At 36.2% G+C, this 140,200-nt stretch overlaps 6 protein-coding genes across 39 annotated transcripts; 2 read left to right on the top strand and 4 right to left on the bottom strand.

Annotated features, from left to right (window-relative positions):
* Positions 1–1,952: 1,952 nt before the first annotated feature.
* LOC18425239 (EAP30/Vps36 family protein) lies at positions 1,953–29,829 on the bottom strand. Of its 3 annotated transcripts, none has more exons than XR_967182.3 (8): positions 29,102–29,829; positions 9,371–9,574; positions 9,031–9,124; positions 8,826–8,915; positions 8,598–8,667; positions 7,975–8,110; positions 7,768–7,852; positions 1,953–2,325 (listed from the first exon to the last, which is right to left on the bottom strand). XR_967182.3 is itself a non-coding variant. In XM_011630990.3 (8 exons), the coding sequence occupies exons 1-8, from the start codon at positions 29,726–29,728 to the stop codon at positions 2,268–2,270; spliced, it is 1,332 nt and encodes a 443-aa protein (XP_011629292.1). In that variant the 5' UTR covers positions 29,729–29,829; the 3' UTR covers positions 1,953–2,267. The 3 variants fall into 3 exon arrangements, 2 of the variants coding, with proteins under 2 accessions (XP_011629292.1, XP_088701882.1); XM_011630990.3 differs by having other exon boundaries at positions 8,858–8,915; XM_088845756.1 differs by lacking the exon at positions 29,102–29,829 and adding an exon at positions 18,718–18,810 and having other exon boundaries at positions 8,858–8,915.
* Positions 29,830–33,943: 4,114 nt separating this feature from the next.
* Positions 33,944–54,876, bottom strand: LOC18425237 (uncharacterized). 2 transcript variants are annotated; one of them, XM_011630988.3, is made up of 3 exons: positions 54,438–54,876; positions 36,863–37,384; positions 33,944–34,475 (listed from the first exon to the last, which is right to left on the bottom strand). In XM_011630988.3, the coding sequence occupies exons 1-3, from the start codon at positions 54,729–54,731 to the stop codon at positions 34,230–34,232; spliced, it is 1,062 nt and encodes a 353-aa protein (XP_011629290.1). In that variant the 5' UTR covers positions 54,732–54,876; the 3' UTR covers positions 33,944–34,229. The 2 variants fall into 2 exon arrangements, with proteins under 2 accessions (XP_011629290.1, XP_011629291.1); XM_011630989.3 differs by having other exon boundaries at positions 36,863–37,381.
* Positions 54,877–59,673: 4,797 nt separating this feature from the next.
* Positions 59,674–72,428, top strand: ZIGA4 (ARF GAP-like zinc finger-containing protein ZIGA4). 25 transcript variants are annotated; one of them, XM_088874774.1, is made up of 15 exons: positions 59,674–59,705; positions 59,980–60,132; positions 60,326–60,417; positions 60,505–60,566; positions 66,722–66,809; positions 66,905–66,966; positions 67,060–67,156; positions 67,482–67,853; positions 68,330–68,929; positions 69,207–69,293; positions 69,418–69,537; positions 70,153–70,239; positions 71,503–71,632; positions 71,735–71,780; positions 72,030–72,428. In XM_088874774.1, the coding sequence occupies exons 5-15, from the start codon at positions 66,756–66,758 to the stop codon at positions 72,082–72,084; spliced, it is 1,710 nt and encodes a 569-aa protein (XP_088730900.1). In that variant the 5' UTR covers positions 59,674–59,705; positions 59,980–60,132; positions 60,326–60,417; positions 60,505–60,566; positions 66,722–66,755; the 3' UTR covers positions 72,085–72,428. The 25 variants fall into 25 exon arrangements, with proteins under 25 accessions (XP_088730900.1, XP_088730799.1, XP_088730495.1 ...); XM_088874673.1 differs by having other exon boundaries at positions 69,207–69,341; XM_088874728.1 differs by having other exon boundaries at positions 59,681–59,907; positions 60,013–60,132.
* Positions 72,429–76,049: 3,621 nt separating this feature from the next.
* LOC18425234 (uncharacterized) lies at positions 76,050–81,706 on the bottom strand. The gene is made up of 2 exons (XM_006829800.4): positions 81,472–81,706; positions 76,050–76,564 (listed from the first exon to the last, which is right to left on the bottom strand). Exon 2 carries the CDS (start codon positions 76,531–76,533, stop codon positions 76,228–76,230), a length of 306 nt encoding a protein of 101 aa, XP_006829863.1. The 5' UTR covers positions 76,534–76,564; positions 81,472–81,706; the 3' UTR covers positions 76,050–76,227.
* Positions 81,707–85,107: 3,401 nt separating this feature from the next.
* On the top strand, positions 85,108–92,906 carry LOC18425233 (uncharacterized). Of its 7 annotated transcripts, XM_088873965.1 has the most exons (6): positions 85,108–85,437; positions 87,755–87,854; positions 88,285–88,369; positions 91,515–91,582; positions 91,948–92,630; positions 92,824–92,906. In XM_088873965.1, the coding sequence occupies exon 5, from the start codon at positions 91,985–91,987 to the stop codon at positions 92,576–92,578; it is 594 nt and encodes a 197-aa protein (XP_088730091.1). In that variant the 5' UTR covers positions 85,108–85,437; positions 87,755–87,854; positions 88,285–88,369; positions 91,515–91,582; positions 91,948–91,984; the 3' UTR covers positions 92,579–92,630; positions 92,824–92,906. The 7 variants fall into 7 exon arrangements, 6 of the variants coding, with proteins under 6 accessions (XP_088730091.1, XP_088729957.1, XP_088730037.1 ...); XM_088873831.1 differs by lacking the exon at positions 91,515–91,582; XM_088873911.1 differs by having other exon boundaries at positions 91,948–92,906.
* Positions 92,907–101,877: 8,971 nt separating this feature from the next.
* Positions 101,878–130,281, bottom strand: LOC18425232 (proteasome subunit alpha type-7). The gene is made up of 4 exons (XM_088873730.1): positions 129,813–130,281; positions 125,992–126,195; positions 106,716–107,130; positions 101,878–102,218 (listed from the first exon to the last, which is right to left on the bottom strand). Exons 2-4 carry the CDS (start codon positions 126,162–126,164, stop codon positions 102,060–102,062), a joined length of 747 nt encoding a protein of 248 aa, XP_088729856.1. The 5' UTR covers positions 126,165–126,195; positions 129,813–130,281; the 3' UTR covers positions 101,878–102,059.
* Between the last annotated feature and the right edge of the window lie 9,919 nt (positions 130,282–140,200).

Below are 140,200 nucleotides of genomic sequence, written 5' to 3'. Positions count from 1 at the left end.
GTATTTATATTGTTTGAATTAATTTCAAAAAACACTTAGACAGACACATGACCATGAGTTGGAAGTGTCAAAAATCTAAAATGTTAAATAATGGATGGATATCATGTCAAAATCTAAAATGTTAAATAATGCATCTATCATGGATTTATATTTAACTTAGAGCTTTGGAAGCCTCTCAATAATAATGTGAAAATAACTTTTTAAAAGCCTTCGAGTTCTGTAGCACATACTAATTTTCTTTAGGGCGTGTTTGATTACTGAAAACCACGGATTTCACTTGCTTCCGGTGTTGTAGCACTTCTTGTGTTTGTTAAATATAAACTGCTATGTTATTTTTTAACCCATGCGAAGTTAATTTGGGGACACAACGACTTCTTAGCTTCTGATGTTGGTTGAAGAGGCAGCTTTAGAGGCCACCACTTCCACTATTTGACTCAACTTATTTACATTAAAGGTAATGATATGGCTCTTACTTGATCGAAGTTCCAAACCTAGAACAAGAAACTAAAAGTAAAAACAAAACAAGTTTCAAAACTTAAAACAAGCCCGATTTGGACATCATTTAGCTCAATCCTACGAATCTATCCTAAATAAATATTCTCTCCACCAAAATAGTTTTCTTTGCCGTCATCGGGTTTGCACTATTTATTGAGTTGTAAAATTATAGTTCTAAAAAAGAACAAGGAAAATTTATTTCCGTAACTTACTTAATTATTATAATTTTGCAAAGGCCCAAAATTTATAAACGTTTACGGGAAAGTCCACCAGTTCGGTACTTCAGATTGCTGCATACTCACCATTTTTTAGTTTTCCAATTTTGTCCGTTGTTTTAAAGTTCACCATTTTTTATTTTTTATTTTTTATTGAAATGTAAAAACTAGGTTAAAGTTCAAGATCGAACCGCATAGCTTGTGTGAATATTGTGGAAGTCAAGTGGTTCGGGTCCTAAAACCTCTAACCAGTCCCTAGATTGAATATTGTGGAAGTCAAGTGGTTCGGGTCCTAAAACCTCTAACCATCCCTAGATTGAGAAGGTCACAGTCCAAGCACGAGTTTGAGGTCTACAACCTTAAACTGCAATAAATAAACGAATTGAACAAAAACAAATAAAAATATCTATAAAGAGATCATTTATCTTTTGTGCACGAAGATCATAATCAATTCCACTCATTAAACATCAAATTGTATGACTTGAAATAAGTCACAAAATTCGAGAAATACCTTTTTTTTAATGACCACCCATTTTAAAATTTAAAAGAACAATAATTGTGACCTCCACGTACAAAACATAAATGGTCTCTATATAGACAAACACAAAACATAAAATTTGCAGTTTGCGTTAATAATATTGTAAGACCGAGGCTTCAAAATAAACCTACACTTTAAAATCCTGTTGGAAACTACAATCTCAACACCAGAAACCTTACCACTTGAAAATCTATTCCCCACCCCTTTATATGAAACTCGAAGCTCCAAAAGTGGTGACAGTTTTGTAAATACTTAAAAATAGACCATGTAAATATCATAAAATATATTATTTTTAGAACTTGAAATCTATTTTTTTTGTTATATCCATAATTGACCGTGCAAATATTATAAAATATACTATTTCTAAAGCTTGAAATCCATTTTCTTTTCATATCCATAGTCGAAGTTAACATCCTCGATTTTAAAGTCTTTTGGTGCTAGAATTGTGATTTCTTGCTAATTTTGAGCCGTGGCCCTCCAATATAAATTTTCCTACATAATTGTGTACAAAACCATTATTCTCTCAATTTATCAAAAGAACAAGGGACTAAAAGAAAAAAGTAAAAGAGAAAAAGATAATTGCCACCAATTCACTTTAAAAAAAGAAAAGAAAAGGACAATTGCCACCAATCATTGACCTTATCCCTTCACAAAGAATAATGATCTAGTTGGCAAAAATAAAAATTACCCATTAAGAAGGCGCAACCCTCAAATCACCAGATTCATTTTTAGAGGTTTTCAACGAGCAACAAACAAGTTAAAATCACGTATACAATGATCCTGATTAGCAAACCAGTGCACAACTCGGATAAAAAATCCACTTTGGGGAAAGGGGGTGTGCTGCAAATCTAAATACATAGGGTTCTCAGCTCTCCCATAAATAAATCATTATTATGCATGAGAAATGCTGCTAGTCCTCAACACAATTGTGTTACATGAATTTCCCCCACAACTTACTCCAAAAAGCTGCATCAAACTCCCCAAGTGTCACCAATGAAGAATAAGCACAATAATGATAGCTAGCCCTGACTAGAAATTATTGAAACCCAAGTGCCCAAGAGACCACCATGTTGATCCCTGCAAGATTTAACCTTCAACATCAGAATCTTCACTTGCATAGAAGAGGTTTGAGAGCCATTAAACAATGGGGAATCAGAGAACAAATCTGCAGGTTTTTGGCAGAAATAGTAAAAGCCAGGACGGAAATATTTTTCAGAAAACAGAGAGAATAACCTCAATCATCTAATAAATTTCCCAAAAATGGGTATAATATTCAGCAAGTAACTTCAATTAATACTAAAAGACAGATGCACATCAAGGTTAGATCAAGTTACATAGCAAGCACACATAAAGTTCAGAATACAGGAACTTTAGATGGGGTGGCTCCTTGCAATAAGGTTCCTATTGCAAGCACAAGAGATACAAATCTATTGCTAAGGTCCTTTCTAGTTAACCCTGGTCTAACTAGGGATCTCTAAGGACACGGCAAAAGGAAACTTCCACAAAATAGATGACCGTCAAAATATCCTCAAATATAACTGCAGTCCTCCATGGAAGCATATATCATATCACACCCATCTGATAACATTTGATTACTCATCCTCAGTGAGGCTCAACAAATTCAAATAACAAAATATAGAGCCAATTTATGCAGCATCTATGCCAATATCTCAATAGAATTTCAATTTCCCAGGGGGGGCATAAAGCTAATAGGACCAAGGGTTTGCTAGTCTTAGTGAGACCTCTCACTCGAGGCTCTAGAATTCCCTCACAAACTCCCATTCATCTTTAACTTCGGTATCCCACATTGTGGTTTGTCCCTCTCTCTTTTTTTTCCCCTTTTTTTTTTTGATTTATACAGCTTTCCAATGTGATAGCATCCATATGCACAAACCAAGTCAGCCATCTCAATACCGCTAAACTGTTCCATGATTAGCACAAGAGATAACAGGCTCCTTAATCCGCTCTTTTGTCTTCCATTTTTTGAAGTTGTACCATAGAAAATTCACATATCCTTCTACTCCATGAAGCCCAATAAATTGCTAGAATAAATCTTAAACGCAGACCCTCTAAAAGAGAGGTCAGATAAGAGAAGCTTCACTCAAAGATGTGGTGCATAGGTCTAGGGCCTGTTGGGATGCACTTGTTATCACTTATAATTCACTATTTAAATAAAGTTAATTCCGATAATGAACTATAAGTTGTTTGGCATCCATCTTAGAGAATCCGTTCTGGTATGTTGGTCAGGGTTCTCATGAGAATAGGTCTCAATTCTCATGAGACCCAAGAAAATATTTCTTGTAAGCAAAAGGTCTCCCTCTTTTCTATCTTACAACCCCCTGGACCTCTTCGACCATAAATTTTTGATCTAAACAAACACTAAAATGACACCCTATTCAAACTCCATATCTCTCTCTCTTCACTTCTTGATGAGTTTACCAGCCAAGGGGATTAACTTGTGATCGAACACGAACACACTTCTTATGTGTGAGAGAGAGATGGACTTTGGGTTTTAGAGAGCGATGGAGTTTTAGAGAGAGATGGAGTTTGAGTTTTAAGGAGAGAGATGGAATTTTGAGAGAAAAAGAGACGATGATGTGAGAGAGAGAGATGGAGTTTGGGTTTTAGAGAGATGGAGTTTTGAGAGAGATAGACGATGATGTGAGAGAGAGAGAGAGACTTTTAGAGAGAGAGAGAGATAGAGTCATTTCATAAGTTGTTGAGGTCAATAGTACATGGTCAAAAGGGAAGATAGAAATGATCGAGTCCTTTTGCTTACAAGTAATATTTTCAATTCTTGGGTCTGATGAGATATAGAAGTTAAAAACAGGGGATAATAGGATATTTTCCCTATAATTAATATAGGATAGGGTTTTCTTAAAGAGAGAGACTCCTCTATCTGTTGTCTTATGAGTACGATTTTTGTAAGCAAGTGATTGTGATAAGCAAGTGCAGGTTTGCTAGCGGAAATTAGAGGAAGGACAAAGTGGCTAAACAAGGAAAAGAGGAAAGAGTGAATGAAGTTCAGTCTTTGGCTTGCTCAGTGCTTATGCACCTCTCTTGCTTGGCCAATTTCTCAATGTTTCATTGATCAATCAATTCAAGGGAGTTCATGGAGCATATGGGTTAGGGATATACTCTGCACAGCCAGCCACCTCGCTTTTAGTTTTGATAACTAAAAAAAAAAAGCAATAGCTGCGCTACAAGTGGGCTTGGCATCCATCATAAATTTATCAGAGTTAAACTTATAGGCAATTTTATAGATAAGTTTATGTTTTGTAAAGCAGTTTCAATTTATTCACTATCACATGTTTTTTGCCAAAAATAGCTACAAATAGCCTGAATTCATTGCAAAAATTAAATAATTAAATAATGTTATACATAACATATGATATATACCAAACAGCTAATAAGATTATTTTATCGAGACTATAATAGTTTTACATAAGATAGTCTATTCCATTTAAATTTAAGGGAAAAGTTTATATAAGGCTGCAACCTTATACTATAGAAGTAAGGTGCACCTCAAAAATCCAGTAGAAAAGAAAGTTCTGAAGTTAAAAACGTTCCAATTGACCATCATCATCTCGGCTTCAAGATATACAGACAGTGTTTCAAAAAGCGGCCCGCCCAGCGCCTGGGCGGTTCTAGGGCCTGGGCGCATCGCCCAAGCCTAGGCGCCCAAAAAAAGTGGATATCCCTAGGCACTCGCCCGAGCGGCCGCACAGGGCCTGCGCCCTGCCTAGGGATGGAAATGCCCCTCGTTGAGGATATTTTTTGGTCATTTTTTTAATACTAAACGTGCAAAATTGTGGGTTTTAAGTTCATTTGAAACCTAAAACCCATTAAAGCCTATTTTAGAAAGAGAAAAACCCAAAAAAAAAATTTATGTTCTGGGCGCCGCCTAGGTGCCGCCTAATGCTTTTTGAAACACTGTATACAGATATAAAGAAGAAAAAATTTCAAGTCCTAAAAGTAGTGCATCTTCTAGCAACTTATCTGGACCATCTACTTTCAAGATTTTCAAGTGTTTATAGATGTACTCAATCTGTATCATTTTTAATTTCATAATTAAAGTTGAACGTGGATTTCGAGGTCATCGTAAGGTTTCCGATACCGGAACTACGTCATCTAGAAAAATTTTGAGATGCACCTTACTTATAGTATAAGGTGGGCACCTTATACCATAGTTAACAAGTCGGGGACTTTCAATAAATTGGCTTACCTTAAAATCGGAAAAATTCGTTTTTATTTTAAATATTCGCATGAAAAAATTCGGATAAAAAATACGGATCGGCAAAAATACTTCATGTAATGATATTGCCAATATATCGGACTAGACTCAAAAAATCGGAGGACAAAAATCAAATAAATACATATCAAAAAATTACACCATATCAAACTTACTTAAATCCATATAAAAAAATACACCATATAAAGAGAAGCTAGATCAAGCTGAAATATTACAGGGTTTGATAGCAGTTCTCCCTTCTCTCTCTAGAAATATTTCGAATTCACTAATTTTTGGATCAAACCTCTGTGAAAAATCAAACCATTTTTTAGAGAGAGAGACGATTAACAATACTAAGATGTTGAGCTTTCTTGCACTTTGGTGCATCTCCGCCGTTGCCATAGAAGCTCATCTCTGGTTCACCCATGAAGTATTAACAGTGCAGACATCCTTTGAGATTAATCACTTCAAGACCCAAATCTGGAAGGGGAAAGAGACCCAAATCTCAACCAGAGGAAACCACCTCTGAATCTCCCCCCTTTCTTTCAACCCCTCTCTCTCAAACTCAACATCATTACCAAACCCCATGGCTCTCTCCTTTCCCTAACAATGCTCAAACTTATGGGGCAATATCACTGGGGAACCAGCCGCAAAACTCATCGGAAAATCAGAGGCAAAGGCTGAGCTTTCAGTCAATAGGAGGCGGAGGTGAGATAGTGAAAGTCGAAGGCGGTCATATAGTGAGAGCCATAGGTCGGAAAGATCAGCACAGCAAGGTCAGTACAGCAAAAGGGCCGAGAGATAGGTGTGTCCGCCTCGCTGCTCATACGGCTATTCAGTTCTATGATGTTCAAGATCGGCTTGGTTATGATAGGCCGAGTAAAGCAATGGATTGGCTCATTAACAAGGCAAAACCAGCCATTGATGAGCTCAAAAAGAGGACCCATAAGAGGTCTGCTTCATTGTTGAATGCAAATTCAAAGCACTGTAATAGTAAACCAGCGCAAGACTCAGAGACACCATTAAAGCAACTTCAAAGCTCCATCAAACCAAAATCAAACCATTTTTTCACTGAGATTTGATATAGTTCTTTGCAAAGGGGGGGAGGGAGTGCCCAGATTTTAGTAGGGATTTTTCACAAAGGTTTGATAGCAGTTCCCCCTTCTCTCACTAGAAATTTTCGCAGAAGTTTTTTTGGAGCCATTTTATTTGTTTTCCAAAAAATCGCGTTTTTAACGGTATTATGAAAAATACACGTTTTTTGGACAAACTTTTCAAAAAAACGGCATTTAAAACCTTTTTAAAAAATGCGCCGATTTTTTGAAAAATTCGGCGATTAATCGCCGAATAGCTAACTATGCCTTACACCAACCTCACCCTAAAATTAATTGTCAGCGAAACAGACCCCTAACAAACCCCAAATTCTTATTGTGAATACACATGAATGGGGAGATGGTCAAATGTCTTCATGACGCTTATGCACATAACACAATAGCACGTAACACAATAGCACGACAATTGGAAACCCCTAAGCTGAGGATAATCCACAATAAATAAAGGAAAATTGTTTCATGTGGGCTGGACTGCATTTCTACATATGAGGTCAAGAAAGTGTAAAGCATCCATCTTAAAGATGGATGCAAGTAGGTGTTACATCTAAAAACATTGGAAACTAACGGTCCAAATGTTTTTTACTAGAATTATTATTTCTAGTTTTTTAAATTTATTTATTTTTTTATATTTATGATGTCCATGTTCGAGATTACACGTCCTTAAAAAATTAAGTCTTAAAATCCATCTCAAAAATAGATTTATTAAGAGGCCCGCATTTCTACATATGTGGGCTTGGCCGCATAGAAACCGGGTCCATAAATAAATGATTGGGTGATCCACCCCAAAGTAGGAAACCAAGAAGAAGCCTGGTCATCCATGATAAAACATTCCACATAAACACAGGTGCCCCTCTCTACTAGACAAAACCATTAAATATCAGATAATCATTTGAAGCCTCAAAATGCATTTGCGAGTGGGGATTTGTTTCCCCCCATTGTAGCTAATTAGCTCTATGTATTCTGGCTCGTTGTACCAATATTCTACGACAATAAAGTTATTTCCAAAAGAATCAAGATAAAAAAAGAGAGAAACCAAGAAGAATCATGTGTGGCCAGTTCAAGCATGTTAGGGCGCAGTAATTAGAGATCATTTCAATAGGTCTGGCTACCCAATTAAAGTAAGACTAAATGCCAGAGATAGAGATTCGAAATATTGCAAGCATATGTCCAACTTACATGTACATGTTGCTTGGATTAACTTCAATAAACAAATTCAAGTAGAAACGGAGACCCTCTGGGGCAATGTCTCTGCATAGCAGACCTGATAAAGAAAAAGAGCCAACATAATGCCATAATATACCAACAAAAGAAAAACTGAAAATTCAGTAGTGCATAAAAATGGAAAATTTCAGCCCCATGACAACTTAAAAAGACCATGCAAACCTTTGTTTTCAGCTGCAAGAAGGTGCTCTTTGGCGAGGGCCGGTGCAACCCCTAATGTCCTTGCAGCATCACTTGGACTTATACCCGTCCTGAGGGCTTCTGGTTTTAACGCAAGGGATCTTATTCTTGCAAAGACCTAAACTTGCAAGAATGAATGTTCACACCAAAGATCAAAAAGCCAAAAAGAATTTGCCTAAGGCAAAGAATTTCAAGTAAAATGAAGTGAAGACTGACAATAGCTGACACATGGCTCACAAAGAAATCAAGCGAAATAAATAATAATAATAATAACAAAAATATTTAATTTCAGCAAAACGAACTTCCATAAAGTAGAAAATGATCAAACATACAAACTACAAGGCTGAAGAATAAAATTTATGAACCACTGGGGCTGAAAAAGCCATTGCTATTGGAATTCAGAGATATTTGGGTTTCAGTAGTCATAATCCACGACAAATCTCAACTTGTCAATAATGCAGGCCAGTACTATCATCAATCATCCCCAACTATGTAGGAATTCAAATAGCCAAGACTTGGTCATTCTTTCACAAGCTCTTTCAGGGAATTATCTCTCAGCGCCATCCAGCTAAAGAATCATCATGAGTCTAAATTACGAGTAATACCTCCTCATCGCTATGTGCCTTGCTTTGGACAACCATGACTCCACTGTCAAACTTTCTAAGCAACACCGGACTGTTGATCATAAAAATTACAAAATTATTAGTCAAAAGGAAGAGCCATCAAGAAATTCATTGAAATTAGTCCCTGCTCTTATATGTTATAAATTTGAGAACATAATAAAAACCCTTATAAGATTTACTAGATGAGCCGATCAAATAGGGCATTAGAACCTGAAAGAGATTGAAAGGTCTGTTTTGCATACACGTCAAACTTCTCCCAAATAGCACATGCTTGTAATAAATCTTCTGGCGCAATCAACTCTGCCACAAGGGATATAAAATCCACTCATTAAACTAAGAAAATGTGAATTCCTTTTAATAAACAAATTAAGAAACACAACATTGAAGTAGAAATAATAAATTCTATAATACATACCAGTTCCTCTGGCACGATTAAAAAGACAATAAACATCTATCAATGCCATCATTCCCCCAGCTCTCTCCAAGGGTATCTTAACAAAATCTGCAAGCTGAATTACCAACACAAATCAAAGAAAGCTTTTGATGTTTAAAGAAATCTCTATCAAGACCATGAACTTATTTGCCCAGAAAATGCCTAAAGGCACATACACGCTGCACACAGACACACACACACAAACACAAAGATAAAGATCATGAATTTATTTGGCCAAAGACTAACAAACAAACACACACACACACAAATATATAAGTTGTCACGATTTTTGTGAAGAAAGCAAGAGCACAAGAAAAATAACCTGGCGGCACAGTTGCTGATGATATTGAGCACCAGCTGTCTCTTTTGTTACAGGGGATACAATCCCAACACTGAGAAGCCAATCCTGCATCTCTTGCTTAGAACCCATCTCCTCCTCGTTTGCTCCGGTGTTTTGCGAATTCGGCCCAGCTAAAAGCTTCAACCTCATCTTCTCCGCTAACGTCACCATCTCTTTAGCTTTACTCTGCAAATCATATGCATACTAAGGCATTTTGCCCAAGAAAAAATTGGAGAGCAGGGGGATGGAAGTGGAACAACATGGACTAAAATATATAACATTCACCACAGAAAAAGATGCTCGAGAACTACTTTTAATCATACTCGTGAATCAAAGAAATAAGAAATGTTGGTGAAGAAGTTTAGCAAATACTTCATCATGCATCACAAATTATGTCCAAGATCAATGTAACTTATGACCATAAAATTCATATCATATGGTGGATTATTGTGATTGTAAAAAAGCATGAAGTGCAAAAGCCAAAGGTTGCTCGCATAAAGAAAAGGGAGTAAATCAAATTTATCAAATATCAAAGACTAAAAGAAACATCAATGAACGAGAAGCCATTTTGCCAAATGTCTCTATGAATCAAAAGGCAATTCACACAGTAACCAAGAAATTTCACTGATAATCACTATTGTGAGTACAGAGAAGTGAAGGCACATAATAACAGGAATTCAAAGCAAAGAGAAACAGCAAGAAAGGCTTAAACAATGACCGAAACACCAGTGTTTCAAGATCCAGAATCGCCTTACCAAAAAAGAAAAAAACAGTAAACTGAAGCAAAGGGTTTGAGCAATGACCAAAACACCAGTGTTTCAAGACTCCCTCAAGAGGAAAGTCCGAGTGGACTTGCCTGAGTACTGTACAGGGCCAAGAGCCCACTTAAAATAGTATATAAAACATGGATTTAAAATATATATAAATATATATATATATATATATATATATATATATGGTTGGGAAAAAAATCAAAGGAAAGGAAAAATATAAAAATAGGGCATATGGCACAAAAAACTCACCAATTTTTGCCAATTACATCCAAATTATGTATCGAAATTTTTTATACATTAAAGGTAGCAGCTGGGTTTTCATAGCGCTATGTCTCAAGTTCTATTCCTATGTTACCTTGTCAAAAGAAAAAATACATATGGATGTGGTTAGCATGCAGGCCAAGCCCGCACACGTCGAAATGGGGGCCCCTTAATAAATCGTTTTTTGAGATGAATTTTTGGACTTAATTTTTAAGGCTATGTAATCTCTAACATGGAGGAGATCATGATTATGAAAAAATAAATAAATTTCAAAACTAGAAATAATAATTCTATTAAGAAATCATTTGGACCGTTAATTTCAATTTGTTTTTAGATAGACCACATATTTGCATCCATCTTTCTGGATCGCATATGTAGAAATGCGGTACAGGCTGCATGAAACAATTTTCCAAAACATATATGTATATATATATATATATATATATATATATATATATATATATATATATATATATATATATATATATATATATAGGGTGCAGTTAGCATACGGATGCATCTGTAGCTGTAGAGGTAGGGTGCACCTTCAAATTTTATCATGGTATATAATTTTGATGTAAAATGTTCTTGGGATTATCTCAAAATCTATTTTTATATCTAATTATAAAATTTTAAATTTTAAATTTTAAAAATGGTTAAAATCAAGTAGATCTATAAACATATGAAAATCTTGAACATGGACGGTGTAGATAATATGTTGTAAAATGCACTATTTTTTAGACTTACAATCTTTTTATTTTTCATGATCATACATCTCGATGTCAAGATGATCAATCAAAGGGTTTTTCAACATTAAAACTACCTTTTCCGATGGATTTTTGAGGTGCATCCGTAGTTCTACATTATAAGGTTGCATCCTTATATAAACTTTTTCCATATATATATATATATATATATATATATATATATATATATATATATATATATATATATATATATATATATATATACATATATATATATATAGGTAAATAGGTATATTGTTTGCCTATAGGCAAATAGGTAAACTGTTTGCAGGATATACGTCCATAGATGCACCTGTAGGCAAAACTACCTATTTGCCTGTAGGCAAATATATATACCTATTTGCCAATTTCCCTATAGGCAAATATATATACCTATTTTAAAAACAGTATACCTATTTGCCTATAGGTAAATGGAGTGTATTAAATTCGCAAAAACGGTATCCTGCAAAATTCATATATCCATAAAAACAGTATCCTGCAAAATACACTCCAAATATAGGCAAATTTTGGTATCAGTGATAGCAAATTTGCCATAAAAAGGCTCCTGATATATATAATTTTAAATTAGTTTTAAAATGGATAGTTATAAGCCATTTCATAATGTATGTTTGTCTTCCTGCAAAACTTTTGGTATCCATTCCGAAATTTACCTGATACGAAAAGTTTTATTCAGAGCCAAGTTTTATTCAGTAGAAAAGTGCCTTACCATTTCAAATACTGTCTTTTCGAATATGGTTCCGAGAATTCCTTCTAGAATTCCTCCTAGAAGTTCAACTTCTTCTATACTTCAATCTAATTATGAAAGGGCTCATAATGATAGAATTATTCTTGAAAGTTTAAAGAAAATTGAGAACCAGGTTCAACACTCAGTCTATACCGTGAATACTTTCAGCTCTGCCCAAACTGAGCAAGAAGAACCTACTATGTCTGAATTCGATTTTGAAATTCTGACAACCCAAACTCAAGATGACTTTACCATAGATAAAAAAAGGGTTAAAAAGGATTTTCTCTCTGATGAAAATAAACAAATAAGAGAATGATTTCTTCAAGAATTTAATGAAAGATTAAAAGAAATTTTTCATATAAAACTTAATAAATTCATGTTACAACATAAAACAAATGTAAAAATTTTCAATGGCTGAGGTATATACCTAAAAAAGAAGAAATAAAATACCCAGAATTCCAGGTAAATACTCAGGTTAATACTGTCCAAAATACTTTTCAAACTTTTCATACAGTTAAAGGAGAAAGTATTGAAGCTATCCATCCACTTGAAACTAGCTTACAATTGAAAGGAGAGAAACAAGACATAAAAGCCTCACCTTCAAAATTGGACCAAAAGATTTTGAGAACCAGATGGCTAAAATTGAAGCCATTCCCCACATAATAGAGCAAAATAATTATACAAATCTTTTCCTACAAACCATAAGAAAACAAACTAATAGGATAGAGAATGTCCTAAATACAATAAAACCTCAACACCAGGAGAAGAAAGAAGAAAAAGAAAAAGGGGCAGTTTCATTCAAACCACCTCCTAATATTGCGGCAGAAAAATTCAACCTACAGGGAATCAAAAAGAAAGAGGATAATAAAGAATTAGTAAATGAATTGGTAAAACGACTTGAAAAACTAGATATAAAAGAAAAATCTAGTGATGTACAAGTCCTCCAAGAAGATAAAAGTTTTTCAAATCGACAAATATCTGAAATAGAAAAAGCTTTTAAATCAAAAGCTTAGAAATTACTAGAATAGATTATGGGAGAAAAACCAGGCCAGTTGCGCCAACCAGAATGTACTACCCTCGACCAACCCCTGTAGATCTTCATATAGAGGAAGACCTAATTGCCAGTTCAGTTTCCTATTCAGGAAGGTCCATAGTAAATTGAAATATAGATGGGATGTCTGAAAATCATATTCTTGATCTTATGAAATATATGACAATGTATGCCACCGCATGTAAAGCAAGTGGAAATCAAGACCACGAAATTGCTAAAGCCATTATATGCGGATTTACCAGATGGCTTAGAGGATGGTGGGATTTCCACATGGATGAGGAAGCCAAAGATCAAATTCTGAATGCTATTAAACAATATAATATAAAAGCTAAGGTCGGACAAGGACAGGATCTAGAAAATTTAGTGACTAAGGGAGATGCAGTAAACACCCTAATATATACTATTACACTTCATTTTGTGGGAAGTACAGCCCTTTTATCTGCTAGATCGAAAGATCTACTTTCAAACTTACGTTGCCCAACTATCTCACATTTTAAATGGTATAAAGATGTATTTTTACTCCAGACTGAGGAAGATAGTAAAGCCGATCATTGGAAAGAAAAATTCATTGCTGGACTTCCTAATCTTTTTGCTGAAAAGGTTAAGATAAGATTAAAAAATAAGTATGGAGGAATTATTCCCTATTCCTTATATACCCTTGAAGAACTCTCAGCAGAAATCTATGCTGAAGGTCTTGCATTATGCACAGACATGAAATTGAAGAGACAATTAGAAAAGCAAAGAATGAGGGGGAGAAAGGAATTAGGAGACTTTTGTGAGCAATTTGGGTTCAATACTTTACCAACTTCCAAGCCTACTCACAAACAAAATTATAGAGACTCTAGAAAATCTAAGTCTAATTATAAGAAAGAAAAATACTTTTCCTAAAAAATTCTTACATGATCACTCTTTTAAACAAAAGGGAAAAAGAAAAATACCAGTTTGTTACAACTGTGGGAAAGTAGGACATTATAAAAATAAATATAGAGTAAAAAAGAAAATAAATGCTCTTGAAATAGACCTTGAGATCAAAAAGTAGTTATTCGATATTTTATTAATAAAAAGAGATGAGTCTGATGAATCTTCTGACTTTGATGAAGATTTACCTATCGGAGAAATAAAAGATGAGGATTTAATGTTTTGAAGCTCAGACTCTGAAACAGATTCTGAAGAAAAGACTAATATAGACTGTCATTGTGATTTCTTAAATACACTCACATAAGAAGAAATCTTGTCATTGATTTAATTGATAAGATAAGTGATCCCGAGGCTAAAGGAGAAGCCTTGACACATTATATCAATATAACCAAAGAACCCTCGAGTTCTTCTAAACCTTCTCTTGTTCCTACTAGAGAAGATTATAGTTTTACGAATATCCTAAAAAGAGTTCAAAATAAAACTCAAGTCCACAAAGAACCTACAATTCCTGATCTAAAAAATGAAATAAATGAAGTTTGAAATGAACTTATAACTCTAAAAACCAGAGTACAAATGTTAGAGATAGCAACCACTAAAGATGAAAGTGGTAATGAAAATGCTGAAGAAGAATTTAATGATTTAATTCATGATTATAATCACAATCTTCTACCACCCGAAATTGCGGATACACTCCCAAAGTTATAGATGATCCGCAAACTTCAAATAATTGTAATATGCTGAGAAAGTTATATGATTATAAATATGTAAACCTCCTGGATAAAGTTATAACCCAAAGATGGTTTACCATTGTTAAAATAGTGGTGCAAAAGGAATACACTTTTCAGACCACTGCTCTTATAGATTCAGGAGCAGATCTAAATTGCATAAATGAAGGTTTAGTTCCAACCAAATATTTTAGCAAAACAAAACAGGTATTAAATACTGCTGATGGAAGTAAAATGATAATAAATTACAAATTGTCTGATGCAGCAGTATGCAACAATGGTGCATGTTTTAAATTTCCTTTTATAAAGGCCAAACGTTTAAGCCAACCTGTTATTCTTGGAACTCCTTTCTTAAATATGCTTTATCTTATCAAAATTGATAATACTGGGAAAGAAGCAGATATTGAGGGACATGAAGTAAAATTTAACTTCATTGATAAACCCAATGTCCATGAAATAAATAACATTAAAAATAAAATCTCTACTAAAGAGAAATTCCTCTTCATCTAAAAGAAGAAGTAAAGCATAAGATTATTGATGAAAAATTAACTTTACCTCAAATACAAGGTAAAATCTATAATTTCAAAAAAACGTTAGAAAGAGAAGTTTGTGTCGACATTCCTAATGCCTTTTGGAATAGAAAGCAACATATCATAGAACTTCCTTATGAACCTGGCCTTAATGAACAAAAAATGCCTACTAAAGCCAGACCTATACAAATGAACAGTAGGCTCCTGGAGATTAGTAAAACTGAGATACAAGAACTTCTTGATAAGAACCTTATTAGAAAAAGTTCTTCACCTTGGAGTTATGCAGCTTTTTATGTGGAAAAAGCTTCAGAAATTGAAAGAGAAGCACCTCCTCTAGTCATAAATTATAGGCATTTAAATAAAACATTGAGGTGGATCCGTTATCCTATTCCAAATAAACAAGATTTGTTAGATAGACTTGCCAATGCCTGTATTTTCTCAAAATTTGATTTGAAATCAAGGTATTGGCAAATCCAGATAATAGAAAAAGATGGGTATAAAACAGAATTTAATGTCTCTTTTGGATATTTTGAATGGAATGTGATGCCTTTTGGGTTAAAAAATGCCCCTTCAAACTTTCAGAATACTATGAATGATATTTTCAATCCTTATACCAGATTTATTATTGTTTACATTGACGATGTCCTTGTTTATTCTGAAAATATTGACCAGCATTGGAAACATCTGAACATCGTTTATAAAGCCATAAAGAGTGCAGGTTTAGTTGTTTCAGCCAAGAAAATAAACCTTTTTCAAACTAAAATAAGGTTTCTTGGACATAATATATTCAAGGAAGAATAATCCCTATTGACAGGGCAATTGAATTTGCCTCCAAATTTCCTGATATCATTAAAGATAAAAAAGAATTACAAAGATTTCTAAGATGTCTGAATTACATCTCAAATTTTTATAAAGATTTGGCTCTGAATGCTAAACCTTTATTCCAAAGCTTAAAAAAAAACCCTCCAGATTGGACTCATGAACACACCATGACAGTTAAAAAATTAAAACTTAAAGCCAAAAAAATACCCTGTTTAGCCCTTTCTGATCCTACAGCTTTCAAAATAATTGAGACAGATGCCTAAACTTGGGTTAGGAGGGATTCTTAAACAAAAAATCCAAAATGATGAGCAACCTATAAGCTTTACATCTAAAGCTTGGAACCCAGCCCAACAGAAATACTCTACTACTAAAAAAGAAGTTTTAGCAATAATTCATTGTGTGACAAAACTCCAAAGTGATTTGCTTAACAAAAAATATCTGAACTGATTGCAAATCCGCCAAAGACATTTTAGAAAAAGATTTAAAAAATCTAGTCGCAAAACAAATCTTTGCTAGATGGCAGGGAATTCTATCTTCTTTTGATTTCGATGTTGAACATATTCAAGGAAAAGATAACCATCTTCCTAACTTCTTGACTCGAGAATTTTTACAGGGAAGGAAGGAGAAGCCAACATCAACCAATGGACATAGTCCCTAGCCTAAGAAAAACCCTGGCTTCAAATAGTTCCAGATCAGGAAAATACCTGGCTTCAAATAGTTCCAGCTCAGAAAAATACCTGGCTCGAAATAGTTTCAGCTCAGGAAAGACCATGGCTTCCTCGTACACTCCAAATGCTTTAATAAGAAAGCACGCTCAAGAGATTAAAATACCTCCCCAACAATCCCCTTTAAGCACCAATAATCCAAACCAAAATAAAACTCCATTTCTCGACACAGTATATATACCGTTGATCATAATAGAAAATGAGCACAGGGAAAAAGACCCTATTGAAATAGCAGCTTTATACTTACGCCACCATCTACGTCTTAATATGGGAGACAGATATAGAGAATGGTATGAAACAATATTAATGAAAATCGGGTTGGTGTCAATAGTACACCATTACAAAAACAATGACTCAGAACTAGCATATTCAAATTTTCAGATGCATAAAATCATTTATTATAGAGACTGGGGTCTCAACCCTTTAAAGCCAAGGGTATTGAATACCAAAGGATTTAAAATCAAATCCTATCATTATTTCGAATATATAAAGGCCTGGGATGAAGTATTTGCAAACCAAAATACTAAACATACACAGTTGGTACGTACAGTTTAAAAGAACTGAAACAGCAAAATTTCCAAATTGGTTTAAAAGTTGGTTCCTATTATGGGGATCATTACGCCAAATACTACCTGAAAAATTGCAAGTGTCACAGAGAAAATTCTCTGATTATAATAAAATTCTCTGATTATAATAAGAATAGTCTAAAAAGGTCTCATGGATTTTAAAATGGTCCTACCAAATTTCTGAAGATAATTTGGATCGATGGGATTATATTCCAAAACTACAACGGCAAATTTCAATTAAATGGTGGGATGCCTACATAAATGATTCTTTGGAGCCAGAAAAGATTATATGAAAGTCATTCCAAGTTTTGGGCCACAGTCTGACATAGGATTCTCTGAATATATTTCACTAATGCAACAAAAGAATCCAACTCTTTCAAAAGCTGAGATTAGAAAAAGGCTACTCTTTGCCCTTGAAGAAGATGAAGTTGAAACACCCACTTTATCAAAAAATGATATAGCAGACTGTGACCCTCCAAATAGAGACAATTGTACAAGAATATTTTCCCCAATAAATTGAAGAAAAGATCAAGGGCAGTACGACTCCAGACTATTCAGGACACGTCCCCAAAAGAGCTCTACAGTAAAAACCATTATTGTCGACAAAACACTGTAGAAGAATCTTTTAATTTGCTTTCTTTAATTGATGTAAAGAGCATCTTTTACTTTTACTTTTGAATGCGAATCTTATCTTCACTTTGTCGGTGCGGATTTAAAACTGTTTGAAGTCCGCCTTCCCTACTCTATAAAAGGGAACCCAGACCAAAGGAGAAGACACCTTCGAATAGAAACGTTGCAGAGCTTCCTGCAATAGTCTTCTTAAGAGTCTTAAGTTGTGTGCTTTGTAAGAGTGTGCTTTGTAAGAGTGTGTTGTGTGTTGTGTGTGCTTTGTAAAAACGTGCTTCTGTGTACATCTTTTGGTTATCTACTATCACGACTACTATCCATGTAAGTGCCTTACCCTGTCCCTCTGTTTCTATATATGAGTTATATGTTTTTGGTCTATAACTCTCTTTTATATAGAGGCACTTTATATAAAACTTCATGATTATAATCACAATCTTCTACCACCCGAAATTGAGGATACACTCCCAAAAGTTATAGATGATCCACAAACTTCAAATAACTGTAATATGCTAAGAAAGTTATATGATTATAAATATGTAAACCTCCTGGATAAAGTTATAACCCAGAGATGGTTTACCATTGTTAAAATAGTGGTGCAAAAGGAATACACTTTTCAGACCACTGCTCTTATAGATTTAGGAGCAGATCTAAATTGCATAAATGAAGGTTTAGTTCCAACCAAATATTTTAGCAAAACAACACAAGTATTAAATAATGCTGATGGAAGTAAAATGATAATAAATTACAAACTGTCTGATGCAGTAGTATGCAACAATGGTGCATGTTTTAATACCAAAAGTTTTGCAAAAGTGAATAAAACCTGCAAAATTCATAATTTACCTGAAACGGCTACTGGATACTGTTTTTGCCTTAATAAATTAAGGAAAAATGATGCAAGACAGTATCCCATATAATTAATTTGCCACAAAAATAGTATCCTGCAAAATTCATAATATCAATAAAAACAGTATCCTGCCTATACACTCCATTTACCTTAATGTATGGTGCAAGACAGTATCCCATATATATATATATATGGGATTGTATACAATGAGACCATTTACGTATTATATAAGAAGGTCACAACTGCCTATGACTATCAGAAGTGAAAGTTGATAGCTTGAGTGTGTAACAAAATTCGAGAAAATTTCTTTTGAACTTTGTGCTTGGTCAATGGACTAAATGTAACCACCCAATCTCACATCCAAAGGTCAAGATTAATTGCGACTACCTTATGCAAAAAGTAAATGGCCTTATTGTATACTTCTCCTATACATATATATATATGGAAAAAGTTTATATAGAGCTGAGGCTCTAAACAATCAAATTGGAGCCCACCTCAAACATGTCACTAAAAGAGGTTGTTTTGATGCCCACATATCGTCAAATTTATCATCTCGACATTAAGATGCATGGACATGAGAAAAAAATGGATTTCATATTTTTTAAATACTACATCTTGTAACGCATTTTTGAACCGTCAATTTTCAAGATTTTCAAATTTTCATAGATATACTCAATCTAGACTATGTTTAATGCTTTAAGGCTATCACAAAGATTTCCCGTATTGAAACCACATTTCTCCACACCATTTGAATCTGAGCTGATCTGATGATCACAACTACATTTCGTATTTTAATTTTAATTTTTTTTATACAAATCCAAATCACTTGAAATTTTAGGCGTTCATTCCTCTCATCAAGACACACCTAATAAAAATATTAAAACAATAATTTACAAAAAATAAATTAACCAAAATACCCTTGAAGAGTCTCATACCAGAGTTTATAAGCTAGTCCCAAATTACTCTTCCAGAAAATTGGTCCTTACACTGTCACAACCAACAATCTAAAGTCCCAATTAACAGGGAACCAGACCAAATTATTGAATATCCCGATGGAGATGTTGAAAGACAATTTAATACAAACAGACGCACTAGGATAAATCTATCAGAAGAGTCTGGTCAAATACCATCTAGACATACTGTGCCATCAAGACATTCTACCTCTTCCATACTACACAAAGAGCTATACTAGATGGATTAACAAGGACAAATAGTAACATCCAAATACTGATACCAACACACACCAAGATCTATTTTAACAACTATTTTAAGAAGCTACTTAATCTACTATTGTGAAACAACAATTATTCTAAGGGTACACGAATTTCATGAGAAGAAGTATTAGCAGAAAAACAATACACATACATAGAGAAATATCTATTACCATCCAATTAACATAAGTAGTATCTCTAAACTTTAAACAAAATATAAACTTAACTTGCATAGAAACACTTACATATGGCACTTGCAAAAACTTGAAAATAACTTCCACTCTTCTGGGTAAAAACTCGGTGGAGAATCCCACACATGTATGTTATCCTCACAATTACAGATTCGGTGTGGCTAGATACACCACTCGATATACAATAGAAAGAAAAGGGAAAAGGAGAGTAGTAGTAAAGTTACAGAGAGAGTAACAATAACAAAGAGAGTTACAGAGTATCAAAGAGTTACAGAGTATCAGAGAGAGAGCAAAGTATCAGAGAGAGAGTTGCACAGAGATTGCAGAGTATACAGAGAAACAGAGAGAGTTGTAGAGCTTCAGAGTAACAATGAGATAGCAAAGAGCTTAGAGACTGGTAACAGAGAGTCAGAGAGAGCTGTAGAGCTTCAGAGTATCAGTGAGATAGCAGAGAGCTTAGTGAGTGGTAACAGAGAGAGTTGTAATAGTGAGATAGCAGAGAGCTTAGAGAGTGGTAACAGAGAGAGTTGTAACAGTGAGATAGCAGAGAGCTTAGAGAGTGGTAACAGAGAGTTAGAGAGAGCTGTCGAGCTTCAGAGTATCAGTGAGATAGCAGAGAGCTTAAGGAGTGGTAACAGAGAGAGCTGTAACAGTGAGATAGCAGAGAGCTTAAAGAGTGGTCACAGAGAGACAGAGAGAGCTATACATTGAGGTTGCAGAGCAACGGCAAAGAGAACAGAGAGTTGTAAAGATGGTAGAGAGATACAGAAATACCCAGATAGGATTACTGCGGGTACGCGGAGATAGGTTGCAAAGATGAGAGAAAGCTGTAGAGCTTGCAGGTAGAGGAGACTAAGAGAGCAGAGGAGACTAAGAGAGCTAAGAGAAGAGGGCTGGTTATTGGGGGAGAACACTCGTGTCCTGAATGACTCCTTCCCTTCCCCTTTTATAGATGGCGAACGCGAAATTTTCATTTGACGTTCGTTGTCTTGTCAATAGTAAAAGGTAAACAGTAAAAGGTGTCGGCAAGAAGGGACAAAATATGAACAGTAAAAAGGTGTCAGCAAAAGGTGTCGGTAAGAAGAGACAAAATATGAATAGTAAAAAGGTGTCGACCGATTTGACCGATAGTGGGAATAGTAAAAAGTGTAGGCCATATCTTTATCTGTCAGTATCCTTTATTGTCGACAGCATCAAAAGTGTCAGCCCTATCTTTTTCTGTCAGTATCCTTTATTGTCGGCAGCATCTTACTTTGGGACACGTGTGCTATCAAGTTACAGTCATCCCATCCCAGGTTTGGCCTGCTCTAATTCTGAGATAGTCGAAATTCACAATCTTCGTTTTCTTGAGCATAGTCTTCATTCTGTGTAGAGGTGGACATGGCTTCTTCGTCGTCATCGAATATTTGTAGTAGTTTCTTTTTAAGGTCTTCTTTGCTAGCCGTGGGATGTTGTTGACGCATTTTATTTATATAATCAAACATATTGATTCCCGCTTCTGGGGGTGTAACCGGTATTCTTTTCATTTTGATATTTTCTGGGTCCAGAGCTTTGTTCTCATAAACGTCCCACCATTTTATATATATTTGTCTTCCCAATTCAGGAAAGTATTCCCAATTATGTGTATAATCATCAGATATTTGATAGGACCACTTCATGATCCATGGTATTTGATAAAAGGCCATGAAATACATATGTACATCTATTTTTGTATTATTATTATTGTATTCAATAAATTTTCTCTGAGAGGCTTGTATTTTTTGGGGCAACATTTCCGTTCCTGATCCCCAAAGTTGGAACCAGTTTTTGAACCAATTGGGGAATTCTCCTATCAATGGTATTTTTATTTGGATAAACCATATATGAGAATTATTATTATTTTGGAAGGCAAAAACTTTATGCCAAGCTTCCATATAATCATAATATCAAAAATATTTATTATTGAATCCTTCGGTTTGTAACCTTCTAGGTTTTATTGGGTCTATACCCCACTCTTCATATGATATAATTTTTCGGATCTGAAACTTGGAGTAGGCTATTATATTAGTATTTTTCCTATAAAAATGGACCAATGTGATTGATCCTGTTTCTAGAAGGATGACTTCAAACCATTCCCGGGTCTTATCATTATTGGATGGATGAAGGTGGTTATTCAAATAAATATTTGCTATTTCATATGGGTCTCTATTTTTATGAATATCCTCTATTATTATTGTGGATATAAAGGAGGTTTCTATGAACCTCGTTTTGTCTCCGCATGAGCTATTAGATGTCGGTATTGCCTTAGGTGAGAAAGTTATTTCCTACGCTTGCTTTCTAATTAGCTGATTTGGGGTTATTGGTGAGGTTATCAGGGTTTTGCCTGGTAATGGAACTATGTCCATCTTCCCCTTTCCCTTGTTTGGTATTATTCTCCTGTCCCCCTGTACAAACTCACGAGTTAAAAAGTCAGGCAGATAATTATTATTTCCTTTAATATGCTCAATATCGAATTCAAAAGAGGATAAGATGCCATGCCATCTTGCAAAAATTTGTTTAGAGACAAGGTTTTTTACATCTTTATGAAGAATATCTTTGGCGGCTTTACAGTCGATTCTTATAAAAAACCTTTGGTTGAGTAAATCGCTTTGGAATTTGGTCACACAATGAACAATGCCTAAAATTTCCTTTTTAACCGTAGAGTAGTTTTGTTGTGTTTGATTCCAAGCACGAGATGTAAAACGAACCAACTGTTCTGTATTTGAAAGCCTTTGTTTCAGTATTCCACCCAATCCTATTTCCGAGGCATCACATTCAATTATTTTGTAAGCAGTAGGATTAGAGAGTGTAAGACAGGGTAATTCCTTGGCTTTTATTTTTATTTTTCTAACAACCATAGTATGTTCTTTGGTCCATTTTGGTGGATTCTTTTTCAATCTTTGAAACAATGGTTTAGCATCAATAGCTAGGTCCTTGTAAAAATCAGCGATATAATTAAGGCATCCTAAAAATCTTTGAAGCTCTGTCTTATCTAAGATAATATCTAGGAATTTATCAGAAAATTCTATAGCTCTATCTATTGGGATTATGCTTCCTTGGAAGATATTATGTTCTAAAAATCTTATTTTTGTCTGACAACGACTAATTTTCCTTGCTGAAACTACTAACCCTGCAGCTTTTATTGTTTTAATAAAAATATTTAGATGTTTAAAATGTTGTTCAATACTTTCAAAAAATATTAACACATCATCAATGTAAACGATCATGAATTTTATATAAGGATTAAAAATATCATTCATAATATTTTGGAATTCTGATGGAGCGTTTTTCAGCCCAAAGGGCATTACGTTCCGTTCATACTGTCCCAAGGGGACGTTGATGGCAGTTTTATATTTATCTTTTTCAGCAATTTGGATTTGCCAATATCCAGACTTTAGATCAAATTTGGAAAAGATACAAGCATTTACCAGTCTATCAAGCAAATCCTTCTTATTAGGGATGGGATACCTTATCCATCGTAAGACTTTATTAAGGGGTTTATAGTTTATTACTAGCCAAGGAACCCCTCTCGCTTTTTCGGATGCTTTCTCCACATAAAATGCGAAACAACTCCAAGGAGAAGAACCTTTCCGGATAAGATTTTTCTTTATCAAATCATCAATTTCTTTTTTGCAGATTTCTAATAATCAGGGATTCATTTGTATTGGCCTGGCCTTAATAGGTATTTTTTCTTCATGAAAATCATCCTCGTAAGGTAGGCTTACAATGTGCTTTCTTTTATTCCAAAAAGCGTTTGGCAAGTCAGCACAAATTTCTCTTTCTATTTTATTTTTAATATTTTCAATTAAATCTTTATTTTCAGGAGTTGATAGTTTATTATCAGCTATTTTATCTTTTAGCTCTTCTTTGAGGTGATATAAAAACTTTTCTTTATTATAAATCGTTTCTTTGATATTATTTACTTCTCTGGTTTTAGGTTTTTCAATAAACTCAAATTTTACATTATGTCCTTCACTATTGGCTTCAATTCCTGAACTATCTATTTTTATTGGATACAACATATTTAGGAATGGAGTTCCTAATATTACGGATTGGTTTAGTCCTTTGACCATAATAAAAGGGAACTCAAAGAAGTTACCGTTATTGCAGACTGCAGCTTCTGAAAGTTTATAATTTATAACCATCCTGCTACCATCTGTTGTATTCAATATTTGAGTTGTTTTACTAAAGTATTTTGTAGGGACTAATCCTTCATTTATACAGTTTAGATCGGCCCCTGAATCTATTAATGCAATTGTTTGAAAGCTATATTCTTTATGGACTATTATCTTTACTAATCTAAACCATTTTTGAGTAACCACTTTATCGAGTAGGTTTACATAATTATCAGTTTGTATTGTACTAGAGGATTCTGGTTTTTCATCTATAAAAGGTAGAGGTTTTTTATATTTATTTATAATATTATTAAACTCTAATTCTTTATCAGAATTGTCAAGACTATTTTCTTGATGGTTAGAGGCTAGTTCTAAAATTTGTATTCTATTTTTTAAATTTATTAATTCATTTCGTACTTCATTTAGTTCATGTTTTAATTCTGATATAGATGGTTCTTTTTGAACATTATTTTTATCTTCGACTTTCCTAAGCATTTTGGCAAAATTGTAATCCTCTTGTGTTCTGACAAGAGGAGGGAGCTTCTTGTTGGCTTTTGCTATATTAATATATTGTATTAAGGCTTCTTTTTTAGCCTCAGGGTCATTAATTTTACCTATTATATCAATAATTAGATTTTTCTTCTTTAGAGAGTGTATTACAGAAGCAATTATCATCTTCTGATTCTGTACTGCTAAAAATTAAATTCTCATCATCTATTTCTCCAACAATTTGTTCTGTGTCAGAATCGGATGATTGCTCAGAGGATTCTTTATTTATTTGCAGTATATGAAATAATTGGCTTCTAATATTTTCTTCTATCTATAAGGCGTTTATTTTCTTTTGTATTTGGCATTTATTCTTCGAATGCCCTACCTTACCACACTTATAACAGATAGGTATTTTTCTTTTTTCCTTGTATTTCTTAAATCTATTCTTGGGAGAGAATTTTCTAGAAGATTTTTCTTTAGTGATGGTTCTATTGATATCTGGTTTGTATTTTTTATGCCTATATTTTCTTTTTTCAGTATCTTTAGGCAGAGAGTATTGTATCCGAATTGTTCACAGAAATCTCCTAGTTCTTTTCTGCGTGTCATTTTTTGTTTTTCTAATTGTCTTTTTAGCTTTAGATCTGTACAGAGGGCAAGAACTTCTGCACAAATTTCTGCTGATAATTCTCCTAACGTATATAAAGAGTATGGGATTATTCCTCCATGCTTATTTTTTAATCTTGTCTTGACATTCTCAACAAAAGATGTGGTAAACCAGCAATAAATTTCTCTTTCCAGTGGTCTGATTTACTATCTTCTCTGGAAAGAAGATGAGAGAAAAATACATCCTTATACCACTTATAATGAGATAATGTTGGGCATCTCAGGCTAAAAAGGAGATCTTCTAACCTGGCATCAAGCAGTGCAATACTCCCTACAAAATGAAGGGTAATAGTATATATCAGGGTGTTTACTGCGTCACTCCCACTATTGACTATATCTCGGCCAAACTCATTTTTTACTGTCCATTGCCTTATGGCGACCAGCATTTCTCTTTTTCTATTTTCATCTATATGGAAATCCCACCATCCTCTTAGCCATCCAGTAAAACCACAGATAATGGCTTTGGCTATTTCTTGATCATGGTTTCCGCTTATTTTGCACGCTGTTGCGTACATGGTCATATGTTTCATTGCATCGAGTATTCTTAGACATACCATCTATATTCCAATTGACAATTGTCCTTCCTGAATATGATACTGCGCTAGTTATTAGATCTTCTTCAAACTGAATATCTACAGGAGTAGGTCTTGGGTAATACATCCTGGTCTGAGAAGTTGGTCTTACTTTCCTCCCGTAGTCTATCCTATTTATTTCAAGGCTTCCTCCATTTGTTGGATTTCACTATTGGCTAAGTCTTCTTCTTGCAAAACCATAGCTTCTTGCTTAATAACTATTCTGTTTCCTTTTATGCTTAGTTTAAATAACTTTTTTACCAATTCATCTACCAATTGTTTATTATCTTCCTTTTTCTTTACACCGTCCAGGCTAAACTGCTCTTTGCTGAGCTCTGGAGGAGGTTTAAATAACAAAGCCTTTTTCTTATTTGTATCAATTGTCTTTTCTTGGGGTATAATCTGAGGTCTACCAATCATATTTTCAATTCTGGTTGTTTGCTTTCCAATGGTTTGGAGGCAAAGGTTAGTATAGTTATTTTGTTCAATTATATGAGGTATAACATCTATTTTATGGGTATGATGTTCAGTTTCCTGTGGAATTATTTTATAAGGAGAGGCTTTGGTCTCAGGTTTTTCTTTTAGTGCCCCTTTTATTTGGAGACTTTTTTCAGGGGGATGAATACTTTGTATTTCTTCCCCTTCATGGGTATAGAAGGTTTGGTACTGATTTTCTATAGCATTAATACCAAAGTCTGGGATTGGTATATCTTTTTCTTTCAGAATGTATCGTAACCAATCAAAGAATCCTATATTTTGTTTATTTTTCTTTATAAATTTATTAAATCTCTTATGAACAGCGTCTAGTAATTCTTGGGGGAATTCAGCTAGATACCAGTCTCGGATTTCTTTGTTTTCTTCAGACATGAAATCATTTTTAATTCCTTCTATATCTATTTTGAATATTTCTTCTTTTTGAAGAGTAAGGATCTTGAAGTCCAAATCAAAAGGTGTGTGTTGGTATCAGAGCCATAGGTTTACAGTGGTGAACTGTATTACTAGATATCTGTTCTAAAAGTCAAAGACCTAATAAAATTTACTATAAAGATAGTAAGGAAGTGAAACCTAAAAGTTGTTGTGACCCGCACTACTGAAAAAGGCCAGGAAGAGCCGTGAAAAAGATACAGGGACTGTTTCCGACTGACTCAGCATTCACCCACTATCCTAAATGGAAAATTTTATCAGGACTCTGTCCAATAGAACAGCTTCCTCGTCTAATAGTACACTACGAGTAAAAAATAAAGAAGAAGTAACCATAGACAATATAAAACGACAAATACATAATTGGAATATTCCAAAGGTCCCTATAACCGATATATATAAAAAAGGAACTTTCGAGTTTAAGTCTAGTTTTGCTATTAAAACAGTAGAACAAAGTATATCTATAACTAGTGAACAAGAAAGTTTTTAGTTACTCTCCCATAGAATGATACAAAATCATAAATCTAAGGAATATCGATATCTGCATATAGGCCTTATACAGATAGCCATAAAACCTTTAACTAAATTAGGATTAAATAACTCAGTCTTATTATGTTTAAGAGACGATCGTCACAATAAATTCTCAGACTCTCTCTTAGGAATAATAAAGTCCAGCCTCTGCAATGGACCTATATATTTTAACTGTTTTCCAAACTTTTTTGTCTCCCAAGCAGACCCTAACTTCTTAAAAGTTCTTACTCTAAACATAAAAACCCAAGGGTTTGATATGAACCCTGGATCACAAAATATTGTATTAGTATACAGAATATGTTATAAGGCAATGAACACTCTATGTCCTAATGCCCTTCAAATGGACACCACAGGACAAACTGTATTATTTTAACCAATATGGAAAAAATGAATACAGTCATACATAAGTCTATAAGCTGGTCCCAAATTACTCTTCTAAAAAATTGGTCCTTACACTGTGGCAACCAACAATCTAAAGTCCCAATTAACAGGGAACCAGACCAAATTATTGAATATCCTGATGGAGATGTTGAAATACAATTTAATACAAACAGACGCACAAGGATAAATCTATCAGAAGAGTCTGGTCGAATACCATCTAGACATATTGTGCCATCAAGACATTCTACCTCTTCCATGCTACAAAGACCTATACTAGGTGGATTAACAAGGACAAATAGTAACATCCAAAGACCAGTATATAGGGTATATGAACCCAGTTCATTATCATATATATATATAGGAAAACTCTTAAAAACGCCTATAGGCGAAATTAAATTGTATTTCACCCGGTTATAGACATACTATGTCCGTGGTGGTTTTGCCTTAAAAACCGTCACGGATCCATGGGAGCCATGGCGGTTTCCTGTGTTTTGTTTGCGTGAAAAGAAAGCGCCATGGACATGCTATAATGCCGTCCAAAAAAATCGAAAGGCACTGAGCCTATGGGCAAAAATACTGTTCATTTGCGCCCATAAGCGTTGCATAGTGGCTTTCTATATATATATATATATATATATATATATATATATATATAGAAACACACACATAGATTCCATACTTTAGTATATCTTTTAGGATTTTTTTCTATTTTTAATATGCTCAGAGTTGTACATAAGAACTCAGGGTAACTCTGCTCACCGAGGGGCTAGTTCTAGTAACTCCGCCGAGTCTCACAATGCTGAAACATAATTAATAGCCAATTGGCCATAACACAACCTATTCTAAACATAATTAATCGCCAATTGGCCATAACACAACCAATTCTAGCCAAATTTCAGACCAAAATTTCACCAGGTTTTGCCATATTATTTTGCCAATCTATGAGTGAAGTTCCTAAGAATTTCTTCCCAATTTCATTGAATTCCAGCTGGAATTGGACTTGCACTCACCCAAAGGGAGTCATTTCACGATTGAGGCAGATTCAGGCTGAATTTCAAAAATGGTCCCAAGTGTGCTCGTGATGAAACACAGAATACCACCATTTTAGTGGACCTTCAGTTCATTTGAATCACAGATCAATATAAACAAGTTCAAATTTGAGATTTTTATTCAATTACCGCAAATATATAACAAATTTGCTTTTTGATGAATCTTCAATCTTAATCCGAAGTGAGAGAGTAATCACCACATTAAAACTTGATTTTTAGAGACAGAGTGAGCCGCATACCATTAAAGCGTTCAAATCCTGGAAAGCATCCTGCAAGCTCTTATCAGTGCTCTCCCACTGCTCCTGCTCCTTTCTAAGAATTCCTGAGACCCCAGCCATTGCAGGCCTCCAAACACTCGAGCTCTCTGCAACTCTCCCCACCTCACTCTCTCTCTTATCTTCTGACCCCACCAAGCTCTCCCATGGCCTCGACCTCAAAACCTCCCATAACCTCCCAACAAACGAATCAGGATCACTCTTCCCCCTCAGAACGCAAACAATCTCTGCAAATCTCTGGCCTTTCTCTGCAACCCTGCCATCGTTTGAGACCGAAACCCTGACCCTGATTCTTGGGCTATGGAACATGCTCTTGATAGACTTCTTAGGGCCAGAAACATGAGAAACTACAGAAAGAGGGATCGAGAAAGAAACCCTAGAGTTCTGGTCAATAAACAGGAACCTGAAAGTGGTGAGGATGAGTAAGCCCGATCTCAGAGTCGGGAAATTAGTGTTAGGGTCAGGGCTTTGAACGAGCTCGAGATCGACTGAGTCTAGGGTTGAGCATTCGACCTCGCCTGGTTGTAGAACGGGGCGACCGCTGGTTGTAAGAGACGCCGGAAAAAGGAATTCCGACCATTTTCCCTCCATTTAGTCGCCGTTAAATGAACAGAGCGGCATGGGGTATTTTTACACACGGAGAGAGAGAGGGGTAGATCTTAGAGAGAGAGAGAGGTGGATTTTATTTGGATTCTTCGAGGTTAAGATATAGCAAACAAAAATAAGGAAAAAAATGAAATTTGTAAACAATTTATCCCTAACCTAACATTTCGCAACTTTTTTTTTTCCAAAGCCACGTTACGTTACCTTGCATATATCTCCGACTAAAAAAAATTTAAGTACCCCTCTCTTACATCAAACACGATATTAAAATACCCTTCCTTCATCTCACACATTGACTATGATGCTATGGTACTTCAGCGGTCCGCCATTTAGAACAGGTAGTCTGGTGCTTAAGTCATTGATTTTGAATGGTTCGATATTTTATTATGCAGTGCAACACTTCATCATGGCGATCTGGAGTTTGAAAGAGGTGGTCCGTCATTTGTTTCTGGATTAATGAGCAGTCTGGCATTTGTGAGTTACGTTCTGGCAAAATTGAAAATTGTGTATGGAATAGGCGGCCCAGCAGTGTACAGTTCCGGTTCGGCATAATGGATGGGTCCGGCAATATACAACCGCGATCCAGTGTTTCCTTTTATTAATGTTAAAAAATGATGGTATTTTTGTTCAAAAAAAAATTAACTTTTTGTATTGGGGGTATTTACTATAAAACTTGATTTTTGAGAAAAATATGTTAAAAAAAATTAAGGTGGGTAAATTATCTAGAAAGTGGGGCATTTTGAAAAGGGTGTAGTTTGGATGGAGCCTAGGCTCTAAACAATCAAATTAGAGCCTACATTCAAATAGTGTCGAGAAATGTGGTTTCAACACTGGAAATCTTTGTGACGACCTTAAAATATATTTTTATATTTATATAAAGTTTAAAGCTTCGAAAATAGTGTAGATCGATAAATCTATGAAAACTTTAAAATCTTGAAAATTGACGGTAAAAAAATGCATTACAAAATACACTATTTCCAAAACTTGAAATCCATTTTATTCACATGTCCATGTATCTTGATATCGAGATGATAAATTTGAGGATATTTGAGCAGCAAAACAATCTCTTCTAGTGAAATTTTTGAGGTAGGCTCTAATTTGATTGTTTAGAGACTCGGCTCTATATAAAGCTTTCCTTTTGAAAGCGTGCGGAATAAAAAAGGGGTATATTGTAAAATAGAAAATTATGAGGGACAATTGTAATAACAAATGAGCATAAATTTCTTATAATTTTAATAAAAGATAAAATTAGTCAAATGTTAGAAGAGAAACGGGGCATGACTGACCATGAAACAATAAACTTGGTTTTTCAAATACTAACGAAATATTAATATTATTATCGATTATTATGTATTTCAAGAACGAACGAATTTATATAAGGGTGCAGTTTGCATATGGACACATCCGTAGGTGTAGAGGTAAGGTGCACCTTCAAATTTTATCATGGTACATAATTTTGATGTAAAATGTTTTTAGGATTATCTCAAAATCTATTTTTATATTTAATTATTAAATTTTAAATTTCAAAAATGGTTAAAATCAAGTAGATCTATAAATATATGAAAATCTTGAAAATGGACAGTGTAGATAATATGTTGTAAAATACACAATTACTGAGTCTTAAAATCTTTTTATTTTCATAGTCATAGATCTCGATGTCGAGATGATCAATCAATGGGTTTTTCAACATTAAAACTACATTTTCCGATGGATTTTTTATGGGCATCCGTAGTTCTACATTATAAGGTCGCATACTTATATAAACGTTTGTAAGGGGTGCATTTTGTATACAGCTAAGGCTCTAAACCATTAAAGTAAAGCGCACCTTCAAATAGTTACGAGAAATATGGTTCCAATACTGGACATCTTTGTGATAGCCTTAAAATATCTTTTCATCTTTAATGATATAATTTAAAGCTTAAAAAATAGTGTAGATCAAGCAGAAATATGAAAGCTTGATAATTGACTGTCCAAAAATGTGTTACAAGATGCACTATTTCCAAAACTTGAAATCTATTTTTCTCTCATGTCCATGCATCTTGATGTGTAGATGATCAATTTCAGGATATTTGGGTGTCAAAACAACCTCTTCTAGTAAATTTTTTTAGGTGGGCTCTAATTTGATTGTTTAGAGCCTCGGCTCTATATAATTTTTTTCCTTATATAAAGTATCAATCTTACCATGCAGTCAACAAGTAATCTTTATGTAAAGTATCAATCTTACCATGCAGTCAATACTTAAAGTACACCTTAAAAAATTTCTACCTAAAGATTATTCTAGGCATAAAAAAGACTCTACAGTTGATTATCGCGACTCCAAGATGTAAGAAAATAAATAAAAGGCTATCAGATCCCATAAGTAGTGTATATTAAACTACATTATCTAAACCATCTATTTTCAAAAATTTTAAATACTTATAAATTTGTTTTATCCACGACAATTAGGGGCGAAACTAGATTTTAAGCCAATATAGGGATGGGAGGGTTGACTGACCGGGTTTGTGTCTTGACTTGGACAATGGACCCCATGAGTTGGATCTATGTCAACTCGACCCAACCTAGGTTGGGTAACTCGAGGCTTATAAAGGACATATAAATGTCCTTACGGAAAATTATAAAAAAAATCTCAAAACTATACTTTCTGTACGACTTACTTTCAACCTATTTTTTTTTCTTACTTTTTTCTCCAAAATACACTTTCTAACCAATAAATAAATAAAAAATACCTAAACTACCCTCTTTTACTTTTACCTTATGCAAACCTCTCCCCTCAATCCCACCAAAATAGGGCTCCAGCACTGTGCAAATGCGGTCCGACAGTAGATCAAGCGCTCTAGCACTGTGTAAGTGCGGTTCAGCAGTGGAATGCTCTGGAGTAACATGGCCCCGTGTAAATGTGGTCCGGCAATGGAACACTCTGGAATCATAGGGCTCTGGAACTGTGTAAGTGCAGTCCGACAGTAAATGTTCTAGAGTTACAGGGCTTCGGCAATTGCAAAGGCAATCCGGCAGTAGAACTTTTGGAGTAACTGGCAGTTGCAAAGGGCGGTCTAGGTAATACTCAGCTTCAGTCCAGGTAGTACTCAGTTTTGGTTCGGTAATGTGATGGTGGACTCTGGCAATGTACTACTGGGGTTCGAAAATCAACTGGGGTTCGAAAGTCAACGTCAAATCCGGCCAAATTGATTTTTTTGTACAGGAAGGGCATTTTTCATCTAAAGTGTAGTCTTGAAAGTTTTTTATAATTTTCCCAATATATAATAAGTTTTAAAATATATAGTTATTTTACAACCCAAATGATTATGATTATGACATATTATTGAAAATGTAACATATATGTTACAATTTATTTTTATTTTTATGTCGAAACCCAACCAGACCTATCTGGGTCCAATTGACTTGAACCCAACTCAATCTAGGTCCGACTTATTTACACAAAATTTAGAAGCACACCTTACTTTAATTGTTTAAAGTCAATAGAAACCAAACCTTTCAAGAATATTTTATTTATTCCATCCCCACTAATAAAAATGGATTACTGAAAAAATTTATTTTAAAAGGTAAAAATAATAAATGCCCATAAATATTAGTAAAATTGTTTCATGTAGGTCAAACCGCATTTTTATATATGCAATCCAAAAAGTGTAAAGCAACCATCTTCCATCTGAAAACAATAAAAACTAAGGGTCCAAATGACAAGAACCATTATTTTTTGTTTTTAATTTTTATTTATTTATTCATATTCTTGATCTCCATGTTAGAGATTACATGCTCTTAAAAATTAAGACTTAAAATCCATCTCAAAAATAGATCTATCAAGAGGCCCGCATTTCTACATATTCGAGCTTAGCATCGGTCTAAATATTATCCTCGCTCTTTTGAAGTAACTTCAAACCCTTTGGTTTCGAGATTATATACCATGTGATCATTCACATCTATTACTAACTATTAAATGTCATATTACGAAATTTAATTTTTTTTTTTTAATTTTAAGTCTAATCATAGTTCGAGATGTATTATGAAATTCGAGGAATCTTTTTTAAACTTTCAAGCCTAATCAATTACAAACTCACAATCACTCGTTTCATGCTAAAAGTAAACAATCTCTTTGTACCTTTCCTATTCTTTTTTTACCTTTTTTTTTTTTCTTGGTGAGATGTTGAGGGAGAAGACCTGGTTTCAAAAGCCTACACAGTATGAATCTATGCCACAAAAGCAACCCACAAATATTACACAAGGCTAAGCAGAAACAAGGAAAATCAAGAGTTAGTAAGCCATACAAAACCTCAACAATAAGAAAGAGAAAAACCTTAAAATAGAAAAGAGAAAAAAACAGCGGGAGTAAATTCAGTTTGTCACAGTTACAAGGCCCTAACAACTCCACACTTAGACCAACATTTCCCCTGAATTACATGCCCCCACTGGTTTTACAAAATTGAGAGTGAAGAGAGAGAAATCAAGAGCTCCATGTAGGTTCTTCGCTATGGCTCTATTCGCTTGCTGGTTCTTCTTCAGTCTCTTCTTTTGAAGCAGAAGAGTCAACCTCCTCTGCTGGTTCTTTTGAAGCTGAAGAGTCCACCTCGTCTGTTGGTTTTGCAGGGCCTGGGCCTGCTGATACCTTGACCATGGATGGCCTCAGAAGCCTGTCTCCTAGCTTGAACCCTTTCCGAAATTCTTGGAGTATGATGCTTTCTTCGAACTCTGTTGAGTCCTCACGCATGATAGCCTCATGTAGCTTTTATCAGCAAAAGATTAAATTTTTTTCAGAATGAAATTATGGTAATCTCACAGACAGCGCATGCATGAGAGAGAGAGGTGTGTGCATACACATGCATGAGAGATAGGTGTGTGTGAGAGAAAAAGAGATATGTCTCTGTATATGTGAGAAAGAGGGGGTGCATGAGTGTGTGTGAGACAGAGAGAGAGACAGAATGTCTGTGTGAGAGAGATGTGTGCACATGTGAGAGGGGTGTGTGCGCACATGTGTGTGAGAGAGAAAGAGGGGGCGGGGAGAGAGAGAGGTGTGTGAGTGAGAGCCGTGTGTGTGAGACAGAGAGAGAGAGATCTGTGTGAGAGAGAGAGGGTGGGGTGTATGTGTGTGCACATGCACGTGTGAGAGAGAGTGTGTGTCTATGAGTTTGTGTGCACGTATCTATTAGAGAGAGAGAGCGAGAGAGAGGCAGCAGGAGGGTCGGACCCCTCTGATGAAATTACATAGAATACCCACAATTAATCCATTTTGAGAAATGACTGGATACCCAGAAAATGCTTTTACAAGCAAGGAAAAAGAGGAGAGAATGATTATTTAACTTGCAAACACCCAAAACACTTTGAATTGAAGACGGATAAAATTGGCCTCCCCAAAAATTAACCACCCAACAAACGATGAAAATATCCTGAAACTTCTGATCCTGAAAATCAGCAATAACTTTCAACACTAACAAAAATTTATACTCGAGTATGTCAACGTTAAGAGATAGTAGTGTCCTGTCCTTTCTATAATTGTCTGGGTTATTCACCCAAGGGTAACATAGTCATTTATTCTTTTGTAACATATATATTTATTCTTTTCAATGTAAAGGGTGAGGAAGCAATTCCTATGAAGTGGTTTTGTCTTGTTTCTCTCTCTCTCTCTCTCAAAGTTCCCAATCTAGGGTCTTCAATTCCTAACAGTCAAGAGCAATTGTTAGCAATCTTTCAAAAATTGGAATTCACAAGGTCAAATCCCCATCCTCTGATCCAACTTAGGAAAGTTTGAGTCACAGGGCTGTATTTAACAAAAAGAAACAGATTCTAAGGAAACCAGGGGACTTCTGCAGGTAAGCTCCAATCAGGTTCGACTCACATGAATCCCAAGTAGGACGGACAACTTTTGAAACACTGATTGCTAGAGATCTGATGGGAACTTATACAAAGGGACTTGATTATTGAGCAATGGTCTATCATCATGGGATTCAATGTTCACTTTTCTTTTTATAAAATCATATTTGTTAGGTGGTTCATGTCACCAATGTCCCCATTCAAGATAATGTTGACACAACACTTGACAAACACCAATTCCCTTCTAATAATAAATATATATATATATATATATATATATATATATATATAAAAGAAAACACTATGCAAAACCTATAGGCGAAAATGAACAGTGATTTCACCTACTCCCATTACTGTCCAAAATTCATCGCGCAGTCACGATTGTCTAGTAGTGTTTCATTTTTCATTTTTTTTCTACAAATCGGAATGATCTGAAATTTGGAGCATGTATTCATCAAAAATAGGGAAATCTTCGAAAATTATAAAAAAAATATATTTTACATTAAATAAATTGACCAAAATACCCCTGAAAAGTTTCGGGGGTAATTTGGTCAATTTAGTTTTTGCGGATAATTTTTTTTATATTTTATTAGATGCGCCTCAGTAAGATATACATACCCTCCAAATTTCAGGTCATTCCGATCCGTAGAAAAAAAATGAAAAATAAAACACTATCGGACAATCGTGACCGCGCGATGAAATATGGACGGTAATGAAGATAGGCGAAATCACTATTCATTTTCGCCTATAGGTGTTGAAAAGCCTTTTCCATATATATATATATATAGACATGAGTAATGATCCTATGAGACCCTCCTACACCCATGTGTATAGGACTTCAAAGGATCACCATTAAATTTGGTACAGATCTCTAAAAAAGTTGTCTCACACTTATGTGATAACTTTTATAGAGATCTGTGCCAAATTTAATGGTGATCCATTGGAGTCTTACACATATGGGTGTAGGCGGGTCTCATAGGATCATTACTCTATATACATATATATAAAAGTAAAAAACTCAGAAATTCAACTTAACTAAGAAAATACATCAACTAAAGCCCAAATTGATGCTTTAGCATTTCGGGGAGCTAACTTTAGAGAAGCAACTACGATTCAAAAATAATTTGGGGGTGTTCAAGTGAAACAAACCCAATAACATACCATTACGAAAAAAATGGAGCAAACATCTTAGAGAGCAGATCAGTGTCGGGCTTAAACTCGCTCAGGTAGTATTACCCTGAAACAGATTATAAAAAAAGAAGAGACAGAAAACACTAAAATGACTAGGAAAGGAGAACTTACCAATGGGTCAAACGGATTTCCAACTGTATCCACGCCAACAACACCCAACGACACCATAATCTCAACGAACTGTTTATATATGCTTTGATAGCTATTATTTATCTTCTCTTCTCCCTCCGTCTCCACCTTAATTTGAGCCTTGGCTCTCTCAAAGTTATCCAATATAGGCAAAAGGTTCTCTATCACTTCCCCTTGGGCATTGGAAACTAGAGAGAGACGTTCTCTCTCTGTTCGCTTCCTGAAATTATCAAAGTCTGCACTGATCCTAAGAACCCGGTCTCTCTCAGAAGATAGTTCTTCAGACAAAGCTGCCACTTTGTTTGAGAGAGAATTCTTCTCAACTTCAATGGATTGAAGAAATTTTTCTATCTCCACCAATGTGGACTCATCATTATTTGCTAGAGCTTCTCTATAGGACTCGAGTGATGCCTTTACAGCTGATACAGGCAATTCCTCCCCATCAATGGAATCGGGTTTAACAGTTTCAGCTTCCACTGGGGCTTCATCTTCTGTTGTTTCCTGCTGTATATCTCTAGGTTAGTATCCACAGCTAGAGAGAGAAAAGGCAAAAATGGTAATTTGATGAGATGAGTTCTTCATTAGTGGCTCAGCGCCCGCCACACAGTTACTTACAGAAAGAAAAACACGCCTACATAATATTTTGGAAAATTTCATAGAGACCCCCAATTTTCATGCATGTAAGTTACCACCACACATACTGAAGATGACTAAACAAAAATAATACAACCCAAATACTATCCTGAAGTTAAGTTAGGCAGGAAGTTTATATCCTGCTTCTTTATCAAATATCAAGTAAAAATAATAAGAAGACACCACATTTCAAAAGAAAAAAAAATATATAAAAGAAGACAGTTTCTTTGATAAAGATGTCAAGTCCAGCCATCAACTAACAAATAAATCTTCAGTTGATCACCATACTATGAGCACAACCAAATAATGAATAAATTTAAGTTAATCTCTACATGCTTGGTACTGTCATGAAACACTAGGTTCACCAACAAGCCAATAATGTTTCCATATCAACCTATAAGAAGTGATCAATGCCTTAAAGCAATCCCTATTATTCATATAACTCTTGAAAGGGAAGTCAACCTGTAGGCCCCACTTGGATGATCTGAGAACTCCAATCAAAACAATTGGGCATTTCATGGTATTTTCGTAACAAGAGGGGGATAGAAAGGGCCCACACCCGTAAATAGCAGTGTACCAAGCTGTTTCTTTCTATGCTCCTAAAGGGACCAATTTGGACATTTTGTTAATAAATGGTCCATCTAAATGGGACCCTAGCTAAATTGAGTATTTGATTTTCAAGCCACCATAATTCTGAGATCCTTCTCTCTTTTCGTAATATGCATCGTCTTTTTAACTACTGTTATTACCTATTATTACATGGATCAAATGCAGTTTCAATAATTAGAAAAAAATGTCTAAGAAATTGAAATCAAAATAAGCATATAAATCCATAGCTGAAGTAACCGAAAGAGGGAAAGAAGCAATAGATCAATATTTATAATTGGCCAAAAACTACAATGAATAGCTAGCTAATAAAAAAGCCAAGTAAAAGAATTATTAACAAAACAACATTGGAAACTACAACAAACTGAATCTAAAGAGAGAGAAAAAAAGAAGTAGCAGGCATGGTCGAAGAAGATGTAACCCTGAGTGCTTGCAATCATTCAAAGGTTTCAAGAACCAGAGTCACATTGCTGACAAAAAAAACAAAACCATGAAACACAACGGTAAAAGATCAAAAATAATTTTGCATATTGGCTAATTATTATCAAATATTAATTGAGAAAGGAGGGGATTTGGGAAGCAGAAATACAATAATTCTCTTCATGCAAAATAATGTGAACAGTTTGATTGACATATTCAAGAATTTCCCTGGATGATAGTAAATGTCATTCCACGTTATTCATTAAAACAGCAGTATGAGACAATCATGTCCAGTGACAAGCATTATGCATCATGTCAAGGACAAGCCCTAACAAGACTTGGTCCTAGAGTGCCACTCCATATGGGGTTTAACATGCCCAGCTTTTCTCAACATAATTAGAAGCATCAAGCATGATTAACCTTTGATTTATTTCATCATCATCAAGGCCTTTTCCCAACTAATTGTGGTCGGCTACATGAAACCTGGTCCTCCATCCTGCTCTCTTAAGAGCTATACCCTCGCTAAGGCCATAAGTCCCAACATCTTTTCTCATTACTTTCAACCATGTCCTTTTGGGCCTACCTTTGCCCTTTCTGAGCCCCACTTGAACTAACTCGCACCTTCTCACAAGTGTACTGGGTCTAAGCCACACATGGCCAGCCCATTTTCTCTCAGCTTATCACCTATCGATGCCACATCTAAATTCTTCCGAATGTACTCATTTCGAATTCTATCACTTCTAGTCTTTATACTCATCCATTTCAACCTCCTCATCTTAGCTACACTGATTCTATGGATATGTTGTTTCTTGACAGCCCAATATTCTGCCCCATAAAATAAAGGTAGTCTCACAGTTGTTCTATTGTACTTGCCTTTCAACTTCATTGGTATGTGGTCGGTTGCACATCTCTACTTCGTGTACCCAACTCTAATTCTATGTGTGGCATCTTCCTCAATCTCTCGACCCAATATATCGAAAGTGCATTCCTTTTTTATATTTCTTGGTCGTCAATGTTAAATACTTCCTCGTCTCTACTCCTATTATTACTAAACTTGCATTACATATACTCTGTCTTCGTTCGGCTAATTTTAAAACCTTTAGATTCTAGAGCACCTCTCCAAAGTTCTAACGTTGTGTTGACGTTGTTTCGAGTTTCATCGATCAAAACTATGTCATTCAAGAATAACATGCACCACGGTTCCTCATCTTGTAGGTGTCTAGTTAAGTCATTATGTCATCCATAACTAAGACAAAAGGGTATAGCCTCTATGCTGCCCCTAATATAGACCTATTGTCTTTGAAACCTCACTCATCCATAACATTTGATTTTATATATGAAGGTGAAAGTATTATGCTCGTCAAATCAGACTCCCATAAGAATCATAGGTGGTATTCTTCACATGCTGATCAACAAATGCCTGGTTCACATTGTAACTACTTGAAATTTAGATGTATTAATGTTGCTTCCTAAAGGATTTTTAGGAATCCAATCAACCACCAGTTTTCATTACAGTAAAGGTACTTCTATAAGTTATTGGAATGCTATAGACATGATAAAGATTTTAAAATGAAGCATGCACACCCTGATACAAAACTAAGCAACTCATGCCACATTTCTCAAAACTATTGACTGCAAAGTTTCCAAACACTAAGGCTTGCATGTCACTGATTGCTCACAACCATCCCATAGAAATCCACCCTAAATGAGTTTTTATGTATACACACATCTCTACTGCCATACTGCTTATTTCTACACATAATTAATATTGTTTCTTCTCTTCAAAATCTTGGTCATAATGCATCTGCTAACTAAATTACTTCTGCAAATCCAAAGTATCCCCATTCAGAACTGAGTCTTTGTGAACAAAAACTTTTAAAAACCAACAAATATGACTGACTGCTTACAAAAATACCACTACTTGCATAGGTGGGGAGTTTTATCCCGACATTATCAGAAGGCTTCTTTCTATGGCAACTCTACCGCATTTTTTTTTGAGAATGTTAAATGTTATGTATATGAGTAAACAAGTATAGAATACAATGATAACGAAAAAGAGAGAGAAAAGGGGGAGAGTGGCTATCCGCACTTGGATAGCTCAGAGTACAATGAGCCCTTCTAGGGAAAAAAAAAGGGGGGGGGGGGAGGGGGGAGGGGGGAGGAGAGAACAGAATCCGAAAGCCTTCTTTTTAAAGGTTACATTGAAAAATCAGAGCAACTCTACCGCATTTTAATATTTTAAATCAATATCAATTTTAATTTATCAGTTTTTTTTTTTTTTGAAATGTTAACATTTGAATTGCATTAGAGAAGTTGGGGTACAGATTGTGATAGTCCGAGAAAGCCCTCTAGAGGAGTCTCTCGGTACAAAAATGGTCAGTAGACCCTATACAAAATGTGGGCCTATAAACCTGCCCAATTACAAAGGATTTACAATAAGTTCACAAAAAGAATAAGGGGATTATAAAGTTGCTCGAATACAATGAGATGTTCTACGTAGTGTGTCTTATGTGGTCCTGATCAAAAAAGGAGAAGGACCATGCGCTATCTTCTTCTTGGCTCCTAACCCCGTCTTTCGCTAGAAGATCGGCAAACTCGTTGCATGTCCTCCATATATGCTTCCATGAGACGTGCGTATCCCTGCAGATATAGGCAATTTCATCAAAGATCGAAGCTAGGTACCATGGGGGTGGTGTCGTCCCAGTTCCTAGGCTAAAATGTTATGTGCGTCTCCTTCCACTAACGGGTTTGAGCCCCAGGAATCATTGAAGCTTTTGAGTCATATTAGCAGGATAATAGCTTCAACATATTAAGAATATCTATGGTCTAGATGTTCAAAGTAGGTAAAGAGGATGTTGTGATGGTGGTCTCTAAAGACACCACCAGCTCCTGCAGGGGCCGGGATTCCCCAGGGAACAGCCATCGAAGTTGAGCTTGATTGTGCCCTCTGGAGGTGGCAGCCAATTGCTTCGTCTTTGCACCTTTCGTGGAGTGGTAGAGTATGTTTTCCCATTGGCTGAGAAAAGTATTCGCTGAAAGGCCTAAGAACACATTGCGGTTGGATGGCCAGAATGTTACTAGAGTAGTAACCTTGTGGAGTAGGGCCGGTACCTGGAGCTTGTGTCCTTGAAATATTCTGGTATTCCTTTCTACCCATATCACCCATATGGATGCAGCAATGGCTGCCTTCCATAAGGTTCTTCTGGCCTTCGGCCAAAGTGACGCCTGTTCCATGGTAATTAGGGCCTTGACTGTCGGTGGAGTAACCCATTGGAGACAAAACAGCTGCAACAGTTAACTCCAAAGGTTGTGGGCTACCTCGCAGTGGATGAAGAGGTGTGAATTCGATTCCTCCTCCTTGAAATACATGGCGCATCTATTGGGGATTGGAATCCCTCTCTTCTGAAGCTGGTCCACTGTCAGTGCCCATTGAGAACAAGCAATCCAGTTGAAAGTCTGAACTTTGGGGGGGGGCAATTGTGGACCAGACCTTGGAAAGGACAGAGGTAGGATTTAGGGGGTAAGTGGGGGTTGGATGAGTCTTTTGTAAAACGAGACCACCGTGAATGTACCGGAGGGGGTTAGCATCCAAATCATAGAATCCCTCCCTTCAGAAGAGATGAAGGTCGAATGTAAAACTACCGAGAGTGACAAGAAGAGGCTAGTTTCCTCGTCTGAGAGGTTTCTTCTGATATGTATATCATTTTAAGTAAGTTACCAACACTTATCAAAATTGGAAGGACATATTACAGTTAATGTAAGTTATCTATCGTCATCATCATCAACATCCGAACCTTGTCCCAATTCCCAACTAATACATGTAATGTAAGTTATCTATACTTGTAAAAAAAATTATTGCTAATTTATTTGATTTCAAAAGTCAAAATCATTCCTTAAAAGGTGTGGTTTGTATAGAGCCAAGGCTCTAAACAATCAAAGTAAAGCCCACCTTCAAATAGCGTCGAAAAAGTGGTTTCAATATTGGAAATCGTTGTGATAGCCTTAAAATATATTTTCATCTTAATTATAAAAATTAAAGCTTCAAAAATAGTGTAGATAGAGCAGATCTATGAAAAATTGAAAACCTTAAAAATTGACGGTCCAAAAATGCGTTACAAAATGCACTATTTCCAAAACTTGAAATCCATTTTTTTCTCATGTCTAGGCATCTTGATATCAAGATGATCAATTTGAGGATATTTGCGCATCAAAACAACCTCTTCTACTGAAATTTTTGAGGTAGGCTCAAATTTGATTGTTTAGAGCCTAAGCTCTATATAAACTTTTTCCTCCCTTAAATTGCATTCCCAATATAATTATCATGGTTTTCTACTGTGACAATTATTGGGACTGTACCAGCAATTTTATTGGCTGTACATGTTAGTGCGAAAAAATCCCAGTTGAATCATGACACTGGCGATATTTGTTACCAAGCTTGCAGATTTTCAATGATCACTCAAATAGCATGCTCGATTGTTGGAACAAACTGGTTCGAACATAAGAGGTTGGGAGATAAGTGATGATGATGATGGTGGTGGTGGTGGTGGTGGTGCTGATAATAATAATGATAATGATAATACTACTAATAATATCAATATTATTATGAATTTTCAAACCCCACCTATAAATTTCTTGGGATACATAGTTAAACATGACAGCAATATGAGGAGATTTCAAGCAAGACACATAATCAATTGGGGGCTTCTGATAATGAAAAACACATGGAGCTTGAAGTAAGGTTCTTAGATACATCAGTAATCAAATTTATATAAACAAGCCAAATAGAATAATTAAATTATACCCACACCACATACGAATAACGGAATTGACATAATAGCAACCACATAGCAATGTGCCAAGTATTTCCATTTCAATGACATGCTTCTATATTGGATCGAAACCACTTCAAATTTAGCTCAAGATATCATTTTGAAAGGGTGTCAATTTCACTAAAAAAAAGATATCATTTTGAAAGGTGCAACAGAAAAGGTGCAGAGCACGTTCTCCTAGAATATGACTCCTCTGATTTCAGAACACAACAATCTCAACTCATGGTGAACTAATAAACATGAAAGCTACATCTCATGCAGATAATGTTTTTGTTTGATAACCATGTAATGTTTGTAACATTTAAAACCCCCAATTTACATTCTAAATATGTAATAAAATCCATTGGCTGACTAGATATTAGTCCTTGGACAGTAAACTTCTTATTTAGGCATGAGATAAGGAACACTTGCAGAACCTTGGTAAAGCCCACATTGTGGGGCAAGAAAATTTGGCAGCTATATTCACTGAAAATATGAACCAATATTGATGCCTCTCAGAAAACAACTCTAAATACATATTTTGATGAGCTTCCGCATCAAATTGGCATCCGTTTCATTTGGTGTCGTCACGTTGTGCAAAGTTCAAGTTCCATAATAGGACCTACATACAAGAATCGATATAAAACTCAGTGTTCAAGGTGGCCCCCTCTCGAATTGGCTCCTCGCTCCCCCAAGTCTTCCGCCATGAAAGCTAGACCTGCGACTTCTCGTCTACAGGCTCCTCGCTCCTATGGCCCCCTCTCGAACTGGCTCCGCGCTCCCCCCAAGTCTTCCGCCATGAAAGCTAGACCTGCGACTTCTCGTCCGCAGGCTCTCGCTCCCGTGGCCCCCTCTCGAACTGGCTTGAAATCTACAACCTATACCCCAAAACCCACCTCCAAGCGAATCTTTCCTCCTATCCCCCATCCCTTCTTTCTTCGAAGACTCCTCGGCCCCTTGGCCTCAAGCCTTCCTTCGCTAATATCACTGCTTCATCCTTTCCAGCCAAGATAGCCCCCCCCTTCCCCCTCTCCTCTTTTGGGCTAGCCCTACACTCACCCGTCTGACCTCTCGCCCTTGAACCCTTTGGGATCTTCCCCTATCCTTCCTTTTTGCATCACTGCTGCCCCTGTGGATTCTGCAGCCCTTAAATCAAGACTCTCAACCTCTCTCATAGGTAGTTTTTAGCCCAGGTGTGAGGGATTGAAGATTGGGCCAAATGGCAGTGGAAGGAGGGGAATTTTTGTTCTCCTTCCCCTCATCTGAAAGTGCCCAGGGTGCCCTCATTGACTCGTCCGGCCTCTTCTTCAAAGGAGCTTCGTGTTCCCTCCGGAAATGGTCCCCCACGGAAGGGGCTTACAAGAATCAGCGCATATGGCTCACCCTGTCTCGAATCCCCCTTCACTTTTGGTCCCCTAATACCTTCCGCAATCTCGCGACTGCTTGCGGATCCCTCATCTCTATCCACTGGATTTCCATGGAATCCCTTCTGTTGGGCTCCATCCGCCTCCTTTTTGAGGTTCTCGACCCCTCCCAAATCCCAAAATCTATCTGGATTGAAGCTAACGGTCACATGCTTCCCCGCCCTCCGCCTGTTATTTCCGTCACGCAGCTCCCGCTCCATCGCTGGAAAACTTTTCCTCCTAGTTGGTGGTAACCAGGAAAAAGAGCCACAAACGCAGACTCTCGGTGCCTCCCCCTAACCAGAGCCGTACTAAATCGGGTCGTCAGAGGTCTCCAACTCACCACACTGATGTTCTCTACTAAATGGTCTTCCTCGGGCTGAGACTAACGGCCAGGTTCCCGGTGACTTGTTGATAGATGCACAACCCCTCTTTTACTCACCGACCCGAGAAAGCTGCTTTCGTAAACACCTCCCCCCCTCCTCTCTCTTCACGTTTAGTGGATCGACCCAGCCCCTCCTCCACTCCCCCCACAGCCCACCCTCCCTACCTGTAAACCCCTCCTTCTCTAATCCGAACCTTGACCTGCTTGCTCCTTTTTGTCGACCTGTCCAACTTTTTTTTTCCACTCCATCCACTGGACCTTCCTTGACTTGTCCAACGGTCACCTACCCCCTATTGCCCCCTAGTTCTGACCAAGTGGCAGCTGATGGGACACCTCCTCTTCCTCCTCTGCCCCAGTCGCCCTCAATAGGCCACTTGGACCACATTGCTTTAAACGAGCCATCCCTCTCGTTGCTATCCCCGCCACCCACTTGCCACGCGTCTATGAGCATGTCGGCGCGTCAGCCTCCTCTGCCGCCGCCGACCTTGTTCGACGGGCTCCAGCCCTCCCCTCCCCCGGCGCTTGACGGCTCTTCGCGCTTTGTGCCGACCTCGAGCCTCCCCCCTATCCCCTCTCCCTGTGACACATGCCCCCTTATTGATGTTTCACCCCATCCCTTACCCTCCCCTCCCCTACCCTCCCCTCCCCTCCCCTCCCCATTCCCCATGCCCCACCCCTCCGCCCTCTTCCCCTTTCTCCCTGTGACGTTAACCTCGCATCTGTCCAGCCCTCACCTTGCCCCCACCCCTGCCCCCCCTCCTTCCTGCTCTCTTCTCTTTCCTGCTTTGATACTCTTTCTACTCCCCTCCCCTCCTCTGTTCTCTCACCCCCTACCCCTCTTTCCCCCACAGCCCTCTTGGTCTCACCCCCTTTTCCCTTGCCTTTTCCTCCTTCATCTTCTTCACCCCTCCCCTTTCTCCCCCTCTTTACCGCCCCTTCCCATACCCCATGTTGTCATGAATAGTGCCCTTTACCCTTTTAGAGTGGCCACAATCTCTCCAATAAACGTTCTCTGCCTCCACCTGAAGATGTCGCCGCCTCTGTCTCTCCTTATCTCCATTTCCTGCCCCGCTTGAACAATGCCCAGCAAGCAAACATGTTTCTCGCCTGTCCCCCTTCCCCTGCTCTTTTTTGGACAACAGATCCCTCGAAAGTTTTCCTGCATTAGTATCTGCCTTACCTTCCTGCTGCGCAACGTCGCTGTATTCCCCCCAGAGGTGCTCTTCCACCCTCAACTCCCCCCTCGCCTCTTCCTCTCTCCTCTCCCCCTCCTTGTCGCTGGTGCACAACCCCTCTTTTTCTGTTTGTACCCCCCTACCTTTCTTTTCCTCCCCCCCCGCTCCCACTGTTTCTCTCTGAGGAACCATGCGCTGCCTCCTGCCACACTTAGCCTTGTCTCTCCCCTGCCCCCCTGGATACCGCCTCCTCGTCCTTCTCCTCACCTGTGGTTTCCATGGTTGTTTCTGTAGGCATCCCTTTTCCACCCTCCTCTGCTCTAAACCCTACTGGCACCGACTACCTCACTGTAGTCAAACCTACTAACTCGTCTCTAGCAGTTTCCAGCCCTGACGAGCTTACGGTTGACTCGATGATCAGAGCAAAGTGAAGTCCACCTCTCAAGGACCAACTGTAGGCGGTCAAAATGATGATGACAACAAGAGGGACCTGAATAAGATGAAGAACATCTATAAGATTATGGGTTTCGAATACGAAGGACCTGAGGGACCAGCGCACCGCTTTATCCAGGCCGACGCTCACAGCCGCATGAAGGTGAGACCTAATGGTCATAGTGAGATTGTTAGCCTTTTTTCTTCCTTCACTCATTCAGACCGTAATCACTCTCTTCAGTGGACCTGTCCCACTGAGCACCCGAGAAGGTCACTCAGATTGACCTCCTCCAAGAGAGTTCCCACCCCATAACCTATGTCCATGAAGCTCCTGCCTTGGAACATTAGAGGCTTGGGTCAGCCTCGGAAAAAATCAGCAGTCATAGACTGCAAAGTCCTTACCTACCATTTTAGCCCTTTCGGAAACAAAAATGTCGGATCCTACCCTCCAGCAAATCAGGCAGGTTTGGGGTCGTAGACCCTGCCAAGGGGTCTCCATCCCTACGGTTGGTGCAGCAGGGGACATATGGATCATCTGGGACCCCTCCGACCACACCCTTGTTTCCAGCCACCTCGGTCATTTCTCTGTTACCATCATCCTCTTTAGATCCTCAGACGGTTTCAACTGGAAATTCACAGGAGTGTACGGTCCAAACAACGACGCTCTCAGGGGCCAATTCTGCTCAGAACTTGATCAAATTGCCTCCCTTCCCCACCCCTGTTGGTGCCTGGGGGGGAGATTTCAATATTATTCGTTGGGCTCAAGAAAGAAACACTCCCATTTCCAATCCAAGAGGTATGCAGGCCTTCTCAGACTTCATATCTCGCAATGAGCTCATAGACATCCCTATCCAAGGGAATAGATTCACATGGTTCAACCATGCACAACAACCCATCTGCTCAAAGCTAGACAAATTTCTTTTCACTGTCGATTGGGAGCAAGCTTTTCCTAGATCTCATGATTCCACCCTAACCAAAACCACCTCTGACCACTACCCTATTATCTTAGACACAGCCGTAGTGCATAGACACAGCCGTAGTGCATAGAGGCCCGAAACAATCCAGATTCGAACTGGCATGGCTGCAAGAGGCCTCCCTCCTGAAGTTGATCCCTGTATGGTGGAACTCTTTTTCCACACTTGCCACAAGGAGGGCAGGGTACAAGTTTCAAACAAAACTTCAACTTCTTAAAGTTGCACTGAAACACTGGAGCTCGACTCGCCCTGGTAACTACACCCTAATCAAAAATTCCCTTCTCCAAGTTATCCATTATTTGGACATCCTAGAGGAAACCAGACTGTTGACCGAGCAAGAGTCAACCTCTAGATCTTCTGCACGTATGGATTACTTTGCCAATCTTAAAAAAGAATAACTGTTTTGGTAACAGAGATCTCGTGTCAAATAGCTCAAAGCAGGAGATCTAAACACTAGTTTCTTTTATCGAACTGCGAATTGCAGGAGAAGGGACAACACCATCAGCACCAACGGCCATGGCCACCCTTGAGACACGAATCGCCTAAGAACTACCCCTCGTTAGAGTCTCTCTTCTCCCCCCTCATGGCTACGGCCCCTTTACTGTTGCAGGCTTAGTGATCAGAAGCCCGATCAGAAGGAGAGATCACAGCTACGAGTTCAGAAACCCTAGAAACTCCATTTTTTCCCCATTTCGTTTTTTCCCCTTTTTACTTAAATCTTCGTAGGGCTTTGTTTTTTATTTCTATATTTCATTAGATAAAGTTTTATTTTTCCCCTTATTTTTTTGGTTTCAAGATTTGTTACTTCTATTGATTCGTGGAAAATACATTGATTAAGTTTATGTAGTTTTTTTTTTATAATATTAACTTTTGTATTGCTAAAGAAAGGATAGTACAGTATAAAGTTTTTTTTTATTAAGTTTATGTAGTTACTCTCCGTTTCTCTCAATATTCTCTATTTGTTCTCTATCTTCCTAGTGTTGGGAGGCAGGAGCTAGCTTTGCCTGCAACTCTCTAAGAAATCCAACACCTCTCTTCCCTGAGAAACTCATTCTCGGAATAACTCAAAATGTTGTTGCTGCATGGAGCATCCGGTGTAAAGCTCGGCGATAAAGAAGGAGAGACCAGAAGAAACCTAAATCAGCTTACAAAGGCAAGGAAGCCATAGTCCAACCACCGCCTCTCTACAGTCTTTACTAGCATTTCATCGCAGCCCTAGACAAATCTCCCCTCTACCATCCCTCAACCTCTGACCCCCCCCATACACCTTCCTCCACCCCCACAATCCCCCCCCGGCAGCATCTTTTAACCAGCCCCAAGCCTCCTCAAAGCTTCCCTCCCACCTGAACCCTAACCACCCTCCCCTTAATCTGAATCTTAATACCCAAGTCTCCCTCGCTAATTCTGCCCCCCATGTATGGTTGAACAGCTCTCCGGAAAATCAAAGAACGCCTCTCTTCACTGAGAAACTCATTCATAGGCTCCTTTTTCCCTCACCACAATGATGTTAAGGGGATAACGACTTGGCTCCAACAAGTGTTTAAGTTCCCTGTAGGCCCATTCATAACAGAAAATAACTAATATCCTCCTAAACCTGCCCCCTAACAAGCTCGAATCTTCTAATCTTAGTTTTCAGCGAGGAAAGCTCTCCCTGAAGCAATGGGACGAGCATTTAAATGCTATAAAAAAACCAAAATTCTGGATTTTATCAGGAGTTCCGCTTCACCTTTGACCGCAGAAGGTCTTCAAATCCTTAGGTGATAGTCATGGTAAATTTGTCTTTGTGCACCCTAGAACACATCTCCGGATCTCTTGGCCTTCTTTGAAGAGTTTTTCCTTAGAGATCGTCTTAACTCTGCTTTGAATTGTGCCTGCCTGGCCTGAATCCCTAAAATAGAATGAGCTCTCAAAGTGAGATTTCAGACCCATCAGTCTCCTCAACTCTTCTTATAAGATCCTCGACAAGGTTTTGTCCACTCGGCTCCAAGCTACGCTTAGTTCAGTAGAATCCCCCAACACATCAGCTTCTGTCGCCAATAAGCAGATCTTAGATGAGAGGCCCTTACAGCTCAAGAAGCAATCCACTCTAGGTCTACTTCTGGTCAGAAAGGTCTTATTATAAAATTGGATTGGGACAAGGCTTACGACCGAGTCAACTGGAATATCTAATCATATTCAATCTTGTATGACATTTGGTCATAAATAGAGGAGCTGGATAAAGGCACGTGTATCCAATCCCTCCTTTTCCATTCTCCTTAATGGTAGGTGTCTTCTCCTCTGTCAGAGGTTTAAGGCAGGGAGACCCCCTCTCGCCCTTCCTTTTCACCCTCATTGGAGAACTTTTCTCCAGACCTATCACTAGACTTTACGATAGAGATTTGCTTTCAGGATTCAGGACGTCCCAAGAAGATCCCACCCTCTCCCATCTGCTTTACAGAGATGACACCGTCATTTTAAGTCAAGCCAACCCTCGTCACCTTGATAACCTCTAGCTTTTCCTTAAAACCTTCAAAATACTTACTCGTATGAAAGTTAATATGGCCAAAACAAAAATGTTAGGGATCCTTGTTGACAATGATGAATTAAACTCCCTTGTTCAACATCTAGGATGCTCCACTGAATCGCTCCCATCTTCCTATCTTGTCCTCCCTCTTGGCATAGGCAAACCCATGAAACACCTCTGGGACAAATTAATCAAGAAATTCAACTGGAAATTTGCTCGTTGGAACGCTTCCTTTCCTTTGGGGGTAGAATCACCCTCATTAAATCCACCCTAGCCAGCACTCCCATTTATTACATGTCCCTCTTCCAAATCCCAATCTCTGTCCTTAATCGTCTACAGAAAATGATGTGCAACTTTCTGTGGTCTGGAACCACAGAGAGTCATAAATTCCACCTTGTCGCTTGGGACAAGGTTTGTCCCCCAAATCTCACGGAGGTCTTGGTTTTAAAAAACTCTGCCTCATGAACCTAGCTTTGCTAAGAAAATGGTGGTGGAATTTCGCTTCCTCCTACCCTCTCCTTTCCACTGGAATCAAATCCGAAACTTCTGGATTTGTTTCGAAATGAGTCTTGAGTACCTTTAGTGAGGTCGAGAAGAAGTCATTTAATTGGTGATGGACAAACCCATTGGATATGGAGTTCCTTGTTTTTTTTAGCTCTAAATTCACAAAATCTTTTTCTATACGAATTAAGGATGCCCAATACATTTCTGTGAGGTCTCGTACTGAACATCGCTGGCCACATTAGTTTAAACCTTCGTCTCATGAACCTAGCTTTGCTAGGTAAATGCTGGTGGAATTTCACTCCCCCCCCCCACCCTCTCCTTTCGAAATAAGTGATTCTTGCTAAATATGGCCTTGAGGAAGATGGTTGGCTGCCGAAATCCCCAACCCACCAAAGCTCAGGTAAGTGGAAATGCATTACCTCAAGTAAACAAGCCTTCCTTATAATACTATATTTAGGCTAGGGAATGGCCAGAAAATCAAGTTCTGCCTCGACACTTGGCTAGGAGACCAACCCCTCAATCAGGTTTGCCCCTCCTTATTTCTCCTTGCTAGAAACCAGTACTAAGTAGTCGCCGACTATGCTGAGTTTAGAGGGTCTAACCTAGAGTGGACTCCCATTTTTAGAAGAAATCTCTCTCACCAAGAATCCCTCTCCTTGAACTCCCTCCTTTTGATGTTGGTCCCTATTTTCAGTACTCTCCATCGGCAAGATTCTATTATTTGGAGCCCCAACCGTTCTGGCACCTTCTCGGTATCCTCCTTCTACTCATTCTTCTTCTTAATCTATCACCAGCACCTCTACTCAACAAGTCACGGTCCCTGCATGTGCCTCACAAAATCCAAGCCTTTGTAGGGGTTCTCTTGCAAGGGAAAACCCTAACCCCAGACCAACTTTAGCGTAGAGGTATCCATTTGTCAAACAGTTGTTCTTTATGCCTCCAAGACGAGGAAACCATCACCCATCTCTTTATTCATTGTGAGGTTACTCACGGCATATGGTCCTCCCTCCTTAAGCTTTTCGGCCTCCAATGGGTAACTCCACCTTCTCTTCAAAACCTCTTCACCTCTCTCCTCTCCCCACCTTTTGCAAAACAGGCCAGGAAACTTTGGCACATGTTAGTTGTCGCTCTCCTTTGGAGTATTCAGTTAGAAAGCATTTCCAAAACTTTCAGAGGAATTTCTAGAAGCCAAGCTCCATTTTTTACTCTATCACAGCTCTTATTTCCCTCTGGGCTAAGCTTCTCCCCCTCTTTGCTACTTTACCCATCTCCCACTACCGTACTAATTGGGAAATACTCTTGAACCTCTCATCCCCTCCCAACAAAAGCTCACCCCAGTGGTCCTCCCCCCGCTGGGCTTCCTCAAGCTAAACACGGATGGGTCTTTCCTTGGAAACCATGGTCCTTCAGGCATAAGAGGCACATTGGCTAGCTCCAATGGAATCCTACTCACTTTCTCTTAACACATTGGGATTGCTGACTCAACCACAGCTAAGGCGCTAGCTATTTTGGAAGGCCTCAAAAGAGTATCGCAAGGTGGCCTCACTTACAAGGGACTTATTATTGAGTTTGACTCCAGCAACTCCATTACTTGGGCATCTCACCGACACCAACCACCCTATCGTCTTCACTCAATTTTTAGCATATTGATTTCTTGTGCAGCTTCATCCCTCAGATAAAATTCAAGTACATCCCAAGAGAAGCCAATGCTGAAGCAGATAGGTTGGTCCATAGTTGCGGGAACATTGGGGGTAAGGCCATGGTCCCACCTTAGGAACTTGATCCCGCGATTCCTTTAAGCGATCTTAGATGGAGCTGGTTTAGAGAAATAGGGATCTCGCTCCTTATACAATGGGATCTCGGTCCACATGCTTGTAGAAACCCTCCAAGGAGAGGAGCTATACAATTGATTGAACTACTGCTCCTCTCCTTGATATTATCGATTCATTTCTTTATAATATTTTAAATTGTGGTGCATATCAGATCGTGTTATATTATGATTATGATATTAAAAAAACTACATTTTGATGTCATTGTAAGCTAATGTATGATATTGTTAAATTGTATTGTTGTAGTAAATTGGAATACTATAACTATAGTATTGGTAATAAGCAAAGGTTTATGATAATGAATCAAGCAGGTATTGGCGTGATCTTAATTTTATCATATACTATTAATTGATCTCCTTTTATGTATAGTGGAGCTTAGACCCCCCCCCCCCCGAGTCAAAAGCTCGATCCCAGTGACATGGGATCTCACGCTTAGGAATGTTAGGATCTAGCTCCTTAATTTGTTCGATGTATGGATGACAATCCTAATCCCCGGGAACTTCCACCCTATGGCGGTTCGGCGTTCCTCGAATTGATCCCACTCCCGAATTCGCTCCTGCCTCAACAACTATGGGTTGGCCAAGGAAGGAGCTAATGCACCTCAGATGCACCCTAGCACCCCCTAACCCCTTTCTCTTTCTCTCCCCCCTCACCTTTCTTCGTCTCCCTCGACACCCTCCTCCCCCTCTCCCCCCCTTCTCAAAAAAAAAAAAAGAAAAATGAAGAAAAAAGGATAGATAGAAGAAAGCAAATTATTACCTTTGCCCTATTTTTCCCCCTTTTTACTTGCATCATTACGCTTTCTCCCACTAAAAATGCTCTCCATTATCTCCATACCTCTCTTACTGCCACCTCTATCTCCCTGCTCCCCTTCTCACTTTCATTATAGTTTGCTTCTCTGCTCCCCTCATCCTTATCTTTCATCCTGCCTCTCTCTCCCCCCACTCCCCTCATTTTTCAACTCTCTTCTTCTATGCTTTTCCCAACCTTTTCTTTACCACCCCTTCTCCCCCTTTTCCCTCGTCTCCATTCAAGCTCGTCTAGCCTTCCCTTCAGCCCCACCTTTCACCCTGCCCCTTCCCCCTTCCTTCTCCCCCTTCCTCTCTTCCTCCCCTTCTTCGTCTAGATTCACTAACCCTTCGCAGGTAGGGACAGACTCTTCTTTAAAGACTACTACTGCCAAGGACATTCAGCTCACCTACAGGACTGTCCAGGCTTTACCTCCCTCACTCGATTCCAAGTTCCTCCCAGCACCACCTTTCACCGCTCTTTCACAGAGTCTCACCCATCTTCACTTCCCCTTAACGTTGCCCTTTTAGTGTATGCTTTCCATCTTTTGTTTATTCTCTCAACCCGTTATCTCTTATACACTGAGCACCCATCTTGTGGGATGCCTTCATTAAATTTACTGTAATTTATAAATTCAATTATAAAAATTTAACACTTTCTCAAAAAAAAAATCACATTTTTGCTCACGACCATCTCCCAAAACTGAACTCCCACGTTCCCAACTCCAAGTCTTATTCATGAGAAAACAGAATAAGACATAAAACAGAAAATTGCAACAGCTAAATTCGACATTTCATTGAGCTTTTACAGCTTCCACCAACAAAAATCATTCCCTTCAATTAATGATCATAGAGCTTAAAAGGGGACATTTGGGTTATATAAACCAGCAGGGTCAACCTCGGGAAGAGAAAGATAGATAGAGAGAGAGAGAACAAACTCCACAACAGTATAAACTGGGCATTCAAGTAAATATATATATATATATATGGTGATGTAATTCAGGGATGCATCAGATATATATATATATATATATAGAGAGAGAGAGAGAGAGAGAGAGTAATAGCATATGTTTCACAGTGAAGATTGAGAATGGTACCAGGGTCTGAGCCCCTTCAAGCTCCTCAGTCTCTGTAACTTCCCCTGATGAAGAAAATGCTACAAGCGTCGGAAAACGATAATCTCTCCCACATTCATTGAAGGCAGTGATTGTAGAGAAAGAAAAAGCAAATGGGTACTTCCTATTATGTCTCCGGAATAAGATTGTAGAGAGAGAAGGAACCAGTGAATGGGTACCGTGGGCTTTGCACGAGATAAAGGCCGGGTGTTTTTGAGAGGATAAAGACAGAGAATGACAAAAACAGAGAGAATGAGTTCTCAGAGATGAGGCCATGAGCCCAGGGCTTATCCGAGTTTTAAGAGAGAGAAAGAGAGAGTTATCAGAGTTTTAAGAGAGAGAGATGGAGAGAGGAGGGTCTCTGGCTCTTCGAGCAAAAGGCGAGATTATAGTAAGGCTCACGACAAACTTTTAGCTTCACTTAGACGATGAACATTTGTCACTTCTTTATGAGTGCTTGTAGCATGCTCCGGCGGGATTATATTCTGCATTAACTCTCACGGGTAAAAGAGAGTATTTTTTCTACAATTTTTACCAAGTAATGATCCATTAAGACCTTACCCCATTTATGTAAAGGACGCAAATAATCCCCACTAAAGTTGACATGAATTTTTAAAAAGTTTATTATATGGGTGTGGGATTTAGCTTTTATTTATACCAAATTTAATGGTGATCTTTTAAGGTTCTATACTCATGAATGGGGGAATATCTTATAAGATCATTTCTCAATTTTATTTATCCAAATAATTTCTCTTGAAAAATATCAAAAACATTTTAGATTAATTTATATAAGGTTGAGGCCTTAAAAAATCAAACTAAGATGCACCTCATAAATTTACTAAAATAAGCTTTTTTTTAATATAAAAAACCCTTCAAATCCAATCATCTCGACCTTGAAATACATAGGCTTAAAAAAAAATAATGCTCCAATCTTGAAAATAGTATATCTTGTAATAGTATTTTTTATAATGTTAACACCAAGTTTCATTCATACAAATAGTACAATCCAAAAACACTAAAAAAGAGGAAAAATACAAAAAAAATCTCTACTTCAAAGAAAGACCGACCTACACTTCTGAAACACGAACAATCACTAAACTTCAAAGACCCTACTCTACTGACAAGCTTAAGCCCTCCTAACCACTTCATATCTATACAACATATAGAAAAATAAACTAAACATAAAAAACTCTGAGACATTGGATTTAGATCAAATGTTAAGTGGCTCACTTGATTTTAATTGAATGGTTAGTTGAAGGGGACATACATATATTCTATTTAGTGAGAGAAGTATATAAATATTTCCTTTTTTTTAATAGTAACACTGAGTTTCATTCATACAAATAGTATATTCCAAAAACACTAACAAAGAGGAAAAATAGGGAAATAATTTCTACTTCAAAAAATAGACCGATCTGCACTCGTGAAACACAAACAATCACTTAACCTTGAATACCCTACTCTACTGACAAGCTTAGAGACCCTCCTGACTACTTGAAGCAACTATTTCCTATTCCTCTATAATTATGGTGCATAAACGCCATAAACTCAATACCACTCGTCTAGCCCCTGTCCAACCTAGTCCAGGGCCTATTCATCCTGGTTAGGGGTGGCCAAGCTCGGGCTAGCCCTATAGGCATCATGGTTTGTTTGGTCCGCCCCGGCCCAACTCTAGCTCAATGCCAGCCCTAGCTTTCAAGAAACGCGTTAACCCTGCCCCCTCTCAGACCTGATGTTTCCCATGAATCAAACATAAGAGAGTATGGGCCTACCAAGAAGTTTCCCTCCTATTGAGAGATTTCCTACGGGCCAAATGCGCGCTAAATGTAAAAACGCCTCAATTTATGGAGAGCACGTATATTATTATCTCGCATGAGTAAAATATAAGTTTACTCTCATAGCCAGAAGACCTACTTATTAATTTTATTTTATTTTTTAACCACCTAATAATTACTGAATGATTGTACTCAAAGTATAAACCTCACAGCATAAAAATAAAATAAAAACAAAATAAAAAAACTCATGTTTCACCATACGTTGCTGAGAATGGATAATTGATGGCCCTTTGGTTGAGTTATTCTATACAACACCATGTGAATGCAAGTGTTAGAGTGTTTGTTGTTAATGTCAATAAACAAATAAATAAATAAATAAATAAAATAAAAGGGAATGAGACAGGAGCATCAGTGGTTATTGTTTCAACATAAGGTCTAGCCCTCCATTCCCACCGTTAATATGTAGAAAAATAAATAAATAAATAAATGATACAAATGAAATAAATAATCATACACTTGCTCTCTCAAACATAACATCTATTTGGTGAGATTGTTTTCTTGTGAAATATTAGGATCCACTTTTGAATCACCAGTTATTTACAAATAATGTTTGAATTTATAGTTTTCAAACACTTAAATCTGATAGTCAAAAGGAAATACCATATGTTCAATTCTATAATAATATCTTTTAGAGACATTAAAGTTTTTTTTTATATTTATTTTCTAATGAAGCTTCAAATAAAATCCTATTTTATTACCAAAATTTTAAAATAGTAATCTGTATTTTAAATTTTGCACTCAAGTCCCCCATGTTTTATAACACATGTTATGTTTTCTTTTCTTTTTTAAAAAATATTTTATATATGTTAGATTAAGCTTAATTTTCGCATCCCAATACTTCTATCTATCATGTATGATGACATTAAAAATTAATTCAATAAAATAAACAATCAAAATACCCCTACAAGTTTTATGAGTATTTAGGATATTTTGATCATTTATTTATTTAAAATTATTTAGCTAAGTGATTTGACCAATTAAGATACCACACAACTTATTCCAGGACCAAACTTGGAAATTGCGATTGAAAAATCAATGAGCCCACTTGGTACTATCTGTGTCTAGATGGTTCCAAACCGCTTTGAATATTTTAAAGGAAGTACTTGAGTGAAGTTTGATTTGAACGCATTAATCAATTATTGAGGAAATTAATCACATCAAACTTTGGTATCAACTATTTAACATATGAAATTGTTTTGATAGGGCTGTAGTTCTAAGTAAATCCTCATCTTAAAATTCACCAAAAATTATAGTTATTGCATTTGGAAAACCTTGAAATTGATAGGCCTTCAACTATTATGCTTGTGAAAACAAAATAGGATTTCAAGCCCTAAATTAGTGTGGATTGTAACATAAGCCCTAAAATAGTCTACATTGTAACCTATTATCTAGACCGTCTATTGCACGCTAAAAATAAGTGTTCATGGATCTACAAGATCTGTACAATTATTTTAATTTTATATTATAGTGAATTTGATTTTAGCGCCATCATGGAGATTTCTATGTCCATGTTTCGATTTTATATCAAAAGATCCATGTTTCGTTTTAATATCAAAAGATCCATGTTTCGATTTAATATCAAAACGGTATGAGTTGGAATAATTGCACATGTCTACCTCTAATGGGCATTTTAACAAAATCATACTTTTAATCTAATTTTAAATACTAAGTCATTCTTCTGATTAACTTTTAAATAGCTCATTAAGTGACCTCAAAATGAGCTTCGAGATTCGACAAAAATGCACTAAGACATTTCCATTTCATAAGCCTTCCTACTTATCCCTACAAATACAAAGGATTTTACCAATATTTTAGTTTATCCACTAATTTATTTATGAAAAATTTACCAAAAAAATCTTAGATGATGAAATATCTAATATTGGAAAAAGTTTATATAAGTTTGCATCTTTAAATTGTAGAATTAAGGTGCAACTGAAAATTCCATTGTTAAGGCTGTTATGGAGTTGGAAAATCTTCTAATTGATCATCTCGACATTGAGATATAACAACGCATCATCTAGAACATATTTTCAAGATTTTTATGTATTTCTAGATTTAGTAGCTTCAAATCATTTAGAAAGTCTTTTTTTTTTTTTTAATTAGAGATAAAAATAGATTATCAAGCCATCTTAAAAAAATTTAACGCCAAAATTACGTCTTATAATAGAATTTGGTAGGGTACCTTACTTTGATTGTTTACGTTTGCAACCCGCAACCTTCTGCAAACCACATCCATTAATATTTTGATCATTTGCACCTATTCCAACGCAAGATCATGCATGGTTTTATGGATATTTTAAATTAACTAAAATATACACAAATTGTAAAATTGTTCATATCTTATAAGTAATTTGATAAATTTATCCTAATTATTTTATTAAGGGCGTGATTTCTACAAGGTTGCAACCTTAAATAATTCAAATAAGGTGCACCTCCAATTTTATCATAGGATATAATTTATGTATAATAAATTATTTGGATTATCTAAAAATCTATTTTTCATATCTAATTATAAAATTATAAACTCCAAAAATAGTTAAAATAAAGTAGATCTACAAACATATGAAAATCTTGAAAATAGACGGTCTATATAATGTGTTATAAGATGCACTATTTTCGAGACTCAAGATATATTTTGTCATATTCATATATCTCTATATCGAGATGATCAACTAGAGGTTTTTTCAATATCAAAACAATATTCTCCGATGAATTTTGGAGGTGCATCTGTATTTCTACATTTTAAGAATGCAACCATATATAAACTTTTTGTTTTTATCAAGGGAAAAGTTTATATAAGGTTGCTACCTTAAAATGTATAATCACAGTTGCACCTAAAAAATCCATTAGAAATGTTGTTTTAATGTTGAAAAACCCTCTAATTGATCATCTTGACAACAATATATATGAATATGAAAAACAAAAAGTTTTTTAACCCCATAAATAATGCATCTTACAACACATTATCTAGACCATACATTTTCAAGATTTTAGATCTACTTGATTTTAACCATTTTCAAAATTTTAAATTTTTTAAGTAGATATAAAAATAAATTTTAAAATAATTCTAAAAATTTTTTACAACAAAATTTCATGTTATGATAGAATTTGGAGGTGCACTTTAATTGGCTCGCAACTTATAAAGACCTCACCCATTTTATTAAAATCCAAAAAGAATTTGGTATAATGGTTTTACCAAAATTGTTTTGCCACCCATGTTTTGGGTGAAAGAATTCCGATATCGTTATTTTAATAATCAAATATATTAATATTTCGGGAGCCTATAAAATCTCGTGGTTCAAAAAAAGCATTTTCTCAAAAATACGGTTGCAGAGGAAATATTTTTTCTTCACAATAAAAGAAGTTTAAGTTTCCAAAACCCTATGCTCTGTGTTTCAGAGGAAGAGAGGTCAAGGTAAAGCGTTATCTCACTCATTTTTAAGGCTTTTTGTCGTGGACCTCGTATTCGATTTTACCTCAGAAGCCATTTATAGGGTTCATTTCGACCCCTTGGGCAATTGTTTGAGTTCGCATTTCTCTTGCATGGGTTTTCCCATGCTTCTTGCTTGGATTTCACCAAAGTTTGGTCGTTTTAGGGTTTTCATTATCCATTCGAGGTAATGCATGTGGTTTCTTCTTTGAATATCGTGTGTTTCTTTGTAACTGTGGGTTTTTGGATATTGTTTCAGGGTTTCATTGCATTTGTTAGCATCGTTTTGCAGATAGATTAGGATTTTGGCAAGATGGGCAGTAGAATGAAGGAGGATGAGAGGAACGAGAAGATTATACGAGGTCTCATGAAGCTTCCCCCTAATAGGAGATGCATCAACTGTAACAGTCTGGTAATTTCTTAGGATTCAGTTACTTTTCAGCTCGGATTGGGCTAAATTTTATTTATATGTACAAGTTGAGATGAATTTTGATTTCAGGAGACTTGGATTGATTTAGAACTCAAATGTGGTATTTTTTTTCACTATTTTTTATATATTTTTTGTCTGTCTTCCACGGCTTTGATTTTTATGAATTTTGATACAGAAGCCACTGGACGAGCCCTACGCACTGTTGTTCATCCCCTGACTTTTAAAGTTTCAAGAAATATTGCCCATCTTCTCCATTTACGCTCTATTGTATGCATATTTAAAGAAACTGATTTAGATAATTTATTATGATGTATTTATGATCATCTGAAAATATATTGGTTTTGTGGTGTTCAGGGTCCTCAATACGTTTGCACTAATTTCTGGACCTTTGTTTGTACGAATTGCAGCGGAATACAGTAAATGTTTCTCATCCCTCAATTTATTACATTTTTCCATTATCAATGCCTTTTGATGTCGAATTGTATATTGTTTCCTTACTCGAGGATCAGAAATAGTAGACATTGATTTTACCTCCATGTTTAGTTTTATGTGAATTGGTATTGCATCATATTGCTGATTATAAGAAATTTGAGGGGCAAACTTTGTACTTGAGCTTCATCACATAAACTGGCCAAATGCCACAGTGTGATTTATTATGCCTCTGTTAACTCTCTCTCTCTCTTTTAAAAACAAGACCTTCCTCACAAGATGACCAATCTAATGTGCATTGCATATGTTTGTTTCTCAGTGTTCAATTTTCCTGATTTTTGGGTAGGTCTTCGTGTACAAGAGAGGTTCAACCCAATACCTCTCGCAACCCAGACTGGGTGTCTCATTGTTATGCAAATAGTGGGGTTAATGATTTATTTCCTATATTGTTGTTCACTCTTTTCTTCCTTTTTTTTTTAATTGACATAAAGCTAAGAAATGCTTAACCAAAAAGAAACATATAATTTAAAAGCGAGATTCAGTTTTTTTATATATTTTAATGTATTCATTATGCAGCTGTTTGTCAAAAACTCAAAACAAGCCTTTCTAGTGATGGGCTTGCATCCCGCCCGCTCTATGACCATATTATGGAACCTATAAAATTCCACCTATAATTTTTTGTTTATGTTTTTTTTTATGAGAAGGTTAACTTTTGATTTGTAAAAAAAAACTATACAAAACCACAAAGGTGGTAATTAGGCAGCCCACAGGTTGGGTGCTCAGATTACAACAGAAAATCCCAATGTTAAAAGGGGAAGGAGAATATCCCAAGGTGAAAAGGGGACGAAAAAAGGAAGAGGCAAAAAAAAATCCCCGTGAAACAAATCCATTTGGTGTGGAATTAAGGTCCACAAACCAGGTGCTTAGAGTAGAGCATTCCCAAGAGTTGGGGAAGAAGAAGAAGGGGTGAAAACAAAGAGGAGAAGGCAGCAAGAGGAAGTAGCTGTGACAAGCAGATTGCCCATCATCCAGAGGGGGGGCCTGTGGGCTGTGAAAAAAGATAGACATAGTATAGGTGGGAAGAGATGAACAGAGACTCAGAGAGAGAAGTAGAGAAGGGGTGCAGTGAGAAAGGAGGGGAGGAAGAAGAAGCCATTGTTTTGAGGTACACAGAGAAGATTGATGAAAGGAGAGTGGCCGGTGGTCAGGTTGAGATTGGGAGGGTTAGCCAGGATCAATTGGAGAGAGGGATGCCAGTGGAATTGGTGGGTGTGAAGCTAGACTGAGAGAGGGGGGAGAATGGGGTAAGAGAGGGAGATAGTAGTGATAAAGGTGGGAGAGGGAGTAGTGGAGGGTGTAACTTTTTCCTTTTCCTATTTCCTTTTTTGTCTCCTTTTTTATTATATTTTTTCCTTTTTTTCTTTCTTCTTAAAAAATTAAAAAAAAATTCCTCCCACAAATTTTCAAATCTTAAAGCTTGCAGATCTATCCAAAATCAAGCTGTATTCAATATTACGCAGTCGTCTGATTACTGTTGAAAAACTTGTGGAGTCCACAAGGGTTTGACGAACTGGTGCCGAGCCTAGAACTGCCCTACTTGGGGAGGGGGTACTGTCGACTTGCCAAGCTTCTGACATACATGCGGAGTCTGTATGGACTCGTTGAATTCAATAGTTTTTCAGTTTAAAAAGGGAAAGGGGAGGGGACCTAAACCTCATTTTTGTTCATTTTTCTTCCACTGATCCTGGAATTGAGCTCAAATTTAGTGTATGGTGTCATTTTTTCATGCTAACTTCACTAGATCAGATTCGTGAAAAAAATCTAAAGTTTATTGGATACGAGAGATTGAAAATTTTGAGCTAGGGTTTGGCAAAATTTTGAAAACTTGCAAAGTTGTAATTGCTTTGCAACCCTAGATTGTTCTTGGTTGAAATTTGTTACCTTGGTCTGTTTTGGTTTATTTATCGAATCATTGGCTTACCTCTTACAAAAGACCACTCACAAAATCTCGGACTTGCGAGATTTTGAAAACCAATTTGCTCCAAATTTTCAAGAGTTTGGATCAACTAATCTGGTTTAGGGGTTCTATTTTGGGGTATTTGAGGACCCTTTGACAAAGATTGGAGGCATTGGTTCTCTTCAAGTGCAAAGATTGGAGGATTGGCTTTGAAATGTTGGGTAACTTTCAGTTTTCAATTTAAATTCATATAAATGATTTTTTTGGGGCTGTTAACCTCATTCTAGTAAAAGTGTAGTTATTATTGTATTGTTTTTGCTTTCTCTTAAAAAAAATGAGTAAGCTTTGATTTCCTTTTCATTTTTATGTATACCGGTGTTTGTAGACTCGGTTGTGTCCGAGAAGTCCATTTGGACTCAGCCAAGTAAGGCAAGGCAGGTGAGGCGTGAGTGGGGTTGCCGAACTTGTCAGGCATCAAGGTGGAAAATACTAATATATGATTTAGAAATATGTTTTTAGACGATTCTGACTATTTTAGAAAAATTTGGGGACATTCATATTTTTTTCCTTTTTTATAATATTTCAAAAATGTTTGAGTTATAAGTCAAAATTTTCAATAGTCCATATTTAAGGATTTGTTTTTCATCTTCTTAAGTCTTCTAATGATTTCTATCACCTCTCATAATTGTTCTTATTTTTTAAGTATTTTTACGAATTTCTTACTTTTTTTTTTGACATATTTGGGTGGTGTACATAACTAGGCTGAGTTAGGCCAAGTACCTTGGCTGAGGGGAGCTTTAAAACCTTGATGTACACAAAGACATTTTAGCGGTGTACAAAGATAATATTTTAGCCATTGATAACGTTCTTTTTTGCTTTTTTTTTTACACAGTCACACTCTTTAATATGAAGTGGGAACTTGGAATTGATGGGACTCATTTGATTTACTATCGAAAATTTGAAATTATAGTATCAAGTATTATCTAGTATCGTTGAGATTTCATTATATTATTGGATAATTTCAGTTAGTTATTAGTTAATGATATTGATTGTTTATTGTTTTACATATTGTATACACGTTTTATAATTTTTTTTGTTCTTTATGAGTTTTCCTTTTTTGAGAATTTTTCAGGCCAACTCACCCAACTCAGTGAAAATTTGGTGAGTCCAACAGGGGCTTGCCGAGCTGACTTGCTCGGGGCTTATGGCTAGTTCCCAAGCAAGTCCGAGTTTGCTAACACTCGTTTGAAGCAATATCCAACAATTTAATTTGCAATTGTTGGTGTTAGCTCTTGGCCTCTATCGAAGCCTTGCTGCTTGCATGTACTGTGAAGAGCTATTTGAATTGAAGAAAAACCCCTTGAATGTGTGAAGTTCCTAACAATTGTAGGGTGAATTTCCTGCTTGGATGCTTCTGTAATTATGTCTGTGAAAGGGGTTATTCATAAGGTTCAAGCAGTCCTTTTTGTAATAGGCAAAAAAGAGAATTCTATGTTTTTCAAAGAAGCAAGGAAGAGAAACAAGATTCCATGAATGCAGATCACTGAATAATGCTTTTTCATATTCATAAATGAGTCAATTTTATGCACTCCAAAAAAAAAGAATCAGTCAATTTTGGAATGAGACTTATTTTTGGGTAAGTTAAAGGGTTAGTCAGTAGGGATTTGGGCCCCTACCCTTTGGTGAGAATGAAGACTGAGAATTTTTGGAATGAGACTTACTTATGAGTAACTGCACACCCAAACTGGGTCTTGTTGAACATTGACAATGTTGACTGATCTCATATTTGTGAGGCCATGAATTTGTAATAAAATGCACAAATTTATAATCCCCACTAATGGCAAGCTTTGCAATACTCCATATGGAAATGTATGTTTCTAGGATGGAAGATACTTCATATTTGAAGGGCACAATTTACCATCTATTTGCATTTACAAGTTTTGCTTGTGATCTATGTCTATTTTCTGCTTCTTTTTTATTATTGTGTTTGTAAAAATGTGAACATGCATTAACATGATTCTCATGTAATTGTTGTTGTATTGCGGTATCTATTTACAAAGAACAAATGACATACAGAATTGTGTGAACTATTGAGGGATCAAACTTATAAGCCACACTATGAAACTTTGGGAGAGAGTGATTGAGCAACGATGAAGGCATGAAACAAGTGCATCAGAAATTCGATAGGATTTTTTGTCAGGGAGCTTAACAACTGAGGCTATTTTTCTACTTAGGCAACTGATTGAGAAGTTTAGGCGAAGGGAAAAGATCGCCACATGGTATTTACTGATCTAGAGAAAACTTATGATAAAGTACCTTGATATTTGATTTGGTGGGTGTTGGAAAAGAAATGAGTCTTCAGATACTACATCGACTTGGTGAGAGATTTGGTGGGTGTTGGAAAAGAAATGAGTCTTCAGATACTACATCGACTTGGTGAGAGATATGTACGATGGAGCGCTAACTAGCGTATGAACAACTAGTGGAAAGACAAGTGAGTTGTCAGTGACAATAGGTCTACATCAGGAGTCAGTATTGAGTCTGTACCTCTTTGTCTTAGTTATAGACGACTTGATTAGGTACCTAAAATATGAGGTACCATGGTGCATGTTGTTTGGTTTGATCAATGAGACCCGAAAGTTAGAATTTTGGAGGGATGATCTAGAATCTAAAGGTTTTAAAATTCGCCGGATTAAGACAGAGTATATGAAATGCAAGTTTAGTAATAATATTAGTATAGGCGAGGAAGTAATAAGATCGACGGCTAGGAAAAACCAAAAAGAGCATATTTTCGATATCTTGGGTCGATAACCTAGGAAAATGGAGAGATTGAGGAAGATGTCGCGCATAGAATTGAGTTGGGTGGGCAGAGTCGAGATGTGCAGCAGGAATTTATGTGATCGTCGCATACCAATGATGCTGAAGAGCAAGCTCTATAGGACAACTATGCAGCCAGCTTTGCTCTATGGAGCATAATGTCAAGCGGTCAAAAAACAATATACGCATATCATGAGTGTAGCAGAGATGAAGATGTTGAGATGGATGAGTGGCAAGACAAGGATAGAATTCGAAATGAATAATCGAGAAAATTTAGGTGTGGCACCAATAGGCGATAAAATGAGAGAGTAGACTAAGGTGGGCTTGTGGGTAGAATGTTATAAAATCAACTAAGCTTGGCTTTGGAAACCTCTTCAAAATTGTATCCTATCCTTAAAAAGTTTTGAGCGTATTTGCACTTGTTGATTAGAGATGGACAACATTTGGCAAAATCTGTCTCGAAAGCACAAGATAGATTTATACTAAAATCATGTTTATTTCAAATTTGTGAAATTTAATTAACTAGCCATAAGAGATGAATTATTCAATATTTTACTCATTTGCAGCTATTTCAACTCACGATCATGTGTCTTTTGATGGGTATTTTGAAACTAAATACAAAGATATGGGTAGAATGTTAAATACTTTGCTCTTTGCTATTTGAAACGAAAGAAATTCATTGTCAACTTCATAAAATGAGCGATTTTAACTGCAAGTAGAAACTTTCAGTAGATAGAACTATGAAAAAACTTGTAGACAGCACATTAGCCTAGTTTTACATCCTGGCGAAGGTGCGCCACTCTTAATATTGAATGTTGTTGACTCGTTGGATGTGTATTTGGGACTTGGGAACATGTTTCAATTTATTTGTTGTTGGCAAGTTTCTGGATGTAAGGAGACACAATCTGAACCCATGCTCCCACTTGAAATTGAGAAGCATGTGGCCATTGTTTAAAAATATTGAACTCAAACCCGGACTCAGTCTTGAACATGACTGAGTCAATTTGCACGTTAGCAACTATGTGAGCTTGTGTATTTATTTGTTTTTTGAAGTTCAGAAAATCTGATATTACGGTTGCTGATTGCGATCATTGCATGATTTGGGTACGACATGTGGAGTTTCAAATATAACCACTCATCCTTCATATGTTTGTGGGCTCTTTGCTAAAACTTGCATTTTGACAATGGTCATTGCCAAATTATTTTCTGTTTCACACTTTTTAAGGTTTTAATAGGTCAACTTTGACAGTCAGTTGTGAATTTGCTCATCATGTGAAGTTGCCAAATTATTTCCTATTCCACATTACTTCTCTTGTATATTTTACCAAAGTTTATGATTTTAATGGGTCAACTTTGATGGTCATACAGTCGTGAGTTTACTCATCGTGTGAAGTCTGTCTCCATGTCCAAGTTTACTTCTCAGGAAGTTGAAGCTCTTCAGAGAGGTGGTAATCAGGTAAACAGAGCCATTTTTATATACCTTCTTATCCCCCACTGATAGTGGGTGCTTATTCTTCTGCTTAGCATGCTTAACTGTTTCTTCCATGACAGCGCTCAAGGGAAACCTTTCTAAAGGATTGGGACCCACAACGAAATACTGTTCCTGACAGCAGGTAACCTCGCCTGTCTGTTCGGTGTATTACCATACCAACCATACTAAGTATTTATTACTGTACTAATTTCTTTATAGTATGGTGTTTCTGCAGTAATGTTAATAAAATTCGGGATTTTATAAAGCATGTCTATGTGGATAGGCGTTATGCTGGGTTGAGGCCAAGTGAGAAGCCGCCAAGAGATGTGCAGGTAATGGGTTTTTTTTTTAAGCATGGAATACGGAAATTGGAAACCATAGTTCATTGGGGTCATAACTGTCCATTGAGTTGCTGGATGGTGATGGACAGAGTGAGACACATCAGAACAGTGTAGAACATTATGGTGGGTCCCACTCTATCATCATTACCATCCATCATTTCATTGGAAGGTGGTGGCCTGCATATACAATCCAATGGGCTATGTCACCATCGGGCACTTGGCCCATTATAAATCACAGTCCAGATTTTTACTGGGTTTTCTTTCGGAAAGAAGGCAAAGGTCCTTACATGATATAGCTAGTATTAATGCTTTGCAGAGCTATAAAAATTATGAGGACGATACCAGGCGGGCCAGTTCTTATCATTCCTTTTCTCAAAGTCCTCCATATGATTATCAATATGAAGATCGACTTTATGGAAAGCAATCTGGCTCTCTTACTAGAAAGCCTGGCTCAGACAGAGGTGGTTATGAAGGGAAACTTTCTAGCATCCTTTGCAGTCCCGGTCGATCAGAAGGAGACTGGCCTAGGCACGAAGACAGGTTTGCCAATGAGCTCCCTGGTATGAGAGTTGGTGAATTTGGCAGCTCTCCTATTCACTCTGTAAGGGACATTGATGGACAAATAAGGAAGATAACCAAGTCATCAGAGAATGTTGTCCAAAATATGGACAGGTCTACTCACTCACAGGTATAGTCTTTGATGAAAGTGGCGTAAAAATAATAAGTATTGCTTATGCTCGCTTTATTGAAACCTAATTGTGTGGAGAAGTATGCTTCAATCCCATGGACTATGGAAATCGGCAGTCCATTAGGATCATTTTCATACTATGAAAATGTTGCACGGATTGAGACTTGATTCACTATTCGGGTAATGTCCTGTTATGGTGGTTCCCATTCTCTCTTCATCACCTTCCATCATTTCGTCGTGTGTTGATGACTTTTTCCATAGTCCATTAGGTTTTACCGTTGTTGTATTACCTCATAACAATATGTTTTGTTGTTGGGTAGTTCAGCAGTAGGATTCGAACTTGCAAATAAGTCTTGCAGTTGTCATTACCTTAACCAATCAGACCAAGCCCAAATCGCCCCAATTATATTCTTTACTTTTTTTTCCCCTGTTGGATACATTAACACTCTCATTGGTAACTCTTCTCTTTTCTTCAGAGAACAACATCTTTGGGCAGCTTTGGATCCTTTGACAGCAACTCCTTATCTGCAACTACCGTTAATTCACCTAATTTAATCGATATTGGTTCAGATGCAGAACAGTCTGCTCTACCTCCACAAATTGGTCAATCTCCTCCTCCTTTTGGAGCACAAGCTTCAACTCCAAATGTTCCCATTGTTCATGAGCCTTTCAAAGCGACATTTGTCCAACCACCAATGAACACCAAGGTTCCATCTATAGATTTATTTGCTGATGTCTCTCATCCTCAAACATCTATGGCTCCTGTGGAGCCAAATCTTTTACCACTTTCTGTTGTCCCGCCTTCAGTGCCTGTTGTAGAAAACGAAGGATGGGCTACCTTTGATTTTCCTCAACAGTTCGTAACACCCGCTGCAAAAGAAAATGCTCCGTTAGTTTTGCTGTCTGGGAAGGAACCCTCTAAAGTAGACCATGAAGTGGTTTCATCTGTGAACGCCAACCTGCAGCGGCCTTCAGTTCAAAATTCAACTACTCAGGGATCTTTCCCATCTGTGGTGGATCAGTGGCCCAGTGTGGGATACAATGCTCAAGTACCGAGTGCTCCAACAAGCTCTCAAGTAAGATTGCTAGATGTTTATTAATATTGTTAAATGTTTATTAAGCACTTGCAAACTTTATAGCTATGTTACTTATTGAAGGGTTGGGGTGAAAGAAAGAGGCTGTTTATATGTATGTACATATGTACATATATATATGTTCATATATACATATACATATGTAGTTTGTTCTGCATGATTGAAAATTTTTTTGGCTTTTCAATCTTGGGCTGAGATAATATTTGTTCTGAAGTGTGCAATCTGATTTCGTGGACATTTTGGATATGCTTTTGTGCAGTCATGGAGTGCTTTTGATACTTCGAAAGATAACTTTTCTTTAGCTTTGTTTGAGAATATTCAACAAAAGAGTGAGGTTCAAATTCAGGTAAAAACTCCAACACCTGGCCATCAGGACAGTGCTAGAGTATCTGAGGTATCATCTTCTTTAACTACTTGATTGAATTTGATCCTCACTATTTTTGGAGCCTCATCCTTTTATCTCGTGACAGGACATTAGTAAAGTTGTTACCCTACAACCCTCCATCAATAGCAGAATCCCTGAACCAGGTGTACCATATAATGGTGCTGCCAATGGATCTGGATTCCTTCCATCAGCAATGGCTATGATGGTCAGTTGTAGTGTCAAAAATGTTGTTCTTTGGTAGCAGGGTGGATCTATTTAATAGTAGGAAAAGTATATAAAGAGACCATTTACTTTTAGTACAAGGAGGTCACAATTATTTTTGTCCATCAAATTTCAAATCAGATGGTTGTAACTGTACTTGTGATTAATCTCAAAGCCCCACAAAAAATTTCGTGAACTTCGTGATACACCCCAAGCAATCCAATCGGACATCTAATGGCTAAGGTTAGTTGTGACCTACTTGTACTAAGGATAAATGGTATCATAGTATACAATCCCTTAGTAAGAGGCGTGAAATATAGCATTGTCAAGTAGACTATGGAAGGAAAACAATAGTCCGTTGTGGCCTTGGCCAGGACTCTGTGATGAAGTGACGGAGGGTGGTGAGGAGAGAGTGGGTGCAGTATTGGGATCATGTCCTGTCTTATGGCTCCCACACTTTGCATCACCATCCATCCTTTTCACCAATGGACAGCCTGGATGGTGTTGATGTTGACACCAATGGACTGTGGTATACTTTTCCTTGATAACAAGTGACAGCAGGCACCTGTATTATCCAAATATTTTAATCTTCTGATGCTTAAAATTTGTTCACTCACAGGGACAAATGCCGTTGCAGTTACAAAGCAAGAAAACTACAAACCCCTTTGACCTTCCCTTTGATTCTGAAGAAGAAGCTGACAATACGGTAACCATTGAACTTTCTTTTAAGCAGAGGATAATGGAAAGTAAATATTAGCCAGTATTGTAGTTTGAAAGCTAGATATGCATGCAATAGAAAATGGAAAACTATATATGCATAATTGCGGAGAATATGTGTTTATCTCTGTGCTTGGCATGCTGTCCAGAACTCCAGATTCATGCTCACATAAATATATATGTGATGCTGGTGATGATAATAATATATGTATCTGTTGACATCTTTCAACTCGACCGTGATGACTTGGACTCAGCTGAGTCGCTCGAACTCGGCACCTTGCTGAGCCCGAGTTCTGGATACAAACTCAGGCATATAAAACTAAAAATTAAAATTAAAATCTTTGCCAAATAATTATATACAATTTTGATGTTTTTTATAATGATTTGAAAGTTGTTCTTATTATATGGTCTATTTTTCTGTTTTATCATATTTTTGGATTTCTCTTAATTGTTTTTGGCTATAAATCAATTTTTTTTCCAAGTTCTTATGTGTGTGTGTGTGTGTGTGCATGCCTGTGTGTGTGTATTCCATTTTTAGACTTGATGCTGTTTATAGTTTAGTTTGCTTTTTTGGCTTTGTGCATGCCTCGGGCAAAGTTCATTCAGACTTACCGGAGATACTAGGATCGGGCAGGGGCTGAATCCCTAGCCCAAGCCAAGTTTTTGTGCACTGGTTGACAATTTCAGTTACTCTGTTTGTCCTAGCAGGGAGCAATAACTCTGATTGGATAGCTATTCTTCTTTTTATGTTCATCACTTGTTCTAGTTCAATGGAACTCTGGCAATGCGTGGCTGTATCTCCTATATCTCTTTTTAGCTGAGTAATAAATGGGCTTATCTCCATTAACACTTTAGTTCTCCATATTGTTGCATTTAATATTTAAAGCTGACCGCCAAGATGTAGTATCAAGGGTTTCTGGCCCTGGGCATTCTCTCTACACCAAGATGTAGTATCAAGCTATTAACCTAGTTGAGAATGTTGAAAAGGCTGCTTATCATTGTGATTATCACATTGCTAACCTTTTTTTTTTAGAAGTATCCATATAGTTTTACCCTCATGTAATTGTTTAGTCCAAGCTGAATCTTATGAAAGCAAAAGCTCAATGTTGTGCATCCATGTCTTATATTGAGCACTACATTTTCCTTAACATACATCTTTAGTTTATGCAAGTTACAAATCAATATGTAAGTTTCATTTTGGCTTAAGATTTGTGCTACAAAGAATTCATAAAATTTCATTTCGTCATTGCAGTTCTTAGACATGGGCTCCTTGCAAGCATCACTGCCCAATCCACCATTGCCCCCTGCCTTTCTTGGCGGCATGAATCCAACTTGGTTTCCTCAGAGTTCGGTTCCGCCGTATGTGGGTGGTGTACCTCAAGGTTGAATGCTACTGTTTTCCTGGTTTTGTTTGTCTTTATCAGTGTTATTCACTTTGCTTTTCACTGAAACAACCAACATCATCATTCTTGATATTTTCTCAGGAAGCATTGGATACATGGCTGGCCAAGTGTCAAACCCTCAGTTGCAGTGAGTTCCTCTCTCTCTCTCTCTCTCTCTCTCTCTCTCTTCCCCTCTCCCCCACCCCCACCCCCACACACACAATGCCTTGACATCACTATCCCTTCCTAGCCACGTCTATCTCTTTCTCTTCTCCCCCCCAACTACAGACAAACAAACCAAAAACACTGTGACATCTCCCTGCCCCCTCGGAACCCCATCATCAACATCATAATCATCTCTCTCTCCCTTCATAACTGAAATTGTTGAAAATTGCAGGAACATGACACCACAAGGCCCAGTTGCTCCTCTTGGTGGCAATCCTTTTGCCTGAATAGAGACCAGAGTCGCATTCTTTCCATTACTCTCTCTCTCTCTCTCTCTCTCTCTCTCATGGTTGGTAAGACCCATCTAGACTGTATTCTATCTTAGAAGGCTTAGAGGGTTTGATTTTTGTGTTTCTGTATTGAGTGTTTTTTGTAATAATATATTAATTATTGTGGAATGACCCTCTATTAACATTGATGACTGGATATTCAGTTGTAGAGCCAGGTGCTGCAGCTTTGCTTTGGTTAGAATGCACCCTGGTTCGGCTCTCTGCCTATTGTATAATTTATTCATATAAGTGAACTTGGTTTTTAGGGGATAATAGTAAAATTGATTAATTTTGTTGTTTCATAAGGAATTTGTACCATTTATCTGAACTCCTAACTGCATAATCTTCATATTGTCTGTCCTGGGGCATTTGAACAGCAAGAAGTTCACACATGCAGTCAGCCAAGGTATAAAGTTCATTCTAACTCAAGAATCTAGCGGAAAAGGTTGTTTTGATGCCGGAAAATCTATTCATTGTATCATCTTGACCTTGACATGACAGAAAAAAAGAAATTTCTAGTCTTAACAATAATCCATCCTGTAAAGTATTATTTGGATCTATTCAATTATTTACTATTATTTGAGCTTTTAAATTCATAATTAGGGATCAAAATGGATTCGAAGGACATCATTGGGGTTTTTGACATTAAGTTTAAAGAAGGTCAACACTTTGTACGGACCCACCCTGATACTCATATTTTTCCAAGCCAAAAGGGTCTATGCTTCTGCTGGAGCATGGTGTGCTTGAAGAAATATATACTATTCAAGTTTTCGATTGTTAGATCTAAGAGTTTAGGAGCTCAAAACTTCATTTTCTTTCTTGTCGTACCAAAAGTGATTGGATAAAAAATAACAGTTCGTGTCGTTAAGGGACGACGGACGATATCTTGATGCAAAAAAATAGAAAACGAAAGGGTTTGTGTAGGACGATATCTTGATGGAAAAAAATAGAAAACAAAAGGGTTTGTGTACAATGAGACCATTTACTTTTATTTTTATATAGACCATTTATTTTTTGATATAAAGAGGTCATAATTTTTTATAATTTTTATTAAAAAAAATAAATAAAAAGTAAGTTATATTCCATAAATGTATGATGGTGTAAATTTGAGGTATTACATGAGACAATGACATTGTAGCTAACTTGATTTTTGCCTATAACATCAATCAATTGTTCTCCTGAAGTACATGCATCAACCAATTCTTACACAACTCATCCTCCTTGTACATTTATAAACGTACCACCTCCAGATTTCTTACTGCAAATTTGATTGATTTTCAAGTATTTATTGGATTATGATATTTTTTTTTAGGTGAGTCAGTGGGGGAGAGGGTCCTATATGTAACCTTGCAAATTGTCAAGTACTAACCAATTAAGCCCCGTTTTTTTTCCTATATATTGGATCCGATTTCTTAAACCTTTTAAAGTTAATGGATCATGTCTTTGTTTTTAAAATAGGGAGTGGATTTTGTATGCCCATTACCTGACCGTTACAGTAAATTACATTTAGTAAAACATATGAACTATCAAAATTTGTCACTTTTTTTATTCCATGATTATAAATTGATCAAGGACATCTTTGTCATTAAAAAAGGTATTATAGTTATGGAATAAATGAATGAGCAATTAAAGTAAAGGGTGAGGTTTGTATAAGGTGCTGCCTTATACTATACAAGTAAGGCACACCTTTAAATTTTATTAGAAAATGTAGTTTTCATGTTGGAATGCTTACAATGGCTTGAAAATCCGTGCTCGGCCAAGATTATGAAATTTGAACTTTTCAAAATAGTATAGAATGAGCAGATCTATAAATATTTGAAAATGTTGAAGATAGAGGGCACATATAACTTGTTAGAAGATGCACTATTTTTAGGATTAAATTTTGTTTTTCCTTAATAGCCGTACATCTTGAGATCAAGATGATTAATTGCACAGTTTTGCAACTTCGAAACACTCTTTTGTACTTATTTTTTAGGTACGCCGTATTTCTATAGTATAAGGTTGCAACCTGATTTAAACTTTCTATAGTATACACCTATTTCTAAATGTAACTTATAGTATTTCATGAGTTGTAACCCATAGATCCCCTCCCTCTCCCCCTCCCCCTCCCCTCCCCTCCCCTCCCCTCCCCTCCTACCTCCTCCTTCCTATATAATCATCGTAGGTACTTGGTTTTCGTAAGTTTGCAAGTCAAATATAGAGAGCCTCTCTCCCCATTCTCTCTCTAAGAGTGAGTCCATGAGAACTTCACTTTCTTCTCAAACTTTGACACACCCAAATGGCTTTATAGCCAACATCATTTAGATCTCTCCCATCATCATCTTCTTCAGCTTAATATTTGTGTAGCTCTTTCGATTTTTACATTTGGTTTCGTATTATTAGACAAGTTGACACCATTTGGATCTCTCTCAAGCTAACACCATTTGGATCTTTCCCTCTCTCTCATCATTTGCTTACCATTTGTGTATCTCTTATGTTTTTTTCCATCAGTCTCATATTGCCTCTCTAAATTCCTTTCAAAATTTTAGCTCTCTTTAAAACCCTTTCAAAATTTTAGCTCTCATATTGCCTCTCTAAAATCCTTCTAAAATTTTAGCTCTCTTTAAAACCTAATCAGAATTTCAGCTGCATCTCTCGTGATAAATCCACCAAAAAAACCTCACCTGAAGAGCTTGATGCAGGAAATTGGGATAAGCAATCACTCTCTTGTGACTTTTATGAGTTAACTGAGTGACCTTGCATTCCTTTTTTCTCGAGATGTGGATGAGAATCCTACAGCCATAAGTGGGTGTCTCATAACAGTTGGGATAGGGGAGGGTCTCACACGATCATTACTCTATTTTTAAATCCCTTCTAACCTACTTAACTAGCAGTCATATCAATTTTAATTAGATTAATCCCTCATTGGCTCATCTCAACGTTAGATTGATTGCCGCACAACATGATGTTTATTATGTACTTAACATGTAGTATAATATCTAGCATATGGTATTTAGCATATTTCTTCTTTCTTGTAATCCATTTTCGCGATTTGATTAATCTTTTCGTGTTCTGATTAATCTGTTGTTGAAAATTTTCCCATAATCATACGACAAAGAATGAAAAGTATAATTTAGAGTTAAGACTTTTAAGAACATGAACTACACATAATTTTTCCCCACGATCGGGACTGTCATATTGCTTACAATCCAAATGCTTGCTTAGCACACAACACCTTGCAATATTATCAATTTTAATGAACAGAACAGTTACATAGGCTAAGGTCGATCACGAAAGATACTACAAATGCAACCAAATTTGATATAAAATATAGGAATAAATACATGGACCAGAAAAACTTCAAAATATTTTGACCTCATTTACAATGTCAGATTTTCAGGTGTGATCGTAGTTTTTTAATCAAATGTACATTACATTTGAAGAACATTGGGCCTTCGTATCAATCCAATTAATTCGGATTAATAGTATTTTTGCAAAAAGTATTTCATTTTCTTTGATACATTTCCAACAAAAACCTACATTCCCTTTTATTTTTTTTTAATATTAATTTACAACCTGGTGATAATAGAACTCTAGATATTATGTTGGGGCACCTACCACCCCGACCACCTCTGCCTGAAACCATATACCATCAGATTGGCGAGTACCGAATGAACGGTGAGGAAAACTACAACTCATCCAGAGCCCAGATACACTGCAAAATGACCAAAAGGATGAGGGTAACTCGAATGGTATCCAATAAATCATAGGGAACTCAATCCACCACATTCAAGTTAGTTACATAGTCATTTCTGTGACTTTTCCATCCGCTCCAGTGGTCAGGTTGTTTACTCATCTTACATAATTCGATCAGGTTAGTATGATCCAATTATGACCCAATTCATTGACACATTCCTCACATCCAAACCACCATAACAAAACAATTACAAGCTTCCAAGGCCAAACCTCCATAAATACATATAGGAGTATCTTGACATAAAAATAATTAAGTGACATAGGGATATTTGCCGATCAATACCCCCAATATCCAAAATACATAAATATCTAACTATAATTCCTAAACAGATCTTAAGGGAGAAAAAATGGAGTTCCAAATCATAATCAAAAGAATCTCAACTTACCTTTGTGGGACATAGATGATTTTGCCCCCTCCAATTCACACAATGACTTCTTGGCCCCGTTCAAGCCTGAACATGATACTGTGGGCCCCAAGGTGACGGCAAAATAAAGATAGACGGTGCATAGAAAGCCCAAGACAGCGAGCATGGTCAAGAGAAAGCGGTGCCGCTGAAAAAGATTTGCCCAACCATCAAAGTCGCGCGTCGTAAATGGTTTCTTGTAAGAAGTTAAGAATGAAATCAGATTTTGTGTTCTCCTATGGGGAGATGATAAGCTGTCTAGAACCATGGTTAGGACCTCTTGCACACAATTCAAAATCCTGCACGTACATGAAAGAATGAAGAGTTAAGTTCCAGGCCAACTTAGCTACACCTTACAACAATTGTCATATCAATGCTCTTTTCTTTCCTTTTCTTTTTTTTCCCCCCTTTTTGAGAAAAGCTGACAGTATTACTATAAAATGGAACAGCTTTAAAAATACGATATTAGAAGCAAACAAAGGCACCAGCCCTGCTGGAGCACAAGAAGGGCCAAGAAGAAGGAGGGAGTGTTGGTGAAGGAGAAGTAGTAGGAAGGATTTGTCTTAAGACAGTCAACCCTGTATAGAAAACAGAGCTACACCACCCTTGAAAAATAATATGGGTACAGCCAAGAGTGAGGAGGAAGGCATAATGCTGAAGGTAATTGGTGTTTCAGCCTACACTAGGAACCAAAACCTTAGGCAGTCAACATGTATCTGTGACAACTAGCACTGACCAACTTTACACACTACTTGGATATCTGAGCTATCTTTCACAGCACCTGACTGGCTAATCCACTACTATTGTATTGCCAGTTTTGACATGTATGCTGCCCTGATTGAGCCAAGTAGTCAGGAATTGTTACCACCTCTCTCCCCCTCCCCCCCCACCCCCCCAACTCTCCTCTTTTTTCTACCAGTCTTTCTCTCCATCCCTAAGACACGCACATCCACACCCAACCTCACTAGCATCTATTCCATAGACAAACTTAATAGGACTCAAAATATTTGACAACACATGATCAAGTATTACAAAATACAGTTAATGTCATACCATTCTACAAAAGGATTAAACCAAGTCTGCAATGAGAGAATGTTTTTCTACATAAAAGCAAATATTACACAGAAGTTCATGCTATACACTAATAGAATAACCAAAGAAAAAGACACTAATAAAGTAACCAAAGAAAAAAAATGGATATCTTATTAGAATATTAGTTGTAAGTGTCATAAAAACGACTTGCTATTTAAATGTTTACTGGCTAAGAATGAGAAGGCTAATACAAATTACGGATTGCTTCTAGGAGTGCCATTTCTTCCATATTTTGTGGCCAAGCTTCAAGCATACGAGAATGAGCTTTCAGTAGCACTCCATTTCATAAATTACTATTGACTGAAAATTAGCAAACGTCATACACATTAATTGATAATTTAATTGAAATACGGAAAAAAAATAAGAAAGCATCTCTCCTTTTATTTTTTTGAGAATTGTAAAGCATCTCTACTTTTCAATTATCAAGTTCGCCCTAATGGTCAATGTCATCATCTTGGGTGGGAAATAGTAAGGAACTCTATTAATCATAAAGCGGATGCGAGCTTTGGAAACCTTGGACAATAGATGTTTGGCCCTGGTTAAGACCCTGGAAAGTTAGGTTTCAATAAAAGAAACGAAGAAGCAGAATATAGTTATGGTTTCCTTTTTTTATTTTTGAAAATAAGGGAAATTTATGTTATTATACCCCTTTAATTTGAGGAACTTAAACAAATATTTCATGCTTTAAGCTTGTGTCTTTTTTGAGTTTTTTTTTTTTTTAAAAAAATATTATTGGTTTAAAACTTCAGGTTCCAAACCAGAATCTTTCTTTTATACTATTGCTGAGTAACCGGTTTGGCTAGAATACAGTTGGGCAACTAGAAGCTGGAAATGGAAGCTGGAATTTCTACTTCTGAGATTTGGATGCTGGGAATTTGGATACATGGTAGAGACACATACTATGTTTGGCAACCTGTCTGGAAATCAGTGTTTAGTTGAACCTGGGGTTTTGCAAACCTACAGTCTGGAAATCAGTCAGTTTAACCGTTCATCATCGTAGTTTTCATTGACAAGAAGATAATAATTGTTAAACGTATGAGATTTGAATTTCAACCAACCTATTACACCCATCGCAAGTTAGCAGCAGCTAAACAAACCCAAACTTTAGAGTCGAGTCAAACAAGAAAAGGATTCAAATGCGAACTAACAATATTTCAGTCAACAAGCTTTGCAAAGAATTTAGCAGAAAAAATTTCACTATTATTATAAGAACCAATAGCTATTATTGGCATTCAGTGACCATTCTAACATCCATTCATCCATAAAAAGAAAACAATCCACAAAAACTCAAGGGGTACACTTTCAGCCGAAAAAAACATTTTAGCAGAAAAATCTTCAGATAAAGAGCTAATTAAAATCAACAAAAGAAAAAATTATCAGAGCAAACACTGAATTGCTCAAAAAACCAAAAAGAAATCAGAGCAAAAACCAAGGGCAAAAGTAAATCCATATAATGAAAAAAAATAGGCAATTGATAATTCAGCAACAAAAAATATAAATAAATAAATAAAAAGCAGCAGACAGCCATTCAAAACATAGGCAGAGAGTAAAAAAAAAAAGGAAAAATAAATGCAGAAAATAATTACATAACTACATTCTAAAGAACCTGGTTCCTGGCAATTCATACCAGAATGTTTTGGTTGAAAATTATATCAAAACAACAGTGTTCGTGACCATTCTCAGGAACCCAGGAAAAAAATACATCACAAACATGGGTTACTGAGAATGTTTCTGCAGAAAGTTACATCAAAGAAACCTGGTTCCTAATCATTCATAGCAAAAATTGCAGCAAAAGGATTTAGGGACCGTATTGTAAAGCAAAACAAAAACAAAATTATTGGGAAAATATACTTAGCATTGTTTCTGCAACAAAATTTACATTTAAACAACCTAGGCCAGTGACCATCACACACACACGCACACACACAAAACAAGCAGCAAAAAAAGGACAACTTGTCAAGCAAATACTGGGTTTCACTTGTTTTATATATATATATATATATATATATATATATATATATTGGAGAGTATATCAAGCTTTATTGTTGTTTTATAGGTTTCAAGCTTGGACCCACAAAATTTGATTTCAGCAAGCCTGTAATAGATCAGGCAACAGAAGTTAGAGCTAATGACAATAAATATTCTAAGATGATCCAATGTGATTTGGATATGTGATAAAAAAAGTTGCAAGTGATGCAATTTTAAAAGGATTTGGATAGATCAATACCACACTTTCCCTGCATTATAAAATTGGCAATCTTTGTGATATCGATATATCTAACCGTTGTAGGACAAGTGTATGTGATTTAAATAGTAAGACAGCAAAAGTTACAATATATGTGATTTATGTAAATTATGATAGATGCTTGCATAGTAATACCAGAAAACTTGAGGATATAGATAGATGATAGATCTATGTGATTTAGGTCTATGGGATTTAGATAGTAAAACGACAAAAGTTAGATACATTCATAGGAACATTATAAGATCACTGTAGGAAACTTATGATTGCAGGATAATAGTAATCAGATCCCATGTCAGTTATAATTTGTATGGAGTCATCTATTATGATCATACTCAGCTCATATTTTGAGAGCTCAAGCTTCTGTACAACTTGTGAAAAACATCTGAACTTGCTATAGGAAATATTTATACACACACACATATGCGCCAATGGATCGCAGTCGTGTTGATTACCAAATCTTGGAACATTCGAGCACCAATTACATACTCATTACGAGGTGGTCTCTCGACAGCGGACGCCACTGCAATGGCCACAGCATATGCAGAGAACACTATGGCCTCACATTTTTTGTCCTCATGAGTTTGGCAACCTTGGGATCAATTGAAGGTATGTTTTGGAATGGTAGAGATCAGTAGAGAAACCATTACAAGATCAACAATATGTATGCCGACGTTGTAATTTCTCAAGATCATTCACATTATTAGTGTAATGTTACAAGCATTTACTATGTTTTTTCACATATGCATCCCATGACCGTAATTCATGCAAACTTCAGAATTCCCCTGATAAATGCATCTCACTAAACCAAAGCACTATGAATCACTCCAATATTCTCATGAAATCAAAAAATTTGTGAATCACTCTACTGTTCATTTTAACTCAATCAACCAAAACTTTTGTATATTATTCCTCCATTCAATTGATCACCCCGAATCAACCTATGTAGGAATACTTCTCACCAGCATCAATAAAACCAGACCGAAAGACCAATTTACATATTAAGATCATTAATGGAAGAAATCCACTCTACACAGATTAACCGTCATGAAGTGTAAGCTTGAATAACATCAAGAATGTAAAACATTATTCAAGGACATAGAGGTGTGACGTTAGTATCATGTAAACTTCAAATATTTGAGCTTACAAATCCTCACATATCTCATATTGCTATGAACAAACAATAGCAACAAAAAAAACAAATAAAAAATAATCATTGTTAAAACATGCATCCATGTATATTCATCACAATAAATAAATAGAAAATGGTTAAAATGTTCATCTAGAAGTTTTTCAACCAAGAACTCATCGGCATGATCAAAGAAAAAGAAATAGGACATCCATCTTTAAACCAATTATTCCATAATATCCTCAACCATGGTTAATCCATCTTTAAACCAATTATTCCATAATATCCTCAACCATCATAACCATGGGTTTTTTCTCAACCAAAGAAATCAGAAACAAAATATCCAAGTACATAAATCACAGGAAAACAACAGGTTAAAGATCAATTGTAGGATTATAGGATTTGAAGATAGAAATCAATAATCAATCCATAAAATAGAAATGAAGAACAATTGCAAATATTTGTTGAAGATCGATTATAGAAGTTAGCATGAAAGTTGTTTCGGCATTAAAAAGAAATGATAAATCCCAATTGATTTCCAGCAAGAAAGTATTCTCTGTAACAAAATACATATACATGCAGAACTACATATTAACCAAAGAAACATTATCAAAAAGAAAAATCTAACGCATGAATCAAATTGTACGAGCATGAGGGAGAGTTGAAAAGAATCAACACTAAAAAAATAACTAAAATTTACCAGCAGGAAACCACAAAAAAGAAAGAAAGAAAAAGTATAGTACCTCTTTCATCTGAAAATTCTCAGATCTGAGATGTTAAGACTCTTCATTGATGCCAGCAAAAATCATTTCTTTCTTGAAAATGGTGGTAAAAAAATAGAGGCGGATTGAGTTTAAAAGCACGCGGGTCTGTAATTACTAGCCTTCTATTTTATTTGGGGCTGGTGCTCATCGCGGGGAAAGTGGCATGTGACTGGCCTTCTATTTTTTTTTTTTTTTGGAAGGTGCTCCATGAATGTGTTTGATAAGTGGAAGTTTTCGGAAGTGAGAAGTTAAATGTACTCCATGTTTAATATCACTGTGTGGAAGTTATAAAGTGGAAAGGTGACCTTCTATGGAGGTTTTTTTCAGAGTTAAAATAGGTTCATTTTTGAAAGACCTGTCTTCCATTTGATAGAAAAGAAGCCTTCTATAAATTATAGGAGACTCCTTTCCACTCCCAAAAACTCCATATTGAACTGGTGAGCGCACCGTCGTAAAAAACTCCATATTGAACCGGTGAGCGCACCGTCGCACTGGCCTAATTGGATAGGCCGAACTAGAAAAGTACACAAATCGGCATATTAAATTAAAAAATTTTAATATTTGAGAAAAAAGCGAAAAACAATAAAAATTATTAAAAAAAAGAAAAAATAAAAATTCAGGTAAGTATATTTAAATTTTTAGATCTCTTTCATGGTGCATTTTTACTATCTTGAAAAATCATAATAAATTACATAAAACTTAAAAATAAAATATCCATTATAATAAATTACATAAAACTTAAAAATAAAATATCCATTATAATAAATTACATAAAACTTAAAAATAAAATATCCATTATTTTAGAGGACCCATCCAACTATTCCTATATCAAAACATGTCCCGAATAAAATGATAATGGAGACCACAAAAAAAAGAGCATGCAAAAACCTAAGAAAATGCTTTTTCAAGAGGAAATAACTAAAACAAAGTGCCCTCATATATCGAGATTGAATGATCACAAATCGAGAGTTTCAATGCTCTTTAAATTTTATTACAAACTCTTACTGTACACTCTATGTACTTGAAGAAAATAACATCTTATGAATTGGATAGAGACCCTCTAGTTTTTAAAGGGTGGTATCAAGTGCTAAAAATTTAAGATTCAATTTTTTTATTTGACACTAATAATCTATTTTTTGTTCTCAAAATTTTAATTTAAAACATTATTATCAAATGGGTCTTCTGACCAAGGGAGTAGATGCTCACTAGCTTCTAAAGATTAGAGCATAAGTATGCTATGAAAAAATAGATTATGGACCCCTGAAAATCTCCCAAATGTCATTTTCCTCACAAAATCTGGCATGCAAAACTTATATATGCATACTCAGGGCCATAATGTATCTATAATATTAAAGAACTTCATCCATGTAGAAAACATACTTTAGAGGAGAAGTGAGAGAAATTAAGAAGGATTTCGTGCTCCCAGGAGCATACTATTCATTGACTCTCTAGGATAAACCTCAAACATATGTTTCCAAGATATATAGCATCTTTAACCCAAGACCCAGTTAATTTATTCCAAAGCAGCTCAAGATATATAGCATCTTTAACCCAAGACCAAGTTAATTTATTGCAAAGCAACAGCTCAAGATATATAGCATCTTTAACCCAAGACCAAGTTAATTTATTCCAAAGCAGCTCTTTTGTCTGAGGAAGTAAGTGTACTGTATGTAAAAGCAGAGCATGTGTGCCAAGTAATCAGTATGTAAATCAGGGGAGAGTTATTAATCACCCGAGAAATATATATATAAATTAAAAATGATTATTATAGGGTTTTCTAGTATCCCAACAACCTCTTCTTTTAAGGGTGGGCCTTACTTCTATAGTATGAGATTGGTGCCTTGAACAAACTTTTCTTCCATTAAAGATCAAATGGAAGTAGAAGTGGTAGAAAGTTGTCGTATAGATATGAGAGATATGAAAGTCACATACGCGCACACATAAATAGTTACAAACACTAATGAGTAGATTTCTTCAGTTTTTTTACTTATGGCTCATCATCATCCTAAGTTCATCAGAAAGTCACAATTGTTTGATAGGTTGTAAATTTTATTGTATTTTGCGAATTTGATTAACCTTAAATTTTACGTGGGCATGGCATTAATAAGGAACACCTAAATAAAATATTAAAAATAATTAAAATGATAGAGGTATTTTGATCACTTTATTTTTTGATATTGTATTTTATGCGATATGCTTAGATGTACACATCCTTATTTCATTTGCATAAAAATATATAAACTTCAAACGTTGTCAAATAATCATGACCGTCTGATGGGTTTTTGATGAAAATGAGCTATGAGTGAAATACTATAGAGCTTCATTTGTCAATGTTTTGTAAGGGAGTATGTCTCATGGCAAAATGATTGCCTGGCACGAAAAAAACTCCAGTGAAACTACTTGTGTATTAGCGTGAATAACATATAATGGCGAAATATACTCATATTGGGAATGTATTGGTCATCCACCGTCCTCTCCTATCAATGAATGAAATAAAGCTAAAAATAAAGAGAGAAAAATTGATAGTACAAAAGACACTTATCTTGCAAGGATAAACATGTTCCTTCTTGCCTAATAATAATAAAAAAACAAAATCATAAAATTTTATAGATATAAAAAATTATAATTCCAAATGTTATATGAGGGATTTTTAAAGAAAAATTTCGTATAAAACCCTAATTCCTTGTATTATTTCATGGTAGACTCTCATTGATAAGAGGACACGATGAAATCCTTCAGAATTTCTTTATGCCATGAAAGAAAAAAAGGAGGAAGGCTCAACATTTGGGTGTGCCTCATAGTCACATAATGAGTAGCCACTCTTCCCTTGTGGGCTATAGGCTCCTATCTTTTTTATTTTATGCTCATTTTTTTTCATCAAAAGTGGCTTGTAAGATAATTGATCAAAGTAAAAAGAATTTTAACTTTTTTCAAATAAAATAGAGGGTTTGATTTAATTTGAGTTTTGGGTTTTTCTCTTTCTTTATTTGAGTCATTGAGTATAACAGGAAGCTATTGAACTTTGGGGTTTTTAGGTTTTTTTTACTCTTAATCCTCAGTGCACTGGCCTTCATAGGAGTCGTTTGGATGCTTAGGGTTTTTGAACGCCTTTTTGGATTGAATTGGGTTTTTGGAGATTGGGATTTGTGTTCTTGGAGATTGGGATTTGTGTTCTTGCATGGCTTAGTGATCTTGAATTTGTCATATATGGGATTATATAGTGATTTATTGGAGCACCAAAGTGGCTAGGGAAATTAACAAGCCACTACAAAGATCAAAATCATGTGTGCTCCTAGCATGAAAGTATATAATGTTTTGATTACTCTATTTTTTTAGTTGGATATTTTCTCCATGGTATTTTCATCTAAAATTGAGTAATTAAGAGACATCGGGATGTCTTTATACGTGTTTGATAACAGGAAGTGTCTTCTAAGAACTTGGAAACTTCACTTTACTGTTCGACGTTTGATAAAAAATAGAAGTTGAATAAGGAACTTTACTTTACTGTTCAGGTCACTTTTACCGTTCAGTATTGTGTTAAAAAAAGTTCCGACCAGAAGGTCCTAACTTGAAATGGGAAGTTCTTATAAAACTTCACCCACGAAAGTTTGCTCTGAGCCTCTCTTCGCAGCAGGCCGCCATCAGCCAGAGCCCTTTCGCTGAGCCATCCCTCTCCTCTGTTATTGGCTGCACTCAGCCGCTTCTTCTTCCTTCCTCGTCAACCTCCCAGCATCCCTCTTCACAGAGCCTCCTCGCCTGCTTCACCAACTACCTCTCTCCTCTCTTTCTCTCTCTTTCCATTTCTAGAAAATGGGTTTGTTTCTCATCTCTCTCCGCAGAACTACTTTATTCTCTCTCTGTATCTCTCTCCATCTAGCTGTGTAGCTCTAGATCTCTTTCTCTCTCTATCACCAACCTCCCATCCGTCATTGACATCAGCTCCAGGTATGGTTTTTTTTTTTTTTTTTCTGTAAACCTATCTCTCTTGCTAGGGTTTTGTTCGTTCTTGAATCTCTGTATTGTTTCCCCTGATTTTCGAGATATGTTTATTAATGGATGTGTTTTTGCCAATTTATGTGATTTTGGGCTGGTTTTGGAGAAGTCATGAGATTTGTGGCATTTTAGTTAATATTTTTTTGGGGATTTCCTGTTATTATAGCTTTATAAGTATCTTTATGACATTCTTCTTGGAGATTTCTTGTCTGATGATTTGTGTTATCGTGATGTCTTCCTCATCGAAGAACACGTTGTTGTGTTGGATTATCTGTGTGCTCAGTAATTTAGCGCTCTATTCTCGTGGAGTGAAGAGTGGGGTTGCATGATCTCAATATAGTTATTGCAAGAGAGGGATTTGGGTTTGCTTGGTTTTAACACTTCAATTTAACCTAAAATGCTGATATTTGCAACTAAACGATAAAACTTCACATGTATGACATAACTATGTTTCTGTGATTATAGCTACCCAATTCATAAATCTCTTGTTAAAGGCTGTAAATGCTGATTTTAGAATGTGAAATAGCATTCATCTTTTGAACTCTGCGGCATAAAATGTAATTTTATATAATTATGATTAATAGTAAAACAAAATAGTAATTATATGGGAGTAATTATATAATGGTTATATAATTTTTAATGGGTAGCATTTTACGCAGCAGTGACCTCTAACCTGTTTCGATAAGCTAATGGACTCTCCATAGCACTGACTGTCGTGCCACTGATATATTTTAAAATAGCACTTTTGATAGTCTGGGATTCAAAGAATTTCGTATAAAAGTGTGACTCAGACCAATAAAACTTGGCTTGATGATTTTGGCTTAGGATCAGAAATGATGCCCCCAAATCTTGCTGGTCTAGGGCTCCTTGGAGCTTCCATCAAAATTGATCTTTAGCACACTTTAGGGAGGGGGAATCCCATTAACTATTCATTTGAGCTCTTGGGGATTCTTTTTTTCCTTTTTTGGATTAGTAGCTCTTATTGGTATGTTGCTTTATCATGTCTCTCTATGACCACTGCATTTTGTATCCCTTAATTACATTTGGCTTATTGACGAACCATGCAATGCGGTTTGTCTATTCATATTAAGAAACATGATCTCTTCAGTATCCCGCTAAATATTCTGTTGCATCAATCCTAGTGATACATGGCCATATCAAGTAGGAGTTAAGGGATTCTTGACTTAAAGAACAAAGTGTATTGTGTTTTATGGTAGATCTTGCTATTCACAAAAAGCAATGATGTGGCAATCATATGCCCATGTATTAAGCCATGTGCCTCATAATCTAGAATAATGTCTTGTATGACTAAAAAAAAAAGAAAAAGAAATGAAAAAAGATGGCAACTAAGTTGTGCTTGGACTGCTTTTTTGCGGTTATCATTCCTCTACTCAATATGATGTTATTTTCTTTTGTATTACTTTTAAGTTTTGTCATGTCATTAAATGATCAAATATGTAAGAGTTTTTTCCATATGAAATCCACCTCTCTATCTATCTAACACGAAAAAAGTTCATTTATCTTTGTTCTTTGATTGTTATTATACAGCATCATATTCGCATGGTTTCTCATAATTGTTCAAGGTGTAGGTTAGATGAAGGTAATAATTTGGAATATTATCTGCTATACTATCATCCTTTTTGAGGGCCTCTATTTTGTTTTGCAGCGAACCCTTGATGCTAAATAAGATGGATTGCTTGCATTCTAGCAGTAATTTGGTTCATGGTCTTAGGTTGTCTTTTATTTTCGTGTTGAAATTAGTACTAGAAGGTCTGACATCTGGCATGTGTTGTTCACATGTAGTTCAACTTGGACGAGTTCATGTTTAGCATTAACGTACAAGGTCCTTATATTTTTTTTTACGAATGAAATGGTACCCCTAAAAAGTGTCTATGACTTAATTGGGTGATTTGAAATTGATGGTAAAATAAACAATTGAAGCATATCAGTTGCCCTTTTTCTATTCTTTATTTTCTAAAGTGTACTGAAATCTTTGTCCACAATTTTCTTTGCTAAGGTTATGGATTTTGTTTTGTTGGAACTCTTTGAGACAAGTTTTGTATAGATCCTTGAGACATTTTATCTTTCATTGCTATCTTTCAATATGCGCAAGACTTTTGAATATGCACAAGGATTTTGATAATTGCACAGTTCCTACTTATATTTATCGCTTTCTAGATGCTCTTTCTTGTGCATTACGATTTACTACTCTCTTTGTATGATACTTTCTTATAGTATTTTAAACCTAAAGGAAGCTTCATGCTCACAGGTTCTGCAAAACCGACATTCTCCAGTCAAGATGCAGTGACAGCAAACGAATTGATAAAAGAGCTTATTGATTGAAAAATTATTCAGGACGAGAATGGAATGTGAGCACTTGGACCACTTTGAATTTGGTTGTTAGATACCTTTCACTTTGTTTTATTTTCTAACCTTGTAATTATTATTATTATCATTTTTGAGTATCTAATCTTGCAAGTCCTTTCCTTATATCAAATTATCAGCACACAGAACTTCGTTTTTATCTCACTTGTCTCTTAATATTATTGCCATGTTATTGTTACAGTTATTTCATGACATGTGCTTGATTTTGATAGACCAGCTACATCACATTTCCTTTTTAGTTGTATTTATCAACAACGCTTTAATAATTCCAAAGACTTGACCTTTTACCTCTGATCAGTGACTCAGCTTGGCTTGATAGGTTCCTGAGTTGAGTCATACAGGATCAATTTGGTTGAATCTATTGATTAACCAATAAAAAGAGGCTTGACTCAATTGCGTCTTGTAATATTACAGAACACTTGCCAAGGTGTTGAGGCAATTCACAAGTACTTATTCAAATTGCATATTTGAATAGGATAGCAGATTTTCACTGGTGAATGTAAGTAGTGCTCAAGTTATTACAGGTTATTGTTGAATGGGCTGATTTCTTACAACTTGCATTTTCAATTATGTATGTTTAAACTATTACAGGTTATTGTTGAATGGGCTGGTTTTGTACATGGTTATATATAGATTCATGAATTGTGAATGTTGCTTGACATACATCACAAATGCCTTAATAGATAACATACAAATGTTGTGTGCCATTATAATCTTAGAGAGAGAGAACACACAAATGTTATGTCCATGACTTGTGAATGATGTATATTTTTGAGTTGTGAATGACGTATATTTTTTAGGTTGGGATATGGATGCATCAGTGGTGAATGTAAGTAGTGCTCAAGTTATTACAGAAAAATAATATTCCACTCTACTTTTAATTGATATTGTATTCCAAAAAATAATATTTTACAAATTAATAAAAAATAAATAATATTTAGGTCTCAATTTTAACATTTACATCTTGCTTATTACTTAAAGCTAATCCAATACAGATGCCCAGTTCTTCTTTAACTTCCCAAGAGGTTATCAAACACAGAAACCTTCCCAGGAGGTTATCAAACACAGAAATCAGGAACTTCTTAACTTCCCAAGGATGTTGTCAAACACAGAAATCATGAACTTCTTTAGGAACTACTAATGTATAGTTCTTCAGAAACTTCCAAGTTACAGTTCATGAACTTGCTTCCAGTTATCAAACAAAAAGTAAAAGAAGTTGTGGATTTTATGTTGGGCATGGAGGTCATTTCCACCGTTTGATTTAAAATCGGATGACTAGTGTGTGTCTCTATAAAATCCATTGCAAATTTCTTGATTAAAACGAAGTCAATTACTGGTCATTCGATTTCAAATCTGACGGCTAGAAGTGATTATGATATTTTTGTTCAAAGAAAAACAACGTCTTATAATTGTTGAAAAGCTTCTCTCTTAAGCAGCTGCAAAAGCCTTCATGGTTTTTGAGCGTCTTTACTTCAAGGTAGTGGTTTAAAAACCGGTGAGTCAAAACGGATTCTCTACATGGGAATCAGTTATTCCGTATCGATTCGAGTATAATACAGACCACGAGAGCATGTCTAGAGAAGAATTGTTGCTTCTCAGCAATATGCTACAATGAATCGAGGGTGTCTAGAGAAGAATATCCAATTTTTGTGATATGCTACAATGAATCGGGCGAGTGGACATGATGACACAACTACCTACATGTAGGTCCCAAAATTAAATATATTTTGCCTCGACAAAAACCTTCATAGCGTGTTTGATAACAGGAAGTGTCTTCCTGAAAGTTGAGAACTTCTTGGTCCTGTTCAATTTTCATGTTTGATAAAAAACAAGAAGAAGCCTTTGTAAAAAAAAAAGTTCGGACCCAAAGGTCGGAACTAGTTCGTAACTTCCTACCGGTAACCCTAGCCTCTTTTCTCTTGTTCGCCGCTGAGCTCCCTTCTCTTCGCTGCTGAGTACCCCTTTGTTCGCAGCTTCCCATCTTCGCCTCTGAGCCCCCCCCTCTAACAGGCATCTCTCTCTCACTCTTCTTTCTCTCTCTATCGTCTTACTCTTTCTCTCTCTTGATTCTCTGTGAATCGATTCTCTGTGTATTGTGGGCATCAGCATCAGAAGTTGCCAACATATCTGTTTCTCTCTCTACTCTCTGTTTCTCTCAATATTCTCTATCTGTTCTCTATTTCCATATTGTTGGGAGGAAGGAGCTAGGAGCGAGCTTGCCTGCAACTCTACTGGGTACTTCTTCTTACATTACTTAATCTCCTCTGAAAAATGTTCATTTGGGTTTTTCTTGCTAATATTTTGATACCCAATAAGCGGTATTTAGTATTGATTCTCCCTCTAGCTCTGGTTTTTGTTTTTGGGGTTTTAGAGGTTGGGGATTACGATAGTTTTGTTTTGGTTTTTGGGTTGTTGAGATTTTTTTGTTTTTACTTTTTGAGATGGATGATTTGTTGTATTGTGATTTTTTTGGAGGGCTTGATTATCCATTTCGTTTTGTTTTCTTATTTAGATATTTTTGGTGTTTTCAAGTCTGGTTTTCATCTTTACCCCTTTTATCAATTTTGTAATTTGCAGAGGTTTTAGTGAGTATATTTTTCTTTTTTAACCGTCCAATTTGTCGTTTTTTTTTATTTATTCTTCTAATTGAATGGTACCCTATAACCTCAACAGCTGGTTGATTATTTCCATCTATCTGCAACTGTTCTGGGTTTTTCTTTTTAGGCGGTTTAGGTTTTTCTTGTTCCCTTTTTTTTTTTTCTAGGGTTTCTAGTTGTTTTCACTTGGTTAAAGCTTTTCTTTCTTACATTTCCATCTTATTTTTTCTGGGGTTTATTGTGTTCTAGTATTGATGGTTCAGTTTTGTTTAGCTCTCCTGTTTTGGACTTAGGGTTTATCTTTAGACTCTCTTCAGTCTTCTTCTTCTTCTATTTGGGTATTTTATGTACTCTAGGTTTTGTAATGCAGAGGAAACATACATTTTACTCTAGTTTTCTCTGTGCTGAATTTCGATGCATCAGATGATGACTCGTTTTCTGACACTTCTTCTGTTTATCTTGAATTTAGTTGTCTGTTTTTGTTGTCTATCCTTTCTTGATATCTATTCCCTAAACTACCATTAGGCATTCCTTTCCCTGAAATTCCCATGAAAATCACAATTTGTGAAGTTTTGGATTTTACTAGTGTAAAATTGTAAAAAGAAAGGATTTTTTTTTAATCTTGTCATTGATCTTGAGGTATGCTATTGACTTTATTCTATCTGTGTTTGTTCTTGAGCTCTTGAAGCAAAGAGCTCTTATTCTCTGTGTTTGTTTTTGAGTTCTTGAAGCAAAGAGCTCTTATTCTCTCTGTGTTATTGATCTTGAGGTATGCTATTGACTCTGATTTTCATAATCTTTCTTCGTAATCTTTCTCTCTCTATCTCTTCTTTGAGCTCTGATCCTTCCTATTGAGCTCTGATCTGTGTTCTTCATCTTTCTCGAGGTATTTCATGTTTTTCTTCTTTCAGACATTAGTAGGTAAAGCAAAGTGATTTGGTCTTGTGATATTTGTTAATAGATTGCATCTTACTCGAGTTAGGTATTTCATGTTTTTCTTCTTGGCATATTTTGAGTTAATTTGCAGCATGTGTATTAAAATTACAGGTTCTTGGCATGATTGCATCTTACTGAGTTATTTTGAGTTCCTTCTTGGCATGATTGCATCTTACCAGGTGATTAGAGGTTCTTGGTGTTCACTTTCGTCTTTTTTTTTTCCTGATTCATTCGGGGTGATTAGAGGTTCTTGGTGGCCTCCTTGATAGGGATTCTACTTACGGTAACTTTAGTTCGCCTGTTGTGAATAAATAGATTGAATATACAATTGGTTTCAGGAAGATGGCAGGCCAATATATTTTTAATTGGCTTGGTTCTTGGTTATAGAAGCGGTTTTGGTTATTCCTTCTTATTTAATATTTTTGTTTCTGATCTATGCTTATTTGATTTGATTCCTTTATGGCTAGAGTTCATCATATTCGTTCTTTTTTTTCATGAGTAGATAACTTAATTAAACTGAGGTTGTGCTTGACATTTTCTATAGACTCCTTTTAATTGGAATCATTTGCCCTATCTCCACCATGAGGCTCCAATTGCTCCACTCTAGGGTTTCCTCTGCAACTTTCTCTCGCCTCTTTTCTACAGCAAAGGCCAGGCCAAAGGCCAATCATCGGAGCCCCCCTCTCTCTACAATAGAGCCCATTTCCAAGCCAAAGCCGAAGAAATACAAGCTTCCCCCTTTCTATGATCCCTTTGGGCCTAGACCTCCTCCCTCTGATAAAGTCATTAGTTTAGCTGATCGAATCGCTAGTCTCTCTCCTGACGAGCTCAGGCAAGTTGGCCCTTATCTTAGGGAGAAGCTTAGGGGACCTAAGATTCAAGAGCTTTCTTCTGATGCCATGGTTTCAAGTCCTGCTGCTTCTGGTTCAGCTGCAAAGGTGGAGGAGAAGAAGGTTGAGAAGACTGCATTTGATGTTAAGCTTGAAAAATTTGATGCTTCATCCAAGATAAAGGTGATCAAGGAGGTTAGGGCTTTTACTAATTTAGGCTTAAAGGAGGCCAAGGAACTAGTTGAGAAGGCTCCTGTTCTTCTGAAACAAGGGTGTACGAAGGAGGAGGCAAATGATATAATAGAGAAGATTAAGGCTGTGGGCGGGATGGCTGTGATGGAGTGATGGGGTTTTTCTTTTCCCATGTGTTCCTTTCCGACTGCTGATATGCATTCAGGTTGGTGAAACTTTTAGCTTTGTATCAAAAAAAAAAAAAAAAATCTCATGATGAAGCTTTTTGAGCTTTTAGTTTGATTCTTAACATTGTCTGTCTCTGTTTCTGAATGTAGTGCACTGGAAAATTTATCTTTTTTAATTTCCTCCTATTCCACATGCTGAGAGTTATATGCTTTGAATGGTTATCTGTTTAGGAGTTACTGGGGATGGTTTAGGAGTTGACGTTGTATTCTTTGGCATTGGTCCGAATGCTCTATGAATATTGCTACTTCCAAAATTTCGGTACTGTACGCATGCTTGTGCGCAATGTGCACCCTTGAAGCTTCCTTTTCTGCTTTCCTCAGGCCTATATTGACAATTCTTGCACACTCGGTCGTACTTAAGCTTTGCTGCTTGTTGCATGGGATTGCTTATCCTTGTTGCCTTATTCTCTTCTCTTAATGTTCACCTAGCACTGTTATGCTTGTTGCTCTTTCCCTTAACTCTAGGTTGCTACTTTTTGTCGATGCTGCTTTCTTTTGGTGTATGCTTGTGACTTGTAATATCCTAAGCTATTTTTGAAGGAATTATTCTTATGGTGGTGCTCTTCTTAATGCTAAGAGATTGAACCTCAGTTTGAATTATGTTTTGATCAACATGTGATTGGGCATACTAATAGAGGCTGCAAATTTGTGAGGTGCATGCCCATTGTTATTGTTAGTTTTCATCTCAATCACAAATCACGAAGTAGCGTCATTTTGTTGGTGGGTGGACACCTACTTGGGTTATTAAATGGCCCCCAAAGGTACTGCTCCAACAATGAATGTGCCATGACCCAAATGCGGTCCTGATAGTGTCAATGCATGGTTTGGGGAGCGTATAGACGAGCCTAAAAGTTTTGATTAAGTTGTCTTTTGCTTGATTCTAAGTCACTAGGGTATCTAGTTTGAATATGAAATGAAGGTCCAATATTAGTTCTTCGTTTCTATGCTTCTTTGCTTGATTCTGCTTGTTTTAATTTTTTGTATGTAATCCTAAAGAATGTCACTTGGTCTTAATTTGGTTCTGTTTTGAAAGAGTATTCCAATTTTCTGAAAAGTTTTAGATGACATACATAAAACCCTTATTTCAAAGCCATCATCTAAAAGTTACATCGTATTGGAAATTGTTCATCATCTTAGCTATTCAATAGCTGATTTGATCTGGTTCAGTGCCTTTCCAAATCAGTATGTAACTTCCAGATTTGATCATTACTTCTTCTGTGCTAGTGGCATGGTAGTTGAGCATTTCTATAAGTTCTTTGCTGTTTCTATTGCAAGCCCTAATTCTTATCTGGTTACTGAGGTTCATTTTTTCTTTTTACGTCTTTGAGCAAGGGTCCTCAAATGCATGAAATACATATGTTATAAATAGCAGAATCTACTCAGATGGAATAGTCCGCATTCACTGCAGATCTCATAATTGTTTTTTTCCTTCTAAATTTAGGATATGGTTTTTCTCCATACTGTTTCTGTTAGGGTAGACTAGAATAAACCAGTACAGGACATCATAGATGTTGCAATTTTAACCAATGGGGCTTTGGTTTTTTGAGCACTCTACAGCACCAAAAATGATATAGAGCAATTCCTTGCACATATTTATGAGGCATTCACTTTCGTGCCAAATTTTCGGGTACTAAATCCCAGTTTACACTTGGAAACCTAGTCAATACCAACTTAAGGTGGCAATAGGGTACTTCTGAGGTTCTAAACAATCAAATTAAGGCGCACTTCAAAAATTCACTAGAAGAGGCTGCCCAAAAACCTCAAATGGGTCATCTTAATCTCAAAATATATGGATATGAAAAAAACATGGATTTCAAGTTTAGGAAATAATACATCTTGTGATGTATCTGGATTGTCAATTTTCAAGTATTCATAGCTCTGTTCCATCTATACTTTTCTAAAGCTATAAATTTTATAACTAGAGATGAAAATAAATTTTTCAGGCCATCACTATGATTTCTAGTACTGAAACAACATACTTTGACATTATTTCAAGGAGCACCTTACTTTAATTGATAAGGGTTTAGGCTTATATGAAGTAAAAAAAAAAAAAAAGTAAATAGTGATTTCGTTTAACTTCATCATCTTTTAAAGTTCATCGTATGGTCACGATTGTCCGGTAGTATTTCATATTTCATTTTTTTTCTACAAATCGCATTAGTCTGAAATTCGGAGGGTGTATACATCTTAGTGCGACTTGATGAAAAGAACACATGCCTAAAATTTCAGGTGATTTGGATTTGTAAAAAAAAAAATTAAAATTCAAACAGTACCAAACATCTGTGATAGTCAGATCGGTCCATATTTGATTTGGGTCGTTGAGCTCATTTTTTCTTATGAGCCCGTTGGCTTATAGGATCATTTTTCATATATATATATATATATATATATATATATATATATATGGGAGTGGATTCTGTACGTCCACTAGTTGACCACTACAGTAAACGCCAATGGCCTAGATTGAATTTAGGCCGATTTGACTGTCACGATCTCTTTTTGTGTTTGAATTTTTATTTTATTTTTATAAATCCAAATCACTTGAATTTTTAAGTGTATATTCTTATCATCAAGGCGCATCTAATAAAAATATAAAAAAATTAATCTGCAAAAACAAATTGACCAAAATACCTGCGAAACTTTATAGGGTATTTTGGTCAATTTTTTTCATGTAAAATATTTTTTTATATATTTTTCGAAGATTCACCTATTTTTTATGTACACACGTTCTAAATTTCAGATCAATCCAATTTGTAGAAAAAAAAATTAAAATTCAAATATTAATGGACATTCAGGATCGTAAGATCGGCCCACATTCAATCTGGATTTGGGCCGTTGATGTTTATTGTAACAGTACGGCCTTAGGCTGACAGGATCTTTTCTTTATATATATATATATATATATATATATATATATAAACTCTTACTCTTCCCAACGTCAATAGGCGAAAATGAACAATGATTTTGCCTATCCTCATCACTATCCAAATTTCATTGTACAGTCACAGTTGTTCGGTAGTGTTTTATTTATTTTTTATTTTTTATAAATCCAAATTACTTGAAATTTGGAACGTGTACATCTTAGTAAGGCGCATTTAATAAAAATATGAAAAGAATAATTCGTAAAATATAAATTAACCAAAATATCCCTTAAATATATATTATGCGAAAAATCTTCCCAACACTTATAGGCGAAAATGAATAGTGATTTCGCTTACCCTCATCACTGTCCAAAATTTATCGCGCTGCTACGATTGTCCAGCAGTGTTTTATTTTTCATTGTTTTTTACAAATCAAAATGACCTGAAATTTGGAGGGTATGCACATCTTATTGTGGTACATCAAATAAAAATATATAAAAAAATTATCCACAAAAAACAAATTGGCCAAAATACCTCCAAAACTTTGAGGAGGTATTTTGGTTAATTTTTTTCATGTAAAATATTTTTTTTTATATTTTTTGAAGATTCCCTTATTTTTGATGAATACATGCTTCAAATTTCAAATCATTCTGATTTGTAGAAAAGATAAATAAAAAAAATGAAACACTACAGAACAATCGTGACCGCGCGATGAACTTTAGACGGTGATGGGGGCTAGGCGAAATCACTGTTCATTTTCGCCTATAAGCGTTGCGTAGTGTTATATATATATATATATATATATATATATATATATATATATATATATATATATATATATATATATATATATATATATATATATATATATATATATATATATATGAAGATAATATAAAACGCCTAGGGGAGTGATTTCGTTTACCATCATCACCACTTAAACTTCATTACACAGTCATAGTTGTCTAGTAGTGTTATATATATGAAGATACTACAAAATACCTAAGGGAGCGATTTCGTTTACCATCATCACCACTCAAACTTCATTGCATGGTCATAGTTGTCTAGTAGTGTTTTAATTTTCATTTTCTTTTACTAATCGGTATGATCTGAAATTTAAAACGTGTGTACATCTTAGTGAGGCGCACCTAATAAAAATCTGAAAAAAATAATTTGTAAAATATAAATGGATCAAAATACCCTTGTAAATTTATGGAGGTATTTTGGTCATTTTATATTTTTCGGATTATTTGTTTCATATTTTTATGAGGTACGTCTCACTGAGATGTACACACTCTCCAAATTTTACGTAATTTGGATTTGTAGAAAACAAATAAAAAATAAAACTCTACCAGATAATTGTAACCATGCGATGAACTTCAGATGTTGATGAGGTTAAACGAAATCATTGTTCATTTTCGCCTATAAGTGTTGGGAAGCGTTTTCCACACATACAATGATTTCATACAACCGTTGTATAGTAATATGATGCAACAACCTTAAAAAAGCGATTTTATGGGCCTTTGTTTCATCCAAATTTTGAGATATACCCTAAAGAAAATTTTGAAAACATAATCTAGAAAGTTTTTTTTTTAGTCTAATTAATATAGGCCGCTCATTTTGGTGAGATGCTTAGATTTAGGCCTTAAAAGGATTTTTTCATTTTCAATTTTTTTGGATGGCTTTATTATCATTAGATAAACAATGTTAAAAAATAAACAAAATGATTTTGAGTTTATAAAGTTTAAGATCTTGAAATTCACAAAATGAATGGTCTAGATTCGTTTTTTAGAGGAGAGTCATTTTAACCGGGTTCAAATTGAACTTTTTTTTGTAGGGGATTGATTATTGAGATAAAAAGAGTGTATGTACACAATTTAGGGTCATACAAATACCACAAACATGGTTTCCTAGAAGTGTCGTTGCATTATACTGTGATACAACCGTGGCCTTAGATGATTGCTCTAAAGATAGAGAGTGTTTTAGCTCTAAAGATACAACCGTGGCCTTAGATCATTGTATTGTGACGGTCTAGAAAATGCATTACAAGATGCACTATTTCCAAAACTATAAATCGATTTTTCTCATGTCTATGCATCTTGAGGTCGAAATGATCGATTTGAGGATTTTTGGGCATTGAAACAAATTCTTTTTAGTGAATTTTTGATGTGTGCCCTAATTGGATTGTTTCTAGGCCTCAACTTTATATAAACGTTTCCATATATATGATAAAAACCAAGGTTTGGATAAAATAAAATGGAAAGAAGATTTACACAGTTCAGCAAATTGCTACATCATAGAACATTCTTCTACTCATCAGAAAACACCATACAAGTGTATAAAGAACACAACAGTTCAACGATTCAAAAAGCAAACCATCCGATGCCACCTAAATGGCCGAGAAGGCATGGGCGTATCGCTCAGGCCTAGGCGGCCAAATTGGGGAGCCGAGCGTAGGACGTACGGAACCCTAGGTAGGCGCCCAGCCTTGGGCGATCGCCCAAGGGCGGAAATTAAATTTTTTTTTAACTTGTATTGACTTTTTTAAAAATATAAAGGGTTTGAATGATAGGTTTTAGGTTCATTTCAAACCTAAACCCACAAGAACCTATTTTAGAGAGAAAAAACTCAAGAAAACTAAATTTTGTGACTTTCATTGGATCAAAGTGCTTCTCAAAGTTACGAAAAACATTCAGTTTAGGGGATTTATAATCCTAATAGAGAGTGTTTTTTATTATTTTAGCACCGAAAACATCTCAGAAGTGGAAGTTTAGAGTTCGAGCAATCAAAATAAGTGTAAATTTTTATTTTTTAGATTGCTTGTTTTATTTTGAGATATCTTCTTCAAGATCTAGTTAAAATGGAAATTCAAGTTGAAAATATGGATATAACCCGAATCCAAATTTTGTGAAAAAGATTCGAAAGGGGAAATAAACTGGTTTAAGAAACATATTGCTGGTATTAAAGGGTATGTTGCCCATTGTAAAAATGTTTCTGAAGCTATCAGATATGAAATTAAGCAATATGTGAGCTTTGTAAAACAAAACCAGGAACAAAATCATTGTCATTTGAATAGATCTATTTCTGTTACTGATCCGGGTTGGAATTATGGTTATAACCCAAAACCAAATAATAAAAATTGCATAAGGTGTAATTTTTGTGAAAAAGATACCAATGGGGATATTAACCTATTCAATAAATACATTGTTGGTATTAAAGAGAATGTTGCTTATTGTAAAAAAGTTCTTGAAGTTATTCGGGATGAGATTAAACAATTTCTGAATTTAACAGAACCAGAAAATGATGAAAATGAGCCTTATTTTATAGAAATATCTTCTCTAGGTTCTTCTAGAAGTTGGTGATCCGGATTGGAAGTATGGTTATAACCTGAATCCGAATGACAAAAATCGTATTAAATATAATTATTGTGTAAATGATACTAATGAGGGCATTTACCGGTCTAAGAAACACGTTGCCGGTATTAAAGAGGATGTTGCCCTGTGAAAAAATGTTCTTGAGGCTACCAGGGAAGAAATTATACAATATTTGAGTTCAGGGAAGCACAAAAAGATAGAAAATGGTAGCACAGCCAAGACTCTTATGGCCTCATCTGCACATATTAGTAAGAGGGAAGTAGAATAAAAGGAAGAAGAGGCAGATTCAAAAGAAACAATAGAGGAAGACGAGCATTATATTGAAGCGGGAGATGACTCTGACGATGATGACCTCGATTCTAATGCATATGATGAAGCTGACCCTATTCTTTCTGATGATAATGATGATGATTGAAGACTCTTGGTGTTGAATATTGATTGTTGATTGTTGTGTTGAGTGTTGACTATTGTGTCTGTATATTTTCTTAATTTATGTATATTTTCTTTTTCTTATTTTTAGTTTCTACTTTCTAGTTTCTAGTTCTACTATCTACCTTTTGTGTGTACAGTCTACAATGTATCAAACTATCAGTGTATACTTGTATGATTTTACTGTTTTTGCATTGTATGAATGTGGATTATAGTTCTATGGATTATCAAAATACTGGGCTTATGATTGTAGTTTTTTTTTTTTTTTCAGTAGGGCCGTCTAGGTTTTGAGCTGTCGCGTAAGCGCTGGGTGGCCTAGACCCCCATGGCCACCTAGACTCCCCCTAACACTTTTTGAAACGTTGCAAAGTTTACAAGCTCTCCATCGCAAGCCCTAAATCATAGTTTTTCTCTCACTAGAACACCCACCCAAAGAACTACAAAAACTCATCTTCCCTATAATTTAAATACAAATGTGGGGCTAACCCATGAGCTACCTCCTCTAGGATGCAATGAGCCAAGCTCGAGCAGTATTTGTTAAACTCGATATGCCAAGCCAAGCCAAGCTGAACCAGCCAATAAACATGCCAAGCTCAACCGTTTTGACATGCTAAGCTAGAGGTCTTGAGCTTGTTTAATAAGCTATTTATACACTATACATTATGTATTATATCAAAATAATATACTACATACTAAATAATATATGTGATTGTATACAATGAGACCATTTACCTTTCATATATCGAGATCATAATTACTTACAACCATCCAATGTAAAATCTGATATAGCTTGGATGTGTCACAAAGTTCGAAATATTTTTTTTTGGACTTTGAACTTGGTCAATAAAATAACCCCAACTACCTAATATCACATCCAGTGGTCAAGATCAATTGTGACCACCTTGTACCAAACATAAATAATCTCATTATATACTTGCCTATAATATTTTGACCTCACTTCAAATAGGAAACTAAAGGTATTTTATTCATGATATAAATATTTGAGAATGGTTTCTATGCTTCCCCTACAACATAGAAGTTCTATCCTCCCCCTACCATCCAACCGTCCAATTTTGATCAAGAGAGCCACTCACCGTTTGATCTTAGATCCGACGTCTCAAAATATTTTATTTTTAGTTTTTTTTTATACAAATTGTATGAATATAAAAGTTGGTACGTGTCATCTTCTCATTGGGGCGCACCTATAAAAATTATTAAAAATGATTTTTCGATAAAATATAATGATTAAAATACCCCTTGAAACTTTCAAGGGTATTTTGGTTATTTTATTTTATTGACAATATTTGTTTTATATTTTTCAGTAGTGCGAGTTTAATAGAGGAATGGACGTCCAAAATTTGGTGTCAAAATAGTTTATAGAAAATTTTTTAAAATAAACTAGTGTAAAGTCGTGACATTGTGATTGGGGCAATCTTAACCCTCCATTCAGAATGGACGTTTCGATAAAAGGGAGGATAGAACTTCTATGTTGTAAGGAAAACATGGAAAGCTTGCCCTATATATTTAAACATGGAATGACACCATTTACCTTTGGTACAAGGTGGTCACATTAATCTTAACTATTAGATGCGAAATTAAGTAGCTACAATTATTCCATTAACCAACTCAAGACTAAAAAAAAAAATTCTCGAGCATTGTGACACATCCAACCTTTTAAATTTTACATAAGATAGTTGTAAATAATTATGACCACCTCGTATCACAGGTAAATGACCTCATTATAAACCATCCCATATCTATGGAGTACATTGCCTCAGTTCATAATGTGTTCTTGGCTAGGTTAAGATTCCTTAGCTAAACTCACGCTTGGTGGCTCAGATTCGAGTCAAGTTCAAGTTGGTCTTCCATCCATGCAAGGAAATAAATATACGATATGCTCGTAACACGAACTATATAGTCTTTATTGGCTGTGGAATGGTGTTATAATGCTCACAAAATGATGGGGTTTCTGTGTTTCTTAAATGACGATTATTTCCAAATTTCATCATGGAGACGGACTTTAAACTTAAATTTCATGGGTCAATAATCTCAGCCACAAAGATCACGAATCTGGAAGAAAAAAAATGTAAATAACTATTTTATACTTTATTTTTGGACCACTCACTTAATTCTTTGCAAATCATCAGACCTGCACCATTCCTTTGAACTATAAAAATTATGATTCAAAGCAAAAATACATCTAAAATAAGTTTGCGTTTTAAATCATAAACCATCTCTTAAAGCCCAATTTTTTGGAAGGAGACCACATTTGAATAAACCAGCATTTACACTTTTCCCTTCACATAAAGGCAATCATCATGCTGTCTTAATCGTCCCACTAAATGGTGCAATGTCATCTAGACCAATCTAACCAGATCAGACTGTGCACTCCCCCCTCAAATGTAACCGATCCACAGAATGCGAGTACAGAAAGTGCATGCACACAGTGGGTGCATGAGAACACCATGCTGTAATATTATTTGGGGTAGGGCACTAGTAATATTATTTGAAACAAGTTGAGAATTCCTGAGTGCAAACTTTTGAAGTTTCGTGACAGGATGTTGAATATGAAGGGGCATGGATTCATACCAAAGTATCTTACTGTTAACTTAATGTCTCCAATTACACTTTTCAGGTACCCCAACTCCAGCAAACGAAAGCAATTGTTAGTTAGAAAGGAAATCGAAACACCTAAAAAGGCAATCACCACAATACAGTATTAAGACAAGGGAACAAAATTCCGTTAGGTATCTTTTGGGGGCCCCTTCTTGGCAGCCTCAGCAGCTGCTTTCTCCTCTTCAATTTCTGAAACAATAGCATCAATTTTTGATTCCTCAAGTTGGCACAGTCCCTTTTTGGTCATCACTGCAATCTCTATGTTTTTACCCCCACTTTCAACAACCTGAGGATCAACATATGCCAGTCAAAAATTATGAGATGAATATCAACGTGATATGGTGCATCTTCAAATTAGTATAGCAATGGAACGAGTCAATCAGCAACATACCAGAAGGTTAATTTCGATCATGATCAGAGACCAAGTTTTATATGAAAAATAACATACAACCAAACATGAAAAGGAAACACAGAAATTTATAGAACCACACAAAATTTAATATTCACATAAAATGACTACTATATGCAGTGTGTGCATGTGTGTGTGTGTGTGAGAGAGAGGACTTATATCAGGTAAAAATGACTCACAAGCTAAATAGTACCTACCATTTTTCCCCCCATAAATTACCTTGGCACAGGCCCATCCTGGCCCTTACCTCAGGCATAGTTACCCGGACCTCAAGCCACATTTTGTGGCCCAGACCCTAGTTTCTTAGGGCCTGCATGACCCGGCAGGGCCACCTGGCCCATTGCCACCCTTATACCACAAAAAAATAAAAATAAAAATAAAGTAAAATAAAAATACGTGTAGCATGTAAGGGTCAAATAGAAGAGCCATGACAATTGTCAATTCCACTTCGCCCCTTTCACTCATTTAATGTTGCTAATCACTTCTCTTCTTTAATCCTAGTAGTACATCCTGTAAATAGCCATGTCACTCCTCATGAGTCATGACACCTCTAGCAACAAATGAGCATCACAGTCCATGATTTTTACAGCTACATCAAGCATAAACAGAACTAGGTTGTTCCCTAAAAGCGACATGCTGCAACGCTGCCCGGTTGTTGTGATAAGTATGCAAGGGTTCCCATGCCATTTTGGATGAGCGTGGGCGAAGAAGCTAGTCCAAGAGAATAGGATTCGTCTAGCCAAATGGAATGTAGGAACTCTATCAGATAAGAGTATAAAGTTGGTGGATACAATGAATGCAAGGAGCATTAACAAAACTTGTTTATAAGAAATCAAGTGGAAAAGAGCAAAACCTAAGGAAATTGATGAATAACTTTGATATATAGGAAAAGATAATAACAAAAATAGTGTAGCTATAATGATTGACAAAGATTTAAAGGATAAAGTAGTAGACGCTAAAAGAGTAGGTGATAGGCTCTTATTAATTAAACTTAGGAGATAAATTAATGAAATTAGTGCTTATGCAGCACAGGTAGAATTAGATGATAGAATTAAAATGCAATTCGAGGAAGGCATGGATGGATTAGTCCAAGGAAATACCAAATGGAGAGAGGACTCTTTTAGGAGGGGAATTACATGGTCAAGTAGGAAAAAATAGTAGAGAATATGAAAGTGTATATGGTGGACGTGAATTTGGAGAAAGAAATGAGGGAGGTGATGCTATTCTTGATTTTTCTATGGTTTACGATCAAATAATAGCAAACACATGTTTTAAAAAGTTCAATGAAAATTTAATAACTTACAAAAGTGGATCATATAAAAATCAATAGCTTTTTTCTAGTTAATAACGCAGAACAAGCATCATGCAAAGATTGTAAGGTTATCCAACGAGAGTTTGATCACGCAACATAGGTTCACGGTTATGGATGTATGCATTAAGACATGGAAGAGGAGTAACATTAATGGCTGTATAAGAACTAGATGGTGGAACTTAAAAAGGGAATAAAATTTTGAGGATCGAAGTTAATGTTCCGAGAAATGAGATGGGTGATTGTATTAAGAAAGTGGCAAAACAAGTTTTACGAGAACCTAGAGGGAAAAGAATTTCAGATAAGTAAACTTGGTGGTAGAATAATGAGGTTCAAAAGGCTATTAGTGAAAAGCAATCATATTACAAAGCTTGGCAAGGGATAGAAATTATTTACAAGAATATAGAAATGGCAAAAGGAATGCTAAAAGAATAATAAAGCTAGCTTATGGCATATGATGATATATACAATAAATTGGGGACAACATAAGGTAAAATGAGAGGAAAGTGTAGGGACATAAATCATGTTAAATGCGTAATCAAAGGGTGTTGGTGAACATGACGAGGTCAATGAAAGGTGGAGAATCTATTTTCAGAAATTCTTAAATGACAACTACTCTGAGAGCTCAGCGTTATGAGAAACCATTGACATAAATGAGGCTAGAGGTCATAAATACTTTTATAGGATTAAGATATCTGAAGCGAAAGAGGTTTTACAAAAGATGAAGATAGGATATGCTTTAGTACCATATGGTAAACTAACAGATGTTTGGAAGTGCATGGGAGAGATCGGCATTTCTGGTTAACCAAATTGTTTAACAAGATTTTAAGAATAAAGAAAATATCAGATGAATGGAGGAAAAGTATTTTAGTAACTATTTACAAGAACAAATGAGATATACAGAATTGTACGAACTATCAAGAAATAAAACTTATGAGCCACACTATAAACTACAGGAGAGAGCGACTAAGGAACGACAAAGATATGAAACAAGCATATCAGAAAATCAATTTGAATTTATTACTTGGGAAATCAATCATTGAAGCTATTTTCCTACTTTGGCAATTGATTTAGATGTTTAAGACGAAGAGAAAAGACCTCAGATGGTCATTATGGATTCAAAGAAAGCACACGAAAAGGATACCTAGAGCGATATTTTGTGAGTGTTGGAAAAGGAAGGAATCTCAAAAGGATATATTTATATGGTGGAGAGCCAACTAATATGAGGAAAACTAGTAGAGAGACAAGTGAGCTATAAGTAGCAATAGGTCTACATCAGGGGTCAATGTTGAGCCCATACTTCTTTGCTTTAATTATGGACAAGTTAACTAGGCATCTACAAGATGAGGTCCCGAGGTGTATTTTGTTGTGAATGACATAATTTTGATTGTTGAGATTAGAAATGGCGTAAACACAAAGTTCAAAACTCTGGAGGGATGCTTTAGAATATAAAGAATATATAAAATGTAAGTTTAATAATAATAGGAGTAGAAATGAGGAATTAATTAAGATTGATGGCTGGAAAGTACCTAAAAGCGATTATTTTTTATGTCATGGGTCGATAATCCATGAGAAAGATTGAGGAAGAGGTTGCTTATAGAATTAATGTTGGATGAACACACTGGAGATGTGTTTCTAGAGTCTTACGTGATCATCTCCTACTATGAAATTGAATGTAAACTTCTATAAAATACAACTAGCCATGCTTTATGGGATAGAATGCTGGATAGAATGCTGGACATTAAAGAAACAACATATCTATAGAATGAGTGCAGTTGCGATGAGGATGTCAACATGGATGAGTAGCAAAACAAAGAATGATAGAATTCATAATGAATACATTCAAGGGAACTTAAGGGTAACTCCAATAGGTGATAAAATGAGGAAAAGTAGACTTAGGTGGTCTAGTTATGTGCAGCGTCAACCTAAAATAGCACCAGTTATGAGAGGTGATTTGGTTCAAATAGAAGGCTCTAAGAGGGAGGGGGAAGGCCCCAAAAAACATTGTATATTAGTAAGAAAAAATATGGTGAATGGCAGAACTAGATTCGTGTAGCCAACCTTAAATAGTTGGGATAAAGCTCAGATGATGATGATGATCAAGCACAAGCAAGAAGTAACAATAATTACACAAATAGTCCAATCATCTTTACAACATCTACTAAAGCAATGAAAAGAAACAACTTACATAAAGATAAGCCTTGTTAAAAACAGCTATTGAAGCAATCAAAAGAAACAAGTTGCATAAAGATATGCCTTATCACAAACTTACATAAATATATGAATGTTGTTTAATATCACTTGGAAAATTGCTTTGTGGACTAGGCAATTTTTGCCAAGACAGATAGTAATGCCTTGATTTCTGAAGAAGATGCATTTCTCCATAAAAATCAATTTTTATTAAGGCATTCAACATCATCATCAAATGACAGAAAATCAGCAAATCAAATGCCAATGATAAACAATAACAAACACAACATCCACCTGTTAAATTGAGCAAAATATGTATCATTATATCACCCCCAAACAAGCGCAGCAAAATACAAGGAATACCATGAAATGCCACATGCTTGCCCAGCACATTGTATTATTAATTACGACATGTCTATGAAATAGAGTTTCCTGACAATGTTGAAGATCAGTCATGAATTTCGCCAAAAGAAAAGATGGTTCAACTCGAATTAGTGAGTTTCTGAAGCTGATCACAATATTATCAAACAAATCTATAATACGAAGTGTTCACAAGTGGTCCCTGGAAATCATGTTTCTTGTGAACAAGTGATGCAGCCCAGACATCAATGCCATTCACATAGAGATGTCTAAAGAGATGTCTAAAGTTTAAACATCGGCTATCCTCCAAAGAATCCATACAAAAAAGGAAGGACTGACCATTTACTAATAACCCAATGAAGAGTGGCTGGAATACTGCACACTGACAAAGTTTTAACAACAAAAGACTATCATGTGGTCTTTATACAAGAATATTCAACAGTTACTTCCAAAAAAATATGCAAAATATGATAAGGACATGTTAAACATATCAAAAGGTAAAGACAGCAGCTTACTTCAAGAAGCGCACGAATGGCCAGTTTGATAGTTTCATGCCCTGAAGTTTCCTTGTAATTTTTCTCCAGAAACTCTCTCATTGAATTTGAGTTTCTCCCGGTTGCATTAGCTTTCCAGGCAGAAAATGTTCCTGAAGGATCTGTCTGATATAGCGAAGGAACACCAGTATGCGGGTCAAAACCCACAATTAAAGTTGAAAGTCCAAATGGTCTCACACCACCACTTTGAGTATACTTCTGCTGAAGACCGGCAATATAACGTGTTATGTATTCAACAGTTACAGGATCCTCAACAGTAAGCCTGTGACTTTGGCATTCAATGCGTGCCCTATTGATCAAAACCCGTGCATCTGCTTTCAGTCCAGCACAGGCCAATGCAATGTGGTTATCGAGACTGACTATCTTCCGAACAGATCTGCACAAACGCAAAGCTAAAAGTCATCAGTGCACAAGACTTCTATCATTCCCCGCTCCCAAAAATAAAGATATATTGGAGTCTAGAATCTCAATTTTACTCTAAAATATTATTCAACAAGAACTCCCTATGGTAGCTTCGCACATGAGAAAAGACAAGAACCACAGCACGACAAATTTGGCAGAACTCAAACATCAAACAATGTGAATTATGCACAAATAAAAAATAGCGTACACACATCCATGTGTGTATGCATCCACCTGCTTAACATACCTATGTACATAGCAGTTATTTACATGCATGCCACCAATGTTCAAACCTAAGCCTAGGCATTTTAGGGGCCTGGCTGCCTAAGCAGCCCCACGCCCACCTGCCCAGGAACAGGGACGAGTAGAGACTATTCACATAAGAATTAAGATATAAGTTATAAGAATAAATTTATTAATTAATATCCATAAGATTTGGTTTTGGATATCAAATATTCACAAAATATCAATTTCATCCAAAGTTTATGACTATTCACAAAATATAAGTCCAAATTGGTAAATGTTTCATCTACAAATATGTAAAAATATCAAGAAGGTAAAACAAAACTAATAGGATATCAAAACATCACATATTGTAGAAAATAAGAACCAATTATTCATGAGTTCGATATAGGACCAATTTTATCGTCCAAACAAGTTAATAATCAATTAATCACAAAAAAAAAAATCAATCTCAACTACAAATACATAATTATATCATAAAAGGAAACAAAAGTTTAAAAAATCAAATAATTCAAAACATTATACGTTGTAGCAAAAAAAATCAAAACGCTTCTTCAAATACCATAATGGAATACTGCTCTAAAAATAGCAAAATGAAAACAATGTCGGCCCAAACCTCATCTATTTATCACCAAAAGTCTTCACTATTGACCACTACAAGCTCCAAAAACTACCACAAAGCATTGCCTTTGATTTCGGAGGAAGTCGAAAAAATCGAAAATTTATCGACCTTTGGATAAATCATAAAATCGAGGTTTTTTGAGAGTTTTTATCTCTCTAGATGGCATGGATTTGTTTTGGGGGTTTAGAATGTCCCTCAGAACCATAGTTACTTGGATCGGAAAAGTGAGGAGTTCTAGGAACGAGAATGAGAACAGGAACGGGAGCACGGAGCGAGTTTATCTCGAAGTTCCCTAGACAACAAAGCAAGCACCGTACATGGTTTGGGGAAGGGAACGAGTTCCATGACTTATAAGGAGTGCAATTCTATATGGACGGGAGCGGGTTCCATACCATAAGGGATGTGCCGTTCCTAGGATCAGGGTTTTCGGAGTTCATTATCTCAAGTATATTGTAAACTTGGAGCGAGTTCCATTTTTTGGTATGCTAATAATGGGCTCTTGGGTGGATAGAGGGAGTGGGCGAGAGAGCGAGGGGAACAGATAGAGGACTAAAGTGCTATAAGTTATGCATCTTTTCTACCAACGTTGTGCTCTAATCAACCCTAATGCCCAAGAATGTGATCCCAAACATGAATATGAAGACATGGTTGCATTTTTTTTTGTTTTCCCTTCTTTGATTAACTTTAGAAGATTGGCGAGAAAAGTAATTGAGTGTTTACGATGGTGTGAGTGCCTAGTGTTTGAGGCTGCAGGTCCTTTAACATTATTTGGATTCATTTTCTTTACACACAAACAGTATACATGCCACAACCAATGGCCATCCACCCACTATCACCCTTTCATATCTCACCTAAGCTGATAAACGTCCACATAACGATGGTACACAAACACAACATGATCAGTTCAGTATTACAATACAATTATGATTTACAATGTGCAACCCATTCCGACTGTACTTGGAGACTTCTACATAATATTACATTATTTCGTTAGAAATGCACTATTAACTGCTTGTGCAACGCATTAACAGATTGTGTAACACATCTTTTTTACCGTAATGAAGTGTATTGATCGTGACCCCACTTCACAATAAAATTGTAAGGCTAACTTTTGAACCTCCTTCCAATCGTGTCCCTACTCTAGTTGCCTTTCTTTAAAAGTGGACAAAAATATCATTGCAAAATGCATGCATCGTAGAAAAATTGAGGACAATAGAATACTATACACGAACAAAAAAAACTTTATAGGTGCACCTCACTCCCATGGTATAAGATACTTGATTCTTGGTATGATGGAATCGTGGTTCCGAATGATATTGGGGCCATGATCTTGGGCATGTGGATCTGGATCCCGCTTGCTAGGGACCTTGTTCCCAAATAATAGGAATCGAATTTTCATAACTCCAGATACGAGATCTGAATAAGCAAGGAAGTGCTTGGAATTGAGATCCGGTCACTCAGAGCGCGGGATCGAGATTCCAGGGCGGAAGCAGACCCCAAGATGGGCGCTCCCGATAACTATGCCCACCCTTTTGGTTGGGGGGGTGGGGGTGTTACTATTTTGACCATAACCGAGGGAATTGTTCTGGCCTCAGCAACCTGCATCGAGGCGGACCTAGGCAGCCGCTTTGACTGTAGCTCCTTGCCGGTGCCTAGACGCAAGCAGTGTAGGTGCCCCATCTAGGTTCCACCTAGGTGTTCTAGGCGATTGGCTGCCTAGGTGGCTGGGTGACTGAATATTCGAACACTGCATGCCACACACCTTATGTGGCCCATCAATAAATATAACATGATTTATGCCAAATGTTCCATGTTGTCATTTACAGCATCCAATGGTAAGGTCTGGAAAGGGGTATTTGCTTCTAAAGAGTGTGAACCATGTTTGCCTACTCCACACAGCCACCAACAGCAGCAGCTCTTCAGAGAGAAGAACTAGCTAATTGAACATACAAAATACATGTTAGAGCAATTTTGTGACTGGAGCCGCTCCACAGGGCATCCGCATAAAACACCTTACAGTAGTTTCGCGCTCATGCGAAAAAATAGTGATTACCATATATCCGGGGCCACACCAAACACCCACAGTACAATGTTGTGGCATACATGATCCATTCAAACACACCCTTAGTGAATAATGAAATGACCTAATTTGTCTGACTCAAGTGTACAAATTGAAGTTCAACTTGACCATGAAACATCTAGTTTCAAATTTAACAAATCTACAGGACAAAAGACATACACATACACAAATATATGCAGATAAAGATACATAACATCAGTGTTTAAAAAAGCGCTAAGCGGCACCCAAGCAGCTGTGGGGGTTTGGGCCGTCCAGCGCCTAGGCAGGCAACTAGAACCTGGGCAGCCCGTTTCAAAAAAAAAAAAGATCGAAGTCGAGAAGAGAGCTTTGATAATCCATAAGACCAGAATCCATATTTTCATACAACGCTAAAACAGTAAAACCATACAAGCATACACTGATAGTCTAATAATACATTGTAGACTGTACACATAAAAGTTAGATAGTTGAACTAGAAAGTAGAAAGTAGAAACTAAAAACTAAAAATAAGAAAAAGAAATATACAGAAATTCGAAAAATATACAGACTAGGACACAATAGTCAACATTCAACAGTCAACACTAAGAGTCTTCAGTCATCATCATCATCATCAAAAGGAATAGGATAAGCCCCATCATATGCATAAGATTCGAGGCCATCATCATCAGAGTCATCTCCCTCTTCAATATAACGCTCGTCCTCCTCAATTTATTTTGAATCAGCATCTTCCTCCTCCTCTTCTTCTACCTCCCTCTTACTAGTATGTGCAGATTAAGCCTTAGGAGACTTGGCTACTCTACCCTTTTCTATCTTTTTGTGCTTCCTTAAACTCAGATATTGTATAAACTCCTCCTTGGTAGCCTCGGGAAAATTTTTACATGGGGCAACATCCCCCTTAATACCGACAAGGTGTTTCTTAAACCGGTAAATGCCCCTGTTAGTATCATTTCTATAATAATTACATTTAATACGATTTTTGTCATTCGGATTCGGGTTATAACCATACTTCCAACCTGGATCACCACTTCTAGAAGAACATGAAGAAGATATTTCCATAGAACAAGACTCATTTTCTGGTTCTTTTAAATTCATAAATTGTCTAATCTCATCCCGAATAGCTTCGGAAACCTTTTTAGAAGAAGCAACATCCCCTTTAATTCCGGTAAGGTGTTTCTTGAATCAGTTAATACCCCATTGGTATCTTTTTCACAAAAATTACACCTTATACATTTTTTATCGTTTGGTTTTGGGTTATAACCAATGGTTTAAAAATCACGGAGTCAACCCGGACTCAGGCAATTCTATACAGGAATCGGTTACCCCATGTCGATTCTAACTCAAAACAGAAAACCGCCCTTGTTTACAAAGGAACCGGACGAGTCAGGCGATGACGTCGCGACAGGCTTAATGACGTCGCAGAACGAGCGAGTCAGACATCGCCACATGTGGCAGATTGTCCGCCTTCATCAAGCACACGACGGAAAGTGGTACCAAGGATTCTTTTATTGACGTCAAACTTCTTTAGGCTTTCCGATGTAGGATTTTAGTTATTCAGGCTAGAAAACGTAATACGATACATCTTTTTATCATGAAAGGTAAGACAGCTAGTGGTGCGCGTAGTCGGTTATCACGCTGCTTTCCCTTTCAAGAGGATCCTAATTCGAACTTGGGCAGCCACCATCGTTTTAGTTTTTTGTCAAAAAAAACAAGGTTAGGTTTTGTCAAAAAATAAAACAAAAGTTACCTTGACAAAAAAATAGGAGTTATGAAAAATAAATAAAAATTACCTGGACAAAAAAATAAATTTTTGGAAAAAAATAAAAATTACTTTGACAAAAAAATAAAAGTTACCTTGAAAAAAAAAGGTTACCTTGACAAGAAAATAAAAATTATGACAAAAAAAAAAAAGTTACATCGACAAAAAAATAACAGTTATGACAAAAGAAAATAAAAGTTACCTTGACAAAAAATAATTTTTGGTCAAAAAAAATAAAAGTTAACTTGACAAAAAAATAAAAGCTATGACAAATAAAATAAAATTTACCTTGACAAAAAAAAAGAAGGTATGACAAAAAAAGATAAAAATTACCTTGACAAAAAAATAAATTTTTGTCAAAAACCAAAATACAAGTTACCTTGAGAAAAAATAAAAGTTACCTTGGAAAAAAATTAATTTTTTGTTAAAAAAATAAAAGTTACCTTTATTTTTGTTATTATTTTTGTTATTACTTCTTGTTATTATTTTTTTCAAGGCAATTTTTATTTTTTTGTCATAACTTTTAATTTTTTGTCAAGGTAAATTTTATTTTTTTGTCATAACTTTTTTTTGTCAAGGTAAGTTTTATTTTTAGTTTTTGACAAAAACATATTTTTTTGTCAAGGTAACTTTTATTTTTTTGTCAAGGTAACTGTTTTTGTCAACGTAACTTTTATTTTATTTTTTGTCAAGGTAGCTTTTATTTTATTTTTTCAAGGTAACTTTTATTTTTGTCATAACTTTTATTTTTTTGTCATGGTAACTTTTTTTTTTTGACAAAAAATTAAAAAAGATAGTGGTTGCCGAGGTTTGAACTAGGAACCTCTTGAGAAGAAAAGGGACGTGATAACCGATTACACCATGTACCAGTAATTGTCTTACTTTTTATAGTAAAAAGATATATTATATTACATTTTCAAGCCTAAATACCTTACTAAAATCCTACATCGAAAAACCTAAAACAATTTGAAGTCTATAAAAGAATCCTTGATACTACCTTCTATCGCGTGCGTGGAAAAGGCTGACGGTCTGTCACACGTGGCGACAATTGTACAATAACCGGTTCTTTAGAGAAATTGCTCGACTCGCCCGTTCTGTAACGTCATAAACCGTTTCGTGACATCAAAATCACCAACTCGTAGGGTTCCTTTCTAAACACGAGCGGTTTCCTACGTTAAGCTAGAATCGACACAGGGTGACTGATTCTCGTGTCGAACGCCTGAGTCTGTGCTGACTCGGTGTTTTTTAAACCACTAGTTATAGCTATACATCCAACCCGGATCACTTCTCCTAGAAGAACCAAAAATAGATCTATTCAAATGACAAAGATTTTGTTCCTGTTTTTGTTTTACAAAACTCATATACTACTTAATCTCCTCTCTGATAGCTTCTAGAACATTTTTACAAGGGCAACATCCCCCTTAATACCGGAAAGATGTTTCTTAAACTGGTTTATACCCCCTTTTGTATCTTTTTCACAATCATTGCATCTAATGCAACTTTTGTCATTTGGATTCGAATTATATCCATATTCCCAACCCGAATCTCCATTTCAACTAGATCCTGAAGAAGACATCTCAAAATAAGACAAGCAATCTAAAAAAGAAAATATATATATAAGGACGCAACCTGATAATGTAGAACTACGGATGCCCCTCAAAATCCATCGGAAAAGGTAGTTTTAATGTTGAAAAACCTTTTGATTGATCATCTCGACATCAAGATGTATGAATATAAAAAATAAAAAGATTTTAAGTCTCAGAAATAGTGCATTTTACAACATATTATCTACATGTCCATTTTTCAAGATTTTTGTATGTTTATAGATCTACTTGATTTTAACAATTTTTGAAATTTAAAATTTTATAATTAGATATAAAAATAGATTTTGAGATAATCCTAAAAACATTTTACATCAAAATTATATACCATTATAAAATTTGAAGGTGCACCTTACCTCTACACCTACGAATGCATCTGTATGCCAACTGCACCCATCTAAAAATTAAACTTTTGCACTTACATAGACTGTTTCTTATACTGGCCCTACTCCTTTTTTTTTTGTTCTGGACCACAGCCACACTCATAGACTTTTTATAATCGGGCAAATCTATCAGCCTGGTTTATTTTTTTGAAAACTTCTTGTAAATCTTTGTAATCGGGTGGGTTCTATAAGCCCATTTTTGTACATGGCTGGTTGATTCATTTTTTACAGAGAGATGCCTTGAGGGTGCTCTCGGATCACCTTATCTCAGTAATCTATCTTTTCTCAGTAATACAAAGTTAACTTTCTCAAAAAAATTTAAAGTTTTGCACTTCTTTTGATTGCTCAAACTCCAAATTCCCACCTCTGAGATGTTTTCTGGTGCTAAAACAATAAAAAACATCCTCTGATAGGATTAAAAAATCCAAAACTAAATCTAATCTACTGGGGTGATGTTTGGATCCATTTTCCGTAACTTTGATAAACACTTCGATCGAATAAAAATCACAAAATTTAGGTTTTTTGATATTTCTTTCTCTCTAAAATGGGTTACTGTCGGTTTAGGTTTTAAATTACCCTCCTTAAAAGCCTTTATGTTTCAAAAAAATCTCAACAAAACGAAAACAAGAACTCATTTCTTCTGCCCCTAAGCAGGGCGCAGGCCCTGGGAGCCCACCTAGGCAGGTTTTGTACTGCTCAGGGACTGCCTCCTAGGCATTGGCGCATAGTTTGGCCTCCTAGGCATGGGCGCATAGTTTGGCCGCCTAGGCCTGGGCGGCGCATGGTTTGGCCACCTAGGTCTGGGCAATGCAACCCAGGCCTTCTAGACCGCCTAGGCACTGGGCGGTCAACTTTTTCGAACAATGCATAGCATGCATTTACATTTTTATAACATGGCTAGGCCTCTATACAAGCTGACATGCATACATAAGTCGCAAACAATGCCAATAAAATGGAAGCGATCTGGGAGAACTTGACAAGACAAGGAATAAATGATACCAGATTTCCTTTCTGCTCATCATTTAGAAATGCTCAATAAGAGAACTCCAGAAAATAGTTTAAGAAGTTAAAGCAAGATTGTAACTATCAAGAGCAATCACAATGGGACAGCTTTGCTTTAGGGTTACCATTTTCTAAATAGTTCACTGTGGATTCTACCTTTCCCACACCTTTATCAAATAGTTAATATTTCTGAGAGGAAATCAAAGCCACAAATCAAGTTGCAATCCCAATACCCACTGCACATTCAACAGCTTTGCGCAAGCTAGCTGGCCTCTCAGTGTGTCTCAAGACAAGAACCCTATGAGCAATTATAGGAAAAAGACCTCAAAGAGGTCAGCAATGAAATTTACCTCATTCAACAAAAGAATGATGTCAAGGGCAACATATTGACATTGAAAACCTTAACCGAGAAAGTGACAAAACCGTAACCTCCCCTAATATAAGAACAGCAACTATCTCCAACGGTGATGCCATTTCCAGTACATTCATTAAGCCCTACCAATCCGAAGTACATTAGAGGCAGCCCTTGCAAAAAGGGGCAAGACTTTCAGCTGCTTTTGTCAAGGGAATAACACCCATTCTCCAGACTCCAATGCTGCCACACCCCCCAACCAACCAACCCCCCCCCCCAACCCAACACACAAAAAAAAAAAGAAAAAAAAAATCAATGATGAACAACCAAATGCTCCATGTGCAGCAACCATGCCAACTCCCTAAGCCCTATTCTATTTGATACTGGATGCGGTTTGTATAGAGCCGAGGCTCCAAACAATCAAAGTACAGCACACCTTCAAATAGTATCAAGAAATGTTGTTTCAATATTGGAAATCTTTGTGATAGACTTAAAATATATTTTCACTTTTAATTATAAAATTTAAGTGCTAGTTTGGATGTACCCAAACTTGCAATCCAAAAATCTTGTGAAAGAGATTTGTAACCACAGGATTTCACTAGATTTTTTGATTGAAATAAAAAATTCTGCAGTCTCAAGGCAAAAGTTACCGTAAAAAAAAAAATTCAAGTCAAACTTGATTTTTTTTTTTTTTTTTATGAAAGTGCGACTCTCTCACCCCATGCAAACCCCACCTTGTGACCCAACAACCCACACCGTGAAACCTCAAAAACCCCAAATTTACTCTCTCTCTAACTCATAAACCCTAAATCTCTCTCTCTCTCTATCTCAAAAACCCCAAATCTACTATCTCTCTCTCTAAACTATGTCAACCCGAAGATGAGAGAAGAAGAACAATAATAACAGGAGCTTCGATCTCTTGTTAAAAGGGAGAAGAGAAGAGAGAAGCAAGGAGATCTTTAATTCACCATTAGGGTTTGCTAGCTTGGGTCAAGAGAAGAGGGAAACAAGGAGATCTTTAATTCACCATTACGATTTGTTCCAGTCTTCTGCTCATGCTCATGGATTTGTAGTTGCATCAAGGACAGAGGGAGAAACAAGCAGTAAGGTGAGAGAGAGCGTTAATTGTGTAGTTATCCCTTTCTTGTTGAGGGAGAGAATCGTAGAGAGAAAAATAGACTTTAACACCCAAACGGCTTTATAAGAAAAAAAAAAGGCTCGGTATTTTTGGCAATTGGTATTTGAAAAACTGTATTTTTATTAGATAACAATTTATTTTTATATGACATCCAAACTAGCCCTAAAGCTTTAGAAATAGTGTAGATCGAGCAGATCTATGAAAACATGAAAATCTTGAAAATTGACGGTCCAAAAATGCGTTACAAGATGCACTATTTCCAACTTAAAATCTATTTTTTTTCTCATGTCCATGCATCTTGATGTTGAGATGATCAATTTGAGGATATTTGGTTATCAAAAGACCCTCTTCTAGTTAAATTTTTGAGGTGGGCTCTAATTTGATTGTTTAGAGCCTCAGCTCTATATAAACTTTTTCCTTGGATAAGTGGGTATTTCCAAATTTAACAACCATACCATCATAGGAGAGCTCAGGCCACTAACTTACCACACTAACCAATTATGGATATCATTAGCTTCTCTAAGTACAAGAAGAGAAGAAGACCTAGCAGAGGTACAAAAACATATAATGACATCAAGCAAATCACAAGAGAATGGGAAGTATTGTCAGCCCTAATGAAATTGAGCACAACCTTCCCCAGTCAACGGCCAAGAGAATTGCATCAATAAGATTTCCAGACAGATCAAGAGTGGCATCACCACTGCAGTCAAGTCTCAAATCCCAGCAGGTCTCGTAAATCTTCCACAAAACCCTCAAACCTATCTCTAAAACATGGTCGACCTTTAATGACCAAGGTTCCAAAGGAGCTGCTATCAGAGTCAAATTTAGGGTGTACCAGACAGGAGGATCCAAGCAAACACATGCCTTGCTTCTGGAGTTTAATGTACAGAACTGTCCTCTCTCAGACTCTACGGATACCCAGCCTCGTCTGAACCAAGTCGATAAATCATATCCAGGTACTCCTCAGATAAGCTTTCAAATAGTAGTCAATTTCCTTTAGATATTCACAAGACCTAGCTAATACGCAATAAGACACAAATAAGCCTGAAAGACTTATGGGAATAACCTCCCTACAAAAAACCCATTAATTTTACAACCAAGCATAAACACATTTCAAGATATAGAAGGCACCTGGGCCAAGTTCATCTGAGTGCAGTTAAATCCAAGTTCTTACAAGTCATTTAACGTGGAAACATTATTTTTGAAGACATAGGGACACAATAACTGTCCAAGGCATAGTTGATGACATCTCCCAACCTAGGTGGCGATCCCGCTCTAGAATATTGCTCCCATGTTTCCGGAAAGGAATCTTTAAAGGATCTCGATTTTTAAATTTTGGAATCTCAAACCGCCTGTTAGGGCTCTCGAACACTACTAGGGATCTTGCTCCCTAACTTAAGCCCAAGAAGCTAGCTAGCAATGCAACTATACTTTTAATATAGTTGCATTGCTTGTTGGCTATAAACAGAGAGATCCCTACTTTAAAGAGTATGTATAATTCATGAGCAAGACCCCAAAAGATTGGGATTGAGATCCCAAAAGATCAGGATCGAGATCCCCATAAGATTGGGATCGAGATCCAGATCCCTAAAATTTAGGGATCTCAAGCCCTAACATTTAGGGATCTATGCATTCTACAGACAATGCTACCAACCATTCGCTTCCATTCCCAACAACTATGGTCAAAGAAATGGAACGTAAGCACGTGCTCTTTGGGACTACATTTATGCATTGGAAAACCATCAAAGTTCCTATGGTATACAATTATCGAAGGGGTCCACAGAAGATTGGCTACATGGAAAAGCAACTATTCTCATCTGAGGGTTGCACAACCATGATTATATATATATATATATATATATATATATATATATATATATATATATATATGGGGAATGATTTCATGAAACAGTTGCATAGTAATGTAATGAAACCACAGTTCTAGAAAATCATGTTTATGGTATTTTTATGACCCTAAAATTGCACATACCCTCTATTCATCCCAATAGTTAATTTTCAAAAAAAAAAACTAAAATTCAATTTGTATCCTAGATATGGTTAAAATAAGTCCCTTCCAACAATGAATCTAGACCATCTATTTGGTGAATTTCAAGATCTAGGCCTTCACAAACTCAAAGCCATTTTTTTCTTTCTCAGCATTCTTCATCTAATGATAACAAAGATGTCTAAAAAATTTGAAAAGGGAAAAAATGCTTCTAAGGCCTAGATCTAAGCATCTTAACAAAATGGACGGCTTATGTTAATTGGGCCAAAAAATTACTCTCCAAGGTGTGTTTTCAAATTTTGTTTTTTTGTTACTGTTCATTGTTAATGAAAAGAGTGTATATTTAAAAATTACGGTCAAACAAATGGTAGTAACATAGTTTTTGAAGGTTGTTTCATTATATTACTATACAACTGTTGTAGTTGAATGTAATCATTCTCATATATATATATATATATATATATATATATATATATATATATATATATATATATATATATATATATATATATATAGGAAAACTCTTAAAAACGTGTATAGGCGAAATTAAATAGTGCTTCGCCTCACCACGGACATGCTATGTCCGTTGCGGTTTTGCCTTAAAAACTACCACGGATCTACAAGAACCGTGGCCGTTTCCCGTGTTTTTTTGCATGAAAAAATACCACCACGGACATGCTATATCCGTTGCGGTACCGCAACAGACACAGTAGGTCCGTTGCGGTCTTTTAACCCACGCCATCCAAAACAATCGAATGGCGCCAAATCTATGGGCGAAAACACTGTTCATTTTCACCCACAGGCATTGCGTAGTGTCTTCCATACATATATATATATATATATATATATATATATATATATATATATATATATATATATATAGGGTTATGTTAGAGTGCTCATACTATAAAGCATTTTATAATTGTACTCAACAAATTTTGGACTTACCCTTGTTTTGTATATGGAGTTTTTTTTAATAAAGGTATTTTTGGTCATTAGGAAGGGTGCGACGTCACGTCACCCACATCAAGTGTGACATCACCCTAACTAAAAAAAATTATTGTATTTTAAAAAAATACCCTTACTTAAAAAATACCCTTACTAAAAAACATTGTATTATAAAACAAGGGTATATAAGTGTCCAAAATTTGTTGAGTACAATTACAAAATACTCTAAAGTGTGAGCACCCTAACATAACAGACACACACACACACACACACACACATATATATATATGGATAGCATTTAAAAACACTTATGAGTGAATTTGTACATACTTCACTCATGACTTATCACCAACCAAAGTCTAGACAGCCATGAACATCCAATAGTACTTGAATTTTAATATGGAAAAAGTTTATAAAAGTGTTTACTCCAATCTGCGCTAATCTCTGGGATGAGATCTCCTCAAATCTTAGCAAAAACTGAGTTTTAGGAGTTCCCTTAGCCAGAATTTTGAGGGGCGTGTCTACAAAAAGGTTGCAACCATAAGATGTAGAATTAAGGTGCACTTAAAAAATCTACCGTAAAAGGCTGTTTTTATCATCTCCCCATCGAGATGTATGAATATGGAGGGGGGAGGGGGGGGGACTTCGATTCCCAAAAATAGTGCATCTTGTAACACATTATTTGAACCATCCCTTTTCAAGATTTTCATATGTTTATAGATATACTTGATTAAAACAATTTTTGGAATCTAAAATTTTAGAATTAGAGATAAAAATGGATTCTCGAGCCATCGTACGAATTTTTTACACCAAAATTAGATCTTATGATAAAATTTGGTGGTGCACTTTAGTTTGGTTGTTTAAGGTTGCAACCTTATGCAACCACACCTTTTTAATATTTTTCTACAAATCCGATTTATCTACAATTTGGGGCATATACATCTAACCATGTCACACAAAAATAAAATCTTAAAATCAAATGGCAAAAATACCCCTGAAATATTCATAGGGATTATTTTTTAAAATTGAATTATTTTTTATATTTTACTTAGGTATGCCTCACTAAGACACACAAACCCACAAAATTTGTAAACCATCAGATCATCATGACCGTCTAATGGACTTTAGACAGTGATGAGCCATGAGTGAGACTAGAGAAGTTCACTCATGAGTGTTTTTAAGTATTATATATATATATATATATATATATATATATATATATATATATATAACTTGTATTACAACTATAATTGGTATCATTATAAAAAAATGGCAACCCACAAGTCTAGTTGCTCGATACATGGATACCCAAAAATAGGGACTATATACAGGGTTGTGATGTAGTTCAAAATACTACTCTTGAGTATCTAGATAAAACAGACAAGCTTAAAGTTTACAAGAGAGACCATAGATGGGTAAAATAGTCACTGAGTTTGTCCTTTTGTCTTTTATTTATTTCTTAAGCCATTTTATTCACTTAGGAGCATAAGTAGTAGGTCTTTGGATTCCCTTAAAGCCTTTTATAATGAATGGCCATGATTAGATTAGATGGATGGCCATGATTAAGTCGTGTTTAGGGTTTTCTTATATGAGGGATGTACTCAAGCATAATGAAGCATCTTGTTATCGACTTTATTCAAAACCCTCGAGCAACTAGTGCTCTTTTTATCTTTGTTTTTTGCATCTTTTTCTAATTTTGGATCTTCCCTATCTTGGTCTAAGAAGGGGGGACCTTAAACTTTCCCTTAACCCATCCCAAGCCCAGGTGAAAAGGGTGGGTTGTGTTAAGTCGGCAGCCAACATAAAACTTCGTCAAGACTTCTCAAGAATTATGAATATAAGATGTCTCCTTTAATAGAGCAGAAAGATGGAGCAGGAGTCATGTAACCGAACCCAATTAGTTGAGAAAAAGCTTTAACGATGATGATGATGATGATGTTGGATCTTCCCTATCATCTTCTTTGCTAAACCCTAGCTCCAAGCTACTAGGTTTATGCTAGGTTGGCAATGGACTAGGTGCCCCCCCCGGTTGGCTCAACTCAGAAAAACTAGGGTCTAGACCACAAAATGTGGACCAAGTGCCGGGCCACCAGAGCCAGAGGGCTGGCCAGGGCCAGGACCAGGGTGGGCACTATCCGGCATGACTTGGGCCTATTTTTTCCCTTAGTTTTATTTTATTTTCATTTGACTCTAGTAGGCTCGAACCGGATAAGGCCAAGGTCGGGTCTGGGCAAGGACCCCTTTGGCCCGGTTTGGGCTAGGCTAAGCCAAAGCTGACTCTATAGACAACTGGACCGGGCTTGTGCTCGGGCTTGGGCTTGGGCTTGGGCTTGGGCTTGGGCTTGGGCTAGGGCTATGTCAGCCCACGCCTGGCCTGTCGCTAGCCCTAACTTTAGAATGGATGTCAATATAATAAACAAAAGGGAAATTTATCAAAATACCAATTGGAAATAAACTATCCAACATTTTACCCATTTGCAAACTATTCCAGCTCATAATCATGTGTTTTTCTATGCATATTTTGAAATTAAAGAAAAAGAAATAGGTAGAATGTTAAATAGTTTGTCTCTCATGGGTATTTGGATAAATTTCCCTAAACAAAAAGATGGGATGTACAAGGCGGAAAATAAATTCTCAAGATGCTCTATCATATTTCACTATTCAAGATGCTTATGGCGGTCCAGGAAAAATTGAATTGCATGACGGGGGGAGATTCTTTAGAGAAGATCAAACAAGCATAAATACCATTTCGTTGCATGGCCCTCAGTCGGTCTTATAAGGCTTGCAGGTTGGAGAGGTACAACAAGGCTTAGGCATTTGAACACTGTTAGAGGAACTTGTTGAGCACAAATATGGTTCAAATGGTAAAGGATGTGCCATTAAAACAAATGCCCATGGGAGCAAGGTTTTAGGTCTATGTAAAGGAATTCTCTCCACTCTAGACAAATTTTTGAACTTGGGGTATGTTTTTTTCACGTGAAACAGATTGCTAATGTGAAACTATTTACATATGCAAACAGTTCATACGAAGGAGTTTCTCAAGCCTATTTTATCCCACATTTGGTCAACATGTGCGGAAAACTTTGTGTACTCAATTTCGTATGTCTGACCCTAGCCCCCATAGGGCCAGCCTAAGCCATACAAGCCCGACCCTAGCCCTAGGTAACTATAATAAAAGAAAAACCAAAAGAATAGAATAAGGAAAAGGAGCATGGATGGGCCAAACTTCACCGGCCTATCATGGCCATGGCCTAGGCCCAACTCAGCCCACCCTCTGGCCAAATTTTGTGCTCCAAGCCCTAGCTTTTCAAGGTCGGTCTGGCTCAAGCCTACCGGTTCATTACTAGTTCTAGGGGAGCGTTGAGCGCGGGTTTAGAGATCAGAGAGAGAGAGACATTGTTTGCGTGTTAAGGCCCGGCCCAGCCTAGTTGTCCTGGCATTTAAAAAAAAGGATTTGAGCCAAAAAAATGTGACCCGAGAGCTGGGTCGGGCTGAGCTTAGGCCAGGGTCCCTTCGGCGAAGTGCGGGCCAGCCCTGTAGGGTCATGTTCAGGCAGACCTGTCAAATATTTGAGGGGATATTAATGCTAAAAAGTGGGTCTGCTAGGAATTGGTCTCACAAAAAGTTGCCACACAACTATTATGGTGAGGAGTTGCTTTCATATGGAACATGCTACTCTGTGCTAAAAACTTTTCATATGTGATATGTGTTTGTGTAGTTTGTGCAAACCAAACATGTGTAATGTAGGCTTCATCTGAAAACAGTTACATGGTGGCTGCTTTCACACAAACCAAACACACCCTTCTGCTTTCACACAACCCAAATATACCCTTAATGAGATCCTATGTCAAAAAAGGAAGGCATATTAGATGTTCGAAAGATCTTTTTCTGATTGGGAAGGTCCTTCTAGCAAACTCTTCTCCAAAACTTTTTGCCATCGAAGCAGAACCCAAATCCTATATTACTAATATGTATGAAGGGGCTTACAAGGAATCTCAGAAACCATGAGGCCCAAAACTACTAAAAATCACATCATTTGGAGCCCTCACAGTAAAGGAGTTTTTCACAGTATTTTGGATCCAAACATACAGCAAAACATTGTGTCATGGGCTTTTAAAGGCGCCACCTCATGCCTAAGCCTTTGCTCCGCTTGCCATTCTTGACATGCAGCTTACCATAGAACATGTATCATGTGCCTATGGTACTGTATAATGTATCATGTGCCAAAACCACAAAGAGATGGTTGATCACCTCCTCCTACTCTATGATACTGTAAGGGAGGTTAAGGCACGATTTTTGGAACTCTTTGGGCTCTCTTGGATTACACTGGATACTGTAGATGCCCTATTCAAAGAATGGGCTTTTGAACCCTTTCCTTTAAGATAACAAATTCCATGGAGATTATGCATGGCTGCTATTTGTTGGACTTTGTGAACAGATAGAAACAAAAGGAAATTTGAAAGCAGTACCTCAAACACCTCTAAGATCTTAGAATATACAAAGCTCAAACCATAGCATGGACACTCACCAGAAAGGAATCATGAGGTATCTCAACATCACACCTTACAAACCAGTGGCACTCCCTGATTTGAATTATAAGACAAGACGAACTAGAACAAGCGATTGGGTACCCTCTCAAGATGCTATCACGAGACTTAATTCTGATGGTAGCTCAACAAGAAACCCAGGCCATCCTAGTATTGGTAGGGTATTTTGAAACCATATGGGACAGTCTACAATCACATGCTAAGGGTTACTGAATCGACTGACTCCAATGAAGGTAACATCCTCATATCGCTCTTATCCAAGGGGACAAGAAATCATTGGGGAGGTTAATGTTATCTCATGGCAAGGGAAGAAACACTTATCTTGTTGGGATGGCTCACTACTTTGATGAATAGTTTGACATATGTATAAGCTTACAAGCAACCTTCTAGCATAACTGAAGAGAAGTAAAAGAGGGAATCTATAGGCTAGAAATGTTTCAAACGCATTTTCCCTTATAGTTTCAGTTTTTATTGATCATATTGCTATGAGCTTTGTCTTGACAATGACAACATTTTTGTACATATCGGTTTTTTATTTTGCAATAGAGTTAAACTATCAATCAAAAATATGCAATAGCACTACCTTCTCTCTCGATATCATACAAAACCCACTTTCTCTCACAATCTCCCCTACCTCCTCTCTCTACATCATATAAAACCCCACTTTCTCTTACAATCTCCCCCTACCTTCTCTCTCTATATCATATAAAACCCCACTTTCTCTCACAATCTCACAACTAACAAAGCTTGTGAGAAATTTCCTAACTGCAAATAGTTGTTTTACGTCATTCTAAACAAATCCTTGACCTTTTTTAACTGCCCAAATGCTGATATTGTTATTAGCTGTTATGTATTTTACATGTTTGCATACACCCATAGATTCCTTCAGATATTTACTATCACAATTTAGAATATTGTTGAGATGGTTCACTACTTTGATGAATGTTTTGACAGATCTAGATGCTTACAAGAAACCTTCGAGCGTAACAGGGGAGAAACAAAACAGAGAATCTATAGGCTAGAATTGTTCGCAACGCATTTTCCCCTATAGTTTTGCTTTTTTTTATACATTATGTTGTTCTGATCTTGGTTTTGACAATGGCAACATTTTTGTACATGTCAGTTTTTTATTTTGCAATAGAGTTAAAATATCAATTAAAAATATGCAAGAGCCCTACCTTCTCTATAAATATATCATATAAAACCCCAATTTGTTTCTCAATCTCCCCCTACCTCCTCTCTCTATATCATATAAAACCCCATTTTCTCCCACAATCTCCCCCTACCTTCTCTCTCTATCTCATATAAAACCCCACTATCTCTGATAATCTAACAAATAACAAAGCTCGTGAGAAATTTACTTACTGCACATAGTTGTTTTACGTCATTCTAAACAAATTCTTTACTGTTTTGAACTGGCCACATGCTGATATTGTTACTAGATATCATGCATTTAACATGTTTACGTTCCTTTAGATATTCACTATCACAATTTAGAGAAGCAAGTTGAAGGCTATTTCTTATTCTTTGAAAGTCATGGAAATCATAAATTTACCTCTCCTTGTTGCATTTTAGTAACATCAAACAATTGAACCAATACATTCCTTTATTTCTTTAATGTTGCAAACACCCAGTACACAATATAAAGTAGAATCCCATAGATCTCATCAAATTCCAAAGAAAAAAAAAAAAAAAAGTTCCATAATCTGCAAATCCATCAAAAAAAATAACTTAATTTGATAGTGGAATATAATCTTACACCACAAAAAATATTTAAACATCCTTTATTCATGCATGAAAAATATAATGAATTCCTAAAATTCTTATACAAACACGCATGCACTTCAAAAAGTAAAACTTGAGGAAGAAAATTATTCCCAAGTGAACAATGCAGCACAAAAGAAGAAGGCGACGAAGAAGAAAACCATAATAATAAGAAATAAAAATCAAAGCAATGGAATCCAACAAACAAGTAGAAGTCAATTGATGCATAATAAATTCCTATAAAATGGCTGAAAAAACCCCCAACAATCAAGTAAAAAGCAAGAGAGACGAAAATCATGACAAAGCATGGAGATTCGAAACATGGTGCAATTCAATAGGCAGAAGAAAGAAATAAACTTACACGAGCAAAGAAAAACAGAGAAAACAAGAAAGAAAAAGAGATCAGATAACCTACCGAGAGTCTTGTAGCTTAGCAGTGGACTTTTTCTCAACGCCAAGGACAATGGTGTCGGCGCCCCTAACACCTACCGCAGCATTTCCCTTGCGGACAGCTTCTAGGGCATACTCCACCTGAAACAGATGCCCATCCGGGGAGAATACAGTGATCGCACGATCATATCTAGCCATACTTCCTTCTCCTTTCTCTCTCTGTCACCCTCTGGAGAAATAAAAAGAAAAAAATTCTTAACCCTTAAATTTCTTTTTTCAAGAAATAAGAAAATACCCAATATTATTTTGTAAGGAAAAGTATACAAATAGGCCATTTATCTTTTGTACAAGAAGGTCACAATCATTCTTAACCCTTAAATTTCAAAATAGGTGACTGTAAGAGTGTCGTTGAATAGGCACAAAGTTCCAAAAAAATTCCTAGACTTCATAACTTGCCCCAAACCATCCAATTTGACATCTAATGAGTAGGAATAGGCATGACCTTGTAATAAAAATAAATGATCTCCTTGTAGATAATCTCTATTTTTAAAATGGGTTTGTACGACCATTTATCTTTGTTTCAAAGTCATAATTACTACTAACCATTGTCAAATTGGATGGCTTGAGATATGTTACAAAGTCCAGTGCTTTTTTTAAAACTTCTGTTTTTTTTGGATACTTCAGTGGGAATGACGAGCCCCTAGCCGTTTTTTGAAATCATTAGATATTTTTTAATGCGTTAGATGAGAATGGAAGCCTAAATCTTAGCTAGGGCACAAGTGGTGCTACCACCAACCCAACGCAACCCAATCCCATTCTCACTTTTTTAAAACTCTGAGTCTAATTAATGACACACTTATAGCCAACCATTTTAAAATTTGACGGACCGGATGGGTTGTTACCTACTTGTACTAGAAGTACTAGTGTTATGCACGTGATATGATATACTTATAATTGAATAATTTTTCATTTTGAAATCACATTTTTGAGAAGGCATCATTTGATTATTAAATTGTTTTTAATAGAATCAAAATGATTAATTATATTTTGTTAACTATTTTTGACAAATATTATTAATTGATATAAAATATAAAAATATAAAAGTTCCATTATTTATCACTAGATTTATATATTTATCACATACTATTATAATAGAATAAGTAATATTTAATTGAAATATTGATAATTAATTGATTATATAGTTATCTTTAATAGTTTATTATTATTGATGAGTGATACTACCAATTAATTGAGAAAGGCTTAAATGATGACCAGGATTCGTGTAGCCGACCACAACTGAGTTAGGAAAAAGCTTAAATGATGATGATGATGATTATATAACTATAATAAATTAGAATAAGAAAAACATACTGCACATTTATTACAGCGATAAAAGTCTTTTCCAAAAAAAAGAAACAAACAGGTTATATGTAATTATAGTTTTATCATTAATATCATAACGAAAATTATGTTATACATAAAAAAATTCCATCAAAAATAAATAAAATCCAAAATAACTATTGAATTCATAATTTGATGGGTGAAATTAAATAAAAGAAATAAATAGTAATACTTACATGTGAATTTACAAAAATGAGACTTCAAAAAAAAAAAAAAAGAGTTATACTTGATGTTTCATCTACAAGTCACATTAGCAAATAATAGAAATATCATAATAAATGAAAGAAAAATCCTTAATTTTTTACTATAATAATTCAAAGGAAAGCCCTGAATTTTTATTAAAATTTAATAGCCTAGTATATAGGGATCTGAGCCACCAACCCAATAAAAAAACATATATATTTTTATTTATGTTAATTTATCCCTCTCACTCAAATTATTATTCTCATTTCTATTTTTAATGGGACATATGTGAGTTAAGGAAAGAAATATGTGTTAATCTCACCCCTAAATCTCTGCCCTACTCACTCTTTCCTATCTCCCGCAATCCCTTTTTCCATAAATCTTTCCCTCTCTTATTCTTGAAATTAGGTATTGATCAATATATAAATTCTTATCACTCTTTTGTTTATAATAAGGTTAATGCTTTTTTACTATGCCTCAAAGGATTAATATAGGAAAAATTATAGATACCCCCTAATTTCAACTTTCCGCACATAGATACCCCCTAATTTCAACTTTCCGCACATCCTACCCCTATTATTTTTTGTATTATACCTTGAACCCCAACATTGTTTTTTGCTCAAATAGTCATGAGTTTTAGTAACCAAAATACCCTTTATTCTCTCTCTTCCCCTTATTCGTCTAAAAAATGCACTCTCTCTCTCTACCTTTCTCTCCACCATCTCTCCCATTCTCCCTTTACCCCCCACTCTTTCATTCTCTCTCTATCCATTCTGTCCTCCTCTCCCTACCCACAGTCCCTCCCATTCCCTCTCTACACCAAAGGATACAAGAAAATAAGGTCCGGCAAAATAGGTGCCGGACCACATTTTTTAACCCTACAACTTGCTGCAAATTAACTCAAAATATGAAATACCTAACTAGAGACCGAATCACTTAGCTTTACCTACTAATGTTTGAAAGAAGAAAAACATGAAATACCTCGAGAAAGATGAAGAACACAGATCAGAGCTCAATAGGAAGGATCATAGCTCAAAGAAGAGATAGAGAGAGAAAGATTACGAAGAAAGATTATGAAAATAAGAGTCAATAGCATACCTCAAGATCAATAACACAGAGAGAATAAGAGCTCTTTGCTTCAAGAACTCAAAAACAAACACAAAGATCAATAACACAGAGAATAAGAGCTCTTTGCTTCAAGAGCTCAAGAACAAACACGAGAGATCAATAACACTACACAGAGAGAATAAAGTCAATAGCATACCTCAAGATCAATGACAAGATTAAAAAAAAATCCTTTCTTTTTACAATCTTACACTAGTAAAATCCAAAACTTCACAAATTGTGATTTTCATGGGAATTTCAGGAAAAGGAATGCCTAATGGTAGTTTAGGGAATAGATATCAAGAAAGAATAGACAACAAAAACAGACAACTAAATTCAAGATAAACAGAAGAAGTGTCAGAAAACGAGTCATCATCTGATGCATCGAAATTCAGCACAGAGAAAAATAGAGTAAAATGCATGTTTCCTCTGCATTACAAAACCTAGAGTACATAAAATACCCAAATAGAAGACGAAGAAGAAGAAGACTGAAGAGAGTCAAAAGATAAACCCAAAGTCCAAAACAGGAGAGCTAAACAATACTGCACCATCAATACTAGAACACAATAAACCCCAGAAAAAAGAAGATGGAAATGTAAGAAAGAAAAGCTTTAACCAAGTGAAAACAACTAGAAACCCTAGAAAAAAAAAAAATGGACAAGAAAAACCCAAACCGCCTAAAAAGAAAAACCCAAAACAGTTGCAGATAGATGGAAATAATCAACCAGCTGTTGAGATTATAGGGTACCATTCAATTAGAAGAATAAATGAAAAAAACCGACAAATTGGACGTTGAAAAAGAAAAATATACTCACTAAAAATTCTGCAAATTACAAAATTGATAAAAGGGGTAAAGATGAAAACCAGACTCGAAAACACCAACAATATCTAAATAAGAAAACAAAACGAAATGGATAATCGAGCAAAAAAAAAAAACCCAAAAAAATCACAATACAACAAATCATCCATCTCAAAAAGTAAAAACAAAAAATCTCAACAACCCAAAAACCAAAACAAAACTATTGTAACCCCAAAAACAAAAACCAGAGCTAGAGGGAGAATCAATACTAAATACCGCTTATTGGGTATCAAAATATTAGCAAGAAAAACCCAAATGAACATTTTTCAGAGGAGATTAAGTAATGTAAGAAGAAGTACCCAATAGAGTTGCAGGCAAGCTCGCTCCTAGCTCCTTCCTCCCAACAATAAGGAGATAGACAATATTGAGAGAAACAGGAAGTAGAGAGAGAAACAGGTTGGCAATTTCTGAGGCTGATAACCACAATACACATAGAATCGATTCACAGAGAATCTAGAGAGAGAAAGAGTAAGACGATAGAGAGAGAAAGAGAAGGGTGCTCAGCGGCGAACAAGAGAAAAGAGGGTACGGTTATCGGGAGGAAGTTACGAACAAGTCCCGACCCTTGGGTCCGAACTTTTCTTGCTTCTTCTTGTTTCTTATCAAACACGAAAAGTGAACAGAACCCAGAAGTTCTCAACTTTTCAGGAAGACACTTCCTGTTATCAAAGATGTTATGAAGGTTTCTGTGGAGGCAGAATATATTTGATAACAGAACCAATAAGTTCTCAACTTTTCAGGAAGACACTTCCTGTTATCAAAGACGTTATGAAGGCTTCCGTGAAGGCAGAATATATTTGATTTTTGGACCTACGTGTAGGTAGCTAAGTCACCGTGTCCACTCGTCCGATTCAAGGTAGCATATTGTAAAATCGGTGATTTTTCTCTAGACGCGCTCGATTTACTGTAGCATATTTTTGAGAACCATCGATTCTTTTTTAGACACGTTTTATTAGTTTGTATTAAATTCGAATCGACACGAAATAACCGATTCTCATGTAAACTCAAACGAATCTGTTTCGATTCACCGTTTTTTAAACTACTGCCTTGAAGTAAAGTTGCTCAAAAACCATGAAAGTTTTTTCAGCTGCTTAAGAGATAAGCTTTTCAACTATTATAAGACTTTGTTTATCTTTGCACAAAAATATCATTAACACTTGTAGACGTCAGAATTGAAATCGATTGACCAGTAATCGATTTCGTTTTAATCAAGAAATTTGTAATGGATTTTATAGAGACTCACACACTGGCCATCCGATTTAAATCAAACTGTGGAAATGACCTCCATGCCCAACATAAAATCCGCAACTTCGTTTACTTTTAGAGACATCCCGATGTCTCTTAGTTACTCAATTTTAGATGAAAATACTATGGAGAAATTATCCAATTAAAAAAAAAAAAAAAGTAATCAAAACATTATATACTTTTGCCATTTCATGCTAGGAGCCCATATGATTTTAATCTTCGTAGTGGCTTGTTAATTTCCCCAGCCACTTTGTTGCTCCAAGAAATCACTATATAATCCCATATGTGAGAAATTCAAGATCACTAAGCCATGCAATAACACAAATCCCAATCCCCAAGAACCCAATTCAATTAAAAAAAGGCGTTCAAAAACCCTAAGCATCTAAACGACTCCTAATCCAAAAAGGCCTTCAAAAACCCTCAGCAACTAAACGACTCCTATAAGGCCTGAGCACTGAGGATTAAGAGGAAATAAAACTAAAAACCCCAATAACCCAATTCAGTTCAATAGCTTACTGTTATACTCAATGACTCAAATAAAGAAAGAGAAAAACTCAAATTAAATAAAACACTATTTTATTTGAAAAATGTTAAAATTCTTTTAACTTTTGATGAAAAAAATGAGCATAAAAGAAGAGCGGCTACTCATTACGTGACTATGAGCCACACCTGAAGGTGCACCACTAAATTTTATCATAAATTTGGATCATTAGGTGCAGTTGGCATACGGATGCATCTGTAGCTATAGAGGTAAGGTACACCTTAAAATTTTATCATGGTATATAATTTTGATGTAAAATGTTCTTGGGATTATCTCAAAATCTATTTTTATATCTAATTATAAAATTTTAAATTTCAAAAATAGTTAAAATCAAGTAGATCTATAAACATTTGAAAATCTTGAAAATGGACGGTGTAGACAATATGTTGTAAAATGTAATATTTATTAGACTTAAAATCTTTTTATTTTTCATATTCATACATCTAGATGTCGAGATGATCAATCAAAGGATTTTTCAATGTTAAAACTACCTTTTCCAATGGATTTTGAGGTGCATCCGTAGTTCTACATTATAAGGTTGCATCCTTATATAACTTTTTCCTTATTAATATACCCTATTGCTTTTATAAATCCAATTTATAACCAATATTTATAAATTACTTAGTATTTCATCAAGAGGATGTCCCCATCTAACTTCATATTTGCGTTGAATTACAATATCTCTATATGTAATAAAATGGCCGTTTTGAGGTTAACCCCAAATGTATTTCACTTTCAACCTCATTTACAATGTCAGATTTTCAGGTGTGATCGTATTTTGTAATCAAATATACATTACGTTTGAAGAACATTTGGGCATTCGTATCAACCCAATTAATCCGGATTAATATTATTTTCGTAAAAAAGTATTTCCTTTTCTTTTATGCATTTCCAACAAAATCCTATATTTCACACCACCCACCCTTTTATTTTTTATTTTTTATTTTTTAATGTTAATAATAGAATTCTAGATATTATGTTGGGGCACCTACCTTCTTAGCTAGTAAACATTTAAATAGCAAGTCGTATGACACTTACTCCTAATATTCTAATAAAATATCTTCTTTTTTTTCTTTGGTTACTTTATTAGTGTCTTTCTTTTTGTTATTCTATTAGTGACTCTCTATCACTGCAATTAATTCATGATCAAATAGAGGGTTACATTAATTCTACACAAATTAACTTTATCAAACTGACATTAGCCTATGTAACTTACAATATATCCATTTAGGTATTTACTGTCCCCCGAGCGCATAATATTGTGAAAAAATTAACCTTGGTCATATAGATTTTTAACTTCCTCAACTGCGTCTCTCTCATATGCGCTAAAGTGTGTTTTTGTTGGTCCCTTACCCATTGGTCATATTACTTCGGTATCATCCATAATATTAGGTGTAAGTGCCCATAAAGCATTTTTTTTCCATTGATCAATTAAAAAAAGGGAAAATTTTGTATAAAACTCTAATTCTTTGTATTATTTTATGGTTAAGCCTCATTTTCTTTTTTTCGAGCAGCATTAGTAAATCTTTAAAGATTTCACCGTACCCCATCATCTCTTATTTCCATCTTTTATTGATATTTTACAAGAAAAATTAGCCCCAACAAATATTTTTATGCCATTTCAACTAAAAAACTTTTTTAACCCTGTTTTCATATTTCCATCAATTGAAAAGTTTTTGAGTTGAAATGATATAAAAAAATTTGTTGGGGCTGATTTTATAATCAAACGTCAATAAAAGAGGGAGATAAGAGATGAGGAGTACGGTGAATCAAATTCCTGTGATCTGATTCATTGTTGCAAACTGATTAGCGCAAAGATAATACATCAATTAGCTGAAATATAGATTAATGCTAAAGCTCTAGCAGTACTTCTATTTTAACGAAAGGTGAAAAAGAAAAGAAAAAACATTTAAAAAAAAAAATATTGCATTATCAAAAGTATAACTGCAGTAAAATATTTCACTAACAAATAAGTAATTGGGATTTCCACTCTATATTTTGGGGAAACAATCATAGACTTGCATTTGGGACTTTCCGTTAGGATCTGATTCAAGTTGGAAGTTTTGGTCATTGAAGCAAATAGTTTATTTTCACTCTACATCAAATACAAGGCAACACTATTAATGGGATGGTGGGGCTCCTTTCATGAAAGAAGTTTGGAATCATGGAAAATGTGTAGGACAAGTGAATGATGAGAGCAAGCATGCATAGAAACTGTTGGCTTTCCGAAAGACAGTTGACCTTTAAAAAACTGAAAACTGTCATTTTTCCTTTTTCAGTGGAGCATAAAATCGTTTGCCTTATATATTTACAGTGCATGATATTTATCTAGAATGCCTAAATTTTACCTTTTCTTTTAATAACCATGACTTAAGAACTGAACTTGGAGTTTCTAAAGGGATTCCCGTTTGGGCTTGTGTTTAACTAATATGCAATTTTATTTCTAGGACTGTGACAGTGTTCGCAAAATCGGGCCCTTATTTTTATCAATTGAGTAATTAATGGCATATTGGTTAGTGTATCTAATAATAGAGGACCTCATTGAAAGAGGATAAATATTTTTGAGCCAACTAAATGATTTTATGAACCAATGGCATATTGATTAGTGTGTCTAATAATAGAGGACTTCATTGAAAGAGGATAAATACTTTTGAACCAACTAAATGATTTTATGAACCAATGACATATTGGTTAGTGTGTCTATTAATAGAGGACTTCATTGAAGAGGATAAATATTTTTGAACCAACTAAATGATTTTATGAACCATTTCTTATAAAAAAAGGATGCCGGCAGTGGGATTCGAATCTGTCTTAGGTAAAGCGTACTCATTAGCGCTAACCAGTGTTTTAAAAAACTGTCGAGTCGAACCGGACTCGCCCGGTTCGACTCGAAAACACGCGTGTCCGTGCCGGTTCCAAACGAAAATCGAGAACCGCCCGGTTCCCATCCAGTTCAGCCCGGTTCTAGAGTGGAACCGCCGATTCCCATCCGGTTCAGCCCGGTTCTACAGTGGAACCGCCGGTTCCCATCCGGTTCAGTTCGGTTCTGGAGTGGAACCGCCGGTTCCCGTCCGGTTCAACCCGGTTCTATAGTGGAACCATGACACGCACATGCGAGCGTGCCCCATGCACACTCACACGCGCACACATTTGTCCGAGCTCACGTGCGAGCGTGCCCCACGCACACTCGCACGTGCACAGATGTGTCCGAGCTCACGTGCGAGCATGCCCCACGCCCACTCACACGCGCACACATGTGTCCGAGCGCACGTGCAAGCGTGCCCTATGCACACTCAGTGGGATTCGAATCTGTCTTAGGTAAAGCGTACTCGTTAGCGCTAACCAGTGTTTTAAAAAACTGTCGAGTCGAACCGGACTCGCCCGGTTCGACTCGAAAACGCGCGTGTCCGTGCCGGTTCCAATCGAAAATCGAGAACCGCCCGGTTCCCATCCGGTTCAGCCCGGTTCTAGAGTGGAACCGCTGATTCCCATCCGGTTCAGCCCGGTTCTACAGTGGAACCGCCGGTTCCCATCCGGTTCAGTCCGGTTTTGGAGTGGAACCGCCACAGATGTGTCCGAGCTCATGTGCGAGCATGCCCCACGCACACTCACACGTGCACACATGTGTCCGAGCGCACGTGCAAGCGTGCCCTATGCACACTCAGTGGGATTCGAATCTGTCTTAGGTAAAGCGTACTCGTTAGCGCTAACCAGTGTTTTAAAAAACTGTCGAGTCTAACCGGACTCGCCCGGTTCGACTCGAAAACGCGCGTGTCCGTGCCGGTTCCAATCGAAAATCGAGAACCGCCCGGTTCCCATCCGGTTCAGCCCGGTTCTAGAGTGGAACCGCTGATTCCCATCCGGTTCAGCCCTGTTCTACAGTGGAACCGCCGGTTCCCATCCGGTTCAGTCCGGTTTTGGAGTGGAACCGCCACAGATGTGTCCGAGCTCATGTGCGAGCATGCCCCACGCACACTCACACGCGCACACATGTGTCCGAGCGCACGTGCAAGCGTGCCCTATGCACACTCAGTGGGATTCGAATCTGTCTTAGGTAAAGCGTACTCGTTAGCGCTAACCAGTGTTTTAAAAAACTGTCGAGTCTAACCGGACTCGCCCGGTTCGACTCGAAAACGCGCGTGTCCGTGCCGGTTCCAATCGAAAATCGAGAACCGCCCGGTTCCCATCCGGTTCAGCCCGGTTCTAGAGTGGAACCGCTGATTCCCATCCGGTTCAGCCCGGTTCTACAGTGGAACCGCCGGTTCCCATCCGGTTCAGTCCGGTTTTGGAGTGGAACCGCCACAGATGTGTCCGAGCTCATGTGCGAGCATGCCCCACGCACACTCACACGCGCACACATGTGTCCGAGCGCACGTGCAAGCGTGCCCTATGCACACTCAGTGGGATTCGAATCTGTCTTAGGTAAAGCGTACTCGTTAGCGCTAACCAGTGTTTTAAAAAACTGTCGAGTCTAACCGGACTCGCCCGGTTCGACTCGAAAACGCGCGTGTCCGTGCCGGTTCCAATCGAAAATCGAGAACCGCCCGGTTCCCATCCGGTTCAGCCCGGTTCTAGAGTGGAACCGCTGATTCCCATCCGGTTCAGCCCGGTTCTACAGTGGAACCGCCGGTTCCCATCCGGTTCAGTCCGGTTTTGGAGTGGAACCGCCGGTTCCCATCCGGTTCAACCCGGTTCTATAGTGGAACCATGACACGCACGTGCGAGCATGCCCCATGCACACTCACATGCGCACACATTTGTCCGAGCTCACGTGCGAGCGTGCCCCACGCACACTCGCACGTGCACAGATGTGTCTAAGCTCACGTGCGAGCATGCCCCACACACACTCACACGCGCACACATGTGTCCGAGCGCACGTGCAAGCGTGCCCTATGCACACTCACACGTGCACACGTGTGTTCGAGCGCACGTGCAAGCGTGCCCCACGCACACTCACACGCTCACACATGTGTCCAAACACACATGCAAGGTTGCCCTAATACTTTTATGCACATTTTATAATTCATATTGCATAGGTATTTATATACCAAATTTGAATACCCATCTTTCAATGTGGGATAATTCTCAAACATCATTAAATGAAAACGAAATGTAAATATAGTCTATTAATCAGCAATTTATAATCACATGTAGTTAGATGGCTTGATAGTTATGATTTTGAATTTTTTACTTGAGGTCCCAAGGTCGAATCCCCTTGGGCACCCCCTTGGGCATGTGCTGCATTCGAATCCCCTTGGGCATGTGTTGCATTTTTGTTGTGTATATAGTGGTTGGTACAAATATTTTTTTTGTTTTCGAATCCCTTTGGGCATGTGTTGCATTTTTGTTGTATATATAGTGGTTGATATAAATATAAATATTTTTGTTGTGTATATAGTAGTTGGTATAAATATAAATATTTTTGTAAATAATATAAAAGACATAAAAAAATAAAAAATAAAAAAATTAATTTTTTATATAACCGTTAATTTTTGTTGTATATAGTGGTATAATTATTTTTATAAATAATATGAAAGGTATAAAAAAAATAAAAATAAAAAGTTTTTTCTATTTGAAATCTCCATCTTTCTACTAACAATCTCTTTTACTAAATTTATTATAGAAACTTAAAAAAATAATTTTTTGAAAAATTGAAGTATTATTTCCAAAATCTGTACGCATTTTATTAATTATTACATTGATAACCAAATCTTTTATTTTATTTATAAATTTTTACAGTATAAATCATGTAATGTACTATTTTTCTTACAGTTGTCAATAATAAATTTTAAATTAGATAATATTATAAAATATTTTTAATTTGTTATTATTTGTCTAATAAAATAATTATAAAATATAAACTAATAATTATAATTTAAGTATATAATATTATAATTAGTGAGGTTGTAATAATTTCGGATTATAGTTAGTTAGGCTGTAATAGTTTGGGTTTTTCGCCAAAACGAGATTTTAATGGCCATTTTTTCATTGATTAGTCTACTCTTTATAATATTCCATATATAATTATATATCTTATCCATGATAATTCTATGATTTTTCTTTTATGTGATGCAAATTTAATAGTTAAAATAAATTTATACAGGGAAAGAACATTTCAATATTCACAAATTGATAAAAAAAAATGAAAGTTAATAATGTAGTACCCTCATTTTTTATTGGATTCCTAAAAAACAACATTTATAATGAATTTTAATAATTTTTTCGGATTTTTTTGAAGCTTTAATACGGCCGATTTAGCCGATTCCCGATTCGGATCGCCGATTCGCCGAACCGGATCGGTTATTGAGGTGCCCGATCCGGGTCACCGATCTGTTTTTTAAACCATTGGCGCTAACCAATAAAGCCACCTAACGCATTTGATATAAATTTGAAGTATTAATCTATTTAACGTCTAAAATACCGGTTGATCACCAAAACCGACGATCTAATCGGCCGGTTAGCGGTTAGATTGGCCGGTTTTCGAACACTGGAATATGACTTAAGCTAGTGACATTGGCTTGTGTTAAGGGATATGCAGTATCAATGGTGATCTTCCCCTAAGCTCTTCAATATATATCAATACATGTGTTTGTCATCTGCATTTGCTCCTCCAAATTATCCATTCTAGTGTATCTTGCATGAGATGCTCATGAATGTTGCAAGATGATGACTTGGAGCTTGAATTGACAATATGGATTAAATGGATAGGTTCATAATGGATGCATTTGGGTTATTAATCCGACCCCCTTTATGTTATGTTGTTAATGCACCAAGAGACATGTTGGTTGGATCAGTTATTAATGTTTCTTACAGGTTTTTCAGTAAGGTCTACTTTGGAAGTGCATGAAAATTTTGTCATTATATTTCTACTGCTCATTACAAGATAATAGTTGGTTGTGGATTGGCCTTCTCTTTATTTTTCAGCTTAGTACTGGTAGATTCGACTTTGTGTGGCACTCTCAATACCAACTGGTTGAGTTCCATGTTCTTGTTTCCTTGTGATTTCTCACTCATTCGTATTTTGGTTTTATCCCTTCTTGTTGCTTTGCATCTCTTTTCTACATCGATTGAATTACTACTTGTTGGGAAACACAAGACTTGTGTTGTAGCTTGATATAAGTGTTTGTAAGCGCGATAGAAGTATTGATGGACTTCCCTTTCAACTTTAAGTGAATAAATATCATGGGTTTCTCTTCATGGGGTTCTACAAATTAATAAAACATAAAAAATATCTAGGTCTCAAATTTAACATTTTACATCTTGCCTATTTAAAGTTAATCCAATACAGATACTCATAACTTCTTTAACTTCTCGAGAGGTTATCAAACATAGAACCCGTGAACTTTTTAACTTCCCAGGAGGTTATCTAACACGTAAACCAGGAACTTCTTAACTTCCCAGGGAGGATATCAAACACAAAAATCATGAACTTCTTAAGTAACTTTTGATTTACAGTTCTTTAGGAACTTCCAATTTATAGTTCATGAACTTGCATCCAGTTATCAAACAGGGCCTGAAAGTGAAATATGTTGTAATACATTTGGGGTTAACCTCAAAACGGCCATTTTATTACATATTGAAATATTGTAATTCAACGCAAAGATGAAGTTAGATGGGGACATCCTCTTGAGGAAATACTAAGTAATTTATAAAGATTGGTTATAAATTGGATTTATGAAAACATTAGGGTATAGGTATATTAATAGAATAATGATATTGTGAGACCCTCCCACACCCATATGAGTAGGACCCCAAAAGATCACTATTAAATTTTGACACAGTTATCTAAAAAAGTTATGAATAAACCCATTCACCCAAGTCCCACACCCATGTAATAACTTTTATAGAGATCTGTGTCAAAATTTAATGGTGATCATTTGGGGTCCTATTCACATGGATTTGGGAGGATCTCATAGTGTCATTACTCATATTAATAAATTTCACAATATTATGCACAATATTGCGCTAATGATCCAAATTTATGATAAAATTTGGAGGTGCGCCTTTGATTGTGGCTCATAGTCACAGAAAGAGTAGCCACTCTTCCCTTATGGGCTGTAAGCTTCTATCTTTCTCCTTTTATGCACATTTTTTTCATCAAAAGTGGCTTGTAAGATAATTGATCAAAGTAAAAAGAACTTCAACTTTTTTCAAATAAAATAGAGTGTTTGATTTAATTTGAGTTTTGAGTTTTGAGTTTTTCTCTTTCTTTATTTGAGTCATTGAGTATTAACTGTAAGCTATTGAACTGAATTGGCTTATTGGAGTTTTTAGTTTTTTTCCTCTTAATTCTTAGTGCTATGGCCTTCATAGGAGTCGTTTAGATGCTTAGGGTTTTTTAATGCCTTTTTGGATTGAATTGGGTTCTTGGGGATTGGGATTTGTGTGCTTATATGGCTTAGTGATCTTGAATTTGTCACATATGGGATTATGTAGTGATTTCTTGGAGCACCAAAGTGGCTGGGAAAACTGACAAGCCACTACAAAGATCAAAATCATATGTGCGCCTAGCCTGAAATGGCAAAAGCATATAATGTTTTGATTACTTTTTTTTTTCAATTGGATAATTTCTCCATGGTATTTTCATCTAAAATTGAGTAACTAGGACACATCGGGTGTCTCTAAAAGTAAAAAAAGTTGCGAATTTTATGTTGGGGGAGGTCATCTCCACTGTTTGATTTAAAATCGGATGGCCAAAGTGTATGAGTCTCTATAAAATCCATTGCAAATTTCTTGATTAAAACGAAATCAATTGCTGGTCATTCGATTTCATAACTGACGGCTAGAAGTGATTATGATATTTTTGTGCAAAGATAAAGAGTGTCTTATAATTGTTGAAAAGCCTCTCTCTTAAGCAGCTGCAAAAACCTTCATGGTTTCTTAATGTATTTACTTCAAGGC

This window comes from Amborella trichopoda, chromosome 1 (assembly GCF_054954075.1).
Source record: "Amborella trichopoda isolate Santa Cruz 75 chromosome 1, AtrichopodaSantaCruz75HAP2 v2.0, whole genome shotgun sequence".
In the NCBI taxonomy this organism is placed as follows: Eukaryota; Viridiplantae; Streptophyta; class Magnoliopsida; order Amborellales; family Amborellaceae; genus Amborella; species Amborella trichopoda.
Note: the sequence above shows the minus strand (reverse complement) of the source record. Positions and strands in the feature narration are given on the sequence as shown.

Coding starts and splice junctions, on each gene's coding strand:
- LOC18425239 (XM_011630990.3), bottom strand. CDS start 29,728: ATGGAGGGAAAATGGTCGGAATTCCTTTTTCCGGCGTCTCTTACAACC. Junction 9,125..9,370: donor ATCAGCAACTGTGCCGCCAG/GTTATTTTTCTT, acceptor TTGGTAATTCAG/CTTGCAGATTTTGTTAAGAT. Junction 7,853..7,974: donor TCTTGCAGCTGAAAACAAAG/GTTTGCATGGTC, acceptor TTTCTTTATCAG/GTCTGCTATGCAGAGACATT.
- LOC18425237 (XM_011630988.3), bottom strand. CDS start 54,731: ATGGCCTCATCTCTGAGAACTCATTCTCTCTGTTTTTGTCATTCTCTG. Junction 37,385..54,437: donor TTGAAGGGGCTCAGACCCTG/GTACCATTCTCA, acceptor AGAGATATACAG/CAGGAAACAACAGAAGATGA. Junction 34,476..36,862: donor GAAATCCGTTTGACCCATTG/GTAAGTTCTCCT, acceptor TGCTGATAAAAG/CTACATGAGGCTATCATGCG.
- ZIGA4 (XM_088874237.1), top strand. CDS start 60,034: ATGGGCAGTAGAATGAAGGAGGATGAGAGGAACGAGAAGATTATACGA. Junction 68,930..69,206: donor GTGCTCCAACAAGCTCTCAA/GTAAGATTGCTA, acceptor GCTTTTGTGCAG/TCATGGAGTGCTTTTGATAC. Junction 69,538..70,152: donor CATCAGCAATGGCTATGATG/GTCAGTTGTAGT, acceptor GTTCACTCACAG/GGACAAATGCCGTTGCAGTT.
- LOC18425234 (XM_006829800.4), bottom strand. CDS start 76,533: ATGGTTCTAGACAGCTTATCATCTCCCCATAGGAGAACACAAAATCTG.
- LOC18425233 (XM_088873796.1), top strand. CDS start 91,985: ATGAGGCTCCAATTGCTCCACTCTAGGGTTTCCTCTGCAACTTTCTCT.
- LOC18425232 (XM_088873730.1), bottom strand. CDS start 126,164: ATGGCTAGATATGATCGTGCGATCACTGTATTCTCCCCGGATGGGCAT. Junction 107,131..125,991: donor GCTAAGCTACAAGACTCTCG/GTAGGTTATCTG, acceptor GCGTTTGTGCAG/ATCTGTTCGGAAGATAGTCA. Junction 102,219..106,715: donor CCATTCGTGCGCTTCTTGAA/GTAAGCTGCTGT, acceptor GTTGATCCTCAG/GTTGTTGAAAGTGGGGGTAA.